Source organism: Amphiprion ocellaris, chromosome 8 (genome assembly GCF_022539595.1).
Source record: "Amphiprion ocellaris isolate individual 3 ecotype Okinawa chromosome 8, ASM2253959v1, whole genome shotgun sequence".
NCBI classification, from domain to species: Eukaryota; Metazoa; Chordata; class Actinopteri; family Pomacentridae; genus Amphiprion; species Amphiprion ocellaris.
In genome coordinates this window covers 31,238,878-31,342,745 of record NC_072773.1, presented here as the reverse complement: position 1 = coordinate 31,342,745, position 103,868 = coordinate 31,238,878, and the positions used below count along the sequence as shown (strand labels likewise).

At 39.1% G+C, this 103,868-nt stretch overlaps 4 protein-coding genes and 3 long non-coding RNA genes across 11 annotated transcripts; 3 read left to right on the top strand and 4 right to left on the bottom strand.

Moving 5' to 3' along the window:
• Positions 1-858: 858 nt before the first annotated feature.
• Positions 859-35,419, bottom strand: LOC111581021 (dihydropyridine-sensitive L-type skeletal muscle calcium channel subunit alpha-1-like). The gene is made up of 45 exons (XM_055012708.1): positions 34,949-35,419; positions 33,417-33,522; positions 31,002-31,141; positions 30,674-30,807; positions 30,373-30,525; positions 30,076-30,281; positions 29,855-29,958; positions 29,603-29,748; positions 29,444-29,525; positions 29,193-29,353; positions 28,865-29,090; positions 28,579-28,786; positions 28,369-28,489; positions 28,161-28,275; positions 27,971-28,070; positions 27,808-27,877; positions 27,316-27,448; positions 27,068-27,197; positions 26,916-26,975; positions 25,732-25,838; positions 25,532-25,619; positions 10,556-10,663; positions 10,366-10,418; positions 10,129-10,275; positions 9,717-9,918; positions 9,455-9,613; positions 8,670-8,780; positions 8,500-8,583; positions 7,560-7,607; positions 6,979-7,005; positions 6,760-6,885; positions 6,615-6,680; positions 6,385-6,476; positions 5,534-5,693; positions 5,288-5,415; positions 5,108-5,204; positions 4,896-4,998; positions 3,917-4,018; positions 3,692-3,825; positions 3,403-3,528; positions 2,873-3,081; positions 2,723-2,787; positions 2,215-2,261; positions 2,057-2,131; positions 859-1,425 (listed from the first exon to the last, which is right to left on the bottom strand). The coding sequence occupies exons 1-45, from the start codon at positions 35,131-35,133 to the stop codon at positions 1,114-1,116; spliced, it is 5,556 nt and encodes a 1,851-aa protein (XP_054868683.1). The 5' UTR covers positions 35,134-35,419; the 3' UTR covers positions 859-1,113.
• On the top strand, positions 1,324-13,023 carry LOC129349479 (uncharacterized). Its single transcript, XR_008602494.1, has 2 exons — positions 1,324-1,460; positions 1,739-13,023. It is a non-coding gene; the product is annotated as an uncharacterized LOC129349479 (long non-coding RNA).
• A 3,111-nt stretch (positions 35,420-38,530) lies between the features above and the next one.
• On the bottom strand, positions 38,531-45,792 carry tmem9 (transmembrane protein 9). 2 transcript variants are annotated; one of them, XM_055013216.1, is made up of 6 exons: positions 45,650-45,792; positions 45,371-45,506; positions 43,581-43,672; positions 43,372-43,480; positions 40,674-40,804; positions 38,531-40,569 (listed from the first exon to the last, which is right to left on the bottom strand). In XM_055013216.1, the coding sequence occupies exons 2-6, from the start codon at positions 45,461-45,463 to the stop codon at positions 40,422-40,424; spliced, it is 573 nt and encodes a 190-aa protein (XP_054869191.1). In that variant the 5' UTR covers positions 45,464-45,506; positions 45,650-45,792; the 3' UTR covers positions 38,531-40,421. The 2 variants fall into 2 exon arrangements, with proteins under 2 accessions (XP_054869191.1, XP_054869193.1); XM_055013218.1 differs by having other exon boundaries at positions 38,531-40,562; positions 40,673-40,804; positions 45,650-45,791.
• A 1,015-nt stretch (positions 45,793-46,807) lies between these two features.
• On the top strand, positions 46,808-48,260 carry LOC129349559 (uncharacterized). Its single transcript, XR_008602612.1, has 2 exons — positions 46,808-47,554; positions 47,631-48,260. It is a non-coding gene; the product is annotated as an uncharacterized LOC129349559 (long non-coding RNA).
• A 5,784-nt stretch (positions 48,261-54,044) lies between these two features.
• LOC129349560 (uncharacterized) lies at positions 54,045-56,420 on the bottom strand. 2 transcript variants are annotated; one of them, XR_008602614.1, is made up of 3 exons: positions 56,272-56,420; positions 55,489-55,647; positions 54,045-54,538 (listed from the first exon to the last, which is right to left on the bottom strand). It is a non-coding gene; the product is annotated as an uncharacterized LOC129349560 (long non-coding RNA). The 2 variants fall into 2 exon arrangements; XR_008602613.1 differs by having other exon boundaries at positions 55,489-56,420.
• Positions 56,421-74,804: 18,384 nt separating this feature from the next.
• c1ql4a (complement component 1, q subcomponent-like 4) lies at positions 74,805-85,371 on the top strand. The gene is made up of 3 exons (XM_023297153.3): positions 74,805-75,383; positions 75,721-77,171; positions 83,967-85,371. The coding sequence occupies exons 2-3, from the start codon at positions 76,626-76,628 to the stop codon at positions 84,144-84,146; spliced, it is 726 nt and encodes a 241-aa protein (XP_023152921.1). The 5' UTR covers positions 74,805-75,383; positions 75,721-76,625; the 3' UTR covers positions 84,147-85,371.
• A 2,272-nt stretch (positions 85,372-87,643) lies between these two features.
• On the bottom strand, positions 87,644-98,642 carry zgc:153867 (uncharacterized protein LOC337226 homolog). 3 transcript variants are annotated; one of them, XM_023297136.3, is made up of 7 exons: positions 94,519-94,649; positions 94,089-94,116; positions 91,543-91,686; positions 91,229-91,402; positions 90,901-90,978; positions 89,272-89,306; positions 87,644-88,211 (listed from the first exon to the last, which is right to left on the bottom strand). In XM_023297136.3, exons 1-6 carry the CDS (start codon positions 94,519-94,521, stop codon positions 89,278-89,280), a joined length of 456 nt encoding a protein of 151 aa, XP_023152904.1. In that variant the 5' UTR covers positions 94,522-94,649; the 3' UTR covers positions 87,644-88,211; positions 89,272-89,277. The 3 variants fall into 3 exon arrangements, with proteins under 3 accessions (XP_023152904.1, XP_054868684.1, XP_023152905.1); XM_055012709.1 differs by lacking the exons at positions 89,272-89,306; positions 94,089-94,116; positions 94,519-94,649 and adding exons at positions 93,843-93,870; positions 98,460-98,642; XM_023297137.3 differs by lacking the exon at positions 89,272-89,306.
• Positions 98,643-103,868: the final 5,226 nt, after the last annotated feature.

Genomic DNA, 103,868 nt, shown 5'->3' with positions numbered 1-103,868 from the left:
CACCAGGTTGGGAACCACTGCTCTACAGTATTTTAGTGACTCAATAAATGTCTAAGTTGTTTTTTTTTTTTAAATGCTTTTTAGTTTTTAATAAACATTTAATAGCCCATAAATGCCTCTTTCCCATTGTTGCAAGGCAGACAATATGCTACAAGCCCAGTTTTATCAAAAGTAGCTGTCTTTCAAGCTACAGGAATAACATTTGTGTCTATGGAGTGAACAGGGTCCGTCTGCAATTTGCAAAACCGCTGCAACAGTAAAGAGAGACAAATATTCAATAACTTCACTCTTATACATTGTAGTGTCACTAAAATCACTGCAGCCTTCAACTGGCTCCTGTTGACAAAGTGTTTTAACAGAAATGTAAATGCTGTAATTTGATTCTTTTAATAAACCATGTAACTTGAATGGATGTGATGCTGGTGTGACCACAGTGCACACATCTGATGTTGCTCACAGTGGTCCAAGGGATGCTCAGGGAGTTTGTGTGTTTGCTCAGACTCAGGAAAAATTAGAGGGAAAATTGGTCCTAACCGATCGGAGGACGCTGCTTTACAAACAAAACAATCCTTCTACTTACTGTCAGCACCCGAACCGTCAAACAGTAGTTAAACCTTTCCAGGCCAGTGCAAGGACACCCATTGGTTCCTTTCCCTCTGTCCTTAGTAAAGTGCAGCACAACAAAGACAGCTGCTTTCTTTCTGTATCCATCACGCCACTTCAGACATTTTAGTCACCAGTCACTGCCCTGCCTCCTCAGTGAGGCCTTAAGACTCTGCTCACTCACATGGTTTTCCCATACGTCTATGGAATGGATAACCTCAACAAACTCTACAAAGAAAGAAGTGCGTCAATCTGTTTACGCTGACATAAGTTCGTGTTTTTATTCAATAAATCTGAAGAATCAGATGTTTAATCATCAGATGTATTGTTTCTCTTTAGTTAAGTTTATACCACACTTGACAATATTTTAGACCAGCTTGTCTCTCGGCCCTGAGCCAGGCTGACAGATCAGATTGTCAAAGAGGCAACAAGCTTGGCAAAGTGAGGTGAGGTGGAGCCACCCACTACTGTAAAAAACACATTAAACTGTTTCAACTCAAGTGGCAGCCTCTACACTTCGGAGTCAGCCTCCGACTCCTGTATGGAGGGAGTCTTGGGAATTGGACGTCTCTTTCTCCTCACAGCCGGATCTGGCCGGCCTGTTTCCTGAGTTGCCACAGCAGGGACAGCAGCTGGAGGAACGGGGACGGGGCGTCTCTTTTTGACAGAAGCGCTGCTGCTGGAGCGTTCGCTGAGGATGCCCTGAGCCATCCCCTCCATGTGAGCAATGGGCATCCGCATGGCGTCGGCCATCTCCCTCTTAGTTACAGACACAAAGCCGGGATCTCTGGCCTGAGAGACGAGACCGCCTTTTACCAGAGCCTGAAGAAAAACGACATGGAAGGTTCTCACATACGGTAACAATTTTGTATACTATTAATGGAAATGTTTAAAACAGCTGTCCCTGCCATGTTAACTTATGTTGTTATGTAGAGCTTCTAACATAAAAAGCCTTCAGTGGCACTGTTTTTATTGTATAAGTTAAAAAAAAAAAAAACAATTGGGCTATCTAGTTCTTGTAAAGTCTCATTACTTCAGTAACTTGCTAGGTCTCAATTGACTTGTCATAACTTGTATATCTCTGTTAGCAGGAACTTGATTGTTGGTAAAATCTCTGACTTTTCTAAACCCACAGGCTTAAAGGAAGCTGGACAAAGATCGGAGGTACTATTGAAGAGGTAATGTAAAAAATCTGAAATTCTTTTTTGGTTGGTAAGTAAATTTTTCTTCTGAAATGAATATAACTGATTCTTGAACAAACTAAACCTAAACTGTGCTCACTTTTCAATTAGACATAAAGTTAATTCACTGTAGGAGTAGCCTTAACTTGAGATTTAGATTATTATTACCTATATATGAGAGATCTGACGGCAGATCAAGACATTTCCTAGTAGCAGAGATGGTATTAAATTAGTGTGTAAGGAGAGAGTTGATCAGTCACTTCCACACTTACCTCCTGGACCAGCTGGTCGGCTGCGGTGCGAGAGCTCTGACTCTGACTGTCACCATAGTCGGGGTCATAAGGGAACTGAACAGAAAAAATACGCATTGCTTCAATGATCTGTTCATCATCTGTGACACTGGACGAGTCAGCCTTCGATAAAATGTTACCTGCGTTTTGTCGGTTCTCACTGTGAAGCTCCAAGAACGTCTGCTGTCTGAAAAGAGTAAAATAAATACACAAGGAACAGCTATATAGTACAGAGAAGCCCCTCTTTTTATGTCTTCAGTCTCATTTAGCCAGTTTTTGTCTGAGTCAGTTTAAAGTGGTCTTTAACGCAGAGGAGGGCTCGTTTTGGTAGATGTTTCCTGCTTCGGCCATAGCAGCCCTAAATAAAAGACCTTATTGAGTGAAATGTACAGTTGTTTGCATTTATATGCGGCTGAGTAACCATGCTTGTAAGCAGGGAGCTTGACTGAGAACAGGATTTGTGAAAATTTGTGCCATGTTTCTGTAAAATGAAGCTAATATTGAAGTCTGATTTAGGCATGAGGATGATTTATCAGAGTCAATTTAATAAAGATACCAGCATGCATGCTGGCTATCTATAACTCTGAGCAATTTTCAAGTGTCTCTGAAGACCTCTTCATAGTCAATTATCGGACTTCTGTGCCTTACCTGGCTCTTCGTCCTCACAGGGATTGTAAAACTCTTCGGGGCTGCCTTCTCTCTCAAATGAAAAGCTGAAAGATGATTGCCTCCCATTAGATGCAATAAGTCCCTGAGCTTATGCTATCAGTCTGCTTTGGAGCATGTGTTGGCACTCACTCTGCAAAGGCGTTGTTGTTGGTGTTGTTCTTCGGTGCAGCTGTGGGGAAGAATTCGGTGGTGGGCACCAAGGCGGAGGAGTTTGGTGGAGACTCAGGTTGGCTCTCGGAGAACTTAAGGGGTCGCTGGCTGGCCATCTGCTGGGCCTGAGCGTTTTCAGGCTCAGCGGCGAATGAGTCCCCACGGTTACCAAACAGACCATGGGAGCGCTGGAAATACAGAAGCAAGACAAGAATGCACACAAGTATAATTCCATTTTAATAATCAAATCAAGATAAGTAATAAAATGTAAAAGAAGACTTTAGACACATTGCGTATATCTGCATTTATCAGCTGATGTCACACCATGTCCATTTCACTGAGCATTTTTCAGGTTTTTGAAAGGTTTTCAGTGAATCAAAAGCCAAGAAAATCTCCTCTACCTACTGAACATCTTACCAAAATTTAAAATAACCACAATTAAACACACACAACAATGACAATAATGCAGCGTGTGTGAACAAATGCACTACACTTTGCTGCACACAGACCTGGAAAATGGCCTCTTCTCCAGCCTCCTCCATAGCTCTGTCCATCTCTTCCTCATTCTGCAGGTCTCCTGAAATGGCTCTGTGCATCTCCGGAGCTGCTTCTTCATCTATACTCCTCAGACCCGCCTGGAAAAACATGGAGGATGTGCAGAAATGAAGAGCAGAGGCACATGTGTGGCACCGTGTTGACAAGAATAGGAGAACTTGCACAAGAAAAACGAGGTAAGATATAAATGCATAACAAATTTAATATTTTGTTGATTTTTATTATTTAAGAGCTAATATTCACCTGGATCTCCGGGCCTGAGGCGCTCTTCTTAGTTGGTCGGTAGCCGTAGTACTCCTCCTGACGCTTCAAGAACTTGCGGAAATGGTCTTGGAGCAGGAAGGTGGCATAGAATTTCCCCACAGTCACCTCATCATCTGTAAGTCACAGTGATGTCTGTGTGAAAAATGCTGCATTACTCTGTAAAGGCTGAAATGCAGCTCAAGCTATTTGCAACTTTAGACTCACCTCCTATAGGGGGGATGACCTGGTCCAGCAGCTTCATACTGGTGCGCTTCCAGATTTTCTTTATAATGGCTCTCAGTTCCTCATTGGCCTGCTCAAAGTTACCTACGAGGAGCAGTTTAAGAGCATTTTACATGGGAAAGAAATGCACATATTATATACAATATATAGGTCAATATAAAATTGCTGAGCTTTCTGTAACATAGCTGACAGGTATCATAGTCAACATTTTTGCTGTTTTCAGGCCAAAAATCAACATGACCGCCTATAATCAAACACCACATGGCATTTTAGAGAAAGATTCTTCTAAATATTAGATATACAATTGAGTAAAACTGAAATAGAAAATTATATATAAAGATACTGTAGTAAACCTGTTGACATGCCATAAATCCACACTTGACTCAGACACTACTTTATATTAAATAAGTCAGAAAGCCTTGGAGTCTGGCCAGTATTTTCTTCAGGAGGAAATGACATCATGTGGAGCAGGTCATGTGATCTGGAATTAACACACTTCCTTGAGAGGTGTTTTTGTAATGGGGAACTTAGTTGAAAGTGATTTCTAGGACACAGACACAATTTGCTATTTTCTATGTAAAATTTGATATATTGCCAAAAAAACAAATATCTGTAATGATTATCTGAACTTAATAAAAAGAACACAATCGAAATAATTTTTGAATAAGCTCATTTTATTATTGTTTAGCTAATTAGAAGGTAGTTGTTATTAAATTGGGACGGTTGTTTAGTTGACATTTTAGTGATATCCGGTCATCTTTTATTAATAATTGATTGTTTCCATAATAAATAATTATGGAATTTGTAAAGACATGATCATAATGGACATAAAAAACATTAGTTTTTTTACTTCAATAAAAATGTATGCAAGATATATCCGATGGACTTCAAAATTCCCTCATTTATATATTGACCCATATGCCATGATGGTATAAAATAGGTTTTGATGCACTTCAAGTACCTTCTGTTTTGATTTTCAGTGCAGTCCTGACCAGAGCAAACAGGGTGGCGTTGAAGGTTACGGTGCCATCACTGTTGAGAGGCATGTTCATACCAACCAAACGCTACAGACAGGACAAACAGTACAACAAAACATTTTATTTTTGTGTCTTTGCATGTGATTTTTTTAACAGTTTTTAGTTTGCTAATGCCACCATTTATGGCCGTGTGTACCTTGCATGCAGCACGATGAGGACAGAACTTGCCAAAACCCAGTGGAGGCTGGATGCGTCGCAGTAACGTCACCACATCCAGATGTTTGATTCTCCCCCTGTTAGATCAGACAAACATTTCACATGAACTTTGAGTGACAACCACAAAAAATCTGGCTTTATTCCGAAGGTTGACACTCACGTGGCTTCAGGGTCATATTCAGCCCAGATCTTCTTAAACTCATCCAGATGATGTGGACCAAGAAGAGACCAATCACGGGTCAGATAGTCAAAGTTGTCCATGATAACAGCAACAAACAAGTTGAGGATCTGAGTTAGGAAGGATAAAAATATTCTTATCAACACATAAGCGTTTCTGTTTCAGCATTTCTAGAGAAACAGAATTTCTTTCAAAAAATGAACTGTTGAACCTGAGGCTGCTTCTCACCAGGAAGGCACAAAGACAGTAGAAGCTGAGGAAGTAGAAGACAGCAAAGTTGGACCCACAGGTGTACTCTTCTCCTGGCAGGAAGTCAGACTTGGGGTCACACTTCTTCCCATACATTGAAGCCATCATGACCTCCTGCCATGCCTCTCCAGTAGCACATCTGGGTATGGAAACACACACCAAATAAGAAGATCTTGGCTCTGTTTTTAAAGCTGAAAACCATTTGGAACTGAGGAAACTTCTGGGCCTTTTTTTTTTGCTCCTGTCACATTTTTACTCACTATGGGCTCAATTTTACCGCAATAAAAAGTCCATAAGACACTTCTATGGAAAAAGTAACAACATAAGTAGAAGTACAGAGAATTTATAAAATGTCTTAATGCAGTTTAACAGAGCTATAATGGCACAAATCATTTTTAAAAAAGAAGTAGAATTTCTTAGATTCTTTATTTTACAAAAATGTAAATAACTGTAATCAACATGTTCAACATTTTCCCAAGTCTCCCCAGGTGTTAATGGATACTACAAAAATGGGAACTTAACATACACGAAGTTTTCCGTACATTTTAAATTTGTTTCCGTACTATGGTTTCTGTAAACTGTGTGTGTGTCTGTGTAAATACAGCCTGCAGTTCAGCCAAATTCAGCCAGAAACTCTTTGAATTTTTGTCATATGTCTATTGGTCCCATCTTAGTCAGTCTAAACAATGTCATGCAAAATGAAGTGATTTTGAAGAAACATCACCAGTTCAGATTGGGTCATTTTGGAGATGTTTTAATGATAACATACCTTTTAAAACTGATAGTGTGTTTTGGGGTTCGGAGGTTTAAATCATGGCCTAGAAACTCACCGGAATAACATCAGAACAGCCTGAGGGAATGTCTGGAAGTTGTTGTTGCGGTTGATTTGGGTGCCGTCCACTAAGGCTACCTTTCCAAAGATCTGAAGGTTGTTACAATACAAGTCAAAATTAGAATCATTCACCAAGAACAAATATGGGAACTTTTAAGCAGGAACACAATGACAATCTATTGAGGATTCCAATATTTAACTTCATAAAATAAATATTGACGACTGCACCTGCATCCCAATGACAGCGTAGATGAAGAAGAGCATCACAATGAGCAGAGCTACGTGAGGGAGGGCCTGTGGACAGAAGACATTCACGTCATGGACATGACAACTAGGACGCACAGTGGAGAACAGAAATTGAATAAATAATGACCTGGAAAGACTTGATGAAGGTCCACAGCAGATTACGGATTCCCTCTGAGCGGTTCAGCAGTTTGACCAGACGCATAACACGGAAGAGTCGGAAGAACGTGATGGAAACTGAGGCATTTTCAGAGGCCTGAGGACAAAAAGACAGAGTAGAATGAGAATAAAGCATTAAGTAAAACACACAAACATCAGGTTGAAATGTTAGGAGAGTTTAGAGGCTTACCGCAATGGCTTGCATAGGATTCGTCTCCTGCACAAAATGAAGAGATTACAGATGGTGGTTGCATGAGTTGTACTTAACAGAATAATATCATGAATAGTAGGGACATAAACATAGAATGCTAAGTTATGATCAGCTGTTAGACAGGATTTAAGGGTTAATATTAGAGTCATTTTTCTACTTTGGATGAGTTGTACAGTTTTCTGGTCTGAGCAGCTAAATGGTTGCAACTTGTATCTCATGCGAAATAGACAAAATACACACGCTTCACTGTCAAAATATTAACTGTTTTCAGTCAGTCAAGCCGTCACTAACACTTGCTGTGAATTTCTACATAGAGCTGCCATGTAGGCCTGTTTATATCAACAGTATGAACCATACTGTAGCACAATATAGCAAAACCCTTGAGGTCTTATCTTACATTTGCACTGTAAGATGAGACTGACAGTCGAAACGCTGATGTTTCACCAGCAGGTTGGGCAACACGCGATCCATTAGAGTAGCGCTACGGTTTAGTAGAGAACATAGTGGAGTGCTCACACAGCAAGGCTCATGCAGCAGTGCAGTGCAGATCAGATATTTACAGCACAGCCATGGAGACAGTACAGTCCTCCACTGGAGGCCAGGGCAGTCTGTGGAGGATAGACAGATGAGGAGTGAGGTGCATGGAGGACAGAAGGATTGATGGGGATGAGAAAAAGAGGAGAAGTGGAACAGGAAAAAGATGTGACAAAGGATGTGGATGGACAAAAGTGAAACTGTGACAAGCTTGTGCGTGAAAATATGATGACAACGCAGTGCAACGGTGACAGAAAAGATTGGCATTATGACAAAAAAAAAACAAAAAAATCCCTAATATGCTCTTTCTGAATGTTCACACAACACATATAAGACATTAAATCGCTTGAAAGAGAGAGTGTAACGTGAAATTGTGCGAATAACATGTAGTTTTGTGATGGAAATTTAAAATTTTTTAATTTAACCTTTATTTAACCAGGAGAGATCCCGTTGAGATTAAGAACCTCTTTTTCAAGGTAGTCCCGGCCAAGATAGGCAGCAGCAAGTACAAAGCACAGTTGTAAAATTACACAGTTAAAACATAATTAAAACATGAACAAAAAAAAAAACCTAATGAAAAAAATTACATTTACAAGCAACTTGCAAAAAACAAGTGCATGTTGTGAAAACGGCCTCAAGAACTCGTAGTTTAGATTTAAAGGCACTCAATGAGATTAACTCGTGAATGAAAATGCATCTTAGATTGCACAAGTTGCAGAGGAGGGAGAGAATGGAGGAGGTGAAGTGGAAATAAACAACAACAGTACTGACCACGTCCTTTCAGATAGTTCTCCTGTTGGGCCACAATTCTAAGCTTCTGGATCAGATTACTGAATAAATACATTCCAGCCTGAATCACTTCATAGCCTGGGAGTTTGTCATGAAGACAGCAAATGAGACTTCCATACACAGCACCTGCAATGAGAACCTGAAATCTGAGGACCTTATCTTGTCTCATGTACTCACATCGACTTCACTCAGGATGACATCAACGACGCTACCAATGACGATGATGAAGTCAAACACGTTCCAGGGGTCTCCAAAGTAGCCCTGCAGGAAAAGACAAAGCATCCCGACAGATTAGGAGCTGAGACTCGGTGGGTCGCCGTTAGAACAGCAAACATTAGAGCGTTTACCCTCGCTTTGAAGGCCATGAGCTTGAGAATCATCTCCACAGTGAAGAGCACGGTGAAGATCAAGTTGAGAGTGTCCGACAGCTTGGTAACATGGTCCGACTGATTACAGTGCTGAAAATAAATTCGCATTAATGTGTTAGAACTACTGATTTGGCATAGAAGAATTACACAATGATGAAAAAAGTATTAATATTAGAGCAACATACTGTAAAGTATCCAGAAATAGGAAGAAAACCGACACAAATAAACTTGGCCTTTAATGATAAGTAAATCGGGCCAATATTGTAACTTTCAAGATAATCTAAACTGGAGCTATAGTTACATGAAAACAGGCACCAAATTTGTAAATCATTGCTTTTCTGAAAATTAACAAATACGCAAGATGTATGTAGAGAAATCGACAGGGCATCTGGCATTTATGGTCCCCTAATTTTGCTCAAAATTAATTATTTTGGGATTTACAATAGAACAGAAATATTTGAAGTATAAATAAAACAAATAAATGAGAAATAAGAGAAATATACTAAAGTACAAAATACACAAAACTAAAATATACTATGATTAAAAATGTACTGTAAAGTTGTTATGTCCCATTATTAAAATACTGTTTCAAATATTAAAGTACTTTACTAAATGCTCTGAAAAGCCTTAAACCCTTGTGATTCAGGACACAGAATCAACTCAGCAGCATCTAAAGATACTAAACAGACTCTTGATGTTATCTGTCAGGACCCTCTGTACAATCTCAGTGTTTTCAGGTTTTAACATGACCTTCATTTCCATACCTGCATCCCCAGACACAAGGTGTTGAGCATAATTAGGAAGAACATGAGGTACTCAAAGTAGCAGGAGGTGACAATGTACCAGACCCTGTACTGGTAGGGATTTTTGGGGATGTAGCACCTCAGAGGACGGGCCTTTAGAGCGTACTGCACACACTGACGCTGAGGGGACCCAGAACAGACAGGAGAGAATTAGTTCATTTATCCGACAGCAACAATCTGATTTGTACCAAGACTGACTGCACTTTCAGTTTTGTATGTGTACCTGGTTCTTGTCCAGCTCACAGTTCTTATACTCCTGCTCGCCCTGCTCCTGGAAGGTAACAATGACAAAGCCCACAAAGATGTTCATCATGAAGAAGGCTATGAGGATGATGTAGATGATGAAGAATATCGACACGTCGACACGGTTGTTGAACACCGGACCCATATCTTCTTCGTCTGAATCTATGGCCCTGTACAGGAGCCTGGAAACAAATGAGAAGAGAGAGAAAATTGGCAGAGCAAAGATTAGAGCTCAGAGATACAATAAAGCTAATTTGGACAGACTCCAGGGGATGGAATTACTTCCAATGCAATAACCACCTAACCTGATATCCTGACGTCTAACTCAATCAAACAGATAAAATCCTATTAGAAGACGCAATTTCTCAAATCCAGATTTATTCCATGCTTACTTTGGCCAGCCCTCAAACGTGGAAACAGTGAATAGAGCCAACATCCCATAGAGCACGTTGTCAAAGTTGAAGTCGCTGTTGAGCCATTCTCTTTTCGCCAGCACTGTGTCTTGTAGGGAATTTTCCATGTGCTTCCAGAAGAATCCCCTGAGAGCAGACACAGTGAATAGTTGCTCTAAAATAGCAATATGGTTTTACTAAATGAAATCTAGGATGTGCAAATGTTCTTTGGCTTACTGGCATTCCTCCTCAGTCACTTTGGACGGGTCTGTGCAGCTGTAGAATTTACCCTGGGAGGGAAAGGATCAGTGACGCATCTAGTACACCAGCAGCAAGGCTTCTATCCTCACTTAAGCTTAGTCTGGAAATACGACCTTCACAGTATCGCACCGCATATGGCCATGAAGCAACATGTTCACAAACTTACCTTAAAGAGTTGGACTCCGATGCAGGCGAACATGAAATTCAGCAGCATGGTGACCAGGACGATGTTGCCGATTGTTTTGATGGCCACAAACACGCACTGAACTACATGCTGTCAACATAAATAATGATTCATTAACACTGAGCAAAAGTGTAGATTTGTGGAGTCAAACAAGTTCTGTATTTAAAACAGATTTGCAGTACTTAAGCCACTGTCTGCTACTTTATGCAGTTTTGTTCAAAAGCTTACATACCCTGGCAGAAAAAATTATGTTTCATTCTTTAATGAAAACATGAATGATCAGAGCAAATACAATTGTGTGACTATAAATAACTTTGTCTGACCACTAACTAAACTAGAAAAGCACTCAGAGAGCGCAGTTATTGATTAGTTATTGATGATCAAAAATCACGGCAAGCTAGAATGTGGCCATTTAATATAGATGTATCCACAAACAAAATGATCTTGCACTATGACGGTTTTTCAACATTTTGAGTGACATACTAAACTATGACGTTTTTTGACATTTTGGACCACATACTAAACTATGACATTTTAGTGATATTTTGGACGACATACTAAACTATGACATTTTGGTGATATTTTGGACGACATACTCAACTATGACATTTGTTTCATATTTTGCACGACATACTAAACTATGACATTTTTGGCCATATTTTGGACAACATATTAAACTATGACATTTTTGTGATATTTTGGACCACATACTAAACTATGACGTTTTTTACACATTTTGGACGACATACTGAACAATGACGTTTTTTTGTCACATTTTAGATGACATACTAAACTATGACGTTTTAGTGACATTTTGGACCACATACTGAACAATGACGTTTTTTGGTCACATTTTAGATGACATACTAAACTATGACGTTTTAGTGACATTTTGGACCACATACTGAACAATGACGTTTTTGGTCATATTTTGGACGACATACTAAACTATGATGTTTTTGTGATATTTTGGACGACATTGCAAACTATGACATTTTTTACACATTTTGGACAAATTTGTGACATTTTTGAGGACATACTAAACTATGATGTTTTAGTGACATTTTGGACGACATACTGAACTATGATGTTTTTTACACATATTGTACGACATACTAAACTATGACGTATTAGTCACGTTTTGGACGACATACTAAACTATGACATATTTGTGACATTTTGGACGACATACTGAACAATGAAGTTGTTGGTCATATTTTGTACGACATATTAAACTATGACGTATTTGTCACGTTTTGGACAACATACTAAACTATGATGTTTTCTTGAACATTTTGGACAACAAACTAAACTGTGACATTTTGAGGACATTTTGGACAACATACTAAACTATGATGTTTTTTCCGGTCTTTTTTTTCCCCCAATAGGTAAGTACAGAGGAAGACCTGCAGTAAAGGGCCATGAGCTGGAATCGAGCCACTGCCTCTGACACAGTCCTGTTTAGGAGTCGCCCTCTTAACCAGTAGAGCTGCCTTGGGCACCACTTATTTGATGACATACTGAACTATGACGTTTTCTTTCCACATTTTGGACGACATACTAAACTATGACGTTTTAGTGACATTTTGGACCACATACTGAACAATGACGTTTTTTTGTCACATTTTAGATGACATACTAAACTATGACGTTTTAGTGACATTTTGGACCACATACTGAACAATGACGTTTTTGGTCATATTTTGGACGACATTGCAAACTATGACATTTTTTACACATTTTGGACAAATTTGTGACATTTTTGAGGACATACTAAACTATGATGTTTTAGTGACATTTTGGACGACATACTGAACTATGATGTTTTTTACACATATTGTACGACATACTAAACTATGACGTATTAGTCACGTTTTGGACGACATACTAAACTATGACATATTTGTGACATTTTGGACGACATACTGAACAATGAAGTTGTTGGTCATATTTTGTATGACATATTAAACTATGACGTATTTGTCACGTTTTGGACAACATACTAAACTATGATGTTTTCTTGAACATTTTGGACAACAAACTAAACTGTGACATTTTGAGGACATTTTGGACAACATACTAAACTATGATGTTTTTTCCGGTCTTTTTTTTCCCCCAATAGGTAAGTACAGAGGAAGACCTGCAGTAAAGGGCCATGAGCTGGAATCGAGCCACTGCCTCTGACACAGTCCTGTTTAGGAGTCGCCCTCTTAACCAGTAGAGCTGCCTTGGGCACCACTTATTTGATGACATACTGAACTATGACGTTTTCTTTCCACATTTTGGACGACATACTAAACTATGACGTTTTAGTGATATTTTGGACCACAGACTAAACTGTGATGTTCTAATGAATTTTGGATGACATACTAAACTATGATGATTTTTTTCTAAGTTGTTTCCGGGTCGTTTTGTTGTTGTTCTATTTTCAATAGGTAAGTATAGACAAAGACACGTAGGACCGGCAGTAAAAGGCCACAATCTGGAATCGAACCACTGTCTCTGACGCAGTCCTGTTTATGAGTTGTCCTCACAACCAGTTGAGCTACCTCGGGCAGCACTTGTTAGACGACATACTGATTTATGATCTTTTTTTCCACATTTTGGACGACGTACTAAACTATGACATTCTTGTGACATCTTGGACGACATACTAAACTATGACGTTTTTGTGATATTTTGCACCCCAGACTAAACGATGACGTTTTTGGTCATATTTTGAACAACATACTAAACTATGATGTTTTTCTAACATTTTGGTCGACATACTAAACTATGACGTTTTTGGTCACATTTTGGACGACATACTAAACGATGACGTTTTGGTCACATTTTGGATGAAATACTGAACTGTGATATTTTTGTGAGATTTTGGACGACATACTAAACTATGACATTTTTTCCACATTTCGGACGACATACTAAACTATGACATTTCTGTCACATTTTGGACGACATACTAAACTATGACATTTTTGTCCCAATTTGGACGACATACTAAACTATGACGTTTTTGTCCCATTTTGGACGACATACTAAACTATGACGTTTTTTTCCCATTTTGGACGACATACTAAACTATGACATTTTTTCAACATTTTGGACGACATACTAAACTATGACGTTTTTGTCCCATTTTGGACGACATTCTAAACTATGACGTTTTAGTGACATGTTGGACGACCTACTACGACGTTTTTGTCACATTTTGAATGACATACTAAACTATGAAATTTTTTCTACATTTCGGACGACATACTAAACTATGACGTCTTAGTGACATTTTGGACAACATACTAAACTATGACATTTTGTCCACATTTTGGACGACATACTAAACTATACTGTTTTTGTGACATTTTGGACGACATACTAAACTATGACATTTTTTCCACATTTTGGACGACATACTAAACTATGACGTTTTCGTCCCATTTTGGATGATATACTAAACTATGACATTTTTGTCCCATTTTGGACGACATACTAAACTATGACGTTATTGTCCCATTTTGGACGACATACTAAACTATGACATTTTTTCCGCAATTTGGACGACATACTAACCTATAACGTTTTTTTTTCACATTTTGGACGACATACTTTAAACTATGACTTTTTTTCCACATGTTGGACGACACACTAAACTATGACATTTAAGTGACATTTTGGACCACTGTTTCATTCTGTGGTGTGTTTGAGTCGGTGAGGTAGTTTCTATATTTTTTTTCTCTTTTCCCTGTTCCCAGGTTTCGCCCGGTGGGAATGGCTACGTGCACCTGTGGATTCTCACAATCAGAAGGGATGGTTCAAGGATGAGCCAACCTGTGCGTCGTGGCCAGTGGGCCAGATCAGCTGCGAGAGTGGTGTTGTTGTCTTACAAGTGTCTAATGTTGTTGTTGTTAAATAAAAAAAAAAAAAATTTGATCACAATAAAGAAAACCTTTCTGGAGTGTTTTTCATGGCCTCCTTGACATTATTTCATCATATGGCACGTTTTTACAACATGTTTGAAAAATGGCATTTTTTTTCGACATAGTATAGTAAGGCGTTTTTTTTTGCGCCAAAATTCATGATGATTTTTTTTTCAAAGAAAACCTTTCTGGAGTGTTTTTCACGGCCTCCTTGACATTATTTCATCATATGGCACGTTTTTACAACATGTTTGAAAAATGGCATTTTTTTTCGACATAGTATAGTAAGGCGTTTTTTTTGCGCCAAAATTCATGATGATTTTTTTTCACAGAAAACCTTTCTGGAGTGTTTTTCACGGCCTCCTTGACATTATTTCATCATATGGCACGTTTTTACAACATGTTTGAAAAATGGCATTTTTTTTCGACATAGTATAGTAAGGCGTTTTTTTTGCGCCAAAATTCATGGTGATTTTTTTTTCAAAAAAAACCTTTCTGGAGTGTTCTTCACGGCCTCCTTGACATTATTTCATCATATGGCACGTTTTTACAACATGTTTGAAAAATGGCATTTTTTTTCGACATAGTATAGTAAGGCGTTTTTTTTACGCCAAAATTCATGGTGATTTTGTTACACAGAAAACCTTTCTGGAGTGTTTTTCACGGCCTCCTTGACATTATTTCATCATATGGCACGTTTTTACAACATGTTTGAAAAATGGCATTTTTTTTCGACATAGTATAGTAAGGCGTTTTTTTTGCGCCAAAATTCATGGTGATTTTTTTTTCAAAAAAAACCTTTCTGGAGTGTTTTTCACGGCCTCCTTTACATTATTTCATCATATGGCACGTTTTTACAACATGTTTGAAAAATGGCATTTTTTTTTGACATAGTATAGTAAGGCGTTTTTTTTGCGCCAAAATTCATGATGATTTTTTTTTCAAAGAAAACCTTTCTGGAGTGTGTTTCACGGCCTCCTTGACATTATTTCATCATATGGCACGTTTTTACAACATGTTTGAAAAATGGCATTTTTTTTCGACATAGTATAGTAAGGCGTTTTTTTTGCGCCAAAATTCATGGTGATTTTTTTTTTCAAAAAAAACCTTTCTGGAGTGTTTTTCACGGCCTCCTTTACATTATTTCATCATATGGCACGTTTTTACAACATGTTTGAAAAATGGCATTTTTTTTTGACATAGTATAGTAAGGCGTTTTTTTTGCGCCAAAATTCATGATGATTTTTTTTTCAAAGAAAACCTTTCTGGAGTGTTTTTCACGGCCTCCTTGACATTATTTCATCATATGGCACGTTTTTACAACATGTTTGAAAAATGGCATTTTTTTTCGACATAGTATAGTAAGGCGTTTTTTTTGCGCCAAAATTCATGGTGATTTTTTTTTCAAAAAAAACCTTTCTGGAGTGTTCTTCACGGCCTCCTTGACATTATTTCATCATATGGCACGTTTTTACAACATGTTTGAAAAATGGCATTTTTTTTCGACATAGTATAGTAAGGCGTTTTTTTTACGCCAAAATTCATGGTGATTTTTTTTCACAGAAAACCTTTCTGGAGTGTTTTTCACGGCCTCCTTGACATTATTTCATCATATGGCACGTTTTTACAACATGTTTGAAAAATGGCATTTTTTTTCGACATAGTATAGTAAGGCGTTTTTTTTGCGCCAAAATTCGTGATGATTTTTTTTTCAAAAAAAACCTTTCTGGAGTGTTTTTCGCGGCCTCCTTTACATTATTTCATCATATGGCATGTTTTTACAACATGTTTGAAAAATGGCATTTTTTTTCGACATAGTATAGTAAGGCGTTTTTTTGCGCCAAAATTCATGGTGATTTTTTTTCACAGAAAACCTTTCTGGAGTGTTTTTCACGGCCTCCTTGACACTATTTCATCATATGGCACGTTTTTACAACATGTTTGAAAAATGGCATTTTTTTTCGACATAGTATAGTAAGGCGTTTTTTTTGCGCCAAAATTCATGGTGATTTTTTTTCAAAAAAAACCTTTCTGGAGTGTTTTTCACGGCCTCCTTTACATTATTTCATCATATGGCACGTTTTTACAACATGTTTGAAAAATGGCATTTTTTTTCGACATAGTATAGTAAGGCGTTTTTTTTGCGCCAAAATTCATGGTGATTTTTTTTTACAGAAAACCTTTCTGGAGTGTTTTTCACGGCCTCCTTGACATTATTTCATCATATGGCACGTTTTTACAACATGTTTGAAAAATGGCATTTTTTTTCGACATAGTATAGTAAGGCGTTTTTTTTGCGCCAAAATTCGTGATGATTTTTTTTTTCAAAAAAAACCTTTCTGGAGTGTTTTTCACGGCCTTCTTGAAATTATTTCATCATATGGCACGTTTTTACAACATGTTTGAAAAATGGCATATTTTTTCGACATAGTATAGTAAGGCGTTTTTTTTGCGCCAAAATTCATGGTGATTTTTTTTTTCACAGAAAACCTTTCTGGAGTGTTTTTCACGGCCTCCTTGACATTATTTCATCATATGGCACGTTTTTACAACATGTTTGAAAAATGGCATTTTTTTTCGACATAGTATAGTAAGGCGTTTTTTTTTGCGCCAAAATTCATGATGATTTTTTTTTCAAAGAAAACCTTTCTGGAGTGTTTTTCACGGCCTCCTTGACATTATTTCATCATATGGCACGTTTTTACAACATGTTTGAAAAATGGCATTTTTTTTTGACATAGTATAGTAAGGCGTTTTTTTTGCGCCAAAATTCATGGTGATTTTTTTTTCACAGAAAACCTTTCTGGAGTGTTTTTCACGGCCTCCTTTACATTATTTCATCATATGGCACGTTTTTACAACATGTTTGAAAAATGGCATTTTTTTTCGACATAGTATAGTAAGGCGTTTTTTTTGCGCCAAAATTCATGATGATTTTTTTTTCAAAGAAAACCTTTCTGGAGTGTTTTTCACGGCCTCCTTGACATTATTTCATCATATGGCACGTTTTTACAACATGTTTGAAAAATGGCATTTTTTTTCGACATAGTATAGTAAGGCGTTTTTTTTGCGCCAAAATTCATGGTGATTTTTTTTAAAAAAAAAACCTTTCTGGAGTGTTTTTCACGGCCTCCTTGACATTATTTCATCATATGTCACGTTTTTACAACATGTTTGAAAAATGGCATTTTTTTTTGACATAGTATAGTAAGGCGTTTTTTTTGCGCCAAAATTCATGGTGATTTTTTTTTCCAAAAAAACCTTTCTGGAGTGTTTTTCACGGCCTCCTTGACATTATTTCATCATATGGCACGTTTTTACAACATGTTTGAAAAATGGCATTTTTTTTCAACATAGTATAGTAAGGCGTTTTTTTTGCGCCAAAATTCATGGTGATTTCTTTTCACAGAAAACATTTCTGGAGTGTTTTTCACAGCCTCCTTGACATTATTTCATCATATGGCACGTTTTTACAACATGTTTGAAAAATTGCATTTTTTTTCGACATAGTATAGTAAGGCGTTTTTTTTGCGCCAAAATTCGTGATGATTTTTTTTTTCAAAAAAAACCTTTCTGGAGTGTTTTTCACGGCCTTCTTGACATTATTTCATCATATGGCACGTTTTTACAACATGTTTGAAAAATGGCATTTTTTTTCGACAGTATAGTAAGGCGTTTTTTTTGCGCCAAAATTCATGGTGATTTTTTTTCACAGAAAACCTTTCTGGAGTGTTTTTCACGGCCTCCTTGACATTATTTCATCATATGGCACGTTTTTACAACATGTTTGAAAAATGGCATTTTTTTTCGACATAGTATAGTAAGGCGTTTTTTTTGCGCCAAAATTCATGATGATTTTTTTTTCAAAGAAAACCTTTCTGGAGTGTTTTTCACGGCCTCCTTGACATTATTTCATCATATGGCACGTTTTTACAACATGTTTGAAAAATGGCATTTTTTTTCGACATAGTATAGTAAGGCGTTTTTCTTGCGCCAAAATTCATGGTGATTTTTTTTTCAAAAAAAACCTTTCTGGAGTGTTTTTCACGGCCTCCTTGACATTATTTCATCATATGGCACGTTTTTACAACATGTTTGAAAAATGGCATATTTTTTCGACATAGTATAGTAAGGCGTTTTTTTTGCGCCAAAATTCGTGATGATTTTTTTTTCAAAAAAAACCTTTCTGGAGTGTTTTTCACGGCCTCCTTGACATTATTTCATCATATGGCACGTTTTTACAACATGTTTGAAAAATGGCATTTTTTTTCGACATAGTATAGTAAGGCGTTTTTCTTGCGCCAAAATTCATGATGATTTTTTTTTCAAAGAAAACCTTTCTGGAGTGTTTTTCACGGCCTCCTTGACATTATTTCATCATATGGCACGTTTTTACAACATGTTTGAAAAATGGCATATTTTTTCGACATAGTATAGTAAGGCGTTTTTTTTGCGCCAAAATTCGTGATGATTTTTTTTTCAAAAAAAACCTTTCTGGAGTGTTTTTCACGGCCTCCTTGACATTATTTCATCATATGGCACGTTTTTACAACATGTTTGAAAAATGGCATTTTTTTTCGACATAGTATAGTAAGGCGTTTTTCTTGCGCCAAAATTCATGGTGATTTTTTTTTCAAAAAAAACCTTTCTGGAGTGTTTTTCACGGCCTCCTTGACATTATTTCATCATATGGCACGTTTTTACAACATGTTTGAAAAATGGCATATTTTTTCGACATAGTATAGTAAGGCGTTTTTTTTGCGCCAAAATTCGTGATGATTTTTTTTTCAAAAAAAACCTTTCTGGAGTGTTTTTCACGGCCTCCTTGACATTATTTCATCATATGGCACGTTTTTACAACATGTTTGAAAAATGGCATTTTTTTTCGACATAGTATAGTAAGGCGTTTTTCTTGCGCCAAAATTCATGATGATTTTTTTTTCAAAGAAAACCTTTCTGGAGTGTTTTTCACGGCCTCCTTGACATTATTTCATCATATGGCACGTTTTTACAACATGTTTGAAAAATGGCATTTTTTTTCGACATAGTATAGTAAGGCTTTTTTTTTGCGCCAAAATTCATGGTGATTTTTTTTTCAAAAAAAACCTTTCTGGAGTGTTTTTGACGGCCTCCTTTACATTATTTCATCATATGGCACGTTTTTACAACATGTTTGAAAAATGGCATTTTTTTTTGACATAGTATAGTAAGGCATTTTTTTTTGCGCCAAAATTCATGGTGATTTTTTTTCAAAAAAAACCTTTCTGGAGTGTTTTTCACGGCCTCCTTTACATTATTTCATCATATGGCACGTTTTTACAACATGTTTGAAAAATTGCATTTTTTTTCGACATAGCATAGTAAGGCGTTTTTTTTGCGCCAAAATTCATGGTGATTTTTTTTCAAAAAAAACCTTTCTGGAGTGTTTTTCACGGCCTCCTTGACATTATTTCATCATATGGCACGTTTTTACAACATGTTTGAAAAATGGCATTTTTTTCGACATAGTATAGTAAGGCGTTTTTTTTGCGCCAAAATTCGTGATGATTTTTTTTTCAAAAAAAACCTTTCTGGAGTGTTTTTCACGGCCTCCTTTACATTATTTCATCATATGGCACGTTTTTACAACATGTTTGAAAAATGGCATTTTTTTTCGACATAGTATAGTAAGGCGTTTTTTTTGCGCCAAAATTCATGGTGATTTTTTTTCAAAGAAAACCTTTCTGGAGTGTTTTTCACGGCCTCCTTTACATCATTTCATCATATGGCACGATTTTACAACATGTTGCAAAATGACATTTTTCGACATAGTATACTATGGCGTTTTTTTTTGCGCCAAAATTCGTGATGATTTTTTTTTCAAAAAAAACCTTTCTGGAGTGATTTTCACGGCCTCCTTGACATTATTTCATCATATGGCACGTTTTTACAACATGTTTGAAAAATGGCATTTTTTTTCGACATAGTATAGTGAGGCGTTTTTTTTGCGCCAAAATTCGTGATGATTTTTTTTTTCAAAAAAAAACTTTCTGGAGTGTTTTTCACGGCCTCCTTGACATTATTTCATCATATGGCACGTTTTTACAACATGTTTGAAAAATGGCATTTTTTTTCGACATAGTATAGTAAGGCGTTTTTTTTGCGCCAAAATTCATGGTGATTTCTTTTCACAGAAAACCTTTCTGGAGTGTTTTTCACAGCCTCCTTGACATTATTTCATCATATGGCACGTTTTTACAACATGTTTGAAAAATGGCATTTTTTTTCGACATAGTATAGTAAGGCGTTTTTTTTACGGCAAAATTCATGGTGATTTTTTTTTTCGAAAAAAACCTTTCTGGAGTGTTTTTCACGGCCTCCTTGACATTATTTCATCATATGGCACGTTTTTACAACATGTTTGAAAAATGGCATTTTTTTTCGACATAGTATAGTAAGGCGTTTTTTTTGCGCCAAAATTCGTGATGATTTTTTTTTCAAAAAAAACCTTTCTGGAGTGTTTTTCACGGCCTCCTTGACATTATTTCATCATATGGCACGTTTTTACAACATGTTTGAAAAATGGCATTTTTTTTCGACATAGTATAGTAAGGCGTTTTTTTGCGCCAAAATTCATGGTGATTTTTTTTTCAAAAAAAACCTTTCTGGAGTGTTTTTCACGGCCTCCTTGACATTATTTCATCATATGGCACGTTTTTACAACATGTTTGAAAAATGGCATTTTTTTCGACATAGTATAGTAAGGCGTTTTTTTTGCGCCAAAATTCGTGATGATTTTTTTTTCAAAAAAAACCTTTCTGGAGTGTTTTTCACGGCCTCCTTGACATTATTTCATCATATGGCACGTTTTTACAACATGTTTGAAAAATGGCATTTTTTTTCGACATAGTATAGTAAGGCGTTTTTTTTTTGCGCCAAAATTCATGGTGATTTTTTTTTTCAAAAAAAACCTTTCTGGAGTGTTTTTCACGGCCTCCTTTACATTATTTCATCATATGGCACGTTTTTACAACATGTTTGAAAAATGGCATTTTTTTTCGACATAGTATAGTAAGGCGTTTTTTTTGCGCCAAAATTCATGGTGATTTTTTTTCAAAGAAAACCTTTCTGGAGTGTTTTTCACGGCCTCCTTTACATCATTTCATCATATGGCACGATTTTACAACATGTTGCAAAATGACATTTTTCGACATAGTATACTATGGCGTTTTTTTTTGCGCCAAAATTCGTGATGATTTTTTTTTCAAAAAAAACCTTTCTGGAGTGATTTTCACGGCCTCCTTGACATTATTTCATCATATGGCACGTTTTTACAACATGTTTGAAAAATGGCATTTTTTTTCGACATAGTATAGTAAGGCGTTTTTTTTGCGCCAAAATTCGTGATGATTTTTTTTTTCAAAAAAAAACTTTCTGGAGTGTTTTTCACGGCCTCCTTGACATTATTTCATCATATGGCACGTTTTTACAACATGTTTGAAAAATGGCATTTTTTTTCGACATAGTATAGTAAGGCGTTTTTTTTGCGCCAAAATTCATGGTGATTTCTTTTCACAGAAAACCTTTCTGGAGTGTTTTTCACAGCCTCCTTGACATTATTTCATCATATGGCACGTTTTTACAACATGTTTGAAAAATGGCATATTTTTTCGACATAGTATAGTAAGGCGTTTTTTTTACGGCAAAATTCATGGTGATTTTTTTTTCGAAAAAAACCTTTCTGGAGTGTTTTTCACGGCCTCCTTGACATTATTTCATCATATGGCACGTTTTTACAACATGTTTGAAAAATGGCATTTTTTTTCGACATAGTATAGTAAGGCGTTTTTTTTGCGCCAAAATTCGTGATGATTTTTTTTTCAAAAAAAGCCTTTCTGGAGTGTTTTTCACGGCCTCCTTGACATTATTTCATCATATGGCACGTTTTTACAACATGTTTGAAAAATGGCATTTTTTTTCGACATAGTATAGTAAGGCGTTTTTCTTGCGCCAAAATTCATGATGATTTTTTTTTCAAAGAAAACCTTTCTGGAGTGTTTTTCACGGCCTCCTTGACATTATTTCATCATATGGCACGTTTTTACAACTTGTTTGAAAAATGGCATTTTTTTCGACATAGTATAGTAAGGCGTTTTTTTTGCGCCAAAATTCATGGTGATTTTTTTTTCAAAAAAAACCTTTCTGGAGTGTTTTTCACGGCCTCCTTTACATTATTTCATCATATGGCACATTTTTACAACATGTTTGAAAAATGGCATTTTTTTTCGACATAGTATAGTAAGGCGTTTTTTTTACGCCAAAATTCATGGTGATTTTTTTTCACAGAAAACCTTTCTGGAGTGTTTTTCACGGCCTCCTTTACATTATTTCATCATATGGCACGATTTTACATGTTTGAAAAATGGCATTTTTTTTACGACATAGTATAGTATGGCGTTTTTTTTGCGCCAAAATTCATGATGATTTTTTTTTCAAAGAAAAAATATACAGAATATATCCCCCTTGCGCCCCGCAATTCGTGTCTTTTTCCACAGTGTAAGCTGATCCGTTGATGACATACTAAACTATGACATTTTGCCCACATTTTGTGCGACATACTAAACAATGACGTTTTTGTGATATTTTGGATGACATACTAAACTATGACATTTTTTCCACATTTTGGACGACATACTAAACTATGACATTTTTGTGATATTTTGGATGACATACTTTCATTTCTGACGGATGAAATATTCAATAGAAACTGACCTTGCTAAGCACAAGCATGTGTCATGCATGTGAATGTTATGTATGGATACCAAATTATGTGTAAATTCCTCTTATAAAGGTCTGTTGAAGAATTCTTCAATTTTGGCAAGCCTTTGTCTTTCTAGTGTTAAAATAACCGTTCCCTCCATGCTTTTATTTTGAAAGCGTATAATTTAATGTTACAGGCTTTTATTTTGTCACCATTCCAGCGGCACAGGAAGTGTTTATCCACGAAGCGGTTTCTTGACATGACGAAGACGCTGCTGAAAAGTCCAAAAATTCACATAAAGATGAAATAAAACGGTTCTATGCTGTTGCTGTCCAGCAAAGGATGTGACTAAACTTAGAAGCTCCTGGCTGCAATGGAGAAAAGCTCTTACGGTGTTTCCTGAAGAAAGGAGTGAAGGACAGAAAGGTGAATTTGTGTTGAAAATAAGGCTGATGCCTGAATGTAAATAAAGGCTTTGTGAAACATCAGGAGCTTCACCATTGTTTGACTGGGGTTTGCTACATCACGTGACCTAAATATGTAGCGGGTAGCAGGAATTGATGGGACTCAGAAACACCCCACAGTATAATCAATTGTTCCTTGTAGGATTTCCAACTGATAAATCACAGTCAATTTGTAGTAGGATGGCAATCGTGATCGTCAGCAGGTAACTGACAGTGTTCACTTGTTGTCATGGTTACAGCGATGCCATGCCAGCCGCTATATCTGGCAATGGGAAATCCTTAATAAAGCCATGGATCCAGACTATAAGCCGCATCACAGTGAAAATTTAATGAGGTGGTCCTTGTGTCATTTCTGACTTCCCCTGAAAATTTTATCCAAATCCGTTTGTCTGTTTTTGAGTAATGTTGCACACGGACAGACAGACAGATTCACAGACAAACGTACACCGATCGTCACATAACTCCACTGTTCCTTGGCAAAGTATTAAAAGAAAAGTTTTTCCATGATCAAACATTTTTTCTAAAAAAAGGGACAACATTTCTCAAATTTTGCCAGGGTACAGAAACTTACGAGCACAACTGTACTTCTATTCCACTACATTTTAGGAGACAAAATTATACTTTATGCAGCATTACATTTATGAAACAGCTATAATTACTAGTAATTATGTTATATTACAAAACATTTGTTATTATGATATAAAAAACCAAAATGTATTGCTTATTTGACTTTTTAAAACATTTCTGTTTAGGGCTCTTTATCACATTTCAGATGTCTATATACTGGAGAACTGCAACACTATGAAAGAGTTGTTTCCCTGCCATATTTCTTGAATGGCTTTCAAGCCAAAAGAGATAAAAGTATCCAATGTTTTACAAAAAAAGAGTAATATTACAGAAAAGGATGTTTGTTCAGATTCATCTTTTCAGACAGATGCTGAACTTAATATTGGGAATCACTGGACTAAACTACTTGCTGCTAAAGATAAACTTGGCACTTGGTAACAGTAAAATGACACTTTACAAACATAAAAATAAAAACTGGGTCATACATGTCAATAAAATATAAGTCACATGAACAATTTTTTTTTTAGCAGAAAGGGCTTTTTATACTTCAAGTAGATGTTGCTAATAACAGGTAATAAGAGCTTTAGCCTGAGTAAGATTTTAACCCTCCTGTTGTCCTACGGGTCAAAATTGACCCATTTTAAAGTTTGAAAATGTGGGGGAAAAAATATATATTTTCACAGTGAAACTTCTGATGTCCACATTTTCAACATTTTTGGGAAATCTTTGAACATTTTTTGGAGGGAAAAAAGAAATGTTAAAAATGTTACTTGAGAACATTCACAAAAAAATCAACCAAAATCCAGCGAATTTCACTGCATTTTGGTTGCTTTTTTTGGTGAATGTTCTTAAAGATAATATTAAAAGTTTTACTGATATATATGTAATCACTTTAGATATTTTCAAGATTTTTTTGGAAGATTTTTACTCATTTTTTGAAAATATTTTCTTGCCAAATTTGGGGGATCTTTTTAAAATAAACCTTTAAGGGAAACTTTTAAGAAATTATTGGAATTTTCTTCCTGAAGGTTTTGCAAATTTTCAGAAATTTGGGGAATTTTTTTGGTTAATTTTTGGATTTTTTTCAGACAAGGAAACAATATTTTTTTGGGTACCCATAAGTGAAGACAACAGGAGGGTTAAACACAGGTTTTTACATGCAACTGAGTTTTTTTCTCTTTGTTGTATTGATACTTTTTTCAAGTAAAGTATCTAATTAAGAATGACTCACACCCAGATATTCCTAGGGGAATTATTAATGCATATGTTGTACCTTCAGGCCTTTGGCTCTGTTGATGGCTCTGAGAGGCCTCAGCACCCTCAATACCCTGAGAATCTTCACCACAGAAATGGCACTGGATCTGCAGATATCACATGACAAAAAGTAAGCCTTGACATGCAATTCTAACTAAATAGCACAATTAATAATAATGGTGATATTCTACATCTAATTTTGTGAAAATATAAACTCACTCCATTCCCATAGACAAGAGAGACACTGTGACCACAATCAGATCCAGGATGTTAAAAGAGTTACGGCAGAAAGAGCCTTCATGCATAAATGCTCCGTACACGGTCATCTGCCAATAAAATATAGTAAAGTTATACACAGAAGAATTCAATTCAATTCAGTTTTATTAATGTAGCGCCAATTACAGGTCAAATTGTCTCAAGACGCTTTACAGAACCCATATGCCTGATGAATCAGAAGGAACTATGCTCAGGTTTAAAATGTATAATAATAAGATACTTAATTGAATATCTCATGGTTTTACAATATTGGTTGGACAAAACAACACATCTGAAGACATTACCTTGGACTCCAAATTCTAAGTCACTTATTCGAGAAAATATTTGGCCCCAATGTTGAAAATGTCATAAACTTATTATTCCACAAAGTTGAAAGCCAAGATGGAGTTACAAGAACTATATTTCCATATTTCATGAAACTTAGAAAGGTGGAGCATTAGCACTCATTAAATTTTGGTGTGGAAGTAGGGGAGCGGTGGATGGTAAAGGTGGCAGGAACTTCATAGATCACCACATTCTAAAGAAAGCTATGATGTAGGGTTATATCTTTTTTTCAGACAAGGAAACAATATTTTTTGGTGCCCGTAAATGAAGACAACAGGAGGGTTAAAATGGTGAGATATGGGATCTGCCATGGTGATGGATGTGCTCTCTGAATGTCTTTCTAGTTTCTATCAGTATTTACAGTCAGATCAATAAATATCGGATTAACAATTCAGCAGGACAATAACTGCTGTCGTTGTGAGTTAAGTCATTGACTCATTCAGCTGTCTCATAATTGAATATGTAATCTCAGTTCATCAATCTCAGTGGAAAACACGTCCAACCTGGAAAAAAACCCCTTCTCATTGTGATCCTAAATGCTTCTCTATCACGTAAAACATGTTAGAGGCCTGTGATTTTCGTAATGTTGAAGAGTAGCATCAAATAAACAAAGGACATACTTGCTTTTTATGGAAGAAAAATGTCACCTTTGAAAAATAAAAAACTAAAATATACCTGTCATCAGTCTAAGCTAGTAGTTAGTGTTAGTATTAGCTAGTATCCGTCTCAAAGAACCAAATCAGTGCCCCTCAAAACAAAACATCACATGAAATATGCATCCCATTACATGTTACTGAACCTACCTTTAGTACAATCTCAATGGTGAACACGGTGGTGAAGACAATGTCAGCGTAGGCCAAGATCTAAGAAGAGCACAGACAAAACAGGCTGCTATCAATTGTGGCCTTATTTCAAGAGGTACCATACAATACGTTGGTCTGGACCTGGTGGTCACCTGATTTCTGTAGGATTTTGGATCAATGGGATCCTCAGCTGCCAGCGAGATGGAGGACAGCAGGATGAACAGGAGAATTAAGTTGGTGAAGGATGAAGCATTGATGATCTTGTAGCACAGCTTACGGAACCTGTAGGAAAGTTATCAGCCGAATGTGAGCATACAGGCACAGGTATTCATTTGCATTCTTTCTTATGATATATATATTTCAAGGTTGTGCTTTTGCACAGAAACCGTCAGATTCCTACTTGTTCTGAGGACCAAAAATGAAAAAGGAGCTGGCTTCAGGCAAAGGAACTGCTTCTTCCTTCAGCTGCAGGTCGGCCATCGGTCGGGGCCGAGGGCTGATGGGAATTTCAGGCTCTAGCTCCTCATCATCACCTATGATGCAGAAAAAAATGACTCCGAACTTTGCAGTGCAATGACATAGTCACTCACCATGGGTATTAAAACAAAAACCTAAGACCCAGGAAAAATCTCCCAGTGCTGAATCATGTGGTGGGCTTTATATGGTCGCCACCAGAGGGGTGTGAAAATAGCTTTAGACTGCTATAATCACAACTCAGGGAATCAGCTGAGTCTAATAGTGAAGAGGGGTTACTATCCTTGTGCTGTAACATAGCCAAGATGGTGTAATGAATACAGACGCCTGGAATTAGTGACCTCCTTCTGCTACAATTACACCGCTGAGATATGTGGGAGTCTAAGATGCAAGAAAAAACACTTTTTTTTTTGTTTACCGGGGAAGTCAGCAGGTGGAAAGGGATCTTTCACTTCATTGACATTGGACTCAAATTCATCGATTTTAAGCTGGAAAAAAAGATATATGGGAATTATAAACCCTCCTTGTGAATAAATCATTGTGAAGAGTAGATGTGATATGATACTAGCAACAACGCTAACCTTGGCTGTGGTGGGCATGCCCTCCATCTTGGCTCTCTGCTCTGCCAGTTTCTTAGCTATCCTCTCTCTCTCCTCATCAGTCTTCTCAGGCATTTTGGACCTGAAGGGCAAAAGAAGATGAAATTTATCTACGCATAGACAGAGCAGATCCTCTCACCTGGGGTTAAAGTTTGGTGTTATTTTTAGCCACCTTAGTATCTTCCTCCTCATCTTCTCTTCTGCCTTTTCTTTCTGAGCCGAAGTCAGACTCTCAGCTTCTGCCAGGTTGTCGACGGCGATGGCCAAGAAGACATTGAGGAGGATATCTGGTTGCACTGAGCTCAGGAAAACAAGAACCGGTTTTGTGAACATTATTGCCATCGGTATAATTTTTTAAATCCAAGATGCATGAAGGATACAGTTTCCACAAACAAACAGGACAATAAAGTAGATGGACACTAGGATGCCGGGGATCACAGGCCCTCCATAGGCCATGATGCCATTATACATTATGCTGGTCCAGTCCTCTCCTGTGAGGATCTGAGAGACAGTTAAGGGTTAAAAAGCAACTGTTGATCTGTTGCTAATAGTTTAAAGCAGAGTATCGGTTGATAATACCGTAGCCTTACCTGAAACACGCTGATCAGGGCCTGAGGGAAGTTGTCAAAGTTGCTACGTCTGGGTCGGTGGTCGGCGAAGTTGAATTTCCCGCCAAACACTTGCATGCCCAGGAGCGAGAAGATGACGATGAAGAGGAAGAGGAGGAGGAGCAGGGAGGCGATGGAGCGAACAGAGTTGAGGAGGGAGGCTACAAGATTGCTTAGAGACTTCCAGTACCTGCAAAACAGTAAACGAAATTACACTACAATCCTTTAAAACTGATGCAACATTACAATTTAAGGGGACTAGACTTACTTGGTGACTTTGAGAATCCTCAGCAGCCGGATACACCTGAGTACAGAGAAACCTAAAGGAGTCACAGCCCCCGCAGACAGCAGGATCATCTCCAGGATGCCGCAGAGCACCACAAAGAAGTCAAAACGGTTAAACAGAGACATGAAATATGCTCTTGGTCCCAGAGCATACATCTTCACAAACATCTCAATGACAAACAGCACCAGCAGCACACGACTGGCCACATCTGTCGAAGTGAAAGAGGAGGCAGACAAATAAAATAAAACTGTGAGGAATGGGATTTATGCAAAAAAATAATAATTCTTCGTGTTCAAATGTGTCCATCCACCTTGCAGGGCAGTCAGCTGGACAGACTGGTGGTGGTGCTCTGTGGCTATGGTCAGAGTGTTGAGGAAGACGAGGAACATCACCACCCAGTAGAAGGTCTTGGTTTTCACATACACCAGACACTTCATCCTAAAGAAACGGTTCCATCGGCGAGCCAGGCGGCTAAACACAAAAACGACCCAGGCTTACCGATCCAACCTGCTGTCGATATTACATGTCAGCATTTATGCATTTCCAGAACTGCAAACTCACTAGTAGTAGACAATTCGACTTTTGCCTTCCAGGTCATACAGGCTGTCTGTGTCTGAATCTCCACTGGTCAAAGGCAGGAGACCTGGGAAGGGAAAAACAATTGTAAGCTGACAATGTCTCTACATGGAGTGAGGAGCTGAGGCAGTTAATCTAGCAGACCTTTGCCTTCTCTGTCGGCATCCAGGACTTCAGCGTGAGTGATCCACTCCATGTAGCCGTGAAGGTCCTCATCCAGCTGCTGACGCTCTCGCAGCTTCTGGTATTCTCCACGTGACCTGGCCTTCTCTCGCTCTTTGGTGAACTCTCTGTGTGGCACGACATATACAAGTGCGATTATCTGACTTTATGCTCATTTATGTGAAGAAGAAACAAGAACCTTGTAGAGAGCAGAAAGAATAACAGCTGTCTTACCCACTGAGCACACCAAGAACCAGATTGAGCACAAAGAAGGAGCCCAACAGAATGAGAGGTACAAAATAGACCCACGGCCATTCATTTCCTATGGCATCATTAACCTGAAAGACAGAAAGAAAACAATGGATTCTTCTTTACACCATCATGCTGTGCACAATTAAAGTCAAAACTGTAGATTAATGTAGAGATACTGGTGCAATAACCAAGCAGCTACTGACCCAGTAGAGCACTTTGGTCCATCCCTCCATGGTGATACACTGGTAGACGGTCAGCATGGCAAAGCCGATGTTATCAAAGTGGGTGATGCCATTGTTTGGACCTTCCCATCCAGGCCGGCACTCAGAGCCGTTGATCATGCAGCGGCGTCCGTTACCAGCCTGAGCGCAGGGAGCCGGCAGCTCACCTTCTGCAGTGGCATAGATATCTGCAGGGCCACAGAAAACAGATAAATAATGCCACTTTATATAAAAGCCCAATGTAAGAAAGAAAGTCTGATTGTGTACTTCTATACATACTTGTGTCAGTGTAATAGCAGGTCTTATGCATTTTGCACTTAAACAGCTCCAGACCCATGATGGCATAGATAGTGACCAGTAAGAAGACCAGCAGGGCGATGTGCAGCAGAGGCAGCATGGCTTTGAGGATGGAGTTCATCACCACCTGCAGACCTGGAAAGTAGCAGTAAAACCAAATATACAAAACCACAAAATCTCAGTACTGTCCTTCTTCACATGTAATGCACAGGACATCCAGTAGATCAACATTATTACACAGAAACAAGGTTTCTCTGCAGCATGTGTGGATTAAAGCCCTTACTGGGGACTCCAGAGACAAGACGAAGGGGTCGCAGGACTCTGAAGGCTCTCAGCGCCTTCATGTCAAACCCTCCACCTTTCTCCATGGGCACGCCTGCTATCTTGTTTATGGTATCCAAAGCAAAGGTGAAGAGACTGCAGGGAAGAAAGACACAGCCATGAGTGTCTACCCCTACAAACGTATGGCTTTAATACAAAATAGCAGATATGTATTCCAGTTTGGATACAGCATATTTAACTACAAAAAATAAAGTATCAGTGTCTGTTCAAATGGAGCCTGCGGCCTTTGGCAACAGAGATATCCACCTGCACCTCACAGCTCATCTTACCCCATGAAGACGATGACAAAGTCCAATATGTTCCAGCAGTTCCGTAAATAGGCTCCTTCATGGAACACGAAACCATACGCTACTATCTTCAAGAAGCACTCCAGCGTGAAGATGACCAGAAAGATATACTCCAGACTTTCCTGCAGTAAATAAAGAAATTGCATTTTTTAAAGGTCACACCACTCACACTCAATGCCCTAATTAAATACTCAATGATCTGAGTAAATTCCAACCGAGAGTAACTTAAACCAGGTGGAAAGGCATTGCTTTGCTGCTCTCTCTGGCTGAGCAGCATCTAGCAGTGATGTTGTGGGTCTTGGAGGACATCTGCACATACTGTATGTACAACAAGATGGGAAGTTACACCACTGGAGGTCAGCAAAGATAAGATTTTAAGAGGTTGTTAAGTTACTCTGTGAAGCACTTGTCCAGGGGAATAACATAAGATACTGAGCAAAAAAGCTCTTGGTATTAAATAAACTTATCTTTGTAGCCTGTTTGCTAATTTTGATGCTAACTAGACATAGTCTGAGAAACTTTGAACATGTGAGTGGCTCAGGTGATTATTGAGACAATTTAAGCTGCAATGTAGTAAGTCAGAGAGGTGTCAGTCTAACAACTGCAGCAGATGTAAAGGTTTAAACAGATAAAACAGATGTAAGGAAGGCTGAATTAAAGCATCTGTTCTTAAATTGTCCCTGTGCCTGTTGTTTAATCAGTAGCACCAACACACAGCTGATAAACAAGAACTGAGCATGAATCAGGCTGTCAGGACAACACGCTAATATATAAGAACTGTCTGACAGAGCTCCAAGGGAATCCAGCCACAACCAGAAATACTGACTTCATTTGAGATGTACTGTAAATGATATATGAAACGTTCTTTCTTTCCCTTTGATTCTTTTAAACAGATCCGATCAATAATATTTAGCTGAACATCCCAGCAGCAGCCACAAAGCCTCTAACCAATTAGAACCTCCAAGGCCAAAGTCACAGCCGCTAACAAGAACACACACATTAATAGATCAATAGATCAATGTTACCTGAAGTTACCCAACTTCAGTGAATTACAGCAACGGGGATAGTTGTACTTGTAGGTTGTAGTGTGTTGATACTCATTAGATGTTCTTGTTGTGGTTTCATGAGGCAACATTTGTGGACTCTCCTGAATCCACCTGCGTCAGTAAAGTGACGCTGCCCAGGCCGACCTACTTCCAGCAGCAACGAGAGGGTGAACCATCTCTTCTTACATTCTTCACCTCTGAGGAATGGCACCGTAAGAAGTAAGGCGGACTTGGGACAAGGATGGGGAAAGGGCCAAAGCAACGACACTGAAGAGATGTGGGGTCAGATTTGGGAATCTGATGAACTTGGCTGAGGTGGAGGTAAAATGAGTGTATATCAACAAGACTGACATAAGCTGTAACCTGGTGATGTGAAGCATTCATTGACTGAATGTAAAACTGTAACAGGTGCTCTATACGAACATTTTTGATGAACGTCAAGCTTCTCAGAGACAGTCCAATATATGGGCACTGACAAGATGGATGGGCCAGAAAAGATCCCAAAAAATATAGATAGATAGGTTAGGATAGATAGATAGATAGATAGATAGATAGATAGATAGATAGATAGATAGATAGATAGATAGATAGATAGATAGATAGATAGATAGATAGATAGATAGATAGATAGATAGATAGATAGATAGATAGATAGATAGATAGATACTTCATTAATCCACTGACACACCTTGATCATCCTTTTAGCCTGTGACCTGTAATTATCTACCAACAGCCTTACAGCACTGTGATTTTGAAATGTAATATTTTTTGGACACACATCAGTAGCAACCAGGGCTCCAACATCTGTCATCAACTTGTTTACACTACTTTAAAATGAGACACTGTGAATCAGCCATGCAACCCTTTGCTATTTAAATTTTCTGGCAGAACACTTACAAATGATTCCATAATTGGGATTTTGCACAATTGCCTTCTTTAAGAGCCAGTTCCTGATTGGAGAAGGTTTAAAAAGATCCCAAGTGAAGGACAAACAAATTGTCTGATGGCCTTTTTCTCTGCAGATGCAGATGGGACTCCAAACAAAGCACTGAGTTGTGTCTGGAGGCATTTAAATGGGGCTTGGCGCTCAGACCAGTGAGCAGCTGAAACGCTTAGTCATGAAGTGTCTGACTTTACTGGCTCAAAGCTGAAGCTGTGTCAGTAAATTAATACGACTATATTAATTTGCTAAATCCAGCTACGCAGTCATCTGCTAGCCGTAGTGAAATGTTGAAACTTCATAAACTAGAGACAAATATCAGCATTATTTTCAACCACCAGATCACCAGGGTTCTCATAGAGTCTTGTGTCACACATCTAAGAAAGGGTTTGTGTTTACAGTCATTCTTACCAAACTTGAGTTGGTGTTGTTGCTGTCTTCTTCAGGCATCGGCAGGAACACAGCCAAAGCCACACAGTTCGCAAAGATGGTTAATAAGATGATGATTTCAAAGGTTCTGAATGGTTAAGCTCAGGATCAAGACAATACAGCAGGAGACCTCGTAAAAAAGAGTCTTACAACAAAAACAACATATAATTCACCTGGAATAATTCATAATAATACTAAGTGATAATGGAAGGGAGATAAATACTTTAAGGACAGAGCAAATAGTCAGTTTCTTTATCTCTGTGAGTCATTTTATGTTTTTTGTAATGCCATGTAACCAAACAAACCCAGCAGCTCTGCAGCCCTGTGAACACTGATCAGTGCCTTTAAATGCTGCCTGAAACATCATCCCTAAAACAGCCCATCGGACAGCCAGCAGAACGGTCACAGTTAATGTAATCTTGTCTGCTGTGCTGCTTCATTCTCGTCCATAGGGGGCTCGGCGAGAGAATTCCCCTGCCAGGTCAGCATCATGTCTCTGTGTGATGCCGTGGGACAGCTGCACAGCCCAAGAATATGACCAAACCATTTAAACACAAACTGTTCATCTGGGGGAAAAAAATGTTTGGACATTCTGTTAGATGTTTATTTATTCTGAAATCTGATCACATCAATAGTTTTATTTTTGTAAAAGTATTTAGGGAGTTTTAGTCAATTTCTATTATTCTACTGTTTCTACAGGAGTGAAGCCCTGCATTGTCAACTCACATACCAAAGTGGTTAAACTGCCGCAATAAACAGCTCATGACCCAGCTTAACATATGAATATAAATGTCAATTAAGCCATTTAGCTGTACTATTTACACACTCATGTTTTAAAATACCAGTGTCACTGTAACATTTAAATTCCACATATGTGGTGCTGCAAGCATAGGGGTGTTGTCACCACATGGACATGATCGACTCATTCTATTCTGGATGGAAAATATGTTGGATCCAGGAATGGACATCAGGCTAAAAGCAGGAAACCCCCTATAGGAGCCATAACTTCACTCAACAGCCTGTGTTGTGTTCAGGCTGTTCTCATAGACTGCCTGCTTCTCAGAGCGACTATTTCCACATTTAAAGAAATAAAATAGAAAAGAGGCAGTGTCTTGAATTGCTTCTGTCTGCCAGATGTGAATGGATTATCTTAGATTGGCTTCAGGTGAAAATCTGACAGCTACAAACTTGACTTTGACACAAGCCAGAAACAACAACAGTCTTAACACTTCAGGGATCGTCTTATCACAGATTTTAAAGGGATTTAGCGTGAGCATGCTTACGACAGGTGAACAACATGACTGATAATCCCTTGCACTGCGGATACATAATTTCTGCATATTCTAGCTGTCAGTGTTGTTAACTAGAGCTGTAATAACTGTATAATAACTGAGGTATATTACATATTAAATAGTCAAGAGTAAAACCTATTTAAAGTACATATTTTTAAGTCTGCTGAATAATACAAACACAACAGTCTGAGTGTGTGTGTGAAGATGAGATTTAAAGGATACTTCCACTCCACAATATTGATGCAGGCCTTGCGGAAGGGGTTTTTGAGGGTGAAGAGGAAGAGAGATCTTGCGGGTCGAGGGTTTCCTCCCGTGGCCTGTAACTTCTTCAGCTTCTCCCTCTGCTTCCTCTTCAGCTCCTCTTCATTCATGATGACCGGCTTGGCTGCATCTGCGTTGGCCGCCATCGTGATGCCTCCACCTGAGACGAGCTCCCAATCCCAGAGAAATGTGCCGTTTCACTGTAAAATCCCAAACTCAGGTGCAGTATAACTCCGCTTTGTGAAGGCCTCTTGGTTATCCAGCGTGGGGTCCCCCGCCGCCCGTTCTCTCCCCTCTTCTCCCTCTGACTCTGTCCCCCTTCACACAGAGCCACAGGCCTCTCCTCCTGGCTGAGGGCCTCTGACAGAAAAAGTCCACCTCGGCAGGGGCAAAAACAGGAGCCCAGAGTGGCTGGAGGAGCAGTTGGCCCTGCTGTAGTTTAAATTTAGATTGTGAACCAGCAGCAGGCCATGCTTGGGGATGGGTATGAGGGTAGGTGTAAGGGGGGTGTAAGGTGGAAGACGGGAGTAGATGTGATCATGAGGGGGTTGGTAGGGCAGCAGAGGGAGAAGAAAGCATGGAGAAGGCGAGAGACACTGTTTGGTGAGGGAGGGTCCTACAGCAGAAGAACATCACCACTAGCTTGAACCTGCACTGCCTTTCAAAACAGCTGCTGGACTCAACGAAGCTGAACCCTTAACTGTAAACAAAATGGGAAAAAAAAAAGAGTGAGCAGAGGAAAGGGAAAGGTACATGAAGGTTTCTGCCTCCACTGTGCCAGAAAAAGAACTGATTAAGAGATCACATCATGCAAAGACCTTAGAGCTCAGTGAGAAAGTCAGCAACATGTAGCTTAATCCTTCCTAATTTAGACATTATCATCAGTATGTAGACATTTAAGAAAAGATTTACAAACATTCTCCACCTGAGGGTATTGATAAAGTGGAGACAGGGGTGTAAACATAATAAAGATGATATAATAAAAATGCTTTTAACCCTCGTGTTGTCCTGCAGGTCAAAACTGACTCGTTTTAAAGTTTGAAAATGTGGAAAAAAAATAAATTCACAGTGAAACTTCTGATGTCCACATTTTCAACATTTCTGGGAAATCTTTGAACATTTGGTGGAAAAAAAGAAATGTTAAAAATATTGTGAATGTCCTTAAAGAAAATACTATAAGTTTTACTGATATGTCATCATTTTAGATATTTTTAGGATTTTTTTTTGGAAGATTTTTACAATTTTTTTGAAAATATTTACAAGAATTTTCTTGCCAAATTTGGGGTATTGTTTAAAAAAATAAAATTTTTACGAAATTATTGGAATTTTCTTCCTGAAGGTTTTGCAAATTTTCAGAAATTTGGGGAATTTTTTTGCTGAATTTTTGGATTTTTTTCAGACAAGGAAACAATATTTTTTGGTGCCCGTAAATGAGGACAACAGGAGGGTTAAGTCTTCATGATGAAGGCTGTAATTACCGACAAACACCGTAAATTAATTAACACTTGAAAATGTTTCAGTACAACCACATTATAGTGCTGTAACGCCTTTAATAAATGTTTATATGGGTGTATAAATGATAATGAAGGCCATTAATGTACTGTTAATGACATGTTCAACAATATAAACTGTTGTACTGTTTAAATCGGATTACTTCAGAAAAAAACTAGTGGTGGGACGCGATTAAATTATTTTATCTAATTAATTACAGGCTTTGTAATTAATTAATCACAATTAATTGCAGTTTTGTCAAATAGCACTATTTGACACAATAAGTGAAGTTTTTCAATTCAAATAAAATTGTGGTTGACAGTTGAATCAATGAATAGACATATATGTGTTTAGAATTTAAAATTTATTTAAAAAAAGGAAAATGGGACCTATAGAAAAAAGTGATTTTGATGACTTAAAGCCTGAATTTAGTTATTTTTTTCCACTGCATGGCACATAAAATCAGCATAAGTAGTTCAAGGAACTTCAGAAAGTTGAAAATCCAGAGATTCATTCTGTTTTCATCTTTTCTGGGTCTGATAAATGGCGTAATTTTGATGGTTCTTTTTATAGGAATATCAATCTTTATGTAATTTTTTTAAAAACAAAAAGTTTATAATTAAGTTATTAAAAGAGATATTTTTGTTGTTTAGGTTATTCCTCCTCCAATGAGGCAGAGCCTCGATGGAGTAAAAACTTAAACCACAAAAATGTTTCATTTCTATTTATCTGCATTTTTCATCTGTCTGCTACATTCACAGATTACTGCAAATCTAAGTGCAATTATAGCGATTTTATTCAACATTTTAAGACTTTCTGTAAACTCAAGCACTGTCTAGAAAAGTGGTCTATTATGGGATGGCTACACCGTTAGCCGTTAGCATGACTCGTAGCTAACGTTAGCTGTGGTGCTAACAGCAACATGTTTTACATTGAGGTGATACCGTCGGCTTGAAGTGACGCTTTGTTGTACAATTTGCACACAACATAGGCTTTTATCCAAGCTGCCATCGGGAAGATTTTTAAAAGGAAAATTTCTGCCCAACAAGCTCAATCTCGTCTTCCTTTGCTGTTAGCCAGTGCCTGACTTCACTCAGTGCGTCCTGTGCTTCTTCTTCGTGGCTACAAACAGACTTCAGGTTCATTACCGCCACCTACTGGGCTGGAGTGTTCATCGAAGTTACCGGTGTGCCAGAAATGAGGGAACTGAGGAGGGTGCAATTAATTGCGTTATTATTTTTAACGTGTCATGTTCGCGGTAATTAATTAATCGAAATCAACTCGTTAAAGTCCCAGCCCTAAAAAAAACTTAAACCTAAATTTTGCAAAAAACGTTGTCATATTTGCTCCAAATTATTCATTTCAAACACAGAATTTACAAAATTACTGTCAAATATGTTCATTTGTTTGTTAATTGAAAGCCAATCAACTCAACCCAAAACTCAGTGAAAGCAGTGCCACATGTGGTATTAGAATTACAAATGTTGGATAAAAACAACCTGTTATAAAATTATAATAATGCTATGATTAAATGCTCTTTATGATTTCAAACGACTGTATAACTGTGACTCTAACCATGAAAATATAACAAGTTGGTTTTGCAAGCAGCTGGTTGAAACTGGCTGCTCAGAAACTGAAAAAACATCCTGCAACTCATGGTATTGTAAATAGTTTATGTGCCTGCATAAAACCTAAACTGTTTCCACATACTATCAGTCACTTGCTCAGACTGTACGTCGTTCATGTTGGTTAAACATTCGCTTTGACTTGAGAGATGACTGAGTGTTCTTCTGAGCAAACAATATTCCATGTAAGAACTTTCTTCACACAATCTTAAACATGTCAAAGGTGACAGTTCAAAATTCTCCCAAAAGTTGACACCATTAGATGACAAAGAAGAATCCTAGTTGTCACAGTGCCGTACATACAGACGATCCACATGCTGCGTTCTTTGTTGTCCCCTAGTGCCCATAAACGGGAGAAATGAATCAAACAGGAAAAAATCTGCAGTAAGCAAAGGTGATTTGGGAGGAATGAACCAAAATCTTGAACTCCAGAGTATTTTCTTTTTATTTCACATCAAGCTAAACGTACTGACATGAGCAGTGCAACGCTCCAGTCGGGCTGGAGATGAATATACATAGAAAATACTGATAGCGGTGATATGAAACACTTAAATTACCAATCAAAAAAACACTTTAATGACAAAGCAAAAATTCCAGATGAATAAAATCCAGCAGTTCACATAGTGCATGAGGTAATGTGAGTCAGTGTATCTTTCTTCTACTATACTTTCCCTTACAGGGAGCTTCAGTAGTCGGATACGAGGGGAATCCACTGACACAGTGATGCTCTTCACAGCCACGAGGCTTCCTGAAGTGCATTATCAGCAGCTTTACTGATTCAGGACATTCTCCAATGGCAGAGCTTAAATTCATCCGAGGATGGTTTTAAAGCTCTGTTAAATGGCCCCGTTCCTCGTTTCTCTCTCTGCATGGAAAGTATGTCACATTAAACCGTGCAGTAAAATCGAGGACATAAATGTGGCCTTATTTCATTTATCGTTAACTTTCACTGTTGAATTCACAATAAAAGATTCGATTAACACAAATTCAACTCATCATCTGTTCCGTTTCACAAGCTGCTATTCTTTAAGAGACACATTTCCCATTTTTGTTTGGTGAAACTCATTTTCCCACACAAAGAGAGAGACAGAAAAAGGCACAGTTTGGGGCGATCTAGAAGTTAGTACAGTGGTCCCTCGCCATATCGCGGTTAACTTTACCGGCCTCACTGTATCACAGATTTCTAAATTGTATTTGGTATCATGTAGGTATTTTTATACATTTAGCATTTTAATTATTTTTGCGGTAAAATAAGCATTTGCTAGCCTAAAAAAATGAAAACAACAAAAAATAATTAAAGCATATTAAAAGAATAGCGTACAACGCTGGGCGCTGATTGGCTCAGCGACCGCAGCATCAGTCTCATCCATCTCATCCGTCTCCCGTGTACAGCAGCATTCAGCATCTCACCTTGTCCATTCCCACTGTGCAGTACATTCACCTCATAGTCATCAGTAATGCACAGCTAATTCATCATCATCTTCATCATATAAGTTGTAGTATATTCACTGGTGAGAACCCGTATAGAATATTATATGTTGTTAAAATTACGTAGGTTTAAGAGTGTAGAAAGTGTGTAAGAGCATAGGAAGTGTTTATAAGAAAGGTTAACAACAGTGGGGAAATGTTTCTAAGAGTGTGGGGAGGGTTTATAAAGCCTTAAAATATATATAAATAATAAATATGTTCGCTACTTCGCAGATTTTTGTCTCACATTAGACGAGGGACCACTGTAATGGCAAAGATTTTAAAAAACTAAACAAAAAACAAATGCTAATTACCCAAAACTAAATATGACCAGATTTACATAGCAACAAATTATTGGTGCTAAACTAGGAAGTATGCAATGCTTGGCAATAGTGTAAAGTACATCACCCTAATTTTCTGTTTCTGTGGTTATAAATTACGCTACAAAAAACTGCTTCATAATAATAAGTAACTGAAAAATGATCATGAGGAAGCTTAGAAGCAATTAACAGCCAATGCAAAATACATTTAAAAAGTTCTTAAATAATACATTCCAGATCCGTTGTTACAAATTGCTGAAAATGACTGAAGATCTCCAGCCTTTAAGCAAAACATGCAGTTTATTTCTACAACTGCAACTCAGCTTAAGTTGTTACATATAGTAAATGAATAAATATTAAATATCTGCTTGTTAGAACAGTGTGTTTAAATGTTTCTTGGTGTGGAAAGACTAACTGAGGAGGTGCAGTGCACAGCAAAGACAAAGAGATCTGTAACAGTGCAGCTGGTGACGGTGTTTTAGCGTTGAGCCCAGGAGGGTCACCTTCTCTAAACCCGGTTTGATGAAGGGCTTAACTCAGCATCTTGTGGCGATCAAAAACAGTCTTGCGCTGCTCCTGAACCTGCTTCTTCCAGCGCTGCTGAGCTCCCTCCACCCTCTCCAGCACTGTGTTTCCTCGGGCCTGACTGCTGTCTGCCTGCGGACGCATCTCCTGGACCCGCAAACACAAACCAGGAATAGTTAAAATCAAGAACCTCACATTCCACTGAAATGAAATAGAATTAAATACATGAGCTGTGTTCGGCATGTGTGAATAGTTACCTCAGAGTCCTCCTCGTTGTGCAGCGGCTGGGTGTAGGGGTCGTGTTTGCGAATGAGGGGATCAACCAGGAGCAGGAACAGCATGTAGAGCAGCAGTGCACCCACCACAGACAAGTAAATGATGATGGTTACCTGTGATATTTTGTAAAAGTGAGAAAATTTGAAGTCACGGCGCTGGAATCGACTTCCCACAGCACAGCTTCCTGCTTGTTTCAACTCAACACTGCAATTCAATTTTAGTACCTATGTTAGGGGTTGTGTAGGGTAATATTTTCTGGGTATGATGTGCTAAAAGTAAAAGATGATATAACTATGGCAAATGCTGTTAGACTGGAGACCAGAGTTAAAACGTGTATAAAATGCATAATGATGAAGGTTCTGATGTTTTGATGGGATGTTGTGTGTCTGTGGAGGACACACACACAGTTGGAAGGTCATAAAGTAAAACATGTATTGTTGGTGTGAAGACAAATCACATGCTTTGTAGAAAATGATATGTGGAGTACTCAAAACATTATGGAGCAAACTTAAAGAAATATAACTTTTAAACGAGGTGTAACAGAAACATAACAACACATAAAGGCATAATATGCATGAAATCTGTCTCAAAATAGTAGGACAAAGTCTGAACATGTCTGGGAATGTTCTCTGTAAAACATGACCTAATGATAACCTAATGTCCTCTGCAAAATGATCTAGGGGTGAAATATGAAAACCTGACATCATGATCTGACCAATATATTCAGAAAAGCATAATGGTGTCAAAACTGTCACTCCTATCATACACCCTATAGGCGTGGAAAAATGACCAACTCTAACAGCATAAAAGACGAAGCACAGCTCAGTATCTCTGTTTTATGTTGGAGGTGTTAATCACTGCTAAGAAGTACTCCTGGATTTTAGTCAACAATAAATCCTGCTGCCTCTGAATGCTGACTTCTCCTGGTGATTTTCTGAAGATTTTTAACATTTGAACACAGTCAAGTCTTAGACTCTGGCCCTTGATTTGTGACTTCATCAGCTGCCCAATTATCGGCTTGTTCTGGTTTCCAGCATTTTTCTGATTATTGTTGCTGTTTAAAAGCGATTTGTGCTTGGATAAAATAATTTAAAAATGTGCTACTCTGGCTCTGATGAAGCCTCCTGCAGCACAGTCTCATTAGTTACACATCATGAGTAACAGCCTATCAGCACTGAAGGATAAATGTTGAAATGTCTCTTCTATTTAAACACACAGTGCATGTCAACAAAGTTTTGTGTTTGAGTTTATGTTACCTTAAAATTCAACATTTTAATTTCTACTGAATGTTATGTTGGTTTGAAATATTGTTAGTGGTCTCCTTGATTAATAATATCCAATATCAGAATCAGTCCTGGAAATTTCACATTAATCTTTATTAGTTAGCAATTATTGTGACCACCGTGTATTAAAATGTTTATACTGCCTTATTTCTTCCTGGGTGATGCCAGTAGAAGTGAATCTTTTATCAGTTCTCTGTAAACATAGATGCTATTGCACACTTTTCTCACAACTTAATTGTCTTTTGATAAAGCAGACAAACAAAATAGGCTTCCGAAAGTCTTAAATGACACATAAGGTTCCAAACAAATACAGATAGATAGATAGATAGATAGATAGATAGATAGATAGATAGATAGATAGATAGATAGATAGATAGATAGATAGATAGATAGATAGATAGATCCCGCAGCGGGGAAATTTACGATGTTACAGCAGCGAATATAAGAATTACTGCAAGAGAAAGAGCAGCACACAACACACAGTGCACAGATATAATCATTTTCTCCTTCTAAAAGAAATATAAATGTTTACAGAAAAGTTTCTGTGAAATTGCACACACTGTCCTTATATCCATTTTTATGGCACAGTTAGTGGGTGAGCTGAACTACTGGGAGCTTGATTGTAAAGTCTGATTGCAGCAGGAAGGAAGGACCTGCGGTATCTCTCCTTCAAACACCGCGGGTGAAGCAGTCTGTCACTAAACGAGCTGCCCAGTGATGTTACTGTTTCCTGTTCCTGTTTTTCTGTTCGCTTGCAAATAAACATTGTATATTTACTGTTATCTGTCTGTGCCATTAGTCATCACAGTTGAATGCATGTGAGCCTTCTCGTCTCCTAAGTATACTAAGCTGTTGCTCACTTTCTTGATTAGCAGATGAACAGCTGAAGTTGTGCAGTTGTCTCTCAACAATCATCCTAATTTAGCAAATGCTATGCAAGGATCTGACTCTGCTATCGTTACAGCAAAGTAGCCACAGTAAACACATTAATAACCAGAAAGGACGTCACCGTTGCTATGGTTATGATTGTGTTATCCAGCGCTGTGGTTCCGCTGCAAACAATTATCCATGTTTGCAGGGCAAAACTCTGCGGTGAAGAATGCAGGAGGTACCATAGTAACATTACATGAACTCTTTACTTCTTTTCTGAGACAGCGAACACGACTCAAAGACTTTAAGTCATTTTTATGCTTGTCTCAGCATGTTACAGCTGACTTAAATATCTTTTCTACCCCTAATAAGATGCATCTTCATTAAAGGGGTTGTGTGAAATAAAAGTAACAGTCAGCCCTAGTTGTCTGATACAAAATCACACTAAACCTGTTAACCTCATTAGTGTTTTAAGATTAAAGACTGAATGAGATATGCTGCCAAAGCCTACAGAGAACCAGCGATACCTTGATGGTGTTGCTGCTTCGTTCCTCATACTTGCACTCACACAGCAGACAGTAAGCTTCCACATCATGGCCAGGAACAGGCATAGGCTCCACTACATGGAGGCAGTTACTGTGAAACGCATCAACACAGCAGCACAGTGAAATAAAACTCATTTAAATATCACTGCTCTGTAAAACAGAAGAACATGAGTGTAAAGAGTTGCTCTTACCAATCTTTCTGGGAGACATTTCTGTTATAGATGTGTCCGGTGATGTTTCTATACGGAGGGCAGATACACTTGCAGCGGACATCCTCAAAGCTCTGGAATAGCCAAGAAAATTAGGTAAGAATGACTCCAAATTCTTGCCAACTCTTTTCTTAAGGTAAGTGATCACCTGTCTATATTCCACACAGTAATAGTCCTCTCCTATATTAAGAAAGCTGAGCTGCACAAACACTTTGACAGACGCATACAGTTTCAGTCATTCCAGCTTGACCCCTGTTGGTTTACTGTTTAATACATAATACAATGGCAACATACTTTATTACACATTTTCATTATATTCCCCAAGAGATTAGTAATGCGCTTTGTTGTAAAGACACATTTACTTTAATTTAGTAAAGCAACTGACCAGAAGAAACACAATTTCTACAAACCACAGAAAAACATATTGATCACGTCCCTGCTAAGAATCATACCACATCAATCTGGCGCAGCCAAAAATGGAATATTTGTTCAGTTTATTAATGTCTACAGCTGCTTTCATCTGGATCAAACAGCCATAATGTGCAAATGCACAAAATTTTGTGTCTGAGTTGTGTCTTTGTGTAACTTTAACATATCTTGTGACATCTAAGGTTACACTAGAGTGCAACAAACAATCAAATTGTTGTCACCTATTAAATAAATAGATATTTGACTAATTTTTAAAGAGAAAAAAAGTCTAAATTGTCTGTAGCTTCTTTCCTATTCTATGATTCAATTTTCAACATTTTTCACCAGTTTTTGACAGTTTATAGACAAAACAACGAATCGATTATTCCACTTAATATTCAACAGATTAAGCGTAAATAAAAATCATCAATAGTTGCAGCCTTAAATTATAGGCAAAATTCTAATATTGCTTCCCATATTCAGCATGTCTAATATCCTTATTTAGACCAGAATGAACATCATTTACAGATAAGTTTTACATATATAATACATAAATGACTTCTTTTGCAATTCTATTATGGGCTACAATCACCTAAATATAATCCCAAGCCATTTTAATGTATTAATAACATTTTTATCACATTGCAGGGGCTCCAAAGTCTTTTTGTCAAGTGGAAAGGTGCATTATATGGGTTGAATTGTTCATTTAAAGCTATTTAATCAGTAAAAAAACTAGATTGGGACACAAAACATGTGAACTATTGCAGAAACATACAGATAATTGCTCAGTTTCTGGCAGATGTTCACTTTTTGGAACAACATCTGTGTGCATCAACAGCTTTTTACCTTCGCCTGAACTGAATAGCTTCAAATCAACATTTTTCAGAGTTTATATACAAAACATCAAATTGTTTATTCCAGATAATATTCAACAGATTAATCCTAAATAAAAATCATCAATAGTTGCAGCCTTAAATTATAGGCAATATTCTAATACTGTTTCCCATATTCAGCATGTCTAATATCCTTACTTATTCTTTAGACTGTAATGAACATCATTTACAGATACGTTTTACACAAATGACTTCTATTGCAATTCTTTTATGGGCTACAATCTTCTAAATATAACCCCAAGCCATTTTAATGCATAAATAACATTTCAATCACATTGTAGGGGCTTCTGTCAAGTGGAAAAGTGTATTATATGGGTTGAACTGCTCATTTAAAGCGATTTAATTAGTAAAAACAACTAGATTAATTCTAATGTAGGCCACAAAACAAGTGAACTATTACAGAAACATACAGATAATCGCTCAGTTTATGGCAGATGTTCACTTTTTGGAACAACATCTGCAGCTTTTTACCTTCGCCTGAGTCAAAACAACAGCGTCCAGCAGGAACAGAGTCACTACAGCAGCTGTAGTAAACATCCAGGATCCTCCTCTGATGGACAACATCTCCACCAAACAGTCTGTCTGACGGCTGCAGGATTAACGAGCTCTGCAGAGACACAACAGGGAGGTTAGCATATGTAGCAGCCTGCTAGCTAGCTAGCAGGCAAACCAGCGACACAAATGTATCATCAGTGGAGAAACACTGCAGATAAAACGGCCTCATGTTGAAACACAGGCAGCCATACTTACGTTTTAACGGTAAATATAATATCTGGGCTGTGTGGTTCATTCAGGAAGCGGCTACTGCGCGTTTCTTGGCATAGAGAGGAAAGATCGCTCATTTAATTTCGTCCTTCCTTATTCCGGTTTGTCGTCACACACGAAGAAAGATGAAAAATGATACGACAGCGCCCCCTACTGGACACAGCGGACAATACTTACACTCTACTTCCATTTGGTCGATTAAACATTGGACATTTTATTGACCGTAATACTTTTGGTTGATTTCTTTGTGAATGTTCTTAAACACTTTTAGCATTTCTTTTTTTCTGCCAAAAAATGTTCGAAAATTTCCCAAAAATGTTGAAAGTGTGGACATCAGAAGTTTCACTGTGAAAACATTTTTTTTCCTCATTTTCAAACTTTAAAACGGTTCAATTTGACCCGCAGGACGACACGGGGGTTAAGGAGAACTGTGATTTATTTGCAGAATTGAGATAAATTAGTATCCAACAAGAGAGAGGAACAAAAGCAGGATAAAAAAACTTTACAAAGCTGCACTCCACAGATTTTCAAGAATGTAGCCCCAGTGTTAACCTGGAGAGGCAGAATAAGAGGCTCCTACCATTCTCAAACTAAACTGGTAAATTGGTGATGCTGAATAATAAGTCAGTCTGTCTTATTAGATTTCTGTGATGTTGCTGCTGGTTTATTCACATCTGATCAGGATTGCTGAGAGTCTCTGAAAGAGTGAAGGTGCCAGATTTCAGTGGCAGTCTGTCTTTGTTTTACGCCAAGAGGATAAAAGATAATTACGCCATGAAGAGGGTTGAAATATATTGAGATTCATTATGCAGGCTTTCTTAAATGGTACTCACACTGATAATACCAACCGCTAAAGGTTGTCAGGATTTAGTCATTTGTACAGACGGAACAATGAAAGCATTCAACGCAGGCTGCATATGTCCAGATCCTCAACACTGCCAGTCAATAAAAGTCTAGAATTAAAGATTTAAAACACATAAAACACAGTTGGGCTTCAGTTTGTTACAGCATAAACAATCCAACATTAACAGTTCAACTTCAACTAACTACAGCATGAAAATACTGCCTGCATGTTACCAACGTTTCAATAGTATAACATAAAAAATAATATCTATGTGGAACTGCAGTCACTTGCAGTGTTCCCTCTAATTTTTCATGAGTCTGAGCAAACACACAAACTCCCTGAGCGTCCCTTGGACCACTGTGAGCAACATCAGACGTGTGCACTGTGGTCACACCAGCATCACATCCATTCAAGTTACATGGTTCATTAAAAGAATCAAATTACAGCATTTACATTTCTGTTAAAACACTTTGTCAACAGGAGCCAGTTGAAGGCTGCAGTGATTTTAGTGACACTACAATGTATAAGAGTGAAGTTATTGAATATTTGTCTCTCTTTACTGTTGCAGCGGTTTTGCAAATTGCAGACGGACCCTGTTCACTCCATAGACACCAATGTTATTCCTGTAGCTTGAAAGACAGCTACTTTTGATAAAACTGGGCTTGTAGCACATTGTCTGCCTTGCAACAATGGGAAAGAGGCATCGTTTATGTTTTGACAACCTATATCTAACGAGTTATTGATGCTGGAAGTGTGAATCTGTGAATATCTTTCCAACTTTACTGAACTTGGGGCCACTACCACCTAAGGAGTGATATTGGTAGGTGTAACCTCTGCAGGTCCTGGTTAGGCCCCTCCTTCCCCTTGTGTGTGTGTTTCCTTTTTAGGAAGGAGTGACAGCAGACAGCAGCGGCAGGTGTAGACAGTTCTCATCTGAGCAATCAGCAGAAGTGGGAGCAGCTGTGCAGAACCAATCAGTCCACCACTCCATCATTTTATAACCTGACTCTTCTCTTCATTCTTCGTCGGATCGTAAAAAGCAACTAGTTAGTGTTTACTCAGTTAGTCTTGCTGTTTATTGTTATTAAGAACCTTAGTAACTTGTGTCTATTCTCCCCTCAGCCTAGACTGCTCCCAGATTTGGACTCCTCGGACCCACCTGCCTACCGGCCTTCCCCCACCGTCAGGATTAGTCACCCGGTTCATTCTCCAACCATTCCTCCGTCGACTACCAGCTCCTGTCCTCACCAGCCGTCGCCGCTGCAGCCGCACGTCCATTCCTCCGTTCCATCGTCGAGCCACAGCCAGCCATCCCTCCTAGATGCCAGCTGAGCACCCGTCCGAGCAGACTCCGTTAGTGTTTATAGTTCTTAAAGAATAACAGTGCTATAGTAGTTTTTTGTTTACCGGACCCCGGCTCATAGTTAAAGTTCCAGTAGCCGTAATGTTTAGCTTCCTAGTTGTTGGTTATTCCACTTAAAACATTTGAGTTTCTAGTTTGCGTGTCTTGTGTAACACTTTAGTTTGGGTGGCTTCCTTAATAGGCCTTTTTGCTGAAGTAATTTGGGCTAGTGTAAGCTGTAGTTCTCCTGCCCAGGAATTACCTGTTGTGGGTCCGCCAGCCACTAGAGGCAACAATCAGTTCTAGTTAAAGTCGTTATCCCATTGTTCCGGTACTCCCGGTATTTTGAGTTTCTGTGGGAATTGTAGTCCTTTATCCCTTGTTTTTGAATAAATGACTATTTATGCATAGTCTGACTCCATCTCTTCCCTGCATCTGAGCTTTTAAGATAACAAAACCTAACAGATGTATTTAATTTTGAAAAAAGCATTTCGCCATACTTAAAGCTTTAAGTGCTTTATTAACACGGAACTAAAAATTTTGTATTGTTTTATTATCACAGGTTCTGTCTGAAAAGAGGTGGCATCATTTTAAACAGTGAAATCAAACTAACAAAATGTAATGACCAACCAGTGAGCAATACTGGATTCTGCAAAAACATAAACAACTTAAAAAAAAAAAAAATCTTATCTTAACACAGTTAATGTATTAACTCATTTTTGTGTGTATGCATGTATTTATTGATTTATTTAGTACTGTTAACATATCAGACTTCTGAGTGAATTTTTCTTAAGATAGGCAAAGGCCATTTATTGATTACATATAGGCTATTAAATGTTTATTAAAAACTAAAAAGCATTAAAAAAAAAAAAAACTTAGGCATTTATTGAGTCACTAAAATACTGTAGAGTACAGACCACATCAGCATGATTATAAGCATCCTCTGGTAAATGAACAACCAGATACTGATGTCTCTCACCATATGGACTTCAGGAGATGACTGGGGGATGATAAACTGTGACCTACTGGTTGGGTTCTCTCTGTTCTCATGTTTCTTACATGTTTGTCCCCTGACAGCCGGGTCCTAATGTTTTTTGAGCAACACACCATACTATGATGTTTTTACAATGATGGTTCTACTATGGAACCAGTTTGACATGTTCAGGTGTTCTTTGTGTGAAAACTCAGAGATTTCAGGTATCAGAAGGTGGTTTTCAACTTTCTTTGTTAACTTTCTGCTTCAACTTTAAACTAAATTTCCTTCACTAACCCAGCCCTCTGGACTTCCAGTAAGCTGTGTTCCTATTGGCTGTCCAGGAAGCTGTGCTCCTATTGGCTGTCCAGGTGGCTGCTTGGTGTCATCAGGAACACCTGAGCAGCTCAGTGTCTTCCTGCTTATTTAGCTGCAGACAAACATTTCCTCTGCTTCTCTTCACCACAGAACTGGGTTTGGCTCCGTTGCTTTAGTCTGTTCTTTAGGCGTTGGCTTGCAGCTTCCAGCAGTAAAATCGTCTTTAATGTGTTTCTTGGTGTGTTTTAGGGCTTTGTACTGGATAGTTGTCTTGGTAAATGAGGTTCTTTAGCCACAGTTAGCACATGGTGCTAATGTGTGCAGTGATTAGTGGATTTGGTGCAGCTGCGTTGTGTCTTTATCTTGGCTGTAGTGAGTCTTCAGAGGTTTTTGGTCAGACACATTCTGTATTCTTGTTTATGAACCAACGTTGGTTGTCCAGAAGGTAAGAGTTCCTGTCCTGATTCTCTGTTCCTAGAGGTTCTCTGGTAGGCTGCAGGAGACTTTAGCGTTTGGGTTGTACTAGTTTAGTTTTTGTATGGTTTCATTTAGACGACTATCTTGAGGCCCCTCCATGTGGTTTAGTGAGGTTTTCTGGAACAGTTCTACATAGCAACCTGCAGCAGAAGAGACTTTGAGAGTTTTTAGGAAGTTCTGGAGAGCAGACTTTAGAGCAGCAGAAACATTTATCAGCAGTTTGAGCAGGAGAAGGTGAGCTTCAGAGTAGAAATGAGACGGAAACCTTCTTGACCCGTGTGGTGAGGTCCTGTACCAAGAGTTTGAGCAGGTTGTGAAGAGTCTGTAGTTCTTTGGTCTGAAAGCACAAGAAGAGTCGACTCATTAAAGGAGAAAACAGGAGATATTGTTGGTTCTTCTGTCGCTCTGCAGATTCCTTAGACTGAATATCAAGTTTATATTTTAAATGATTTCCCATGTGAGCCCAAGAAGACTTCAATAAAGTCCCTCCATCCCCTGGACACAACATATTTTATTACCATGTTAAATCTTTTTTTTTGTTTGTTTTTGAGTTTTAATCATAGTCTTAGCATAGTTTTTTCTCTTTGCTTGTTTAGTTTTGTGATCTATGTGAAAGGTGCTAAACAAATAAAGCTGAATTGATAAACTGAATAATTGACTAACTCATGATTGTGACAACAGAAGTGTTTTCATTGTAATTTAAGGGTTTGTTTTATTTTTAAGGTTGGGGTTAAAATCTTGACAGAAAAAGAAGATTAAAGAAATAAACTACAGTAAAAAAGCAATTAAATTAAAGGAAAAAAATATTTAATATAATAAAACTTTAAAAAAGAAAATTAAACATTAAATACAATTAAATTATATTAGACAAAATATTTAATTAGATAATTAAATGGAAGATACAAAGCATGTAATTATGAAATTAAAATTTTTTAAACAAAAATATTAAACATTAGAGATGAAATATTTTACATAATTAAACATTTAAAAAATACAATTAAACAAGAATATTACACATTTAGAAAAATACAAAACATTTAATTAGATTATTAAACCTTTAAAAGTCAAAACATTTAATTAAAAAATTAAATGTTTAATTAGACAATTAAATCTTAAAGACAATAAAACTTTAAATAGGAATTTAACAGAAAATACAATGAAGCATTAAAAAAGAAAATTAAACATTAAAAGGTGGTAAACATTTCAAAAGAAAAACCTTAAAGATTTAATCGAAAAATTAAACATTGGGAAAGAAAAGGAAATTTTTCAAACAAGCCGATAAAACATTTGAAAAAACAACAAACATTAAAAAGACAAAAGCTTTGAAAGGGCACCAGTTAAACTTTAGAAGATCAAATTAAACAGAAGAAACAATAAAATGATCAAAAGAGCAAAAACAGATGAAGGCCTTAAAGTGTTTTCTAGTCTGAAATGAAAACATCAAGTTGTTTCTTCAAACATTTCCTCTTTCTATGTTCTTGGTTTGATTGTGGACAGATTTACTAAGAACTCATTTCAGAAAACTGCTTTCCAGATAAAGTCTACTAGAGGTTGATGGCATCGATCAAACTAATGTTACCTTCTGATCTCCACAAACTTTACTGTTCAGTGAAGAGAATCAAAGTTTGTTCAGGATTTCTAAAAAACCCACAGGTGAAAGTCTGAGAAGAACTCAGATGGATGGTCTAAATGTGAAATCAAGACTCATGGTCACAAGTTTTAAGGCTTCTGTTAACTAGAAAGTTCAAACTAACAGAGAAGTACTGAGAAACATTTAAGATTTCAGTCCTCAGACTGTCTGAAGGTTCAAACTAACAGAGAACTACTCAGGAACTTCGAAGATATCAGTCCTTGGACTGTCTGAAAGTTCAATCTAACAGAGAACTACTGTGGGACTTAGAAAATTTCAGCCCTCAGACTGTGTGAAAGCTCAGGTCCTGAGGACTCGGGAGGTCTGGAGGCTTTGTAAAGTCTTGGAACTGAGGGTTCAACCCTCCAGCAACCCTCCTGAAGTCCAACCCCCTGACAAAAACGGTCGAGTCGAGACTCGAGTAAAAAAAAAACTCGAAACCGACAAAAAATAGATGATAAATGCGCAAAAAAAAGAAGAATTAGTATCTGAGCGAATAGCTCAGGGGAAAAGAAGACAGACTACCAACTGGAAGGTAGCTGGTTCGAGACCCGCCACCGGCCTTTAACTTTCTTTGTCTTTGTCAGAATTTTGAGAAAATTTAAGAAGTGTCTGGTCTTGAACCAGCGACCTGCAGCTCCATAGGCAAATCCTTAACTCACTGAGCTACAGATCAGATGAAAATAAAATGATTTCGTCCTCCCTTTGTCATCGTAGTTTCCAAGTGACCACATGGGTGGAACCAAGGCGGAGTCTGGGTGGAGTCAGGGCGGAGAGTAGGTGGGGAGGTGGGTGGCGGCCTCCCCCCTCTACTCCCCCACCGCCCACCACACCTTCCCCCGCCCGACGAGTTCCTCGAGTCTCGATGAGTTCCTTGAGTCTCGACAGGTTTTCCCGAGTTTCTTGAGTTTCCACGAGGTCGGAGGCAGAACAAGTTGTCATGAAGAGGTGTTGAAGTCGACGACGAGGATGGTGTGACTTTTTACAGCGACTAGAAGGAAGATGACTAGAAGAGCAGGTCTTTAACCACCATCCATAAAATCCATGGAGTCGCTCCAGAGAAATGAAAGAAGGTCAACTTTTATCAACCTCCACCCAGATGTTCAACTCGATATCTTTACTTTGAGATTTTTAGCACCACAAACCTTTAGTATCACACTTTATTATCCTTTATTAGGACTTTCATGGAATCCACCAGCAGATTTAGTTTTTGTTGAGAAACTTTATTCTTGTCATTGTGGGACTGCAGTATTTAAAACTGTTCCTTCTATTTGACCTCATGTTTATTAGTTTTAGTGGAGAAAGTCTGAATTATCAGTCTCTTAAAAACCAAATAATAAATTGGATTAGTCAAGAGGTTTAAATTTCTTACTTTGTCATATTTTAAATATGACAAAAAAAAAATAAAAATAAAGCATCTTGAGACAATTTGACCTGTAATTGGCATTATATAAATAAAATTGAATTAAAATTGTATGTATCTTGTAATGTTGGAGTAATTCAGCCATATATGTTAGAAAACACATTTTCTTTGTCCATGAATCTGTCGTTTTCTCCACTAATTCATTTCTTGTTTTGGTTTATAAAATGTCAAGCCCAAATATATTCAGTTTACGGTCATAAAAACCAAAAAGATTTACATTCATGATGCAGGAATCAGGCAGTTTTTCACTTTTTATCTTAGTTTAGTCAGAAAGATAGTTGATAATGTGTGAATTGTTGCAGCTTGTGAGCCGTAGAAGGTTTTAATCTTTGGGGCCGAGTGCCAAAAAACATTTAGAAACCAACATCAACAAAACACTCAACAAAGATTTGAACATCATTAAAGGGAAATCCAACTTTTGCATGACAATGTCTAATTAAAGGACATTAATTTCCAATGTAAATGTGTGATATTCATCCTCTGGAGCTTTCTCTTCACATCGTCTTCCACCTGGACTGGTTTAGTCGGGAGCATATGCAGCAAACATTTGAAAAACTGCACTTTAACATCAATGAATGACACTCAAGTTTAATCTCTACATAAATGAGACTGAGTCTGGATGTGCTGCTCTGTCATTAACTCCTTAAGTTTAGGGAAAGTTTAAACAAAAGAGGACAGTTCAGATAAGACTTGAGAATGAGCTTATTTTGAACAAACATCTCAGACTTTCTGAGCTTCAGCACCTCTAGCAAGATATTTTAACAACAAGCAACTCAAGAGATCCAGAAGTTGGAGAGAGTTAGCTTTAGCTGAGCCAAAGAACATGTGGGACGCTAACCTAGCAAACATTTCAGACGTTTCTCTGTGAATTCTGAGAAATAATTTCCTATTTAATGACAGAGCTACATATCTTAACTCAGTCTCATTAAAACAGACTCTAATTCAGTGTCATCCATCCATATTAAAGTGCAGTTACCCAAAATGTTTGTTGCATGAGCTCCAACAAAACCTGTCCAGGTAGAAGGCCACTTTGACAAACAGGAAGTGGACGATTCCAAGCAGATTTATAGAAGGGGGAACCAGACTGTACTAAGTGTCGTGGAGTATAGAGGGGTGTTTTGTGGGTTTTTAAGGCTGATAATGATTATTAGTAAGACATTTGGAGTAGATATTCATTTGCAGTAAATGAAAGTATTTAAAATCTTGAGTTAAACTTAGAAGAACACAAACTCTAACAGAAAATTTTGTTGATACGTTTTTGTTTTGTTTACAGATGTTAAGTTAAAGGAGTTTTATTTGTTACGTATAACCAATCAAATCACTCCAGAAGACAGAGTGACCACAGGTAGATAAAGGTTCAGAGCCAAAGTAGCACCATTTTTGAATGTATTTATTACCGTAAATCAGTAAAAAATAAAATACTGATAATCAGTAAATCAGTCAGCCCACAATTACTACAATTCTACAATGTATGTCTCTTTCCTTTGACTTATTTGTACAATATTCGATGTATATGATGGCGTTTTTTCATAGCAAAGGCTATACTATGATGTTTTCTAAGAGACATAAGATGCTACTCTGGTTGTTCTGGCCGCTGCACTCCTCCTCTGTTGTTTTCTGGATTGTACTCAGCTGCATGCCTTCGTCCACCTGGCCTCCGTTGACTCGTCCCGCCTGCCGTCTCTGGAGCTGAAGCTGGATTGGAACAGACCAAAGTACAGTCCAATCACGATGCCAGCTGCCTCTCAAAAGGCTCCTTCATCTGGCAGGTGGCGCCACTTCTTCTGAGGGGAAGCTGAGCTGGCCCGGCAGAACTTTGGAGATGTGTTCCAGTGGTTGGTGGATGTGTGGGGAGACAGAGAGGGACCTTTGAATTGTTCAGAAAGGAAAACAGGGAACCCATTGGTAGTTTTAGTTTAGGGTGCTACTGTGGTGTGTTTTGGGGTTTTAAGAGGTGAACAGGAAGAGTTTTTTTTCGTATTGATTATCTTTTACTTTGTTCCTGGTTGGAATGCCCATCAATGTCAACGTGAAGTTCACTTTTAGTTCTGTTTATTTATTTTTATTTTACTAACACCCATTTGTTTTTAACCCCCTCACATGTTGTGTTGTTGTAAACTTACTCTTTCAAATAAATTCTCATCTAACCCTCTGGAAACCAGCGTTTGGACTGTTTTTGTGTTGCTCCTCACCTACTGACAGCTGTGGACTAAAAGCTATGCTGTGACATTTTTAGAGCGACATGCTATACTGATGTTTGATGATATATGATGTTTGTTGGGCGACACGCTATACTACAGGCTTTTTTAATTGACATATTACTGCGACGTGTTTTTTGTTTTTGTTTTTTTTGTTTTTTTTAGCAACATATAAGAATTCGAACAGTTTTAAAAGTTACTATACTTTTACTTGTGCAATGAAATTATTATTCTATGACATTTTTTAGATGACATATTATACTCTGATGTTTTCTTGAATTACATACTATTTTGACAATATACTGCACTATGACATTTTTTGAACCACATATCATACATGACAATTTTAGGCAACATCCTATCACTTTGCGCTTTTTGAACCACATAATAATCTATGTTTCGTTTTGTTTTCTTGCCAACATGCAATGAACTACAGGCCATACTATGTTATTCTTGAGTAAAGCATACTATACTATGACATTTTCTGAACTACATCCTATACTATGGCGTTATACACAGAGTGCTTTGGTTACATGTTGATTTATAATCTAGATTTTTTTCTGTTTTGTTTTTTGATGGGATTACCACAGACCTGACCATGAACACCGTCGACACCCACCTCAGGGAGACGCTGCCTAAGATCTCAAGGCTGCTTGGTCGTGGTCTTTCTGGCACGTACTCTTCCAAGATGAGCCGGGAAGTTTAACACTGATGGAATGACACCAGGTCTAAGCCGACAAACTTCCAATTCCTCCTCAACCCATAGTCTCTGGGAAACCTACATGGAGTAAGAAAAGTAGACAGAGAAGTAATTAAGTCTGTACACAACATATTAAAAAGAAATCATGCTAATAAATTAAGTACAAAGACCCGAATTCGCCAATATACTGGAGACCAGAGCTATTTAATTTGATAAGTATAACCTTGTTTAGTAACTGTTCAATTATTTGAGAGCAGTCCTAAAGAACTGCCTGTAATCCCAATCATAAAATGGGTTTGGAGGAAGAACATAGATGGTAATCTGGATATACATGAGTTAGCCTTTATAACTACTATTGGTAGTATTGGTGGTAGTAATAGCATTGTGACTACTACTAGTAGTATTGGTAGTACATTAACTGCTGATGCTGGCACTGCTACTACAACTTGTAATACTATTACAAATGCTGATACTACTTCTACGACTCTAACAGCTGTTTATACTACTACTGCTGCTTGTACTTTTAGTATTACTACTACTGCTTGTACAACTATACTACAGCTACTATTAATCGTCTGGTATTTGGTTGTCAAGCTGCTAGCTCGCCTTAGCGTTTTGCTAGTGGCTAACTAGTTAGCTCTCATAGACTGGAAGCTCTCAACAAGATTTCATAATGAAAAAAGAGCCAAAAACTATTCTTACCTATGAAAAGTCATTCCAAGTTTCCTTGTCTCAATCGTACGACGTAGTGTGTAACTGTATGCAGTACAGTGAGCCGGCATACTTCTTGTTTCCGTTTTCACGCCGTCTACATCAACGGAATCCACTGAAACTTTGCCCCCACTAGCTTAGCTTCGCAGTAGCACGCAGCTCAAAGGGGCGTGTCCTATCTACTCATTCATATCTATGAGAACAACGATGGCTGCACGTATGGACGCCTGACGTTGATTAGCTGCATAAATACCATTATATACAGTCTATGGTAAATACGTATGTGAATCGCATCATTGGCTGCAGCAGCCAGTCACCGGTCACTCACTGACTCACATTGAAAAATAGCACAGAACGAATTGTTACGTGTTTATTTTATTTACAATTTAGGTTGGATTTTTTTTTGTGTGCGCAGCGCAGATTTTCTGTGCGCGGAGACCGTGTCAGCAGTGCGCAATTGCGCACGCGCGCAGCTTAGAGGGAATAGTGGTCACTTGTATAACAATTTATGGATCTCAGCATTACCATTTTTTTTTTTTTTTTTTACAGCCGCATTTGTGACTCATCAGAATATTTTCTCATATTTGTCAGTCAACACTGTTCTTTATGTCAAATCCTGTCTCCCTGTTGGAATTTGAAATGTAAGCCTCAGCTTCTTGACCCAATCAATACTTCTATTTCCTGGTAATCCTGCTTCCACGTCTCTCCGTATGGTAAGATACTCGTACCTTTAATAAGCCATAGAAATCGATGACTCACAAATTCAGCCTGAACCACTTGAGCTTGTGGTCACATAGATCAATTGAGACCGTGGTTATTTCTCTAATGAGCTATGATATCAGTGTGAACAACACAACACCATCCTCCCTCTAACCTCAATCATTCCTGTGACCCCAGATTCAACCATTTAAAACAACTACAATGCTGCCACAGACCTGTTTATTCTGTGGATTTATTTCATGAGATTTCAGGTTTACAACGGATGCGGACAGATTCACTTTACGTCTGTTAGATAGTTGTTGTTGACTGTTGCTTGAAGCGGGCATGTTTAGCTGTTTGTATGAGTTCACAGTGGAATAAATTAATGAATATGAGTGATGGGAGACAGAGTGAGAAGCTGCTCATGTGGGACACAAACACAAGCAGGTCTAGACTAGATTATATTCATAATCAGAAGACAGGCTGTGAAGAAATGAGTGTCTTCAAAGAAAACGTCAATATCTTTGGCTTTTGTTTTTCACCAAATAGCTAATGTTTAGTTTAGGATTTTGCTGTTCCATCTTAAATCTATGTTTGTTCTGATAAACTGGGGATTTAAAGAATTAAAATCAGATGCTTTTTTTGTATTTTTGCTTCGATACAGGTAGATGGTGTGGGAATTGAGAGAGTTCATGAAAGTAAGTTTCTTGGTGTTACAATTGATGACAAAATAAACTGGAAATCTCACATGAAAGACGTTCAAAACAAAATATAAAGAAGCATTTCAGCACTCAATGAAGTAAAACACATTCTGGACCACAAATCACTCCACATTCACATTCTATACTGTTAACTGATTTTACCAGATCTAAATGACTGTGCAGAGGTTTGGGGCAATATGTAGGGGTCAACATATAATTGGAGGACTTTTGAAGTCCATGGGATAAATCTTGCATACATTTTTATTAAAAGTAAAAAAAAAAAAAGCTTATGGTTTTTATTGTTAGGGGGGAAAGCCGAAGAACCCAAGCGCAGACTCACAGAAACTGACAGACAAATGAATAACTGAAAGAGATTTATTTAGCCATATAACTAACCAGTACATAAATACAGAACTGAACTGGGGGGAAAGAACCAAACCAAAACTACTAAACTCTACAAGCAAACTCTATGAATACAAAAACGGAAGTCTACAAAACTGAACTGACTTAACAAAACTAAGCTAAAGAGGGGTACTCACAATATGGGGAAACTGACAACCGAATGGAAAACAAGCTGGGGAAAATCCATGAACAGACAAACAGGAACACAACAGAGTCCAAGAGGGGGGAAATCCAGGAGGGGGGAAGCAGCAGAGTCCATGGGGCTGAAGCAGTCCAGAAGTTGCAGGCTTGGTGGGGAACAGTATCTAGGAGGGTAACAGAACCGATGGTCTGACGGGGAATGAGTGACTGAGCAGAGTTTAAATAGGGAGCAGGTGATATTGAGGGCAGGTGAGCTGATTACTGCAAAGTGAGTCACCTGCAATAATCAGCTGAGTGCAGACAGGTGAGCAGGGAGAGCAAGACACAGGGATGAGAGACAAGAGGGAGAGAGATGACATAGAGGGAGCCAAAGGGACAGGTCAAAACAGAAACAGATCAGGAACCAAGGGAGAAAGGAGGAAAAAAGAGGAAGAAGGGAGAAGAAGGGAAGGGGCTAGAGCAGGATCATAACATTTATGTTCATTATGATCATGTCTTTACAAATTCCATAATTATTTATTATGGAAACCATCAGTTATTAATAAAAAATGACTGGATATCACTAAAATGTCAACTAAATAACCATCCAAGTTTAGTAACAACCACCTTCTAATTAGCTAAACAATAATAAAATGAGCTTATTCAAAAATGTTTTGGTTGTGTTCTTCTTATTAAGTTGAGATAATCATGACAGATATTTCTTTTTTAGAAATATATCAAATTTTATATAGTAAATAACAAATTGTATCTGTGTCCAAGAAAGCACTTTCAACTAAGTTCCCCATTACAAAAGCACCTCTCAAGGAAGTGTGTTAATTCCAGATCACATGACCTGCTCCACATGATGTCATTTCCTCCTGAAGAAAAGACTGGCCAGACTCCAAGGCTTTCTGAGTTCTTTAATATAAAGTAGTGTGTGAGTCAAGTGTGGATTTATGGCATGTCAACAGGTTTACTACAATATCTTTAGAAATAACTTTCAATTTGAATTTTATTCAGTTGTATATAAAATACAAATCTTTCTATAAAATGCCATGTGGTGTTTGGTTATAGGCGGCCATGTTGATTTTAGGCTTGAAAACAGCAAAAATGTCAACTATGATACCTGTTAACTATGTTATAAAAAGTCCCGCAATTATATATTGACCCGTATAAATGTTCGCTACAGTCACTATCAATACTACAAAAAAGAGCAATGAGGATAATTCATAAAACTGGCCATGGAGATCACACAAATTCACTCTTCTTAAAATCAAAAATGCTAAAATTCACTGACCTGGTTCATTTTCAAACACCACAAATAATGTACAACGCAATACACAACCAGCTTCTCGTAAATATTCAGAAGTAGTTTTTTTTTTTTTTTAACAGAGATGAGGGTGATAATTGGAGGGGGAATTTAAAATTAAACCATGGCAGATTTCGCACAACACTTAAGTCATTTTGTTTTTCAATATGGGGAGTGAGGTTATGGAACGTATTGGAGGTGGGGCTCAAGCAATGTCCAAGCACAACCCACTTTAAAAAACAGGACAAATATATGGTTTTCATGAAGTACAGGGAGGAGGAGGGGCTTTGACATCACTGGTTATTTAACATTTGTTTATTGATATTATTTATTTTCTATTTCTTATGCTTCGTCCTACTACTTTTCAGATATGTTGGGTTATTAATTTGTTTGCCTTGTTTTGTTATGTTTGTTTTGTTGTCTTTTATTTTGTTTTGTTTTTGTTTCAAATATTATTTAATTGTTTTTGCAACTTTTTTCTCACATGTCTGAAATAAAACATACATTCATTCATTCGTATTTTCCATTTTTCTATCATTATTTTTTGTGTACGTACAAGCCTAATAAATGAAAAATAGAAACGTTTCTCTTCTCTAACTCTTTAAAGGTAACCTTTTACAAGTAAAATTAGAATTAGATCTCAGTAATACTTTACAGAGGCAATAATATGGTATAAAAAAAGCTCCATAATTAGCTGCATTTTGAATTCGACTGTACTATTTTGTATCTTTGTTAAATGATTTTTATATCTGCAAAAAAAAAATTAGGTTCAGATCCTTATTTGCTTGCAGAAAACTTTGTGATTTCAATTTTTTCTGTCTTTTGCTTTCAGATTATTGAGAGAAAACATTAATCAGGAAAATATGCTGCATAGATTGTTGCTTTATGTTGTCAGTTATTATTCAGTTATTGATATTCTCTGTGAGTATTGCCTTGATTGTGATTAATTTATTGTGTTTCTTTTGAATGTGAGTGCTTTAGGTGTGTTGTAGAATTTAGTGTGTCCCTTGTACAATAGAATTTTGATACGACATGAATTAATCACCTCCATTCATTTGCTCATGTATTTATTCATTTGTGCGATAATCTCAGTCACTGAAGATCATAATTCGCCTCATGACCTCTCCTCATTTGCTGATTTGTGCAAGCCCTCCACCTACAATAAATTTTGTTCTTCCTCTGCTGTCATTGTAAGCCACTTAGTTCTCTGTCTTCTCTGATGCATGGCTGACCTTTACACCTTAGGCCAATTACAGCATAAATGACACTGACCAGAGCTCAGTGCCAGGTCTCATTATCAGTTCAGGGTTCTCAAGGAGGAAGAAAAAAGGTGATTTAGTCCCATTTCTTAGCAAAAATCATTCATTTGAGAAAGAAAATAATTCTAGTTATTTTATGTAAAATAGTTTATTAGCACTAAGCTGGAAAAACGTAATGAATGCAGACAGATACAAATATTTTGACAAAGTCTGTGGGCAGTAGACTGAGTACGCGCTCTGACTGCAAAACAGCGAGGGAAAATTATCCATAATGGAAACACTGCAGAGAAATTCACCTCATAAACAACTTCAGGAGGTGTCAAGTTCTCTTATTTATCAAGGTACCTGAAGGTATTGACTGAATCGCATGATTCAAAGTATTAATTTTCCAGGGACCTGGGAGCAGCAGGCAGTTTGCCCACTAGGAGATGCTATAAGGCCCAAGGCAAAGCAAACTGAATCCCGAGCACCAGACAGCGGTCGAAGCAGACTTTGGAGTGGTCAGGAGCGATGCAGAAAAGATGTAGAACATGTCACAAAGAACAAAAGCATATATTGTGGTAAAGTGTTATAAAAAGCACAGAAATACAACCTTGATGCGGTTTGAATCATGAGCTAAATTACAATAATCGCAGGTCTGTGACTTTATTTGACCGCAGATAAATACTGTTGCAGTGACTTTTATGTGGGCTATTGCTTTCAAACACATCACCTTACATGACCTACTGTCGGATGATACTGGTGTGTGTTCTTAATCTCCCATTTTTGATGCACCTCTCAACCTTTCAGCATGTTTCTTTTTGACCTTTATCGCATCATCTGCAGTGTCTTTTTGCTCTCTACTCATCCTCTGTATCATGCTTTTGGAGAGAACACTGTTGGAATAACAAGACTATCTCTCCTCTCCTCTCCTCTCCTCTCCTCTCCTCTCCTCTCCTCTCCTCTCCTCTCCTCTCCTCTCCTCTCCTCTCCTCTCCTCTCCTCTCCTCTCCTCTCCTCTCCTCTCCTCTCCTCTCCTCTCCTCTCCTCTCCTCTCCTCTCCTCTCCTCTCCTCTCCTCTCCTCTCCTCTGAGGTGATGCATTGTGGGCAGCAGGACTATTCTAATAGACACACATGGTAATTACAGTAGTGGGAGGCAGCAGACAGTGGTGGTCCAGGGACAGCGCAAAACTATAAATCACCACTCCTGGTTCCGCCCTCCTGAGCGTAGCCGATCACGCTCAACCAAAAAGCAATTCTGCCAACATGTGTTTGCACATTTGTCTTCATCAGCCACTGGCTTGTTTTGGGCCCCTGCGACTGGATTTTCCTTTCCCATGGTAATCAAACAAGGACTACTTCACAAGTGTTTCAGTTCTATATATTAGGCTCAGCAATTAGCCACAAGTGAGACGCCAAAAGTAAAACTAATCTGCATTTTGCAAGAAAACAAGCAGCAACTTCAGCTTGTGAAATGAACATTTTGTGTTTGTTTTAAACGAAAGAGAGAAAGCAAGAATGAAACTACTCGATGCAATAAAATATAACCTTCAACCTCAGTTAAAACTAGTTTGAATTTCTTCTCTGTAGGTAGCGTGAGAGTGTCTTAACCACAGGGTAACAGTGAAGGTGTTAGAACAGTAAGCAGCGATGGTGTCTCAGTGTACAGTGTGTGTCCTGTTCTGCTTTATCCGAACGGACAGCTGCCTGTCAGCCAGCTGAGCCCATGCAGGGGGAGAAGGTGTCTGCTGAGGAGCTGGTGTCAGCAAGGTGAGAGCAGAGCCGAGCTACGCCGAGCTGAGCTGAAATGGATGCAGAAGAGAGAGCGTCTCCTGCCTCTGAGGGACACCGATTTTCAGCAAGGAAACAGAGACTGCTGGAGCAGGAGACTCAGCCAGACAGAACATGAAAGCCAGGAGCGGCCATGACACATGATGGACACGAACGCAGGAAGAGGAGCTGTCCCCACCCCTCCTCCTCCACACACCCACACCTTCGCCCACCTCTCCACCGCTATTCCTCTCCTTCAGCGGTGCGGAGGAGAAACACAAACCCCCCCGAAGAAGAGAGGAAATAGGGAAAAGGAAAGATGTTGCTTGAATCGCAGCGGCTCTCGGTTGAACTCTGGCCCCTTGTAATGTGTGATCTTTGATGTTGCCCAGGATGTTTAAAGGTTTGCAGGGAAACTTCAAAGAGAGCTTCATAGGCCAATCATAAAATTGGTAGGAAAAAAAAAACACAACAGCAAGCTGACAGAAATCCACGTGCATCTTTCAAGGGAGACCAGGGGGTCAGACAAGAAGACAGCTGAAAACAATATCAAGAAATGAAAGGTGACATGAATTGAAAGGTAGATAAATAGCTGCAGGGGAGGAAGGAAGTTTGTTGTTGGTATAAAAGGATGCAATGTAGGCTTCGGTCTCGGATAAGCTGCCAGTCGGTTAACAAGGCTTGGCAGGCCAGTCAATAGACTGTCAACCATTAATGTCCACATTTAAGTGACACTAGCCCCCTGGACTGATTTATACATCCAGTGATGCATAGAATCCTTTAGGATAAAAATGCTGGACACATGGATGATCAAGTCAGTGAGCAAAACGAATCACACACATTTGTCAAGTGTGTCTCAGCAAAACGGACCCATATAGAAATCATATGTGACATTTAATTCTTTGTCAGCTGCCTCAAAGCATAAGCAGGCCGAGCAGGCAAAAGTCCCACAGCGTCAGGGGTTTGTCTGACAAAGCAGTGACGGATCAGAAAACGTTGTCATATTTAATCCTTCCGAAGGGAGAGCCCACTTTCAGATCCCCGGCTTGTATCGTCTGATGGCGAGATGTTTTTTTTTTTATTATTATTATTATTATTATTATTATTATTATTAAAGCGATCTGGGGGCTTTCTCTTTGTGAGGTGGTGTTCAGTTGCTGTGATCTAGTCAATTCAATTGCCTTGTTGTGGCACGTTGTGATCCACCTGCCCAGCTGCAGGCCACATCTGCAGGCATGATGGATTTCATCCGTGGGGGCCTCCTTCACCAAATGCCAGTGGGACTCATCTTCCTTTGTTCCGGCATTTGTTGGAATCTGACCTGGCAGCTCAGCGGTGTGCCACGATGGACTGCCCCTGGCATTTTGTTGTTTCACAAACACAGACCTAAACAAAACTATTCTTAAGACATAGATGATATGGAGTAAAATGCCTGCATGTGTAGCATGACAGAATAACTATCTTCTTCACACGGGTGCTTGTAGTTTCTCTCGGATTCCACATTTGCTTGTGACTTGCAACAAATCAGATGTAAACAGGGAGATCTGAGACCAACTTTGAGTTTCAGAAATCAATAGAACACCACGTTCTCCCTCCAATCTCAGCACACATGTGGAGAAAGCTTGTTCTGACCGACCCTGAAATGGAGATGGGGAGAGAGAGAGGAGAAAATGAGGCTGGTGGAGAGGTAAAGAAGTGAGGATGGAGGAAAGAAAGAGAGAAACTGAGGGACTGAGTTGACTAATTCAGATTAGGAAATTACAGAGTGATGTTAAAAAGTGGCAGTTATGGTTTTTCATTAATTTTATGCTTGTTTTTGAGATTTCTTCCTCCACACAAGTACAGTGAAGACTGACTGAATGCTGATTGAGCTGCTTCAAACATTCCAAAACAGCATTAAGAAAACTGATGAGTGATGTGTTTTTCCAGAAATGCTGTTCTTATTGATCCACATACTTCACTGTTAACATTTTTTCACTAGAATTTGTATTGAAGAAACAGTTCTGGTAAAACCTGTTGACAGTGATGTCCGTGGCTGATCCAGACCAATTGAGACACCACTGTTTTTTGTGTTCTTTTTTCTTTTCATTTTTCAGTGCTGTGAGCATCACAAACAAAATCAGACAAATGTCTCAAAACTAGGGCAAATGAAACCAAATTTATACCACCAGAATCAGAGATACTGTCTGTTTTTATTCTACATCTTCTTCCTCTTTGAGGAAACCTTTGTTTGTAGATTATTCTTGTCGTGGCTACTTCGAGTAGCTTGCCTCAAATAGTGTGAGAAGCAGGTTACAGATGTTTATTAGGCTCATTTCTTTCTTATGTCTTCATATTTTTTTTTACTGTCAAACTTGTAGCTTTCACATCCAACTGACTCATCTCTTGAGGCAGTTTCTAAGACTTCCAGTTTTGTGGGTCTTGTTGGAGGCATAAAAAGTGTTAAATTCTACTTAAACTACTACTTAAAGAACAGAGTAAGCAAATATTTTAAAGACATAAAACTGATAGTTGACATTCCCATTTGCAGCCTGTGCACCACATCTGCAGCGACAGACAGTGCAGCATATTAGTGTAGTAAGGCAACAAAGAACATTTAAATCTTGCCACATAGACCTTAAAATCTTTTATGTAGTTACTCTCTCATTGTTTGTTATCTCCAACTTGCTATCAGTAATTGAGTGCTTTTTAACCTCCTTTACTGACAGGATTTCTTTGCATTAAATCACTTCCCATCATCTCTCTCTCTGCTGTGCACCTATAGGTAGATCATAGCTACCCCACCCTGTTTAACAGCCCCTGTCATCCTCCATCTCTGGTCTTTATTTGCTTTATCAATCGGCTTTCTGTTAAAGGAGGAGTAGAGAAGCTGTTAAACAGAGCTGGAGAAAACAAAAAAACAGGAATCGTGAAAAGATAAGGACTCAGAGCAAGAGAGGGGTGGAGGTTTTAGAGAGAGAGAGAGAAACTGAGAAAGAAAAGGAAAAGACAGAGAACCAGGAGGAGGTGGGGTTAGAGGGAGACGCTCCACTGGCTGGCTGACAAACAGAGGGTCCCTCCAGAGTCAGGCAGATGAGAAGGAGAGGAGGAGAAAGGGAGAGGGGTGAGAGAAAAGGAGGGGAGTTTGATGTGGGCAGTCAAGCCCACCACCCTCCAACAGCCTTCCCTCGCTTCCTCCACCCCCCAGCAGAAAATCTATGCCTGCTCTCTTAGTATTCCTCCCATCTCTTGTGAAGGCTCTGCGGAGGGGAGAGCAGACAAGTGGACTGCTAGTGAGGCCCTGGCCAGCCGTGTGTGATGCTATCTGGGAGTTTTTTTCCCTTCTTCCCTTTTAGGATGGGGTGTTTGCTGAGGGCTGACAGGACAGACAGAGCGCCCAGCCACTTGAAAACCTCCACCAGGGACCTGAACTGGACACATCATCCCTGCACATCCCCTTTTCCTCTTCCCTCCCTCTTTTTTTTTTTTTTTTTTAAACATGTAGATCAATGGTTCTAGTGTGCAGGGTGTTCATTCTCAGACCAGACTGGAGTGTACAGTATGACCAGGGAGGGCGCTGTGATGAAACAAGTAGTGTCATTAACCCCCCTGTTGTCCTCATTTATGGGCACCAAAAAATATTGTTTCCTTGTCTGAAAAAAATCCCAAAATTCAGCAAAAAAATTCCCCAAATTTCTGAAAATTTGCAAAACCAAAAAAATTCCAATAATTCCTTAAAAGTTTCCCATGAAAGTTTTATGTTTAAAAAAAATCCCCCAAATTTGGCAAGAAAATTCTTGTAAATATTTCTTAAAAATTTGTAAAAATCTTCCAAAAAAAATCCTAAAAATATCTAAAGTGATTACATATATATCAGTAAAACTTCTTCTGGAGTCTAACCCAGCTGACTTAGGGCCAAGACAGGTAGCACCCTGGACAGGTCACCAGTCTATCACAGGGTTATATATACAGACAAACAATCACACTCACACTCGGAAGTGGGGAATCGATCCAAAATATCTCAAAAAATGGTTGAGTGTGTTGTAAACAAAGCAACATGCGTTGTGCAGGATGTGGGCTTAAACATGCAAAGAAGAACATATAAGCTCACTGGTTGGAATTCCCCAACCACACTCAAACATTTGGGGTGCAGGAAATTAAAGGTAAAACCTCTTCTTTTCTGCCAATGTACCCTTTAGCATGGCACATAATTCCTTAGCAACTCAGTGGCAATCAAAGTGTGCATGTTTGAGTGTGTGTATTACCATGTGAAGCAGCATATGTGCACTTTTGACCTTACTTACTGCTTATTCAATCTTTAAATGCATTTACACACAGTTAACCGTGGTTCTCTGACAAAAAAATTACAGCGCTATTGATCACCTGTGTAGCCATAATCTCCATTACCACCTGCTGCAGCATGACTGTTAAACCATAAACACACAAAGCTTTGTTGTCCTTAATATCCTCCTCCAAAGTAGCCAGTTTCACTGTCACCTTGAGCCTGGTTCGTCATGCTTGTGTGATTGCTCTAAAGGTCACAGCTCGTAGCTACTGTCATTAGCTGTCACTCTCCCACACTGCTTCCTGTTCCCTGCTTCTCCCCTCATTCATGTCGCTCTCTGTCACGCATTTCTTTCTTTGACTCTGGAACACGGATCAAAGTGCCATCCTTAGTTGGACTTTGAAGGTTAAGGGAAGTGAGAAGCGATTCCGATGCAAAATGAGCCTGCTTTGTGTCATTGTGTATGTGTGTTGTTTGAAGAGCAGATGTGCAGCCAGTGAAGTCAAGTTGATGAAGGTAGCTCTGCTGGGACCACAGTATGTTTAAGTGTTACAGCGCATCAGACATTGTGCATGTTGCAATTACACTTGCGTCTGAGACAGAGTCTATCTCCGGCTATCTGAGGATTCACTGCCTGAGGGGAGCGGAGGGGAAAAAATGTGGTTTTCAGCAATTCAAGCGCAGCTAATCAAGGTCTAATATTTGGAGTTGCTCTTAGAGAACAGACTAATTACATTTTTCATCAGGGACATGGAGAACTATAATACGATACTGTTCTCCTTATATAAACACATGTAATGAACTGAATTCTCCTTAAGCACACCTTTGAATGCCCGTCAAGGGGAGGAAATTGAGCTTGTTGCTGAAAATCCAACTGACAATATGAGACAGCAGCAATAGTGAAGTGTGGTGCATTTCTCAATGCATAGTCTGACCACATGTGGTTAATTGAAACATGTTTGATTGAGAGGAAAGAGAGGAAGAGGAGAATTAGTCAAGAGACAGCAAACACAGGTGTGGCGTTTTATCTGCTGGGGAGGTGAGGGGTAATCACGGCAAACTTTAATCAGTTCAGATCAATTATTCATGGTCAGGGGCCTAGTGAGCTGATTTCTAAAATGCCCCTTCTCTCTTTCTCTGACAGCCCTGTATGAATTATTCAGACTGCATTTACACAAAGAACTCCATCTCTGATACCTGATCAGTCAGTTAGAAACATTATGCAACAGGGAATGTCAATTAGAAATAGGGAAATGGGTCTCCTGGTATGTGCACAATAAAAAGGAAAACAAAGCCACTCAAGGAGAAGCAAGATGAGAACATTAGAAGAAGAAAAGTCTTGAAGAACCCCAAACTTCATATTCTTGGGATATTATTATTCATTGTGAAAGGAGTTCTCAGCTTTTAATGGGCTCGGTCAAAGTCAAGATTGTCCCTACGCTGTGTCTACTCATCATCCATCAGTTTATCTATTCACTAAGTGAGCTCCACCTACAGTGTGCGCTGCACCAGACCGGGGATTCAACCCAGCTCCATGTTAAAGCTTTAATCATTTTTTGTAGCAGCTCCCCCCTCCTACTCCGTCAAAAACACTTTTCGCAGCCCCCGCGGCTTGTCCAGAATGATGCGGCTGCCTAATCACTGTTGTCCCTTTCTTTATGCAGTTCTTTCGCTGGTTGCCGCAGGTTGTTTGCAGTTAGATTAAAACCCTGGTGTTTGGGTAAGAGCCCACAGTCCTGTGCCTCAAGGCCAGAATATGTGCACCAGCCATTGGCAGCCTTTTAGAGTCCCTGGACTTCTTCACATGAACACCGGCATTCTCGCTGCTGGGTTCCCCAAAGAGGAAATGGCTTTTCCTCTGTGGTCTGTCACAGCCAATCATTATTTACTGTCTAAGATGTCTGTACAACCATCTCCATTTCCCCATCAATATATTTCTTCTGGAATTCTCAGCTCATATTTGGCTGTTCAGGATCTTGGCCTCTTATATTAGACGGTATAGAAAGATCCCAATGCTCACAATCATTGATTTTGTTGTAAGATGACAGAGATGAACATTATTTTTGTTTGTTCGGAATCAGATTTTTAGTCAAAAAGTTAAATTATCAATGAAAATAATGGACTAGATTTATACTATCCATAACTATACTGTTTATCCTGCTCATACCACTATTTATCTCTACCAGTAGAGTTAGATGATCTATTTTATGATGTATCCACATCTATATATTAGTGTGTTCATAATGCTCTGTCCATACTGTTTATACTACTGTATACTCATACTGTCAGTAATGAATTTTATTGCTGCTTTTGCACTGCTGGTTAGATGCAAAGCTGCACTTCGTTGTGTTAGTACTTGTAGTCTCTGCAATGACAATGAAGTTCGGTCCAATCTATGAGTTTATTGCATTGGTAGAAGTCATGTGAAGCCATCAACAAGACTTGTGTTAGGCATAGTTGTGCTCTTAGCTGAATTCCAAAACAATTGAATGATTTAGTCAAGTCACATGTTTACATATTTGACAAGATAAATTAAACTTTGACCAACTGATGGTGCTTCTTTTATGACAATCTGTCAAAATAAAGACATACACTGACATGAGATGAAATTTAAAGGGAATGCCACAGTCTATAGGATCCATCCAGTGGGGCGCATGCATATTTATAGTTTATATACAGGTGCACTATAAATGTTACTGCAATCTAGTGGAGGAGACATTTCGTTCTCCCCCAAACTAGCGGACTAACTGACCAACATGTGGACATTGCCACAGACCGAACCTAAAGTGAACACTACACTCGTTAAGCTGCTTCATTGCGTTACTTTTGAGGACATGCCCTAAAAGTCAGTCTGCAAACTTACTAGTGCAAGGACAGAGGAGGTAGTGGGATAAGTGTTCAATAGAGAAGGGGTGGTCAGGCACAGAAGGGCAGATAAATAGACAGTGGAGAAATGAGAAAGTGTAATTCTTGCCAGGCACAATTTATCCTACCATACCTGACAGCCACCAACCATAAGTCACCAAATAATCACTCTCAATAATTCAGAGGGATCTCTCGTGTCCTCCCTTCCCCTCCGCCTGCCCTTGTAACGCATTCCCATGACATGAGGTCAAACCGCATGCCCACTGACATTTTAAGCTCACCGTGAGTGCAGTTTGACCAGACAGCGTTTAACTTGACTGACTGTACTGCTGCAGTGCATGACAACAGGTTAGAGGGAGGGGTGGAGAAGGAAAGCAGGATGCGTCGCTCATTCCTCCAAGTGTTTCTTAGCAATCCTGCATCCCACCGTCTCCACTAATAGGCTATCACAACTGGCATCTCCATGGGAACATCCTACCGCATCACTAATACACAATCCACTGCTGCTTCCTTACATTCCAATAAAATCATCTGCACCGTGAAGACACTGAGATAAAGCCGGTTTTATTTTTCTGTCTTGGGTTGCCACACATGTAGCGTTGCCTGAAAAAGAAATTCTGAAAAAGATGTCACAGATATAGAGGTGAATGCCATGCATGTGTGACTCGTGAAATGTGTGGAATACAAGAATACAAGAAGTGGGGGATAATTGAGCGAAGGATATGAAGGACTCGAAATGACTGAAAGAAAATAGGAGGAAGATAAATGTATAATTTCTCCAACAGCATGTGTTTTGGTTGGGATAACTGGACAGTCCATTCATCCTCGTCATGTTGCTGTCAGAGCCCCGCTGCAGACGACTGATGACCACCCTTGTCAGACCAAGCGCTGTCGGTCTCCCTTTGAATGATAGAAATGTAGAATGTGTCTGTGCGGAAGGACGGATCAATTTCTTTCACTCTGTCCTCTACGTCTCTGTTCTTTTCCTCTGTCATACCTTGAAAATCACTGTAATCTCTCTTGCTCTGAAATAGAAGATTTGGGTGTTTTTTTTTCTTTCCCCCCTCGTCTCTATCTGAATCCTAATCCACACCTATGCATCGTTAAGGTTTTCGCTCTGACATCTGTCCCCGCTGTGTGTCACTTCTCGACCTTTTCTCTGCGTGTGCGTCCATCAACTCTTTTGTCTGTGACTGCTGGCTTGGGTGATCATGTGTGCGGCGTGTGTTTATTTCACAGCCCAACACAGGAGGGGATTGCCTCCGAATGGGGGATGCTCTGAAAATGTCATTGTTTGGTTGTGCTCTGCTTTATGACACAGTTTATACAACGCCAATGATTTCTCTTCCCCAGCGTGGCCTTCTGCTTTGTCTGCCTGGAATCATGAACGGTAAATAAGTGGTAATGGGAGTGAATGGGAGGGGAAGTCAGCCAACGTCTTTCTGTCATCACTTTAGAAGGTTGCGACCCTAAAGCACGGTGGCACAGAGCTGCTAAATTATTCAGGCTGTGTCTCAAGCCCCGATCTCTGGAGAAGACAGGCCTGTGATTGCTGGGAGCCGACTGACTGACATTTGCACATGAAAATCGCCTCTGTTTCCCCCCCAAACAGCGGTCTTGCTCAAAGAAAACAGCAGAGGGACCCTGGTTCTGTGGCTGAGGGTGGTGGAGGGTAGCGCTGAGGAGTGGAGGGTTGGTCAGTGATAGTGTAATTAGAAGAACACTGCTGCACTGCCGTGGAAACGTTGGCCGTTTTAGATCTGCTGCAGTGAACAATCACACAGATTTTTACATAGTTGGCGAAACAAACTAGGAGAAAACTTCTGCTGTGTGATTAAACTGCAGTTCAGGGTAAATGGATATCCTTAAAGTGTCAATATAATGAGCATAAACGTAGCCTGAAAATTAGAGTAGCAGAGCAAGACCTCAGGGACTAGCTGACTCATAAATCATCTTTCTTAGTAGGGTCAAGGGCCATTTGAATGAGACATGAGCAGAAATGTGATTTAAGTTATGGGGATATTTTCTCACCAATAATGCAATAACATATTGTGCTTATCCCAGCATACATATTGATTAAATGCCATCATTTGTGAACATAGAAATTCCACATGGCTTGGATTAATGCTAAAAAAGAATCAATGTGTTCCAAAAGGCCATTGCATGCTATCTCAGTGAATGTTTGAGCATCCCTATAATGATGCATTACGCCGTACAAGGTTTGGACGTGTTGCAAGGCCAGAGACGTGCATCATAACGGTGCTGTAATTGCAAATTGAAGTTTGTTTTATTGTAATTTATTATAATCTTTGGTAGATTGTGAACAAAACAGTCCACACAATCCAAGCAGCTAACTGTTATTTGGCCAATTAAAGCCGGAGGACATTTGATGAATCAGACTCCTTCCCGAGTGCAGTTAAAGTGAGTGGGAGAGTGGATGTGTGTGTGAGGAGAGGGAGAACATCCCTCTGTATGCTGGACCATGTCTCTGAGCTGAAGCTGGTGTTGAGGGTGGGAGGAGGTGGAGGTGGAGAGGTGCAGGGGATAACTGGCCCTGCTGGGAGGGAGGAGGCGAGCGCAACCGACGAAAGGGAGGGAAAGAGTAAGGGAGACGGAGAGGGTGGAGCATCGGACAGATGACAAATTGTGATTAATAAATGTGGTTCAGGACGGCAGTGTGGAGGGTTGTTATTAATAGAGAGAATTAGAGTGGCTGTGCAACTCAATCTGCACACTGTCACTCTGCATCAGGCCCCATAATCAGAGCCTAATGAAACAGCACAGCACCAGGATGTAGACACATCCACACCCATGTGCTCCACTTCCAAGTCTGCACTTACGGTACAGTGAACACACACGCTCAGGTAAGCAAGGGAGCAAATGATGCATTTCATATCACAGAGCAGACACAATGCGGTATATGAACTAGTGAACCTAAATAAACAAATGTCATTTTCTGCATTGAATTATCTTGCTAACAATGTGACATATTTTCTCTGTGGCAAGACGTCCATTGCTTTTCTCTCTGCACCCGAGATCCTCCCACAGTAGCCTTTATTTGTAAGAGTCAAGCCAAATACAGGCATCATATGTTTATCAGTGACTAAATGCAGCCATGTGAATGTCTTTCTACATCTTTTTTCCTTCTCCGTACGGTTTCAGACTTGTCCCAAACCATCTTTCATATCCCCAATGACCTCTAAATTGATTTACAAGAGTGTAATCTACATGGCAAAGAAAGGGAGTTTGATAGCTGGTTTCCCGGTAACTGTGGAAAACGTGAACAGTGCTCCCCCTGGGAGTGGTGGTCCTCTGGCAGCTATGCAGCTCTTGGGGACAATATGTCTTCATCCAGGTCGGGGCTGATGCTCGGTATGTGTTGGCCGTACCGTGTGGATTGTCTGATGGTGCAGCTATCCACACACAAAACACGTGTTGTACAGTAAACCTGCATACGATGTGTGGCGTATATCACTGAGACAGCTGAGATAGTTCCACTGATTACTAATCAGCTTGCAAGAAAGATTTGGTTTGTTTAACGCTGTTTAAATAACGCTGTGGATGGCTGAATGGAAGAATTAGTATGTCTTGAAGAAACGGTACAGACAAAATATAACATGAGTAATGTGGCCATAAATAAGTTCCTGCTCTTCTCTTACTTGTTTACACAGAACAGAGAATAGAAAAGCCCGAGCTTGAATTGTGCAGGAGTGTGCACAAAAGACTGAGATTTATTCTTGGTGTGATATAATATATAAAATTAATTATTAAACAAACTAATAACTCAAAAAGCTCAGTACAGATTCTCCTATGGCTCTTTTGCTATCGTGACAGCTGAGTCTATGTTAGTCAGAACAAGTGACACGGCAATGCAATTGCGCTGCATAAAAAGAAGACACATTTCATCAGCATCATGCATAATATTGAAATTTCAGGTGAGTGCGAATACTAAGGGGAACAAATCAAGAAGAGAATAGGGAGAGCGGGAGACAGACAGCAGAGAGACATGCGCATATTTCAATATTAATCACCTTAGTAATATTTTAACAGGCTTTAAAAATCCAATCCTGAGCATATTGCCTCTGACTGTTGGCAATTATCTGCCCCATGCTGCTTAGGACCTCTGAACACTGTTCTAGTGGGCCAGCCTGACTGACCTGAAAACTGGGAGTGACACAGCATTTAACTCCTCCCAACTACACCAACATCTCCCAATGGAAATACCACAGGCAATTGCTCCCCAAACCTTGAGAGCCCTCCACCTCAATTTCCCAGTAAATCCAATCCATCCTTGGAAAACCACCTTAAAACTAGCGATTATCCGCCTTTCCATGTCTGCTGGGATCAGGTCGGATGTTGCCTACATTACCAGACAGTGGTCATCTCATATCTGAGGAGGGAGAGGTCAAGGAGGTGTTGGTTGATGAAAAGGGAGTCATCAATACTGTATGTCGACCTATTCCCCTCGCTGCCACTGCTTCGGCCATTAAACTTTAACTCGGCGACTGTGCCTGTCAGACAGTTGACTCAAGACTCCAAGGAAATGATGATATGAACTAAAAATCTTCCCAAGATGCGTCTGCAATGAAATGTGATCATCAGTGAAGGCGGTGTGGTAAAATCCTTGCAAATGCTGGTACAAGAATACAAAACATTCCACATGTATTGGTGTAAAAGATCTTTTTCTGTGTATTCCTGGACGGGTCTAGGTGCATGCATGTGTGTATACACCAGAGTTGAGGCACTGTATGTTCTTGCGTAACATTTTAGGTACAAGAAAAAGAGCAGCACAATGTCTGGGGCAGGGTGTCTCACTAATGAGGCTTTATAGCTGTGGGATGCGAGTCACACACACAGACAATGGTCTGGGGAACATTTAGTGTCTCCTCTCCATTCCTCACGCATCACGCCGAGGCAGCTTTTACTTAGTCACCATCCTCTGTCCTCCCTTGCCTGGCACACAGAAGATGAAAACATCTGCCGTCGTTGTGCAACACTTTATCAAACATTTTTGCTTGCAAAGAGTTTGCCTCTAACAACAAGTGAATGTCAGACTAACAAGATACAGATGGGGAGCATCAGTGCAGTCAGGTCTGCATCTGTATCAGTATACAGTGAAGTAACTGCATCTTAATGATTATATCAACAACAACACATAACAGTAATTTAAAAGGAAAAACAGCAAATCAGAGCAGGAATAAATAAGATATGGAGTTAAATAAATTACCGTTTTGACAATGGAGTATATGGAAGAGCATATATACGCCTGCATAATAGAGAGAGAGAGAGGGAGAGAGAGAGAGAGAGAGAGAGAGAGAGAGAGAAATCTAACAGGTGAAGACGAGGACAGCTATGGACCAAACGCTGCGAAAAGCGATACAGTGAACAGATAAACTGGAGAGGAGCGTCAGACTGTCGTGCGCTCCGCTTTTTGGAATTGCGTCCAAAAAAAAAAAAGTGTTCAAGCAGGTGTTTTTCTGGGCTTGATTTCCTTTAGAAGTTATCGGCTTTTAGACTTAATTTCCTACCTGGAGAGAGAAGAGGGGATTACGCTGTGATTAAAGGAACTCGCACCACTTTCCTGGCATCTCCTGCGCGCCCGTCGGCTCTCCAGCTCTCCATTTGGCACTCCAGCGGTCCAAAGTCCTTCAGTCATTCTGGTGGGACGTGGAGAAGATTGATGCACACAAGACTTGATTCTCCATAAATATTTTTGGATCATAAGGAGCAAGTGGTGAGTTTCTCTTTGGATTTTTTTCAGTTTTATTTAGCAAATTTAAATTGAACAACAACAAAAAAAAACATGTTCACTGTAGGTTATCACGTATAATTCATGTCATTTATATCAACTATAGAAAATACATTTTTTTCTTATTTCTAAAATATAGTATTGCCATCATTTATTTTTTTAAAACTTATTTCTTTTGTATCATCTAAAGAGTCTTTCTCAAAAGCTGATTTAATGCAATTAACTACTTAACAGTTCAGTGCAGTTAAATTATATACATGTATGTGGTAAATAAGGACAATTAATTATTGAGTGCTTTTGCTCTTTTTGCTGTCCTTTCCAGATCCAGACATATCAGACAAGGACTCTATCAAAAGCACACCCAAGTTGACAAAATTTTTTGTGGTTTTCTAAAACAAAAACAACAAAGACCCTTTTGGACAGATAAAAGTTGGGGTCATAAGATGATTGGGTCAGGAAAAGATTTCTGATGAACTTTTTTTTTTTTTTACTTACAGCCATGGCATTAAATGACTTATCCACATGAAGTGAAATCCTATGATTTGTAGGGGGGCTTGAAAGAATAATTTTCTTTGAAAAAAACTGTAAATTACACTTCATCCAACAAAACAAACAATATATCCACACCCTCCTCACTGAGCTGAATTTGGCACCAGCTCTCACTTCAGCATACTTTTAATAAGCTCTGCTTTCATAATAACCGCCTCGGTGCCAGTTATGGTTTCTGTTTGATGCTGAAAATTGAACAGAACTGCAGGACGACAGGAGTAAGAAAAAGGCCAACCAGACTTGATCAATTAAATTATGTTTTTTGTGTCACCACAAATCTGAGACAGCTCATATTTTTTTGTGTTTATTTTTTGAAAAATTGTGGTGTGTGAAGCTTTTATCTTTGCACCCATATAGGTTGTTTTTTTTTTTTTTTTAAATATCTTGTTTTTGGGTCACCAGAACATTTTTACAATTTCTCTTGGATTTTGTCTTCTGGTGTTTCCTTCCTGGCCGTCTGCCATTTTGTGTTCTCTCTTATACTTGACCCAGTGATACACTGTTTCCCCCCTACTCCTCTCAATATCTTTCTTCAACTTTTCACACCGTATTGGTTCTCTAAGAGGCTTCATCCTGGCCGGCACTATTCCAGCAAAGGGGGAAGAGGACTTCCTGACGCTGGCCGCCTCGCGGCTCAGCCGCAGGAAACGTGTCATTGGAGCTGCTATAGGTGTGGCAATGGTTCTTATTCTGTTGGTGGCCATTCCCCTGCTGGTCCACACAACCAAAGGAGGGAACAGCAGAAATACAGGGAGCCATTATGAAATGCTTGGAAGCTGCAGGATGGTATGTGATCCCTACGCTACATCTCAGCCAGGCCAGGAGCTGACAGCTGTGTCTCCACCTCCACAGGATTATTCTGGAAAGAAGATCAAATCTGGGCTTCGAGGACCTCCAGGGATCCCTGGTCCTCCAGGAGCACGTGGAGCACCTGGAGAGCCAGGCAAACCAGGGCCACAGGGTCCCCCAGGCCCAGGCCCTGGTGGCTATTCTCCCTCGGTCTACACTCCTAAAATTGCCTTTTATGCAGGGCTACGCAAGCAACACGAGGGCAGTGAAATACTGAAGTTTGATGATGTGGTGACCAATGTAGGTAACTACTATGAGCCCAGCACTGGCAAGTTCACCTGCCCTCTGCCTGGCATCTATTTCTTCACCTACCACGTTCTAATGAGAGGTGGTGACGGGACGAGCATGTGGGCTGACCTGAAGAAGAATGGCCTGGTTAGTAAATGTGTGTCTGTCTGAATATGTGCATGTATGAAGGTGTATGTGCAATAAGGTGTATATAAAATGATTCGTATGTACACACACACACATGGCCATACAACAGATTCCTTTCACTGTTGACCATCCTGTTTTTCCATTGACTCACATTCACCTCTGTACCATTGAGCTCTTCAGATTCAGAGCACATTCCACTTAGCAAGTGGCAACATGACAGCCAAAGAATGAAACTGCAATCTTCCTCCTCATTAAGGGAAATTCTTGCTATACAGTCTAAACTTGCAGCTGCAGATATTTGCATTCCCACATGTACTGTGGCTAAATGACAAGTGGCAGAATACAGCCGCTGCCGCCAAAAGGAACAGTCTAATTAGTAAGTATCATACACAGAGCTTGATTATCGCCTAAACAGAAGTGCAAAAGAGCACAGGAGAAATGTCTGTCAGTATGTGGACCAGTCAGTTTACACCTTAGCTAAATAAATAATGAATGTAAAATTGACAGTCCACTCATCCACTCCCTCATTCCCCAGACACTAATTAAAGACAGAGGGGCTGATGAGGGGAAGAGGAGAAGAGAGGTGGGATAAATCACAGGGATTTCATCAGAGGACTCCAAATTCAGGAAACATTCTTCAAGTTGCTTTTTACATTCATTCATTCATCAAGGACTTTAAATGCAAATACCCTCCGCTCAGACATGCAGCGCACCGAGAGCTGGCCATACACTAATGCAGGCTCACCCCTACAATATAGTTTATCATCACAGTTGTAATGAAATAGCCTCATTTAGATTTGCTTTTTTTTCAAAATGTGTAACTAAATGTTTAAAATAATTCCTCATTTACCATTGTTTGATTGTATATGCATGAGACCACAAAGGTGAATATGTGTTTAAGGCTGCTTGCCTAATGTCCTATATTGTCATTCCAGTCATTTTAGCCTGTTAAATAATTTATACATCTTAGATTAGATCCCCTGAACACCCGCTATACTTTCCTCTCCTAACCCCTTCCCAGCTTGTTCATTGATTCTCCATTAATTATCTTTTCACTCAACTCAATTATTTAACCTCACCAAGGTCCATCTGACACCCGTCAGGTGGCCTCTTTAAATAGTTCTGTTAAATAGAGCACTCACCAAACAGGAATCTACCCAAACAGTGCGACTGGTAGATGAAAATGGAGTATAAATGGAATTCTGCAGAATGCCTGATCATGTTTGGAGTTATTGAAGCCCCGAGGCAGGCGGGTAGTCAGCCTGAGGCCAGTCAGTGGATGGGGTTTACTAAATGGGCACTGTGTTCGACAGGTTGCATTGCGGACCATAGATTCAAACAACCTGTTTTACTATAGCCGTAGGTGCTGAAGCTTTATTGGATATTTTGTCCGCCTGCTGCTTTTTTTTAATACCCCCTAAAAAGGATTGCCGTAACCACAAATTTGCCTCTTTGCCTTTCCCCGTGTTTTTGCAACTTTTATACCTTCAGCGATGAGGTAATTTGTAACCTGTTGTCTGTTCGGCAGCCAGTCCAACAGATTCAGCTCAGACACATTCAGCGAGAATGAATGAAACACAAGAGACTCGACATGACAGGGACATGCTGAGATGTCCAGCTGAAGACGCAGAAAGCGAGAGCAAAACAAGACAAGTGAGTTGATGGAAGATCAGGGGTGGAGCAGAGGAAGATAGATGACTTAATGGAGGTGTGGAGACAGTGGGCTGGTAGACGAGGCATCTGGGAGGCTGGCGGTGAAGGCCAGGATGAGCTCAGGCATGATGACCAATGGACACCCACTCAACACGTCTCGGCTTGACAAGTGATCAAGGTCGGCCAGAGAAAGAGAAAAAACTGTTTTTGCAAACTCTATTTATGCACCGGTTGAACAAGTGCAGACGCTCATTGGAGGCAGTTTAAACTCGACAAAGACATTAATTCTGGATGACAAAAGATTTCCTCTGGCAGGATTGAACACACAACTACACCTTTATCTGGTTGTTGGACAGTGACTCGTGTCATGTGACGTGTAATGCGAAGCCCAGATCTCAGGAGGATGTGCTGACTGTGGCAAGGCTTCCACGAGATTCCTATAGATCCAATACCTATTACCTTCACTAAATCCCCACCCTGTAAATCCTACCTGCTCACACCTCAATCTAACTTCAACAAATCATGGTAGCATGGCATCACTTCAGAGTCAGGGGATTTGTGATTGAAGCGGGTCACACTTCAGCTCCTTCCATGTTTGTAATTGACATAGAGTTACATTCCAACACATGATTTGGAGGTTTGATCCGTGCTGTTACACCACACAGCTGATTAATCACCACTCATGCTGTTTTTACAGAGACAAGACACAAATCTGATTACCCAGATTGGAAAGATGATGGATCCATATTGTATCATTATGATACTTAATGATTCAATATTGATTTAGCCTTACTCGTAATAAAAAATTATAAATGCCTTTCTCATGGCTGCCATTGCTATTATAAATATGTTTAATCATTCTGTTTCTAATTCACTGTCAAGGATATATGAGTTGTATACTATTTAATATTCCGAATTGGAAGCAAATGTTATGAAGACAGTCTATGCTAATGTTGGCATGCTGTGAAGGGTGGTAATACGTCATGCGTACCTTCTCAACAGAACATCTCCCCTTCTCCTTATTAACAAGCATGCGAGCTGTTCACCCACTCCTTTACATTTCTATAATGCTACACTGTAAATCTATATTACATATTCCTGATGCTATGTAGGCAAATAGATACTTTCTCAGCTCCCATTTAATCTCTCCCTTGATTTTTCACCTGTCACAGTCTCTTTTAATAGCTCAGAGAAAGGTCAAGTTATCTCACACAGCAGTGTTAAAATGTCATCACTTGCTGTAATGACCAGTACCTGTATTAACTTCTCCAGTAAGGAGACACAGATATGCTACAGGTGAAATATAATTAGCCTCAGAGAGGGAAAGAGGTAGACACACAGCAGAGTTTTGTTCCATGAAGACAAGACAAATGTTGTCTTTTTAGGTAATGGGAGATCTAAATAAGATATGATTGTGTGCCTCTGATGAAACAATAATTAAGATAAGTGTTCCCCATTTGTGTTGTGCACAGGTGCCATAGAACACAGACTATAATACTGAATGGCAGGTAATAGCAATCTAAGGCACGGTTCAATGCTTAAGTCGCTTGTCACCATGTAATCCCTGGGCTCCCTGAGGAGAGGGAAAACCTATTCAATAAATATTCTATTTCCACAACATCGCCCCCCCCCCACCCCTCTGCCATGTGCTGGAGTCCCTTAGGTAAGTTTAACAGCTACTTTTCTATTGTCTCCGCTCTAAGAGGTCAGTATATCACAGTGAATGAATCCTGTCAGTTTTATTACCAGTGGAGCAAAGCACCACAGATAAAAACAAGACTTCATATACCCCCACATCTCCCCGGCCTCACAAAATAGCCTCGCTTGATCAGTCTGTTACTCTAGGCCCCCCTTCCTCAACTCTCTGGCCCTTTTCACCCCGCCTCTTGCTTCATTTTGTCTATCCTGGTCTGCTTTTTGTATAGAAAATGACACTGCAGCTGCTCCTCACACCACGAGCCCATCTCCTCCTTCCTCCTCGCTTGTGGCCCTCTGCTCCCAGACGTGTTTACTGGAGGCCCTATAATGAAAGGGCTAGGCGGAGGCAGAGACAGCCACAGGCAAGCCCTGAGGGGCCCCTGGCTCACGGCTCACAACCCTTCCAACTCCAGGATCAGCACTGTATGCTGCCTGGTTCACATGGATCAGTCTGTGTCCTCCAGCCGTATCCATCTCCTCTGTCGGCTTCCTGTCCTAATCCCACCACGACTCCCTCATGCCTCTCCGTCTGCTATCTGCATTAATGGATGGCTCGCATTATTCCTTCAAGCACAGCAACACCACTGGAAGCCCTAATTCATATATCATATATTGTGAAAGTGACATATGCTGAGCGATTAATATTATTCTATTGTTCAGAATTAAACAGCACTTCCATTAAAGCCATTAAAATCTGAGAAGGGCTGACGGGAGAAAGATCTGCCTACATCTCCCTCCACAGCACGGTTTGGCCAAAATAATGAGCAGGATGGCATATGCCTGATGTCGATAGGAAGTCACAACAACAGCATCACTGTCAGAAGCAGCCAAACATGCAAATGTGATATTGGCTGTCACTACACATGTCAAGCAGAACAATATAACCTTTATAGATGACAATATGTTGTTGTTCTTGTTGTTTGAGAGATGGTCTTATAAAGACCTAAGAAAGGCTAGAAATTGCCCAGTGATTAATTATACTAATTGGGCAGGCTGGGTCACACAAAAGTCCCCAAATGGAAAATGAAAATGGAACATTCTGATTTTCTAACAAAATAAAAACAGATTTCTAAATATGAAATATATATTTCATATGCGTGAAATTTTCACACAAGTAGCAAAGATGCATTTGCTGTCAAATGATGATCAGAAAGTAAGAAAAAGGTGTATTTTCTTCAGTTGATACTGTTCTGAGGAACAAAGAAAAGCATAGATTAAAATATAAAGGATAATCAGGTAGTTTGTGTGTCAGTGAGCCTTATGATAATAGGACAGAATTTACAGTAAAATGGTTATTAGAGCTGTTTAAGATGAGGCTACATCAATGTTAGAGGTCAGTTCACATATTACAGCAGCAGACTAGTTACTTAAATGTCATTAAAAAATAATGGAGATAAAATGAGCAGTTGCATGTACATTGTAATACTTTGCAATATATAAGCAAAATCACTCATGAATAGCTTAAAGTGCACTCTTGTCCTACATTTAATGAGAAAAACTGAATAGAATTGTAATCACGTTAGACATAAGCTTCCAGGGTTATCTAAACTTACAAATGCCCCTGTGGACTGCAGAATCTGAAATGTAATGAAACAAGACTCTTGTAGTAGTGTAACAATAGCTGTGATCACTTTTACTGAGTGATTGTTGAGCTGTGAACCCCAGGAGATTGATTTCTCTGCTCCCTTAATCAATCTGGTTTAGAGTGGACAGGGACATGGTTAACCACTGGTCACCAGCATGCTGTATGTTTCAATGCATCATCCATGACCTGCATCTTACTTTAGGACACCTACAGATATTGTTCATGCAATGAAACACAACTCCGGGGTTGATAGATGGTGAAAAGGGTGTTCAGACAAGGGCAAAATGGATTGGTGCAGAGGGAAAAGAGCATATTTTTTTAGTTACAGTAATTCAGGCTCTGCTGCTCAGCGATTGACTGTTTTCGAATTGATGCATGCTCATTGGGGAGAACGAGGCCCCAGTGATGGGAATGACATGATGGTAGTTGAGTTGCAGATCAGATTCTGTGGCTGTCATGGAGACGTGCGTGGCTTGTCTGGATGCTGACATAGATTGAGTGCTCATACCGTAGACGGACACTGAGCCAGACACAAGGCCACTGATGGCTGACATACGTCTTATGATTGGAGCTGCTACACCAGAATTATTGATACATCCTACTTAGGAGATTTTTTAAAAGGAATGCTACTGTTTGTGGATTTTTTAAAGGCATTTGACACACTTTAATAACATTCAAACTAGGTTCTGAAAGGGCTGCATGTTATTTCAGATTGTGAGATTTATACAAAGTATTTCATTACGCTCCCGACATGTACATGCAAGTTTAACCTTCGTGTCGTCCTACACGTCGAATTGATCTATTTTAAAGTTTGAATATGTGGGAAAAAAAATACATTTTCACAGTTAAAATATCAGAAGTTTTACTGATATGAATGTAATCACTTTAGATATTTTTACTCATTTTTTGGAAGATTTTTACTCATTTATATATTTACAAATATTTACAAGAATTTTTTGCAAAATTTGGGGGATTTTTTAAAATACATTTTTTAAGGGAAATTTTTAAGGAATTATTAGAATTTTCTTCCTGAAGATTTTGCAAATTTTCATAAATTTGGGGAATTTTTTTCCTGATTTTTTAAAATTTTTTCAGACAAGGAAGCAATATTTTTTGGTGTCCGTAAATGAAGACAACAGGGGGGTTAATAACATGAAATGATACAACGATATATGCTTGATAGGATAGATTAAAGGTACAGTCATAGATGGTGAAATCCGGTTTTCTGTACAACAGTACCTCAGTCTAGGCATGTGTATTTATGTCCACACTGAGTAAACCCAATTAAATGTGTTAACAAACAAGTAAAGATCCACTGCTGCTGGGTCAATAAGACCAAACTCACATGCAGCATGCAAATGTGAAACTGTCTAGCTTAGGCATAGTCACTCAATATCATGCATATTGAGCTGGCCCAGCATCATAAGCAACAGGTCAATAGCTGATGCGGATAGTGATGGTGTTTCTCTGCTGAGTCTGTTTCCCCATAGACAACCTGTTGTCCCCGGCGATTCTGCTTATCTCCACAACCCAATCAGGTCTTCATCCCCCCGTGTTTTGCTCTGAGTCCCATCCACAACTGATCAATAAGAGACAGAGTGGCTGTGTTCACCTCTGGGGTCACGGGTCACTTTCCCATTCATCTTTTAAACCAGTATCACTGTGGAGGTGGTGTCACACTCCTGGATGTCTCATCTGAAAGGCTGTAATAACAGATCCTGACCCACCCTAAAATAAAACGTGCTAAAGTCAGAGAATTACATTTTTTTTTGTTTTGTTGTAAAGAGCTGCTCACCAAGTGTTTGCGCAGTTTCGTCCATCTTCTAATTGTCAACGTGTCTGTCCTCTGTCGGTGACAGGTAAGAGCAAGCGCCATTGCTCAGGACGCTGATCAGAATTACGACTATGCCTCCAACAGTGTGATCCTGCATTTGGATGTAGGCGATGAGGTGTGCGTGCAGCTGGACGGAGGGAAGGTCCACGGAGGAAACACAAACAAGTACAGCACCTTCTCCGGCTTCCTCATCTACCCAGACTGAACCTAATCCTCACTGGACACGTGGAGAGAGAAGTGGTTAGAAAAACATCAACATGCATACATAGAGACAAACTGACACCTACACCGACATGTATGTATGCAGATTAATGCACATACACAGACATGCAGTGTTCACACAAATATATGCACACGCATGCATGCAAGCAAGCACACACATGCACATACCTGCATACAGACACCGTGAGATCACAGTAGACTACAAAAGGATCGAGTGAAAATCAGAGATAAGTGGAATGAAGTGAAAACTGTGTGATAATGAGCCAACCATCATGAGCAACTGCCTTCATTGGCACCCTTTGTGTGCAAATATGAATTTCAGAATATGTATAGTATCAGTGCAAATAACAACTCCACATTGTGGCTCTGAAATATCTACAGTATTATAATGTGTTCTGTATTTACTGACATTATGAGAAATAGAATATTTTAAAAAAACACCATAAGTCTGATCTTTTTATTGCAATAATGGTGTTGAGGGTGCCATTAATTAAGACTACAAAGCAGAGACAAATGCCCACTTAATGTATTCCAGTATTTACATTTCTCCTCTCCATTCCAGTGACCTCTGATCAAATGGCCTGCATATATTTTGCAACTTGTCATTGTAAAATATTTTTTTCTCTCTGCTTCAAAGTGAATTACGCCAACTGAAATGAGTTAAATCCCTGTTGTGATTCAGCCTGCACTGGCACAGTGCTGATTAAAATACGGTCATTTGAATAGACAGATGTTTGACTGTCCTCTCCTGTTTTCATCATGGCACAGAATATCACTTGGCAAGATAAAAGAAAATGTGCGAACAATACAAGGCGGCATATCACAATACATTTCATGGATGGAACTCGTGTGTAATGAAGGTTTAATTGCCAAGTACATTATTGACGATATTTTGTGTGTGTGTGTGTGTGTGTGTGTGTGTGTGTATGTGTGAGCGCGCGTGTGTGTGTGTTACGAGTGGAATACACAGATACTGTAAGATACCGGGGCAGTGAAAAATGGACAGGTTCAGTGTTTTACTTACACTAAATGTTGTGCAATGCATTACAAAACATGTTACTAGAATTACACTGCCATATCTGGTTAGTACTTTATTTTTGAGATGCTGTCAAAAGTATCATTATGTGTGAACATAGTAATTTCGGGACGGGCTATCTGGTATATGGAAAAGGTCGAGTATACAATTGCTATTAAAATATCTATGCCTACCTTGTGTGTGGTCTTGCATGTTGTTTTGGCCTGGTGACGGTCACGGCTGCACATGAGCAGGGACACTCAACAGTCAGAAACACGCAGACCCTCGCTCAGTTTTATTTGATGAGACCACTTGGACAGGCTTCGGAGAATTGGATATATGACACGGCTACGTGGAGTTACAGCTGAGATCGAAGCAACAGGGGCTGACCACAGCCACTGCCTGCTACACAATGGATTTCCAATATGTCTTAAGACTCTGTCTAAGACACAAACATTAATACAGCTACATTGACCTCAGCTTATAATACACCCAGGATCTACAAAATCCAGGCAATGTATACATTTTAAACGCAACAATATAGTGATCAATTGTACTAACAAAACCAATTGTTCCAGTGTTCAATATGGCTTGACATTATTTATTAGGGTTCTGAAACCAGATCATTTGTGGTAAAGCTGACTAATAACAATAAATACATCCAGAGAACTGGCTAAATTTTCCTTAAATAACATTGCTAGAATTTCATCAGTTTATTGATAAATTTATGGACATCATTCTGGGCTCTTTTTAAATCTTTCACACACACGTATCCTCTTTATGTGAATCTATATTTCTAAATGCACACAGAAAGTTAAAGTAAACATTATTGGACAAAAGCCCCTACATCACCACCTCAAATTTACCAAAGCCAGAGGAGCCTTGCTTTGTTCACCTGTCAACCCAAAACCTACAGATATGCCGTTAAATATTATGTAAAAACAAACACAGCAGTGCTTACAATAGAAAAGCTGGCATGAGTAGATTCTGGTCATTTTTGGATTGAAAATTACTTACATGATTTTCAAAACAGTCTCAGAATTTTCTATTGACTGATTGTCTAAATCAATCCCATTATTCTCCATTTTTAACCATGAGAATAAGAATCATCCGATATGCTATTTCTACTTAATCACCTCAAAGAAGAAAAGTAATTAGAATTGCAGAATTTTTAGTTATTGAAGCTAATCATTCACAAGAACAGACAGATTTTTGCTTAAAGGAAGAATTTGTATCATTTATTGACAGGCTCTGTGTTTATGGATGCTCTATAAGCTCTAATTGATGTTAAACCTGGCATGAAATGACCGAGACAGACATTATTCATACTGGAACTGTGGGTGTTATTTCACATGATATATAATCAATTATAAAACGATCAAACCTTATTATGCTTTACATTTTTTTTATGGGTGATGTAAAACTAATTGGTGAATATTTCCCCTACTAATTTGTTGTTTTCTACACACTTAATTTCACCGCTTTATTCAAGGGGCCATCATTTTCAGTGCAGCCACGTCAACAGTTCCTAAACCTGTGAGAGAGGAAACATCATCTCCATTTTAAAGAGAAGGAATCATGAATAACTCTCAGATTATCGGCAAAAAGTAAAGTGTCTAATTAGAGTGGAGAGCTGATGACATTCTAGGCGTAAAGGATTTGGTGAATCTGTTGCTCCCGAGCAGAAGAAGTGGGATGTAGCTGCACCATGCCTGGACCCAGCCCCCGGCTCTCTCCTGGCAGATTCCAGCTGAAAGTTAATTGGATGGGGAGAGGTCTGAGACGGGCTGCGCTGAGGCCCATTAGTGATTCCCCTGTCGAATGCAGAGCCACGAGGATCACAGACTCACAAATAGGAGGATTAAAATAATCAATAGCCTTGACTTCCATCGACCACACACATACACACACCGAGTAATTAGTGGACAACCTATTCAGCAGTGTACTATGACATCCTCCTGAACCTTACCCCACACACATGAGCTTCACACTCCCAGAGCTGTGGTGCCTAATGAGGGGAAATAGTTGTGGCTGCTTGTGAGGAAAATGAAGAAAAGGTCAGGAAGCTACCAAACAGCGTTCTACCGTATATACCTCACAGATTTTGCACTTTATCTTTTCTCTAAAAATTTACAGCCAAAACCCTGAAAAAATTATATTTACATGTCCAACTGTAATATCTGTAAACATTTACTGCAAACTGAAGGGATTCTAAATTATAACCAAAACGGCTGATTCTGACATGACCGACCAACCAATCTACACTTAGAATTTACTATTAATTTTGGTCAGCTAATCACAAAGAGCAGGATACTCTCGCAGTACAAACTCTATATTCTGACGATAAAATGGTGCCTTTAGTATAGATTCCACTAGCAACACTGCCCTCTTGTGTCAGTGGAAAAACAGCACAGATGTAGTAGATCAACGCTTTGCGAGACCTGCTGAGAAACACGGCACATAACTTTAATAGGTTTTCAGGAAAAACATTTATTTAAATGTTGCAAATGAATTGGGGTGAATTAAAAACACAGGAACCTCTTTGAAATGTTTCTTTTTGTCTCATGATATTATGGCTTTACTGGTTTACCGCACAATAAGGAACATTATTTTTACATTATTTTAACCACCAAGTCTTAGCCAATGACACAGCAGGCTGCTGATAGTATTGTGTGTATATACTGTATATATATATATATAAATGTCCCATCCAGCATTGACACACTAGTATCAACAAGTGTTGCATATCTTTAACAATTTCTGTTGTCTTAAATGGTCCACCTTTAAATGCTGCAGCAAATATTGCAAGCACCCAGACTCAGTGAATGCAAGTTGGTCATACATGTCAAGGATCATTTGTGGTCTTTTGCAGGAATGTAAAGGCACTTCTTAAATTAAATGTGACAAACTAACTCATGAAAAAGTTTGAGGGGACTATAGAAGCTAAATGCAAAAAAACAGGGTGCATGTGAAAGGGTAAAAAAAAGTGGGATGGCCTCCGTCTTCACCCGCTCATAACCATTCTGACCAGTTCTGTAAAAAAGAAACAAGAAAGAGACAAATGTGAGTTTCACGGTCTAAATCTTGACAGAGACCTACCCCAACTACAGCATGTGGAGCGAAGGCCCCCCTCCTCATCCAGCACTGGTGAGGCTGGGTGGGAGATGCTGCATTTGGAGGCAGATCCCCCGTATTCTGCTCAGAGGGGGTTGAAGAGTTGAACTGAGAGAAAGAGGTGAGGTAATCATCTCTATCTCCTATTAAGCCAAAGCAGTTGGCCCTCTATGATCCAAAGAGAGCTGGTTAGAGAAGCCATCCTCGTTGTATGCTTTCCTCTAGCTGAGCAGCAGAGAAAAGGGGAGAAGATTAGGGGAGCTACAGTCCAGTCAGAGAGCGGTCAGCTAAAAATTCAGCTTCCATCAGTACAGAGGAGAAAACAATCAGCACAAGAGCGACTCATTGCAGTTCTCTGGTTAGTAAAAAAAAAAGGGACTGGTTCACTCTCCCAAAGCTGGTGGCTATGCTATGTACAGATGTAAAACAAGTCTATTAAGAACAGGTACATCTACTGTGTGTAGTGGCTTTGAAAGGAACAGCGTCTCCAACACCAACACAGAAAAAGGCCTGTTATAACAGCACCAAATGACATGCAAATGAAATTAGAAAAGCTGCCTCATAACCACCACACCAATTAGTTCAAATGCCACCAGGCTTTCCCTGAATGAGACCAGTCTCTTCCCTGTGTGTCCACCATATCCCCATGTAAACGGAGGGGAGCCACTGACACATGCAGAGGGGCATGCTGCAGCCAGGGGCCAAGACAGAGGGCTGCAGGAGAGAGAGACAGAACAGCAGGAGGCTACACATGGGTCAAACCCTCAGCTCTAAAGAGCAGGGAGACCACCAGGCTTTCCCACACACACCTACAGGTTAAATCTACTTTGCAACAGCGAATTGTTGCTGTTTGCAAAAAAATTACTGGGGCAACTACAGCTGACTAGTGTTAGAGTGACCATTTGTGGGTGGATTATTTAGCAACTAAAAAGCAGGAAAGCCTGGAGGTGCCATCCCATGGTATACACAATGCCCGTACCGGCCCTCAGCCTGACATGATGTGACGAACAAATGCTGTGGAAGAAGAACAGTTAACACACCGTCAGCAGCTGACATTTATACAGGGCCTCTTAAAAAAGTCTATTAAACAGAAGTGGTAAGAAGAGGTATTAGGCAGACGACAACATGAATCACACAGAGCAGCCAAAAGGTCACGATCGTGAATTTTTTCAGGAAGAATTCTGCTTTATCTCACAAGTTTTGTGTTACCTTGCAATGCTTGTGCTTTCCCTGTGAGTGATATGAACTGTTGGTGTGTTAGTTCAGTCCACTTATAACACTCTGTCAGTTAAAGGAAAAACTGTACAGATACCACGGAAAGGCGAGAATACGTGTCACTTTACATACTGCATTAAATCCTTATTACTTATTTTAAAAGGCTGATCTCTGACAGTATCAAGCTGCAGGCTATGAGCAGCTGCTCTGTCTGGCTGTGATGGGTGAAGCTGTGGCTGGATGTGTTGTTATTGTTCAGAATCTGACTGAAGCTGTGGTTCAGTCTATGGTGCTATGGATAGAGCCAGCTGTTTTACAATTTCAGCCTGAGATGTTTCAATGGCCAATATGTTACCAAAACACCACAGGAGATACAGCAGCTCCATTACGAAGCTCTGCCATCACTGCATGTAGTCAGTGTTACATCCGTTAACAGCCATCATTGGGACAATCACAGCACATCCATGGCTACAGCTGCAATACGAGTGACAACCACGTCACACCAGGATTACAGTTTCTCTAAGCAGCAGTCAGTGAGACAGCTGGTGACCAAACTCCTTTAATTTTTTTAGGGATGTCCGATATTGGCTAAGAAAACTACTTCGACTTAAGGTATGGAAAAAATGCTATATACACACACACACACACACACACACACACACACACACATATACATATAATATATATATACATATAAATAAAATTGACTCAAACAACAGTTCGAACTCTCCCTTCCTCCCTCACTCTGAGTCCGGCAAATGTGGGGGAAATCCAGGCATTATTGTATCGATTTTGGTGATAGGCAAAAAAAACGATAATGACATTGATATTTTTGGTTTGTTTTTGTATTTACCAGTCCGATGGCAAGCTTGTTGCATCAGAATTTCAGTCATAATGTGCACCAGTTAGTGCATGTTCTGGTTGACAATAAAGCGGCTATTCTATTCTATTCTTCAATGAAACTCACAGTGTTCACAACCAGCAGCAGTCTACTACATAATACTGTATCATAACCTCAGCCCTTCAGTGTCAGAGGAAAAGCAAATGTTATTGGAAGGCAACACAAATTTTTTATGCGACCTTTTGGGGGCTCTGTAATACAAACACCCAACTCATCACAACGACAGTTTGTTTAGAACTTAAAGCAGTAGGATTTACTGTAAAACTGAACATTTGCCTTGACAGAAAACCCAAACTACATTTTCTTCCTCTCAAATAATTTCTCCTAGCAATTACACATTTCAAGTCATAGTATGGATACAGTGTTGTGTATGACTGGAGCTCTACTATCACAGTTCCAAAACTTGGTAAGATGATTACACTAAATAGCCTTACGTTAACCTGATTATAGCTGGCATCCCATCGTGACCTTGTTTATACATTTTGCTCTCACCTTCATAATTGATGCAGCCATTTGCATCTTCATGTCCTGCCAAGAGCGTCTCCACCTCCTCCTCTGTCATTTTCTCACCTGAAAACGAAAAATAAAAACATTTATTCAATTTAGATTCTTTTTTAATAGGATAAGAAATTTCACCAAACAAGTAACAGCACAGGTAGTTAAAGATTAGTAAAAATAATGATAGCAACATCAAAAATATATTTCCAACATACAGTATATAGTATACAGTATTTTCCTGGAAGTGAAAGCAATGTAGTGTAAACCCAAAATAGTCTTTCCATACGGATATCCTTTAATAGGGTGATAAAATGTAGCTTGCCTAGCGTGGTGAGGACGTGACGTAGTTCTGCTCCCATTACTGTGCCGTTGCCCTCTTTGTCAAAGACGCGCAGTCCCTCCACAAAATCCTCCATGGAGCCCTGATCTTTATTCTTAGCAATGGCCTGGAACATGGGCAGGAACTGCTCAAAGTCTAGCATCTTGGTGTTCATCTCTGTAAAAGGACAAATAAAACATAACATACGAGAGAAGTCAGACCCTCTTTGTCAGCAGATGTTTTTGTCAACGTAATCGAACAGTCTATATTAAAGTTACACTGTATAACACCTTGTAAGTTCAATATTTTTATCTCACCCTCAGCCTTGGGGTTCCCCAGGACTTTGAGCACCTCGGCATTGACAGGGTTCTGCCCCAGGGCCCGCATGACGTCCCCACACTGGTTGTAGCCGATCTTCCCATCTCCTGTCCTGTCGAACAGCAGGAACGCCTCCTTAAACTCTGCAAGATAGACAGACGTGACAAATTAGAGTAGGAACATGAATCACTGAAGAAGTGAGCAGATAACCAGTATGGAGCAATGGTATAGAGATTGAATGGAAACATAAAAGACATAATGTGAACAAAATGAGACAAAGCAGATTAGAAAAAGCTTGGATTGTGCTAGGTAACCTTAAGCTTAAAAATGATTTGTTCTTTTAAGAACAGCCAGGGCTCACCTCACCACACTGAAAATAATCACAAAACTAAATGTGAAAGCTGAAATGTAAAATTATTTTAATTAGAATAAAATCACCATTTCGATCACGGTGAAGTGTGATGGAACCACTGAAAACAGCTTGCCACCTGCTGGCAGGTATCACAAACATCCCTCTAACTTCCTCAATTCAGCAAACACATTTGTGTTAGTAATCTTGTCAGCCTCACCTTCATTACACATCAACAACAACTTCACTATTAAGACACTCCACACCGTCATCTCTATAGTTTAGGCATGCTTAATTTATGAGATTAATTTGTAAATATATCAAGCATGTCCACATTATAAGGAAATGTGCCACAAATGTATTAGATTATATATAAACGTCCGTGTCCCAGAAGAAAACCGGATATATAATGAAAAAATGTTCATAAAGCTCTGTAAATTAGTGTGAAAGCACAGGAAATCTGACAGTTTTAAGAGATAGCCAAGAATGAAAGAGTAAATTACTGAACTTCCTCTATAATGTAAACACAAACATGCTTCAAAAAGCTCTTAGTAGTACTTTACTTAACACAGGACAAATCAGTGAGTTAATATAAGTGTTTTAAACTTTTATATTACAGTAAGAGATGCATACTTGACACTCAAAAGTTGCTTTTGTTCTTAATGCTTATTTTATGTTGCCAAATGTTATACAGAACCCATAGGCCACTGATATAAAACGTAAAAAAGCAGTTTTGACAAGCTGTAACCTGTTAAATTTTAGGCAATTTTACATTGTCTGAAAAAACATCAAACATATGATAGTTGTTATGTAACCATCTTTCTCAGTTGAAGTTCATGTGAATCAAGCACTACTAGTAATAACTTGTCGTTGTGGTAAAAAATAAATACCCAAAAGATTAGTGTGTTAGCAATGGCAAGTGTTTAAGTTCATAGTTTTACCAGATTCAGCAATAGTCTATCATTCAGAATGGTCTGGAAGGTGGCTCGGAACATTTTCTTTCTTCTATCTAAAGCTTGACAATGCTTCATCTGGCACCACTTCTGCTTGCCAGCTTCACACATCAATATTTTACACTACTGTTGCATAGTCAATAAGCCTGTGAGGTACCTGAGCCTTCTAAAGCATTTGCATTAACAAGTATTGAGCTTTTTTTCTCTCCTGCTGTTTCTGTGGAGTTTACCTGGGCTTTACCAGGTGTCAATAAGCAACATTGTTTTGATCGAACAGCGGCCATGCTAGTTTCGCTCAACAGACAAGCTCAGCTACAATCTCACAATCAGGGAGACCTGGATGTGGGTTACACAATATCCGGGCGGCAGGTTGTTCCTAATATTATGGAACTAACTATTCACCAAAAAAAAAAAAAAGCTCAGGCACTGTTGTGGAGTTTTTTCCTGTTCTGAGGAATGTGCCTCTTCCCTTCTGGCCTGTGAGCACTTTTCCCAGCACCATATTTGGTATTAGAGGAGTGGAGGAAAGTAGGAGGAGAGTGAGACTAGCTATGGCCTATTATGTCAGCGGTGATTAAACAAACGAGTCCCTGGACAAAAACCATCCATCGCTTTATCCAGCACCAAAAATGGTCACACTGGAGATGAGCTACTGGGAAGATAACAGGCAAAGTTTATGGAAAACTGACAAAACCAGGAATGCCTACAGGCTAACTGGACGAGACTTGTGGGAACAGATGCGAGGTTTGGCTATGTTTGGCTTAAAACTGCGAACTGACCACATATAAAAAACACTGCAACACACGTCAAAGCTGGTAATTATTATCACGTTATGTGCACAATATGAGTGATTTTGACGTATTAAAACAACGATGCAAAGCAGCTCGCATTCACATTTACAACAAGTTTGGTTCCAAAACCGACATGCAGATCACACCCTAAACACTCCGAGATAGCCAACAGTTCTGTGCAAGACGGTCCCTTCTCACTGACTTACCATGAATCTGATCCAGGTTAAACTCAATCTGGAAAGGACAAGCAGTTGCAAGTGGGAAAGTGATGAAACAGAAAAGAAACAAAGAAGGAAAACCTACAGCCTAAAACCACGACTACTGCGACAGGCCAGTATAGAGCAGGGATAGTGGAGATACGGGGCAAAGTGTCATCGGAAAGAAGCAAGAATGAAAGCATGCCAAACAGGCGGGATATAATGGTAATGTCACAACACAAAATCAAAACTCACCGAGGATTTGATCTTCTGAGAAGTCAGACTGTTCAGAAAGAAATTAGGCTACATGAAAATGGTTCCTTTTGCTGCGCAAGGCTAGCTCGGGTTAACTTCAATGGCTCCTGGATACATTTTTAGTTAGTTAGACTTACTCCGAGAATATATTCTCCAACTATAACACATTCAGTAGTGTTTAATGTATACGAAGATACTTAGGTGACATTAATTAGATTAACGTGCGATTGCTAACTTAATGTATCGTACAAGCTAACGTTAGCTTATCAAAAGTTACACTTCCGCTAGCGTCCGGCGAGACAATTCAGATAATCAGCTCATTTGAACATCTTTGCAAAGCTAAACAATATTCTGGAAACACTGAATCTCAGATTTAATTGCACAACAACGGTGGTAATGCTAGCTAAGTCGAATGCAACGAAAAACCCACCATGGTTTTGTGTCGGCTGAGGTGTGTCCGAGGCGACGGCAGACCGAAGAATGTGACGGCTCGAGCAGAAGGGCAGAGTGAGGAAACCCTCGTAGCCCTACGTCATGACGTACAGCACCGTACAGCCGACGTCCCAGCAGAAGCGTAGGCACAACTCCATATATAGAAACAAAGCTCAAGGTATGTTTTGTGAGATACAATGCTTGGATTGTATGCCTTAAAACCTCCCAACCATTCATTTTATGACTGAGATGTAAATGTCAGTATTACTTTAGAGGTAGAAATCTGAGTTTAATCCAGGTAGAGCAACACAGGAGACCTAAGGCTGACTTTTGATTTATATATAAGTGACTTTATTAATATAGCGTCAATTAACAACGCATTCCGTGTCATAGCAGTTCACATAGTAAGGTGACGTTTCCTTTGTATTCCCTTTAAGTAAGCACTCGGTGGCAGTGGGAATGAACAAAAAAAACCCTTTCTAAGGTGGAGTCCTGCACCTCTATGAAAACAGCACAACCATGTCTAGAAGTACAGGCACCTCAAATATGCCTATTGTGCAGTAGGATACAGCTATAATGGCATAAATTATTTAAAAAGGTTTGATTATTTATTTTTTACCATAAAAATAGAGAAAATGGAATCAACACATTCAACAATTTCAAGAACTGGACTCCATAGAGGAGGTGGGTGAGAGGAGGATGTTGTCAAAGCTCACATCCAAGTTGTCAAAGCTCACATCCATCATGGACAATCCCTCTCACCCACTGCATGACACTGTGGGGTCTTTAAGCAGCTCCTTCAGCAGCAGACTGAGACATCCACCCTGCAAGAAAGAGCGCTATCGCAGGTCCTTCATCCCATCTGCTATAAGACTTTACAACATCAGCATCACTGGCTGATGTTAACATAAACTGGACTATATCATTACCACCCCAAACCATAAAATTTGCACAGACATTCTTGCACTGCACATCTTTGCACTTTTAAACTTTATTTTTATTTTTATTTTTTCTGTTAAAAATTTTGCCACCCTTGTATATATTGTAAATAAAACTGCTGTAACAATGTAAATTTCCCCTGGAGTGGGGAGAAATAAAGAACTTTATCTTTATCTTTATCTGAACCCACGTTTACCGATTCTGAAAAAAATTCTAAACATATATTCACTCTTTCTATTTGAAACTTTTTTTTACATATTTATCTCCCATTTGCTCAGCTGCAGTTCAGCTGAAATGTCCCTGAATTTTTGCCAAATTTGTTTGGTTGCAGCTGAGTCACTAATAAGTTCATGGTTGTGCGAAGGAGCGAAAATTTCTTTTTATTTATTTTTTTACAAAATCTGTTGAGTCAGAATCTGATTTTTGACAACTTTGCAAAAGGAACATTTTTACAAAATATGAATAAAATGATTTTGATGTAATATCACCATTTTATCCTTCGATTTGCTTAAGTCTCTTGACAGAACTGCATATCACAGCTGAATGAGTGAAAAGGTGAAACTATTATTTCTGGTTTTATAGTTTTTGGTTGATAAATGGTGTGATTTTGACATTTTATTTCCAAAAAGACATGTCTTTCAAATACACCAGCAGGTTTTGAGGTTCAGAGGGTTAAAGACTCCTCTAGTGAAAATCAAGATTTACCCCATTAACATGTTCATATACTGTTTTTTTTAATAGATAACAGATATGTTTGGTTGAATCACTAAAACATTACAATTTATCATTGTGTCACATGGCGTCATTTTATCTCTGAGCAAAGTCACAGTTGAGCTGGTGTGTTGAAGCTGCAGCGAGCACAAGGGGGTTGTGTGGAGAAAGAGGCAACAGCTTAATTGATTTACATGTTCTAAAGGAAGAAAAGGTTACTTTTAAGCTGTTTTAAGGCAGGAGGGAATCTATCGCTTCTGTAGACCTCGCATTGTGTAGAATGACGTGTCCAGACTTTGACAGTAGATGATCGTTTCACATTGTGTCTGCACAAGAGGGAAACTTTTTCTGTGCTCAGCTTAAATCTGAGTTTAAGATGTGTGCCCTCAAGCATTATTTTGTGCCATTAACCAATTGTTGTTAATATTGAGCTCACACAATTGAGGTATGGAAACAATGATTCCTAATGCACATAGACCGAGAACTGACTTTTTCAGAATTTTAGAAGACATCTTGTGTTACTTTTATTTTACTTTCCTTTTTAAATTATCAAAATTTGCCATCATATTTTATATTACATAGCATTTAGAGTTTTTATATGCATTAAAACATTTTTCTTATTGTAAGTTACATTTAAGCAGACTGTCATTACCAGTGTAGTCAGTGCACTCTTCTTAAGGATGCGTGTTCTGAGAGATTAATTTTAAGACGCTTCAAAGGATGTTTGTCTCTTTGTAGTGTATGTCTGACTTCGGTGATTTTGACCCTAAAATGAATGCATGATTGCACTGAGTGACTTTGCTTGGGCTTTGCATTAAGGAGCTGGCTGTCTGGCCATGCAGGAATGATGGATTACTTTGAGGCCAGTGAGATCAGGGACATTTCAGCCACATCTCTTTACAGCCCGGCCAAAGCAATGTCTTTGCCCAGAAGAGGTCTGGCCTACTGTCATGTCTGTAATCCCACTGTGAGCAGAAGAGGGTGTCTTACCGTGGCCCACATATCCTCACAGGCTAAATGGGACAGTCTCTCTCCATGAAACCGTGCAGTACATGCAGCAAAGCGCACGAGGATGGCAGCAAAGCTTAGGCAACAACCAGACTAAGACAGATTATTGCAAACTGTAATGTGGGGCATCATTAATTTGAGATGTTAATATTCTTCAGCACGTTATATTCTTTAGAAATATTTTATCCGATTAAGCTGTGCCTGCATTTGATTTGATAACACTGTGACAGTTTGGACAAATAATGTTTTGGATTTTCTATAGTGCTGAACTTGGTTTACTGAATTCAAAGGTTTGACGGAATGGGACTAAAATTAAGAGGACACAACATTATTATAAATCCAAAATATATCAAATAACTAATAGTAATGTTGGTTCATATTGGTTTTTTTTTTTTTTTTTTTTTTTTTTTACCTGTATAGAGATATTTCTTTAACACAGATCCCTCATAGCTGTATTAGATGCAAGGTACTGTGCAGCTTAAAATACTGAAATTCTTTGCAACCTCTGCACTGAATTAGCTGTGATATGCTATTGTGCAAAAATAGTTGATAGAGAATATTGTAAACAACTCAGTCTAGAATCTGTAGGACAAATTAATGCCAGCTTTTAAATGACCTCATGCTCTATGCTCAAGGACTTATTGAAATAAACATTTCATTTGTATGAGGTAAGAAACCAACATTTGGAACTGGCAAGACAGACGATATTGTACTAAATCAGCAAATTTATATGACGTTAGTATTTGCAAGCAATTAAAAGTTTTGAAAAATGGGGCAAGTAAAACTTCTACATTTCTAGTCCAGTGAAATATAACAATTTGCTCACTGTGAGTTTTAAATTGGAGTTTTATCTGTGTTGATTTGAGTCTGGTAATAACCACTAGTGTGCTGGTCTGCAGGAGCAGGCTATTGATTTGTCAGATTCACCGTTCCAGTGAAAGAAATAGCACATAGCATGGCAGGAAGCAGCCTCTCTCTCCCTAAGGAGGCCACTGACTGACAACCAGCTGTATCTTCAGTGCCCCATTTCTCTGCTTAGCTTAGATTCACTTTCAGACTGATGCCGACAATTTGATCTGTTTAGTTAGTTCCACAAATATAGAGAGCTACAAAGAGTGTTACAAATCATCTTTCTCTGTTGTCTAACAGTAATAAACGATATGTTAGACATAAAATAAGACTGGATAGATATGACTCATTATTTTGTAAATATGGTCAGAATTTATGAATGCCCCACATAATCTTTGCCAGATAAATATAAACTGCAGTTAAGCCACTCACCTCCAAAGTGCTTGGGTCAAATGGTGAATCCGAAGGACGCAGCATCCTGGGTTTCTGCTCTGGAGTTGGTTTTGGAGCTGCAGGCAGGCAGGGGTAAGGAGGACCAAGTCTGGGCTGGGCCACTGGTGAAGGAGACTTTTTAATTGAGGGTTCTCTTTTGGGAGCCATTCCTAATGTCCTGAACAACCTAAACTCTTCGTCACACCTCTGCACTGGCTGGCTGCTGAAAGGAAATGTGAAGCTATGAAGTAAAGTGTGCTAGTTGATGGTATCGTGTGCAGGAAAAAGAGGAGGATGGCAGGTTTATGATGCCGATGATGCTCAGGGACCGGCAGGTGGATGAGGCAGAGGTGGATGTATGGAGTTGTGAGTGAATTTGTGAAGCAAAGTGTGGGAGTCGTCAAGATGAAAGCTGGTGTGCTGAATGAAAAGGGGACAGATATAGAAATAACCGGGCTCTGCTGACTCCCAGCACAAGCTTTATTTGGGTCAGAAGTGTGTGTGTGTGTGTGTGTGTGTGTGTGTGTGTGTGTGTGTGTGTGTGTGTGTGTGTGTGTGTGTGTGTGTGTGTGTGTGTGTGTGTGCGTGCGTGCGTGAATAGCAAATGGCAGCAATGAGAGGGTTTCTATGTCACATCACATAGATGTTATCAAACTTTTTTCGATTCTATCATTTTAGTATTAGATCATAAATAACTAATATCGTCTCTCATTAATAGTCCATCATGTAGCTAATCTGTCTGGCCAAAAAAACAGTCACCACCTATTGGGATTTAACTAAGCAAATAGGTAAGAGCCTTCCATTGGATAATTACTGCAGTGATGAATGTTTCAGCTGCAACAACTTATTTAACTCTAGCTGATGCAGTGAGGAGCTTCTCATTTCTTAAACAACCATGTTGGAAGACAAATCCTGTGGTCATGGAAAGGATGTTAATCTGTCTCAGGAGGATCAAATTATTGGCCTGCATCAAGCAAAGAAAACAACTAAGGAGATTTCTGAAACTACTACAATCAAGTTAAGAACCATTCAATGCATTATTAAAGCCTGAAGGGTAGTGATGAACCATCATATTCAAGGACAAAATGTGGTCGATCATGTGGTCTGGTGAGTCCAGATTTGCCCTGTTCCAACGTGATGGGGGCATCAGGGTAAGAAGAGAGGCAGATGAAGTGATGAACTCATCATGTCTAGTGTCTACCAGCCTGTGGGGGTTAGAGTTATGATCTGGGGTTGGTCAGGTTCAGCAACGTTATGTTCCCAAAGAATGAGGTCAGCTGACTACCTGAATATACTGAATGACCAGGTCTTTCCATCAATGGAGTTTTTCTTCCCTGATGTCATGGACATGTTCCAAGATGACGATGCCAGGATTCATGGGACTCGCATTGAGAATGAGTGGATCGGGGGGCATAAGTCATTTTCACGCATGGATTGACCTCCACAGAGTCCAGATTTTAGCCCCATTGAGAATTTTTGGGATGTTCTGGAAAAGACTTTGTGCAGCGGTCCGACTCTCCCATCATCAATACGAGATCTTGGTGAAACATTAATGCATCTCTGGACAGAAATAAATGCTGTGACATTGCAGAAGCTTATTGAAACGATGCCACAGTGAATGAGTGCCATACTCAGACGTAAAGGTAGTCCAATGAAATAATAGTGTGCGGCTTTTCTTTTGGCCGGGCAGCATAATAGTATGCTGAATAAAAATGTAAAAGCTGCATGTGATATTTTATTAAATTCTCTTTTCTTTATAACATAGGGTATTTGTTGTTCCAACACACGGCACGTCTACAACAGAATGTGAATGTCATGAAACGACCAAAAACGCACATGTTGGAAATAATAATGGGCAGATTGAAACTGGGGTCATAGAAAAGAAATAGCAAGTCACACATTTGCAACACACAGGGTTAATGATACAGTTAATGCTGGAGTGTTTTTCCACTTGTCCTGAAAGGTTTGGCAAATTTGATAGACATTTTGGGGGACATGATCATGTAATGTACATCCCATCCAGAGCATCACAAGGCAGATTGTCTGACACACTGCAGTCTAGATGAAAAACGGTGGAGTCATTTCAAAAAAGTAACATTTTAAGGTGATCTTTCATACACACTGGTCATAATAATGCCTGTGTGCAGGTCACACTATCTGACCATCGCCGTTTAAAACTACATTTGACCACGTGTGGATTAAGTAAGTTAAATCTGTCACCACCATCTGTTGAAATGTCACAAATTTTTAGTGCTTAGTTGGCTCAATTCAACTCTTTCCTGAATACAATATAAATTCGATTTTCTACTTACTCTCTAAGTCAGGAAATAAGACCATTCTCTTGATGTGTTTATATTTTTGTTCAGTGTGGATTCTTTCAGAATAAAAGTCCTCTTTGTCGATTATCTTCATTGTGCATAAATGGATATCCTGTTCATAAACTCTGACTGCTTTTTTCTACATTACACTGGTTACCATTATTTGTTTTGATCAAAATATGCTGATGTTGCTAATTAGTGTGTACCACAGATTAATGGATCCAAAAACAGCAACAGTTTGAAGCTTCTTACACTGGTGGAATCTTTTTTTTCCCCTATTGGAATGTAATTGGAATTATTTAATTTTATATCATATTATTACATTTCCAGGGGTAATATAACATTTACTCAGTTGTGTCTCGTTATAAACTATAGATACTTTGTACATAAAGATGTTACATTATGAAATCTCATCAAATTTAATGTTCTGTTGGATGTTGGATCTGTTTACTAGAGTAATACAACACTAGCAGGAACATCCTGCAGCATAATAAGAACTGTTACCTTTGATATTATAAGTAGTTTCTGGTAATTTGGTAGCAACTTCTTTCCCTACTGTTTAAATACACATTCATTTCCTATAAAAAGTATTCACCCCCCTTGAAAGATTTCCTCTTCAATTGCTGTTTAACATTGTATCACTGTCAGAATTTACAAAAAAAGATACTTTAATGTCATAGTGGAAATTAATTTCTACAAAGTAATGTTGACTAACTAAAAATATATAACAAAAAATAAGTAACTGGATAAGCACTCACCCTCTTCAAGCCAGTATTTAGTAGATGCACCTTTAGCCACAATTACAGCATTAAGCCTGTGTGGATAGACCCTAATCAGCCTTGCACATCTAGGCAATTTCACCACATTTTTCTTAACAAAACTGCTCAAGTTCTGTTAGGTTGAGCAGGGATCGCAAACAGCCCTTTTTTAAATCCACCTATAAATTCTCGATTGGATATAAATTGACTATAATTCAGTATGGAAAAGCAGTAAAAGGTTAAATATTCCAAGGGGATGATTACTTTTTATTGGACATCTAGTTTATACTGCATGCTGTGCTAAAGGAAAACACTAGGTGTCACTGTTACACAACAACTGCAAAGGCTTGACATCCCACCTCATCCAGCTTTTGCTCTCAAATGAATATAGAAAACCTCAAAGCGTTCAGTTAATTAAACTACAGATCAAACACAAGTAGCACATTTATGATAAAGAAGAAAAATTTAAAAACAGAAACATAGAGACTGACTATCTATCTGTCTGTCTGTCTGTCTGTCTGTCTGTCTGTCTGTCTGTCTGTCTGTCTGTCTGTCTGTCTGTCTGTCTGTCTGTCTATCTATCTATCTATCTATCTATCTATCTATCTATCTATCTATCTATCTATCTATCTATCTATCTATCTATCTATCTATCTATCTATGACTTTAGGAGTGATATTGTTAAATGTTTAATTATCGCATTCAGTGTCACTGTGCACAATCGGAAGACAGATTTACAACTTCTGGCGTCACCCCACCCGCTCAGCCAATAATCTTTGCGCTCCGCTCGTCTGCGGATTTCGGCCACAATCCATCGCGCGCCCAATGGGCCTTGAAATCGCCGTTTATGCGTCTTGTGCGTCAAAACAATAGAAACGTAAGACCCTCGCTGCGAGACCAACGGCACTGCTGGTACTTTAATAGCAGATCGAACAAACAAAACGACAGAAAAAACACACCAACAACAAAGTGATCCGATCAACCTTGTATTAAAATAAGAAGCATTTTGGCAGATTTTGATCAAACAATAAAGGGAAGAATTGAAAATAGTTTTTTTTCTAAATCGTTTTGAAATGTTAATAGATTCTGTCAGCCTATTCAGCAACCAGCTGATTGCTGATGAGTCTGCCGAGCAGACAGCTCAGTGTCAAACACTTTAAGAAGATTACCAGGGCCTCACGTTTTCCTCATCATTTCCAACAATAATCCACGCAAGAGGCTAATAATAACTTCAGCAATACCCGTCTTCTTTGAAATAGGTTATCAAGACTACAGTATATGATGTGATTAAGAAATTGATATATAACCTTATCATGATAACCAGTTATCTGCATGCATGTCTGAAATTAATTTTCTAAATTATAAGACACTTAATTGGGAAAATTACCATAATTAATTCCTCTATCTTCCTCTTTGTATGAAGTGTTGTGAAAGCAAATTCAGTTACTCCAACTTAAAGGAAATGTTTCAACAGATTCACTGAGGTGCCCCAACTGACTAATGAAATTATGGCAGTTCTCCCACCTAATGCCATTCAAAGTCCCCCCTGCTACAGCAAATCTCCAAACCACCTGATTTATTTTTAATGATATTACACCCCTCTGTCGGCTGTGTCATGGTAATAATCGGGGCTGCTCCAGCTGCCTCTAGATCACATTAGAGAGGCTTAATATTGACAGTGCCGGGCCCACTAAACAATGAGGCTATGGGGATAGGGAGCTTAGAGGCTGCCTAGCCAGTGGGTATTCTGCAGGAGGTAGAGGAGGTGCAGGCCAGGATGCTCCTGTTCCCTATGCCCTGGAGGACTGGCACCATCATTAGGCAGCTTCTTCTATAGTCCTGTGGAGCTTTAAACCCACCACTAGCAGATCCACAACCCCACCCAGGCCCAGTACATCAAAACCACACTGACAGGGGACCATGAAAGTAGTGGCAACTTGATTCCCTGCTATTCTTTCACCGGATGGAGAAACCTGCCAGGACTACGGCTCAGCAGCTGCAACTTGTGTGGCTTCCTACTGTGACAAAGTATTAGGATAAGGGACAACTACTCTGCATGGCTCACCTTATGACAAACCAGCAGTTAGAAGCTCATCTTGAAAGATATACAAACCCTAGTTTCTTAAAAAAATATACAAAATCTAATGCTGTAAACTCAGTGTATGTTTTCAAATGGAGAGACTGACCAAAATTTTGTTATTTTGGGTCATAATCACCAAATGCAATTTAAGAAAAGCTTTTTGTTTCTGGATTTGATTAAAAGTGCTTCTATCCGTTAGACAAATTTATGTTGCTTGTCTAGTTGCTGTATTTGCATAATGGTCACACTGGGA

Coding starts and splice junctions, on each gene's coding strand:
- zgc:153867 (XM_055012709.1), bottom strand. CDS start 98,627: ATGGCTCCCAAAAGAGAACCCTCAATTAAAAAGTCTCCTTCACCAGTG. Junction 91,403..91,542: donor GGGGAACCCCAAGGCTGAGG/GTGAGATAAAAA, acceptor GTCCTTTTACAG/AGATGAACACCAAGATGCTA. Junction 90,979..91,228: donor TCACGTCCTCACCACGCTAG/GCAAGCTACATT, acceptor TTTCGTTTTCAG/GTGAGAAAATGACAGAGGAG.
- LOC111581021 (XM_055012708.1), bottom strand. CDS start 35,133: ATGGCGGCCAACGCAGATGCAGCCAAGCCGGTCATCATGAATGAAGAG. Junction 30,526..30,673: donor TCTTGTCTCTGGAGTCCCCA/GTAAGGGCTTTA, acceptor GCTACTTTCCAG/GTCTGCAGGTGGTGATGAAC. Junction 27,449..27,807: donor TCCACCTGCTGACTTCCCCG/GTAAACAAAAAA, acceptor TCTGCATCATAG/GTGATGATGAGGAGCTAGAG.
- c1ql4a (XM_023297153.3), top strand. CDS start 76,626: ATGGTTCTTATTCTGTTGGTGGCCATTCCCCTGCTGGTCCACACAACC. Junction 77,172..83,966: donor ACCTGAAGAAGAATGGCCTG/GTTAGTAAATGT, acceptor TGTCGGTGACAG/GTAAGAGCAAGCGCCATTGC.
- tmem9 (XM_055013216.1), bottom strand. CDS start 45,463: ATGTTGTCCATCAGAGGAGGATCCTGGATGTTTACTACAGCTGCTGTA. Junction 43,673..45,370: donor TTGTTTTGACTCAGGCGAAG/GTAAAAAGCTGC, acceptor TGGCTATTCCAG/AGCTTTGAGGATGTCCGCTG. Junction 43,481..43,580: donor AATGTCTCCCAGAAAGATTG/GTAAGAGCAACT, acceptor TGCGTTTCACAG/TAACTGCCTCCATGTAGTGG.